General features: G+C 40.8%; 9 protein-coding genes across 11 annotated transcripts; 5 read left to right on the forward strand and 4 right to left on the reverse strand.

Annotated features, from left to right (window-relative positions):
- The first annotated feature begins 3,283 nt into the window (after positions 1–3,283).
- On the forward strand, positions 3,284–5,807 carry slc18a3a (solute carrier family 18 member 3a). Its single transcript, XM_062519684.1, has one exon. The coding sequence runs from the start codon at positions 3,723–3,725 to the stop codon at positions 5,271–5,273; it is 1,551 nt and encodes a 516-aa protein (XP_062375668.1). The 5' UTR covers positions 3,284–3,722; the 3' UTR covers positions 5,274–5,807.
- A 1,588-nt stretch (positions 5,808–7,395) lies between these two features.
- chata (choline O-acetyltransferase a) lies at positions 7,396–19,377 on the forward strand. The gene is made up of 14 exons (XM_062520390.1): positions 7,396–7,443; positions 8,901–9,092; positions 9,453–9,571; positions 10,212–10,265; positions 10,966–11,146; positions 13,471–13,648; positions 16,218–16,387; positions 16,464–16,564; positions 16,832–16,960; positions 17,270–17,392; positions 17,496–17,637; positions 17,825–17,887; positions 18,926–19,063; positions 19,159–19,377. Exons 1-14 carry the CDS (start codon positions 7,396–7,398, stop codon positions 19,375–19,377), a joined length of 1,857 nt encoding a protein of 618 aa, XP_062376374.1.
- A 5,595-nt stretch (positions 19,378–24,972) lies between these two features.
- Positions 24,973–25,637, forward strand: c18h10orf53 (chromosome 18 C10orf53 homolog). The gene is made up of 3 exons (XM_062520206.1): positions 24,973–25,169; positions 25,290–25,409; positions 25,560–25,637. The coding sequence occupies exons 1-3, from the start codon at positions 25,076–25,078 to the stop codon at positions 25,622–25,624; spliced, it is 279 nt and encodes a 92-aa protein (XP_062376190.1). The 5' UTR covers positions 24,973–25,075; the 3' UTR covers positions 25,625–25,637.
- Positions 25,638–25,729: 92 nt separating this feature from the next.
- Positions 25,730–42,287, reverse strand: ogdhl (oxoglutarate dehydrogenase L). The gene is made up of 22 exons (XM_062519410.1): positions 42,153–42,287; positions 41,816–41,986; positions 41,165–41,267; positions 40,110–40,225; positions 39,601–39,755; positions 39,339–39,485; positions 39,157–39,247; positions 38,873–39,052; positions 34,587–34,715; positions 34,316–34,495; positions 34,040–34,192; positions 32,956–33,058; positions 32,642–32,770; positions 32,024–32,174; positions 30,099–30,226; positions 29,726–29,904; positions 29,118–29,189; positions 28,301–28,426; positions 27,736–27,808; positions 27,468–27,631; positions 27,113–27,267; positions 25,730–26,770 (listed from the first exon to the last, which is right to left on the reverse strand). Exons 1-22 carry the CDS (start codon positions 42,192–42,194, stop codon positions 26,647–26,649), a joined length of 2,871 nt encoding a protein of 956 aa, XP_062375394.1. The 5' UTR covers positions 42,195–42,287; the 3' UTR covers positions 25,730–26,646.
- Positions 42,288–47,408: 5,121 nt separating this feature from the next.
- On the reverse strand, positions 47,409–87,667 carry parga (poly (ADP-ribose) glycohydrolase a). 2 transcript variants are annotated; one of them, XM_062519275.1, is made up of 18 exons: positions 87,557–87,667; positions 86,311–86,353; positions 85,272–85,892; positions 84,889–85,018; positions 77,792–77,914; positions 77,566–77,646; positions 75,734–75,808; positions 64,714–64,806; positions 64,021–64,178; positions 59,748–59,827; positions 59,530–59,590; positions 59,005–59,080; positions 57,370–57,517; positions 51,695–51,773; positions 50,582–50,690; positions 50,037–50,142; positions 48,780–48,908; positions 47,409–48,417 (listed from the first exon to the last, which is right to left on the reverse strand). In XM_062519275.1, exons 2-18 carry the CDS (start codon positions 86,334–86,336, stop codon positions 48,248–48,250), a joined length of 2,265 nt encoding a protein of 754 aa, XP_062375259.1. In that variant the 5' UTR covers positions 86,337–86,353; positions 87,557–87,667; the 3' UTR covers positions 47,409–48,247. The 2 variants fall into 2 exon arrangements, with proteins under 2 accessions (XP_062375259.1, XP_062375260.1); XM_062519276.1 differs by lacking the exons at positions 84,889–85,018; positions 85,272–85,892; positions 86,311–86,353; positions 87,557–87,667 and adding an exon at positions 78,206–78,224.
- A 20,612-nt stretch (positions 87,668–108,279) lies between these two features.
- Positions 108,280–109,789, reverse strand: LOC134064207 (complement C1q-like protein 2). Its single transcript, XM_062520038.1, has 3 exons — positions 109,702–109,789; positions 108,961–109,495; positions 108,280–108,596 (listed from the first exon to the last, which is right to left on the reverse strand). The coding sequence occupies exons 2-3, from the start codon at positions 109,487–109,489 to the stop codon at positions 108,313–108,315; spliced, it is 813 nt and encodes a 270-aa protein (XP_062376022.1). The 5' UTR covers positions 109,490–109,495; positions 109,702–109,789; the 3' UTR covers positions 108,280–108,312.
- Positions 109,790–123,132: 13,343 nt separating this feature from the next.
- On the forward strand, positions 123,133–125,947 carry LOC134064002 (uncharacterized). Of its 2 annotated transcripts, XM_062519775.1 has the most exons (6): positions 123,133–123,175; positions 124,100–124,211; positions 124,359–124,406; positions 124,816–124,970; positions 125,082–125,178; positions 125,512–125,947. In XM_062519775.1, exons 1-6 carry the CDS (start codon positions 123,165–123,167, stop codon positions 125,833–125,835), a joined length of 747 nt encoding a protein of 248 aa, XP_062375759.1. In that variant the 5' UTR covers positions 123,133–123,164; the 3' UTR covers positions 125,836–125,947. The 2 variants fall into 2 exon arrangements, with proteins under 2 accessions (XP_062375759.1, XP_062375758.1); XM_062519774.1 differs by lacking the exon at positions 123,133–123,175 and having other exon boundaries at positions 124,008–124,211.
- Positions 125,948–129,576: 3,629 nt separating this feature from the next.
- On the reverse strand, positions 129,577–135,514 carry LOC134063886 (caprin-2-like). The gene is made up of 4 exons (XM_062519633.1): positions 135,430–135,514; positions 132,217–132,546; positions 131,839–132,033; positions 129,577–131,488 (listed from the first exon to the last, which is right to left on the reverse strand). Exons 2-4 carry the CDS (start codon positions 132,494–132,496, stop codon positions 131,205–131,207), a joined length of 759 nt encoding a protein of 252 aa, XP_062375617.1. The 5' UTR covers positions 132,497–132,546; positions 135,430–135,514; the 3' UTR covers positions 129,577–131,204.
- Positions 135,515–137,275: 1,761 nt separating this feature from the next.
- LOC134064467 (carbohydrate sulfotransferase 3-like) lies at positions 137,276–144,044 on the forward strand. Its single transcript, XM_062520391.1, has 6 exons — positions 137,276–137,337; positions 139,282–139,435; positions 139,545–139,674; positions 140,913–141,087; positions 141,211–141,283; positions 142,705–144,044. Exons 2-6 carry the CDS (start codon positions 139,338–139,340, stop codon positions 143,882–143,884), a joined length of 1,656 nt encoding a protein of 551 aa, XP_062376375.1. The 5' UTR covers positions 137,276–137,337; positions 139,282–139,337; the 3' UTR covers positions 143,885–144,044.
- Positions 144,045–144,179: the final 135 nt, after the last annotated feature.

Here is a 144,179-nt window from a genome sequence, read left to right on the forward strand (position 1 = left end):
GGGGAGACCGGGTATGGTTGTAACATGCAGTGTTTCCCACACATAGACTAATTTGTGGCGGTGCGCCACAGATTCAGCACCGGCCGCCACATATTGAGTTTCGTTATTCTATTTTGTTTATTTATTTATTTATTTTTAACGCTAAAAAACACGCAGTATTCGTTAAACTGAATTTCCTTTCCCTGCTCTCCCTCTCTGTCAATCACGCATCTGTCTCTCATACACACAAACACACGCACACACACAGTCCCTCCCTTCCATGCACACCGCGTCTGCATGGAAGACATTTAATGTACATAAAACATTCACAATCGTGAACGCAATGACGCACAGAAGACGACTAGCTAAATTACTGTTAGATCCGTTTAGCATCATTAGTAGGCTGTGCTGCAGACATTTTATTAAAACTCTTGCATTCAAGTTGACTGACCATCTCAATACCAATGTTTTTCAACTCCAACACTTAAAGGGGCCTGTCCCAAGGAGAAAAAGTATGAGCTTATCTGTCCTGAACAGAAACTGAACAGTCCAACCCCAGTAAGATAAACCTAGCCTGCTACTTTGTTTACAATATTTTGAGGCTTCAACCAGACAGCTGAATTTAAGAGGTGGAGTAATAATATGAATAGTAGGCCTAGGCCATAATCTGCATAAAGATTGCTGTTATGAATATCAGAAATGTCAGGAGGCCTATATAGAATGTAGGCCTATAATAGAGTAATTATTCACAATTACATAATGTGTGTGCTTCAAATAAAGAAAAGCTTTACATCTTGTTAAAAAATCATTCACATTATATGACAGGAGAGCGATAAAAAGGCGATGCAATGAAAAATATGGGTGCACCTACACTTTGTGCCGGTACACACACACACACACACACACACACACACATACACACACACACACACACACACACACACACACACACACGCACACACGCACACGCACACACGCACACACACACACACACACACACACACACACACACACACACACACACACACACCTCTAATACAGTATATTGCATGGTGTGGTCTCTCTTGTGTCGTTTATCTAACTGTTACAACTTGCCCTAGTATGTGTTACCCTAGTTGTGGGGTAGGCTGTAACAAAAGATCACCTTGTATTCTACATCAAATGTCAAGGTCTGTGTGAGCTACAGGTGCTGAAGCAAAAAGCTGAAACAACCATTCCAGGTCTCCCCTAATTTACAGTTTTTTCCAATCGTTTACACACAATTTTGAAAACGGGGCTCTTTTTGTCTGAACACATCACACAATTAACCAAACACAACACCCAATCAGCAGAACATAACAGATTGTTAGCAAAATGAAATATTTCTGTCAAAACAATAAACACATTGATAAAACATTATACTGTTCTCATATCACTAACACATTCTTTGAATGATTTCACACTGTCGCTATCTTATACACAACATCACAATAAATTCAAAACACATCTGTAAAAACCCTCTTCCAATATATGGATCTTATTCAGACATATTGTTTGAGAGCATTAGGATAATTTAGATGACAAAAATATTTTGATGAACCCTCATCAAGCAATGCACAAACTTGATGCTGCCGACAATATTCATTTATTTCACTGTACCATATGTTCAGTTACAGTGACAAGTCAATCAACAGAAAATGGCAAAATATAGTTCTTACTACTGTAAAGTGTAGAAAAATAAAAATCTGTACACAAACAAAAAGTACTGTACACTTACAGTCACTGAAGAAAAACTAAAGCAACAATACAAACAAGTAACAACAATACATAATACTCTAATCATCTCTCTGTCTAGCTGGATCAGGCCATATGAGTTCACCACATCACAGGCTATGGGTGCCTCTCATTTGGGCTTTTATACGTCCTCCCTCGCTCCTCTGGCCTCGATCCTCACTGATCGACATAAAGAATGATGGGGCGAAAACAATGGGATAGTCTATCCAGTGTTAGTTATAGATCAGTGGGAACGCCCCTCGAGGATCGAGCATAACACACCTGAGTGCTGCGTTTTCAATTTTGCACATGTGTGCTTACACACCTGGTGGATGTGATTATTCAATTTGTTCATTTGTGTGGTCATTGGCAAGCCAGGGCTTTATAATGAGAAGGAAGTACCTAACAATCTTTATCTGTGTCTAAGGTGTGAAAATGTGTTTTACGTTTTGACATTCACTGTGTGTAATGTTTCGCAAAAAGTGTGAAGCTGAATTTGTGCTTACTGTTGTACTACTCTGCGCAGGTGTTTTGCTTCTTAAGTGCTAAGTATTGTTAACTGTCTGATAACCTTAATTTTAGTGTGTATACGATTGGAAAAAACTGTATATACAGTGTAATTGAGTTTCTCGCCCACGAGAGGGCGGCAGTTGGCCAACCACTCCAAATAGCTCCAATAACAATGCATCTAAATAGGCGTAAGAAAAAGTGTTGTTGTTTGTTTTCGCATTGACACTAATATGACCTATGCTATGTCATAAAAGAGTGTAGCCTAAACTGTGCTCACATAAAGGTAGGTTACAAGTCGATCTCCAATAAACGCACTGGCCTATTTCTTGTTCAGATATGCTACAGCAGGTGGCGTAGTTATTTCGCTAGCCTAGACTGGAAATTAGTGCTCTACTCTGTCTCCGACACAAGTCAACGCTGTTCATGAAAAACAAATGGAATGTAATGACAGACCGACTCATTATCAGTCATTATGGCTAGCGGTAACCTTTTCCCATCTTGCATACATGTTTTTAATAGGACTAGTCGGTGATTGATCCATCTACCCATGGTCGAGTGAAGATGTGAAGTCTCCAAGACTTGCGCTTCTCGTTTCAACAACTGGGACAAATAACTGTAATTTCACACAGTTTTAAAATGGAAAGTAACGAAAAGCAAAACAATCAGATTTAAATGTTGTGTTGTCAACCCGTGTTCAGTTTCATTGCATAAGTAGGCCTACAGATAATTGCATGACATTTGTCATGAACTGGTGCATTGACAAGTCATTCCTGCTCAACCCTACATAACAGAGCGCAAAAGTGCACCATCCAGCGTTAGTTATACTGTTACCACCACATAACAATCCATCGATGCAGTAGCTGTGATGTGCTTAAATGGCAGGGGTCTGTGTGCAATATCAGCATGGAAAACGGCTAGCTGGGAATCAAAGAAGGGGAGGGGAGGCAAGTCAGCAGTGCGTCACAGCCCTTGGAAAATACGGTGAAAGCTTTCTAAGGTACTAACAAACATGCCACTGTATACCAACCAGTGACATCAGACCAGAGTTTGCCAAACAGTGATGGTATCATACTTTTCTGCGTCACAGGTGACTGAGCATCAGCAATTATCCCACCTTTTTGACGGAGGAAGAACATCGGTCCACTAACTTGCAAAATAATTCAAATTTACAGGATGGAACAGAAGTTAACACAGACTTGAGTTTATTTGGGTCCTCCTCGTCACTGAGCAGGACAAAATACAATGAAACAAGGTTGGATAACCTACGCTGACAAGAAGATACCTCAATAGAGCGCAAAGGGGGGCGAGCGCAATGAAGTACAGCAGCACGCGAAGGTAAAAAAAAGTTAGTTTATTAGTGTTGAAAGAGGACTGGAAGTGAGCGACAAATGTGATCCGGCAGCGTAGAACACATTGGTACAGATCAAATACAAGTTTAAAAGCTGTGATTCAAGAACGAAGATCCGACAGATCGGCACGTCATGGCTTCAGAAGGATCCATCGGTTTAGCGCAGTCTGCTGCTGTGAAATTATCAGAAATGGGGGAAAGAACTAAGCATTTGGGCAATGCCATACAAGACCCCGACCGGCAAAGGAGAATAATATTAATTATTGTCTGCGTTGCTTTGTTATTGGACAACATGCTGTACATGGTGATAGTACCAATTATACCCGACTATCTCGTAAGTCTAGAGCAAGAGGCAGAACACGCCCAAGCAGTTTTGCATATGAATAATTCTAACAGCACAGCGCACATCGGAAAAGAAAACTTTGATGTGGAAATCGGTGTACTCTTTGCTTCCAAAGCCATTTTGCAACTCCTAGTAAATCCATTCACAGGAACCTTTATTGACCGTGTTGGGTATGACATTCCACTCCTAATTGGACTTACTATCATGTTCCTATCCACCTGTATATTTGCTTTTGCTGAAAACTATGGAACTTTGTTTGCAGCGCGTAGTCTGCAAGGTTTGGGATCTGCATTTGCAGACACTTCCGGAATTGCCATGATTGCCGATAAGTATACAGAGGAGGCAGAGAGGAGCCGTGCCCTGGGCATTGCCCTTGCATTCATATCTTTTGGGAGTCTAGTGGCGCCCCCTTTTGGAGGTATACTTTACGAGTTTGCAGGGAAGCGGGTCCCATTCATTGTCCTTGCCTGCATTTGTTTAGCTGACGGTATATTATGCCTCACTGTACTGAAGCCCTTTTCAAGCAGTGCTCGAGAGAACATGCCCATAGGCACTCCCATTTACAAACTCATGATTGATCCCTACATTGCGGTGGTTGCAGGGGCGCTGACTACCTGTAACATCCCCTTGGCCTTCCTGGAACCCACCATCGCGAATTGGATGGAGGAAACCATGAATTCGTCTCAGTGGGAAATTGGACTAACTTGGTTGCCAGCGTTTTTCCCTCACGTTCTTGGTGTATACCTAACTGTGAAATTAGCAGGTCAATACCCTCATTTACAGTGGTTTTATGGGGCACTAGGAATGGTTATCATTGGTGCAAGTTCCTGCACTGTGCCAGCTTGCAAAACATTTGGACAACTCATATGGCCATTGTGCGGTATATGTTTTGGTATTGCATTGGTAGATACGGCTTTGTTGCCAACACTTGCGTTCCTTGTAGATGTGCGTCACGTGTCTGTGTATGGCAGTGTGTATGCTATTGCAGATATATCCTATTGTGTGGCCTATGCCCTGGGGCCAATAGTTGCAGGTCAGATAGTACACAACTTCGGCTTCATCCAGTTAAATCTGGGAATGGGACTTGCCAATGTTCTTTACGCACCGGCTCTATTGCTGTTGCGCAATGTGTGCTTAATGAAACCGTCCCATTCTGAAAGAAATATGCTATTAGAAGAGGGAGCCACAGGTCTTTACGATACCATAAAAATGGAGGAGCGCCAAAACAAGGGGAAAATTCTCAGTTCAGCGGGTAACTGTGTGTCAGTTGATGAAAATGGCACCTTTGCGCAACCGAGGGGATATTCTGAAGAGGAAACATCTGGACCAGAATACATTTAACACTCCATGGCACCAACGCTCGTGCAGCCTCTCCCATTCCTATGAGTCAGACTGAGTGCCCTCAGTGTGATGCATACATACCCTTACCCCCAAATTACTGATTATGTAACTCTTTTAAGGTTACTTTTCTGTTTCTTACACAATCTCTTGAAGACATACGTATTATGTTGAATTCCATTTAGCCACCCGTCTTTTGAGACTGATTGAAACTGTAAATCATGGGTAGGCTAAACAGAATGCTGGACATCCGTTAAATTAATGTTCTAGCTCTATATTACTTACTGCTTGTTCGAAATCATATTCAGGGATGTATGCTGTGTTACACATGTCGAAGTCATATATTGCTCGTTTTTCAGTGTAACATTCAGTAGTCTGGCCCACCCTTTGCTCTGTTTGTGCTGCTATGACTTTTATGCACTGTCACACGACACTTTCTCGAAAAACGGATTGAACTGAATCCCAAGTCGCATTGTCTGTTGTCTGGATTTGGTGAGAATCAATGTACCTCTGGAATGCATACATGTATAATGTGAAATATTTGCTGTATATAGATGTAACATGTGTAAATAAATAAATAAAAAATAATACGTGAATTGATTTTTTGCAGTGTGTTTTGCTCTTCTAACATAACTACATTAACTAATAGCCTATTGGTCGGTTGAATTAAAACATATTTTATCCCAGACTTGCCATTAAAACAGTTTTGTTGGGTTAAGTCAAGTCATTTCATTTGTATAGCACATTAAAAAAAAAGAAAAAAACAGGAGTTGACCCAAAGCGCTTAATCTTAAAACCCAGTTGATTTATAGGCTACATTTGATATTTGATTTGGATATTCATAAAGCGAGACCTACAGTATATTAATGACATTAATTAACTGATATAAAATGTTTATGTATAAATATGCCTATGCTTGAGAATTTCACTCTTTCTAAAGCTCAGTTAGTCTGCAGGTCCTTTCTCACGGCCCATCTTAAATGGGGAAAGGATGGCTGTATGTTGCTTCACAAAAAACGTTGTTGTATGCTGCTGTCAAAAAACAAACTGGCAGAACTGATGTCATATAGTTCCCTATTTGGTTTGATGTCTTTGGTGATTTAAGTGAGGACAGTAGGGATCATTTATGGCTGATTATGAAATAAATCTCAATGTGCTATTAAAGGTAAAATATAGTAATCTATAACGATATACATGTAGCGTATCATGTACTTCCATAAGCAAGGACTGCGATAATCAGGCTACAGGATGAATAATCCGTTGTTTTTTTTATGTCCACAACTCTTGGTCGCTGAAATGTCAGACAATCTACATGAAGCACCTTAACCTATAATGTATATGAGATGATTATGCAGAGATTAATGAATGACAACTAAATCATCGAAAAGTAAAAAAGCTTCATGCTTTTCGAGCATCCATCTTAAGTGGTAGGCTACCTGAGCGCTAATTTCGCTCAATGATTTGGGGAGCCAGTTGTGAGCTGGACGAGAGATGCGAACTGTCAGCGGCTCTGCGAATTGGGAGGAGCTATCTTAGCAGCCGGAATCAAGTATCTACCTTCTCATTGCTCCAGCTTGGCAATGGTGGGGAGGCTAGTTGGCCAAAGGTGGAGGGAGGAACATAGGTGTACATCTGGGAACCTGGATTTGTCACCCGAAGCAACAAGAACGAATATGAAACTTGAGGACAAACTTTCTGCATATTTGAAGGATCTGTCCCTATGGTAAGTCAAATATTTGTAATTTAAGAATAGTTCAAACGCTGGTGTATTTTCACTTAGCCCATGTCAACTTACTGGGCATCGGTCCCTAATAAGAAGTGGGGAAAAGCTCAAATATAGATCCTGCTGATGCTATACTTCGAATGTGTCCAATTCCCTTTATTGGCTTACTTGTTATTAGCCTTCTGGTTTAACCATGCGTCATGTGTATAGCATATAGACGTGTAGGACTGCTTGGCGTTTCTATTGTGTTAAGGTGTTATATATTATTATTATTATTTATTAATTTATTTATTTCTGTATACAAACACATGTGTCTGTGAATCCTCAGAATGTCAAGCACAAGCTGTTAGGCTACCTGTCCTCCACTGGCTGTAACTCCATTTGATCGAGCAGGCAGAGAAAATGCCAGTATTGGAGAAGGAACAATCAACCAATCCTGGCATCAACAATGTAAGAAAACAGCCATCACTCAAGACTGTTTTCATAATGACTAGATATATAAGATTAATTCATCACAGAGATAAGTCTGCTAATCATATGCATGGGTAAAGACTCTGACACCCTCTCTCTCTCTCTCTCTCTCTCTCTCTCTCTCTCTCACACACACACACACACACACACACACACACACACACTCATACTCTCTCTCTTTCTCACACACACACACACACACACACACACACACACACACACACACACACACACACACACACACACTCTCTCTCTCTCTCTCTCACACACACACACACACACACACACGCGCACACACGCACACACAGTTCTATTTTTTTTTTTTTTTTTTGTCATGCCTTACACCATAATATGTAACATTGTTTATCCAAGTATGTTGGTCTTCACTTCGAGCAAAATGTCTCTGCTTTACAAACCCTGCCACACAAAATTATTTCAAATATTGTTCCTCTTCATGTGCAAGGGTTGGGCATGTCATTGTTTGCATTTCCTATTTGGCATAATAAAGTTATAAAGAAATCATAAAGGCATCAAGGACAAGGAGGTGGTGTAGTTCTGCTGTCATTTAGGCTACAGGTTTGTTTTCAGTCTGCCCTGGACTCACTAGCCTTTGGAGCTGGCCTATCCTTACTTCGCCTTTGTAAAATTGATTTAGTGGGTCCTCAGTGATTTGTTCTCCTTAGGCTAACCTTAACATGAACCATAATGCACATTGCTATTAAAATCACCACTGCCCGTAGCTATATGCTATACAGTTCATTTTTATAGCAAACAGTAATGTCAAGATCGCAACAGGTCATTCCATCCTTTGACTGTCAAAGTATTGTTAGAAAAAGTATTCTATGTCTTCCATGGTATTATTATTAATCACATTCATACCATATCTTCACGAACACACAAGACTAGACCAACACATACACAGTACACAAACAGGGTGGCCACAACACACAGGGTTTGACACATGAAGTATAACTAAGGGAAGACTACACATGCTAACACATACTCCAGGTGAACACAACATGAAATAATACAACAACACAACAACAACAACAAAAACAACAACAACACCTGAACCCTCCCGCAATGCACCCTGGGAGCCAAAGTCTCGGACAGCTCGGCTTGGGCCGCTACAATATTATTGTCCAAGATATTCGATCAAAGTGACGCAAATGAGGCTTGAGGCGGTGGATTAATTAATCAAAAGTGAGCAACAAGGGCAGGCAAAATGGGAATAATGAGAACCGTTTAGACTCTATGAGCTAAGCCCCGAATGTTTTCAACCACTAACGACGCCCCTGAGTAACTGAATAATCGGTTACTAGTAGGCTACCAGGCATGAAACCATTATTGAAGTAGCATAGATTTCATGTGTGTAGGCCTTTACTATAAACAAATGTTTCCATAAGGTTCACTCTTCTCATTTTGCTTTGTGATAGGGTTTGCCTAAGCTGCCAGTTCCTGACTTACAGCACACACTGGACATGTATCTTAAGTGTATGAAACACTTAGTACCTGAAGAGAATTTCAGAAGGACCAAAGGCATTGTGGATAAGTTTGGAGCCCCCGGAGGAGTGGGAGAGATGCTTCAGCAGCAACTTCACAAAAGGAGAGACAGCAAAGCAAACTGGGTAGGAAATGAACTAAGACAAAGTCGATTTAAAAATTGACCATTAGGTCAGGAATCAGGATCAAAATGATCGGTTTGAAATTAAAGTCTTAATATTTGTATTTATCAGAATTCAGGGGATTATGACAAGATCCATTTTAAATATAGTAATACAGTAAACAAGAGAAGTTCCACGTTCCACAAATATGCTGTTCCCACCAGCCCATTATGGCTCCTTTTTATTATTAAAAGGTCTACATGTAGGCTATTTAGTGTTTCTAATGTCTTTTCATTAAAAAAAAATCATAGTCTTGTCCTGGAACAAAAAACAAATGTATAAGGATGAGCAGGTAATCTCTCATATTTACTCTCATTTTCACAGGTTTATGACTACTGGCTTGACGATATGTACTTGAATAACAGATTAGCATTACCAGTGAACTCTAGTCCAGTTATGGTTTTCCCAAAACAAAACTTCAAGACTGATAGTGATGCCTTAAGGTACTGCATGTTCAGTATATTTCCGTATATGTGTCTCCCAAACATTTCTTCTATTACACAGCTAAATCCTTCATTATGCAAGTTTATTATGAAACTAAAATGTAACAATTTGAATAATTTGGTTATTTGAAATGGGCTAATGTAGATTTAATTTGCATGTTACTTCAATGGCCACAACAGCCACCCAACACAATGAAAAGAATAACTGGTTATGAACAAAAGTAAGATCTGGTCGTTTACCCTTACATCTTATGCCACTTATCTCTGACTGCATCAGCTGATTAATGCATTGTAACACTGAGTGTGCTTGACTTTGACAAAGCTAATTTGCCTGTGTACCATAATTTCCCGACTATAAGCCGCGGCTTATACATTGATTTTGAAAAAAAATCTTCAGCTATGAGGTTAATACAGGGGGGCAGTTAATATGGTGTGAATATGGTTTTGTTTCTTTTAACTTGCATAAAACACTGCGGCTTATACACAATGCGGCTTATATGCAGGAACACTTCATTCTATGTTCAGAACATACTCTGAAAGATGCATGCTACTCTATGATGCTACTACATGAGTAGATCTGCCTGGAAACATCATCGATGGTCACTAGTGGTCAATTGTCACTACTTTGACTTCCTTTCAGATTTGCTGCTCATCTCATTTCTGCTGTACTGGAATATAAAACATTACTGGAAACGTAAGTATAGAGATACTTTACAATTCTCACTGTAGTCTGACTCTGGTGTGGAAATAGTGAATTACACTGTATCGTCCTAGAGGCTGAAACTTTCAGTGTTCTTGGAAGCTTTAATGTTCTTGGAATATTTCTTTGAGAAGACAGGTTGAGGACATGTCTTTTCTTTTCTTACAGACCGACATGATGAGCGTTCATGTCAGTTTCAATTGCATGGGAGGGAGGGGGCAAACTAGCTCTCTGTTTTGTTTGAAACATCAACATACCGAAGTGGGCAACACTTTATTTGAAGGGGTCTACATAAGGGTGACATGTAACTGTCATAAGGCGGTTACATGTGGACCCCCTCAAATAAAGTGTTACCCAGAAGGGACATACTGTAGCTGTGCTTATAGAACCATTGATGATACATTTCGAGCTCTGTAGCAGGGCAACATAACTGGTTCCATGGGTTCCTAAGAATAGATCATGATAAGTTGTAACTTGTTAACCAATTAAGTTCTCTCCAGAAGGACAATTATTGCCAAAAATCAATAGGATCATGCCAAAACAACAATACTCTGGAATCAATGGAAACATGTCAGAACATCAATACTCAGGATTCAGGAATGCCTTACCTATATTATGTATCATCAACTTCAGGGTGTGGCATAACTGTCCCAGTAATACAACGGTTTGCTAAATGTGAATGTTGTGTTTTCAGACATGACCTGCCGGTGGATTTTGCCCGGGGTCAACTAGCTGGGACTCCACTATGTATGGAACAGTACTATAAGCTCTTCACATCCTATCGTCTTCCTGGGCCAAAAAAAGACACACTAGTTGCCCAGAAGAGCAGTGTGATGCCTGAGCCAGAGCATATCATAGTTGCCTGCAAAAACCAGGTCAGGAGAACCAAATGCTTTACTATTTGGCATGACAATTGGCATGGACTTTCTGTTTTATTTTGTTCACACTGAGTAAGGAAATGTTGGAAATGTTCAATGTTTGTGACACATTTAGGGTGATTGTCAATGGCATGAATGAGTACAAGCTTTGTTCTGGAAGATCAAACCTAACCATTCTGAGTATGCTACTCAACTCCTTGAGCAAGCTCTCACCACCCGTTGTCTTAAACCAGTGGTTCACATCTCACAAGGGGGGTGTGCGGTAAATGAAATACATCACTGTCTTTAGTCTGACCAATAAAAAAACTAAAAAGACAGGCTACCATTTGATTTGCATATCCATTGGTTGCAGGTAGAATTTTATTATAGGTGCATTCTCTAGTGTTACAGTAAGAGCAGCCTTTTAAGGCTCAGCACATTCCTCCTCATTTCGGGTTGCAAACGCACAAGAGTGCAGTAGGCTCCACTTTTAAACCATCGTGGCGACCTACTGACTGAGTGGCCAAAAAAATCAGTATGGTGATATCGGCGCAAGAGTCCTCATTGAGATACACCAAATAAAACTACATGATATTCTTCCTTGTGATGCACCAAATAAAAGTGTGGTTATAGCCTATAGAGAAGAGATGCAGAAGTGCCGTTCACCATGTTACAAGTTGATGAACCTCTGAAATGATTTTGGAAACATTATGTTAAGGTACGAAAAACTCTTTAGTGTTGCTTAAAAGCTTTACAGAGGATCCAGAATATAGCAGCAGCTCGTTTTTCATCAGCTGAAAAGGGCACATACAGTATCACATCATTGCTCATCTCTCTTCACTGGTTTCTTGAGAGTGCACTGCATCACACAAATTTCAAAGTTTTGACAGTAGTAAGTAGCAACTCAACAGCACCTAACTAAACCCCTTCATACTGGTCAGTACTGGCCAGTAGAATAGAATATACACTTTTTTGATCCCGTGAGGTAAATTCAGTTCTCTGCATTTAACCCAAATTAACCGAATTAGTGAACACACAGCACACAGTGAACACACAGTGAGGTGAATCACACACTAACCCAGAGCAGTGAGCTGCCTGCCCAACCAGCGGCGCTCGGGGAGCAGTGAGGGGTTAGGTGCCTTGCTCAAGGGCACTTCAGTATGCCATTTCACCCACTATATTCTAGCCTGGATGCCAGACCGAGGTTTAGCCCCACCTACATCCTCGTCAGGCTAACTATATTCTGCATTATCTGTATAATTAGCGTTATCTGGTTGTGCTGACACCAGTGTCCCAGGCAATGCCTCTTATGGTGCCACACACTCCAGTCCACATGCTCTGCAAAATCACTCCCAATATTCTCAAAGCAGATGAGGATTCTATTTATCTGGAAAAAAACAACAAAAAACTTTCCCTGACCTAAATGGAGATTAAGATCAAAACCAAAAGACATTCTTCGTGTAGCCTGATTACCATCGACTTGAAAGGCTCTGCGAGACTTTAGTCTGACCAAGAGCCTGTGCTACGTCGGTTTCTCCAAGCGCTTGGTTGACCCGCCTCCTTTAAGTGCCTCGATTTGCTACTGGTCGATGTCAGAAAGCGGTTTGCCGAGTTTAAACCAATAACAACACTCTTTCTTCTGCCTTGAACACGCCTCTACCCAGAGCCGTTGGAGCTGCTCAAAGTTGATTGGTTCTCGATCAAAGGGGGCAGTTCCGCAGATTTGGGGAATTCAGAAATCCTTCCCGATTAGCAGTTGACCAGACCAGCGACAGCAACGCCGAAGGTGTTACGTCACTGGGAGGGCGTGCCAGGCTATTCTTCGTGGCACTTTCAGTTTATTATTGTTTGCATTTTATCAGTGTACCAACTTTTTGAACTTTTTTTCTTTTAAATTACTAAATTGAAATGTAAGTTCAGCACCAGTTGAAAACATCAAAGGGTCAGACAGCTGTGGTCATCATTGGTGAAGTGAACTTTCAATAATAGTCTCAATTACCCTGCATGAGATTTACACCAGTAATAATAGGAGGAAGAGATGGGCTTTTCACTTTCAGTAAAGGAATATAATGTCCGCAACACTGATGAATTGCTCCCGTGAAAAAGCAACGTTTTGACCCTACTGGTCCAAATGGTCACCATTTGCCTGATGAAGAAGACCCAGTAGGGTCGAAACGTTGCTTTTTCACATTAAACAGGAGCAATTTATCAGTGTTGCGGACATTACATTCCTTTCCTAAGCTATACTCTCCATTTGTCCTGCGCCTGCAAGGTGGGATGTGCACACAGCTACTCTTCTTGTTTTCACAACCAGTGGTTGCTCTTGCCATCTTTCATGACAGTTCTTTGTTCTGGATGTGGTGATCAACTTCCGGCGTCTGAATGAGAAGGATTTATACACTCAGTTGGAGAAGATCAGCAAGATGGCCGCCAATGAAGAGGAACGTCTTCCACCCATTGGCCTTCTGACCTCAGAGGGGCGCACAGAATGGGCAGAGGCTCGCCACATCCTTATTAAAGGTCAGGAAAATACTATTTACTAGATCACTTACGCTATGATGTTAGTGTGGCCTCAGTGTACTGTTACAACACACATATAGAGGAGCAATTCAGTTCAATAAATGCAGAGATGGAATTTCCCTCACGGGATCAAAAAAGTATATACTATATAAATAATATCCCCTTGTCAAGGTGTGTCAGCGCTGTGTGGAGGGCTGTAACGATAGCATCCTCTGTGGACCTGTTTTGCCTGTAGGCGTCCTAATGCTGGTCCTGGTTGAGGTCTGCAGTCGTTCAGAATGCTGATGTTGCTTTGCTTGGGCACTGGAAGGATGGTTGCTTTTATGAAGCAGGTCGGTACAGTCGCTATGGCTAGACATACTGAAGATGTTCGCAAAGACATCTACAAGTTGGTGGGATTCTCTGAGCACTCTTACTGGAATCGCGGCAAATCCCTCTGCCTTCCTAGAGTTCATAGACCTCAAGGTGTATCTCACTTCCTTTGCTGTTACCGTAAGTGTGAGGTCTGTGTCAGCAAGGGGTGGCTCTGTTATCTACTCCAGATGTTTCAAAACGGGCGTAGAAATGGTGAGCTCCTCCTCCAAGGAGGCATTGATGTTTAGTTCACAGCTGCCCCTGTAGTTGATGATTTGTTGTATTCCTTGCTTCACCCGTGTTGGATCTTTGTTAGTGAAGTGACCCTCAATCTTTTCCTTGTCCACAGCTTTTGCCTGCTTGATGCCCTTTTTGTGCCTGGTTGTGCTATTTAAATGCTCTGTCTCTGGATTTTAAGGCTCGCTCAGAAGTGTATGGACCTACAGTTCACAGTCATCCAAGGTTTCCTGTTAGAGGGATGCGTGTGTTGATTTTTTAAACACAGGTCCTGATGTAACTGAGGACAGCAAAGGCATGTTAAATAGCAAGAGAGAGTATAAAGTGCAGTGTGTGTGTGTGTCCATGTTCAAGTGTGCAATAAGCGTACTGTAAGTGCAGCTTATTTGGTCTTGTGCTTGTTCAGGATACAGATGGCTTGAGGAAAGAAGCTTCTCCTCAGGTCCTGTAGCAGCAGAGATGTGTGCCTGACCTTAGCGCTCTAAAAGGTCCATGGTCAGGATGTGAGGAGTACCGTATACTTTACAAGATTGGGCCTTGGCATGTACTCTTTTCTTGTAGGTATCCTGCAGGGTAGGGAGATGTGCTCTGTTCCAGTTGATAGCGGTGGATAGGTGAGCAGTGAGAGGGGAGAAGGGAGTGAAGGACGAGGGCTGACATTGTTTGTTACATTCCAATTGAAAATACTGCGATGGAACTGATTTTGTTGCACACATTCGGTTGCGTGGCTTGCAGTTAGGACACGGTGTTAGTGATAAATGTTAAAACTCTCTGTAAAAGAACAGCTCTGCTGAAAGGACATTTGACTGTTGGCTGTTAATATGATAGCCTACTGTGTACCACAGTAATTCTCAGACATTATCACGATAGCACATGTACTGTGCATCCTCCACTTGTGCCGTTGTAGCCTATGATGCGTCCTGAGGCAAACAGGCTACAAACACAACACCCAGAACATGCCTTACTCCGTATAATTACTCCTTTCCGTCTTCACACTTTTAAGAGAGAAATTAATACTGTGTGCACTGAGGAATGTCATTGCTTTTAGAGGTATTTCACAAAAATCTTAGCTGCTACTGTGTTTTATGTAAATGTGTTAATGTGTTTGTCTTTGTCTGGAACTATTTGTTTGGCTGCCATTTTGACCAGGACTCCCTGGCAGAAGAGACACTCAGTCTCAATGGGACAATCCTGGCTAAATAAAGGTTAAATAAAATAAAATAAAACACTCTGCCCACCCTCACGCTGCACGCAATACTGTACATCACATCCCACACCAGAGGCTATAAGACATAGGGGCTTATTTTATGCCAATGTCAAGGCGGTCCTCGGGCGGTCCTAAAGATGGCGCCGGTATTATACTGTGACGTAACAGGACTTCTACCAATAGTGATGGCTTGTTGCCTAGTTTGGACAAGGGGCTTGAACAGAGGCAGTAGATCAAAATGCCACCCCTGGGAAGATCTGATCACAATATGGTCTACTGGCTCTGTAAGCCCTTTGTCCAAAGGCAACAAGCCATCACCCGCACAATGAAGAGATGGTCCAGTGAGACTGAAGAGGCTCTGAAGGACTGTTTTGTTAATCTTATGTTCGTGAGTCCTCATTTTCATGCCCCCAGAGTGTAGCACACTGGGGTCTTCTCAATCCTCTGTCCTCGGTTCTTGATCCTCGGTCCTCCGGCTCCTTTACACTGATCTATAAAAGAATGATGGGGCGGCAACAATGGGATAGATAGATTGAGGACCAAGGACCAAGGACCGAGGTTTGAGAAGAGCCCTATAGCTGCCTGGCAGTTCTAGCTGTTGACTGCAGCAACTCAAGCAAGGTAGAACCGATTGTTTTCAGTTTGTTTTGCACCGACAGTATTAGGTGTTTCCAGGAGAGAGATTTATGTGAAAAATCGCCGGAATTCTCCTTTAAGCGCTTTTTAAGCAACGTTTACTAACAGTACAATTTCTCATTCTATACAATACAGATTCTACCAACAGAGACTCCCTGGACATGATTGAGAGATGTTTGTGTTTGGTGTGCTTGAATGAACCTAGTGGCTTGCAACTTACTGACACCAACCGTGCCTTGCTGATGCTCCATGGAGGAGGCCCAGAGAGAAATGGGGGGAACCGCTGGTATGACAAACCCATGCAGGTAGAAGCTCTCCTAAGGTCTACAGATGAAAATTGTTTTAGCTTTAATACTGATATTGATATTGTAACCCTCTCAGTTTGTCATAGGGTCAGATGGGTGCTGTGGAGTTGTATGTGAACATTCACCTTTTGAAGGGATTGTCCTTGTCCAGTGCACAGAGTATCTCTTGAAATACATGTAAGTCTGAAAGACAGAATTAATATGAGCGTCAAACAGTTATTCTATACTCAAACCCAACAGACGATAAAGATAAAGCTCATCAGACTATTTGTACGACATTGTTATTTAGATATGTACACATTAACTGTCCCACTCACTGTTCGTCTTAAACACATAATTACGGGAATTCTGCAGTTGATTTCCCTTTCTCACATGTCCGTAATTAACAAAGTGGCTAATAGGAAAAGCCCAGAAATTGATTTGGTTTCTGTGTGCCTCCTAAAGGAAAGGAAGCCCATCTAAGTTGGTGAGGGCGGCCAGTGTGAGTGAGCTACCAGCCCCAAGGCGACTGCGTTGGAAATGCTCTTCGGAAATCCAGGCTCTTCTTGCCGCCTCAGCAGACAAATTACATCGGCAAGTCAAATGGATGGACATGGACATGGACACACACGCACACACGCACACACACACACACACACACACACACACACACACACACACACACACACACACACACACACACACACACACACACACACAAACAGACACACACAAACACACAGACACAGAGACACACAGAGACAAGCACACATACACACACACAAACAGACACAGAGACACACAAACAGACACACACGATGTATCCTATAGACGTGTAGCTCTAATTATCATCAATGTACTGTAGATAAATCATAACTACTCTAACAATTTATTTATTTGTAGACTTGCTAAAAATCTGGATATGAATGTTCATAAGTTCACCAAGTATGGCAAAGAGTTCATCAAGAGGCAGAAGATGAGCCCAGACGCATATATTCAAGTAGCACTTCAGTTTGCATATTACAGGTCAGTTTAATTACTAATCAACCCGTTAAAGTGATGTATTTACACAAAGATAGAATATGAAAGCATTTTTCAACTGTTGTTTTATTTATTCTCAATAACGTAGGTGTCATAGAAGACCTGTGTCAACTTATGAAAGTGCTTCCATTCGTCGATTTCAAGAGGGCCGTGTGGACAATATTCGTTCAGCCACATTTGAGGCCTTATCTTTTGGGAAGGCCATGACTGATGGAAGGTCAACATTCTCAGTAAGTTACATGTTGTACTGGATTAATGTCAACCTGAATATCAGAAAAATGTATATGCATCATTTAGGCTTTCTTTCAATGCATGATAATGATATAAAAATAATAATAACCATAATAATAATAATAATTATAATAATTATAACTATATTATAATATACTTAATTATATTGCCTTGTGCTTTTTCAAGAATGATGAAAAGATGAAAATTCTTAAGGATGCCATTAATGCCCAGACGAATTACACTATCTTGGTAAGCTGCAGTAGCTCAGTGTGCATACACATACAGGCCTGGATCCAGCTCTCGGTCACAGAGGGGGCCACAGAGATTTTTGGGGGGCTAATTATCAGAGGAAGAACACTATATTTTAGTAAAGTAATTTGGCTCTAGTGCACTTAAAGGAATTATCCGGAGTAAAATGCACTTTAAGCCAAACCGAAGTATCCCCAGGTCTTTATGTGGTCGGATAGATTGATGAAATTCATTCTGGACTCTCTATCCGACCACATAAAGACCTGGGGATACTTCGGTTTGGCTTTAGGGACCCTCTACTCACTACCACGTAAGTGTAGTGTTGTTTGGAACTGTAGAAGAGGTATACAAATAGCATTTTGTAGTGGCGAAATGACATGCCCGGTTCACTTCCAAAACAAGTTTTGGCTAAAAACGGTAAAATCGAACTTTCTCAAAACATATCCGAATGACATGATTTGATGTCAACTCAACATATGTGCTCCCAATCATCCGTAAATTGAGCTAAAGTGTATTTTACTCTGGATAATTCCTTTAAGGGGTGATATAACTAATTATCTGGCGTGCTTGGCTGAAGAGTTGAATGAATGGCTTGGCTGATTTTGAGTTGAATGTTTGGAACTAATCTTGTACTTTTGATGATATGGAGTTTGAACAACCACCGTTGAAAATTTAAATTCTGATCTGAGAAATGTACCAAAGCGACAGAGAAAAAAGTTAGGTTTAGGCTATGCTCCACTGTGCACAATTTCGATTCAGACTTTTTGAATTCAGTGTTAGCACTCAGTGAATCTATGGTTGACAGTGAGGAAAAGGGCACACTACATACTCACGCATAGACCATTTACTTTCACATCACATCGCACATTTGTGCATTTCTTGTCTCTTAATTTATGTGAAATACTGTATTTTTGCAAAAATGTATTATTTCCATTTGTATAGAGTATCAGGATACTGGATATCAAATGCTGAAATGCCCTACATATTGTATAGTGGTCACAAGAATTACTTATTAACATATACACCTCACCATTTTAGGCTATTACAGGCATGGGCATTGACAATCACCTGTTGGGGCTGAGAGAAATGGCTATGGAGTTGCGCATGGAGATGCCTGAAATCTTCACCGATGAGACATATACAGTCAGCAATCAGTACATCCTCTCTACAAGCCAGGTATCAAACAAGATAAGAAAATACATAAATCAAATAAACTTTCATAAATGTGAGGTATACATGCAAATATCTCACTGTATCCAATTCCTCTTCAGGTACCTACTACAGTAGATATGTTCTGCTGCTATGGTCCTGTAGTCCCTAATGGCTATGGTGTATGTTACAACCCCCAGTCAGATGCCATTCTCTTCTGTGTGTCCAGTTTCAATCACAGTGATGAGACTTGCAGCAACACATTTGTGAAACATCTAGAGGAGTGCCTGTTGGAGATGGAAGGTCTATGCCTCAGAAACAGTGGTGTTGCTTCAAGTTGATAAAATGTAGGATCTTGTGGATAAGTTCTGAAATTGGTCCATGGGTTTAAATAGCGTGAGCCAATAATCTTATTCGGACGTTGTGCTAAAACTCTAAAGGTATAATTGCAAGATCCTAAAATAGTCCGTTCTGAACGCACCCATTTTAAATAGGAAAATTAAGCCACTTTATAAATAGTCTAAGGCGGATTGCATTCAAAACATTACTTGAGAGTGGTTATGATGAGATCATACATCTACTCTCGTGGAAGTGGGATCTGTAGAGTAAAAGACTTTCCTATTTCAGTTACTTAAGCCAATTTTGTTACTTTTGAAATCTTGCTCATCATGATTCCTGAAGAAAGTAAGCAGAATGAGGTTTTTAGACACTTCCATTCATGGTTGCAGATGGTTAGCAATATTAAGTTACCTAATGTAATATCTACCTATCCTGAGATAATGCTGATTAGCTAGACAACTAAGTTACTATCTACCAGGCAGTATGTAAGGAATAATGTTTTGTCTGCCAGTCCCAACAAAGCAAACAGCACCCCGGCGCGAAAGTGGAGGACTTCACAAAAATGATCTTGATACCATTTTGTGGCTTCTTCTGACAAAACAAATAGTTCTCCGAACAGGTGTTGTGTGGCAATGTCTTACTTGCTGACATACACTTTCAATGAAATTCCATTGCAATAAACAAAGGAACTACTTGCGGAATGATATGTAAGACACAAATTAAAAGCACAAAACCTGTTGCTATTGACAGTGGTCATTATATACTTTGCTGTAGTAATTCTAGTTTTAACAAACCTTTGAATGTTGGGAAGGCCCATTCATGTAAATAGAACGTTCTGCTCTGCAACGAAGAGTTGTGCAATAAAAATGATTTAGTCACCGTTTCGTGGTTTCCACTGAGAAAACAAATACATTCACCCACTCAAATGAACGGAGCATTGTTCAGCATTATGAAGAGGTGTGGAATAAAAATGTCAAATCAAAGGAGGAGCACAAGCTTCTACATGTACAGGACCTCTACATGGTCTTTTTCTTTGATGCAAACAATATATTGCTGAAATAACACAACATTATAATACATTAAATTACATTGATGGTGCTTAAAGTGAAGTGGGTAAACGTGTATTTGAAGCCTAAGCGCAATTAAAGAAAAACACTGGTCAACATGCTTCTTACCTTTACACAATAGATGTTTAATTTCAGTGTTGTGTTGTTCAAAAATGTTTGTAACTGATAATTCAACTGATAGTGCTGATGTGCTCATTGTTACATATGCCTACTATAACTATATTTTGTATCTTGATCAGTATTTGAAAATATTGTAACACGTGTATTTGGTAGACGTAATGTCATAAAAGTGAATCTTGAATGTGATAACCTTAATTTGTTCAAGGTTGGACTGAACATATCTAATGAGAAAAGCGTGCAGCTTGTATAGAATTACTATCTTAAGGCAATCCCTGTTATCATATATCAGAATAAAAATGTATTTCATACATACAGTATGATCCCAAACAATACATCAATATTGTCCACGTGTAGATACTGTACATGTAAAGCACACAATGTGGCCTCTAATATGTTATTTTATGATGTATAGGGCAAGTCAACATACATATTCCCTTTCTGTGCATCAATCACACTGTAAGTACACTTTGGTTTTAGGGTTGCAAAAATTATTTCAGTGGTCAGAGTAACCCAACAGTGTAAAAATTGTAACAATTGTATTACATGAATTTGTATATTGAAGGTGTTATATTTTCAAATATCTAGCAAGTTAGTCAGTCCAGTTAGACAGATGTGTTCATGAGATATTTATGAGACTTAATAAAGCAATACAATTCAGAAAGTAGAGTTATATCAATACATATTTTCATCGTTTTGTGTTTGAAAAGTGTTTGAAAAACAATCCTGTGAGTATGTGAAATTATTTAGCACAAACAATAGCCTAATATTAATACTTCCGAGAGACTGCAAGGTCAATGGGACCACATCTTGATCAATTGTGGCCTACAGTGAATACATGTCATGGACAAAAAGACACGTAATTGGATCCAAACTGTCTCAAATATATTTGTGGAAATAAATAAGATATGAAAAGGATATCTGCTTATATTTCTTTGAGTAATTCTCAAATTGGAATATTAAGGGAAATATGATTACAGGTTAAGAAACAAGCTGCAGCCATCTTGGGACCAATACATACTGTACATGACAGATACAGACACCAACATAAAGTAAGTTAGAGTAACCTAGTCCAGATGCGATGAATGCATGGATTACTCGATCAATGTCATTGAACAATGGAAATGGTTGGGACAATAGCATAAACTACCAAACATACTTACAAAAGTAAATAAATGTTTTTTGAGTTTGATGGCGTTTCCACCATCGACTTAAAGTTACCTAATCCTAACCCTAACCCAGGCCTAACCCTAGCACCTTCACGACAGCGCTAGGTATAAGGCAAGAAAAAAATGTTGATGTTTTTAAAAAGTTACTAATCTGTGAAATGTAAAAGAATGTACTTTATTGTTTACATGCCATCTAGTAAAGTGTGCCATTTATAACAGAGAGAAGGTATATTATTATTTTTTGTAAAAGAATATTATGCTTCTGTTTCTCATCAATGACTAAATATTAAAATGAGTGAATTGTATGTATTTTACAGTGGATTTTTGTTATCTTTGGCTGTTCGTGTCCATTTTTGACTTTGGAGTAAAGTAGTAAAAGAGAAAAATGCTAAATTATAAATAATACAAAAAAGTAGCCTAATATTGCTGATGTGCTCTGAGGTCTGAGGCTATAATGTTCTTAATGTGTTTCATATAACTAAAATTTGAATCCTGTGCAGTGCAGTGAGCCCAATGACTATATCAATCTTTTCACCCATAATGAGGATACAGCGCCCTCCACAATTATTGGCACCCCTGGTTAAGATGTGTTCTTTAGCTTCTAATAAATTCATTTTTTTTCCAAATAATATAGGACCACAATGAAAAAAAAGCGTAAAATCCAACCTTTAATACAAGTGCATTTATTTAGAAGGAAAAAAATCCCACATTAAGAAATAATTATTCTTCATAAAATCACCTGTTCCACAATTATTGGCACCCCTAACAATTCCTAGGAAATAAATGTAATTAAAGTATTTCTGTCATTTCTGTCATTTCTACAGTAGTTTACAAAGTCAATCAGAGTATGTAGGAGCATTTAATTAGTAATTCTTAACATCCTGTTTCCCTGGGCTATCAATATGACGTGACACAGAGGCCATTTCTCTTCAACATGGGAAAGACAAAGGAACACACTGTTCAAGTAAGGCAGATGTGTGTCGACCTTCACAAGTAAGGCAATGGCTATAAGAAAATAGCCACTCGCACACCTGCCCATATCTATGGTCAGAGGAATCGTTAAGAAGTTTAAAACAACTGGAACAGTGGTAAACAAGCCTGGAAGAGGACGCATGTTTATTTTGCCACCACGCATAGTGAGGAGGATGGTAAGAGAAATAAAAAAAATATCCAAAACTCACTGTTACAGAATTGCATCAAATGGTTGCATCTTGGGGTCACAAAGTCTCCAAAACAACCATCAGGCACTATCTACATGCCAACAAGTTGTTTGGGAGGCATGCAGGGAAAACAACCTTTCTCACTCAAAATCATAAGCACAAACGTCTGGAGCGGTACTGGGCCTTCAACTGGGACCATGTGCTTTGGTCAGATGAGACAAAGTTAGAGCTTTTTGGCAACAAACACTCTAAGTGGGTCTGGCGTAACACAAAGATGAGTATGCAGAACAGCACCTCATGCCCACTGTGAAGTATGGGGGAGGATCGGTGATGCTGTGGGCCTGTTTATCTTCCAAAGGTCCTGGGAACCTTGTTAGGGTGCATGGCATCATGAATGCTTTGAAATACCAGGACATTTTAAATCAAAATCTGGTGGCCTCTGCCCGAAAGCTGAAGATGGATCGTCACTGGGTCTTTCAGCAAGATAATGACCCTAAACATATGGCCAAGTCTACACAGAAATGGTTCACCAGACACCGTATCAAGCTCCTACCATGGCCATCTCAGTTCCCAGACCTCAACCCCATTGAAAACCTGTGTGGTGAGTTGAAGAGGAGAGTGCAGAGGAGAGAACCCAGGTCGTTGGATGATTTGGAGATTTTGTGCAAAGAGGAATGGTCGAAGATCCCTCTTTCTGTTTTCTCTAATCTTGTGAAACATTATAAGACAAGATTAGGTGCTATTTTATTGGCAAAAGGGGGTTGTACAAAGCATTTACATCAGGGGTGCCAATAATTGTGGCACACATGATTTGATGTAAAATAATTATTTCTTAATGTGGGATTTTTTTCCTTCTAAATAAATGCACTTGTATTAAAGGTTGGATTTTACGCTTTTTTTCATTGTGGTCCTATATTATTTGGAAAAAAAAATGATAACAATAATTGTGGAGGGCGCTGTATCTACATTAAGAGTCTGTATCATTGGCATAAGTTTGTAGTTCTACTCCATAACGCAAACAAAGGCGGCGGGGTAGACATGGTGGATTAAGAGCTAAGCTAAAAATTAAACAAATAATGAAAAAGAACTGGGATACACTAAGTGCTGTGTCTCTCAGGGAAGCACTTGATGACGCTCCTACTATCAGTTTCAAAACAATTTGTGAGTGACAAACTATAAGAGCCGTCTTCCACCGATACAGCCTACTGATGGCTGTAGATACTAGAACAGGTAACCACCAATGTGGAAACTGTAACCATTGTGAAAATATGATAAAGCCAGACTCTTTCATAGACATTGCAACAGGTCAAGAGTATAAGACACAATAATTTATTTGCTGTAGTACATGTTGTTTACAGGCTTGAATGTCCATGTGGTTGCTTCTATGTAGGAAGAACTAAACAAAAAAACTGAAGACAAGGTTGGCAGAACATAAATACAACACTATTAGAACAGCTATCCCGGGTAGCCCATGGCTATGCATTATAAAGAGGCAGGTCATGGAAATTTTGACACATTAAAAATATCAGGAATAGAACGTATTGTAAAATCAGTTAGAGGGGGCGTTAAAATACGAGAATAATTTTGGATTTACACTTTAAAAGCAACAACATACCCTTAATCTGAAAGATTCAGACCAGACCAGACCAGGGTCTGGTTTAGCCAACTATCAGGCTAAGTTCCTACTGTTCTTCTAAATTATGAGATGATAAAGAAACATGAACATTTCTTTTCACGTACTGTTTTGCCAAAATGGGCTCCAAACTGACCTGGTTTTCTCTTGTGGTTTAATTATATATGAACTGATCATTATTGCCTAAAAGTCCCGTTACTTTAACTTCTGTAGGCTATGTATATGACTCTGGCAGGACTGGTTGTGATGCGCACGTTAGGCGACTGATAAAGAATAGCCCGTGTGTCAGTCCACATGAAACATTAAATTGAAACGTGTGCTACCTGTGATGGATGCACGGAGTTGTTTAGAGAGCAGGGCCATTTTACAATTTGGCCTACGTAATAATCCCGTTAAGGTCACGTCACTAGCGAGAAGTGCTACAGCCTACATACACCTAAAAAGGACTTCACAACCATCTCCGCAGCGCTCTGAAATCCTTGCTTTAGATACACCTGGCAGTCCCAAGTAATATCGTTGTATCTTGTTGGCTGGAAAGCTCTGTCGTAGGCACAATGCCTGTCAACGCATTAGTGACTGTGCGATACGGACCATATGATTCGTGTGGTATTGTTGATCACAGGACATTGCGTCTCCAGGGCCTCCAAGGTAACCAATTTAACTTCCGCTCTCCCAAACGACAATTCATAATTGTTGCGCGGGTCCTTGCATATATAGCCTTGGTGAAATGCAGAAATAATACTTGTACTTACTCCTTATAAACAACAGCTACTCTACAGGACAACGGCCATAGATGTGTCCTTCAGAAATCGCTGGACTGGAATAAGGTGGAGCTTGTTGTCAATGGAGAATGCGTTTATGTGTGCAACATAAAAGACCTAGAATTTGGTAGTGTGCAATTTTTCCACTTAACAAAGCAGCTTTCTGATTATATTTCATTCAGAATGTGCCACTGACTGTGTGTGTGTGTGTGTGTGTGTGTGTGTGTGTGTGTGTGTGTGTGTGTGTGTGTGTGTGTGTGTGTGTGTGTGTCTCTAGGTGGTGATGGACGACTTGATGACCTGTGTGAGGCAGCAGTAACAGCAGTCAAGAATGCTTATTAAACCGGTGACAGTCCATTTATGTCTTGGTCTTATTACACTGCAAAGGAAAAAAATGCTGCACGTATCTCTACAAACCACTTTAATAGTTACACATAACACATGTAACACAATGCTACAAAATGATATGTCAACAGTCTGGAGAGGTTGGTGCATTAGTGTAAATTCAAGACCTACAAATGAAGTTCCTATGAAAGATAAAGAGTTTATCCTAGTGGATATAGGCTATGAATATCACAGGTTATTTAACACATTCATATGCAACTCTTGAGACATTAACCTTAACTGTATTGCATTATGAACACATACAAACCAAACTCCAGACATTACTGGTTCACCTGAATCCCTTTGAGTGTTTGAGAGACCACTGAGCAAACATCACACACAGACTAAGAAGAGCACCTTAATGACATAAGGATGTAACCTATTTACCTATACTAAAATGTACGCTTACTGATTTTAAAGTCTGTTAATTGCATACTAATTATAGACCAAAGTTAAAATGAAATGCCATGTGGAAACATTTTCCAGTAATTTCATATGATGAGTATTTTTTCCTCCAGCATTTTCTTCATGTAGTCTGTATTTTCTCACCATGAGAAAGACACCTTATGGCTGTTGTGGAGAATATGATAGTGTGTCTTTATACCAGCTGTTTGATGTCTTCGGATGAAGTCAAGTGTGACAGTGATGTGAAAATATTTCACAGACAGGCTCAACAAATGGAAATGGTATCTAACACACAGCCGTTTCTTTGATGGTTATAAATGGTGCACACTCTATTTGCATACAGCTTTGCCTTAGCATATCCATTATGTTTGCATATCCATTCCATTCCAGGTTATATGCATACATGTTTGTGTTTGTGATTGTGTTAATTAATGGTTGATTTGCATACTTTATTGTACAGTACATTGAGTGAAAGAGTTACCCCAAGTCTAAGAGCAGCTAAAAGTGCTAGATGAGGTTGATTGTCGAGTGAGTCTACATTGTGCGTTGATGCTGATGTTATGTGCTCGGGGTGTTTAAAAACTCCTGCCCTTAAAAGCCTCCAGGTTAAAGGCGGCATCGGTGAACCGCTTCAGCTCCGCCAGGTGGGTGGCCTTGTTACCTGTGGCAGGAGCTGCAGCAGGGTCACGGCCAACATACCTGCGGAACGTGAAAAAGGCAAGTTAGTTGTTGCTGCCTGTTTGTCAGTCTGATGTAAGACTTGTAAGCCTTTATACTCCTTTGCAATCAAGGAAATACTCATCAGATAGCCAACATAGATTAGTCTAGCCAGAATACTTTAAAAAAATCAGCACATACAGTACCCATAACACAAACAAAATCATACAGTAATACTGTGATCTTTAACAGAATGAGAGTGTGTAAATCTATTTGAAAGGGGGATGTACTCTATCCCAAATGCAGTCAGGGATGGCGGGGGACATTGGTTTGAGTTGTACTAACTGGGCTAATGGCCCTTCACAGAGTAGACGGTATACTCACCATATTGGCCTCTTGTTTGCTAGAACAGTGAGGAACCGTGGCCTGACATAATCATAGTAACCCATGTTCTTGTGCTCCTCTTGGCACCAGATTAACTCCGCTTTTCCGTATTTCTCAACCTCAGCTTTGATGAGGTCAAAAGGGAATGGAGATATCTAGAGGGAAAAAGTAGACAACGGAGACCATGCTTTCTTTCATGCAGAGTACAGTTTGTATGTACTCTGCACCATATTATACATTGACTATAACTCTATAATCCCATGTCGATTCGCCACCATAAATCATAGATATCTGACTTTTCAAAGTAAAAAAAAACAAGAGTCATGGTGCTAATGACTGATAATATCATAGTTACCTGTTCAAGTCTAACAATGGCTACATGGCTCTCCAGATTGTGCTTTTTTCTTTCTCTAGCCAGTTCATAGTAGACTTTCCCTGTGCAGAAGATCACTCTCTTCACCTCCTCTGGGGTTTGAGAGGCCGGTCCAGCATCTGGAATAATCCTACGGAACTTGGTGCCTGTAAACAATATACATGATATCTGAAGTTGGGGTACAGTAGCACAGGGATATTAACAGGGCAATACTAATATGAAAAGCTCAACAAAAACACTCGTGTTATACCTGCGGCCATGTTATCAAAGCTGGATCTGGCATCAGGGTGCCTCAGCAAGGATTTGGGAGTGAAAATAATAAGCTGAAAAGAAAAATTCAATGGGTTCAGTTTAAGGCTGCAATATTAGCATAAACATATTCTGATATAACTTTGTGTTAAGTAACTCTCAGACTTATTTTCTTTACACTTGAGACCAAAAGAATACAGTTTTTTAAAACAAACAGCACAGTTGTGAATTCAAGCACATCTGTCACTGCTGAGTTGTTCATGCAACACAAACAATAAGATCCCCTGATGCTACACATTTTAATCAGCACAGGAAAGACTCTCTCATGCTCCACAAAGCACTGCATTTATCGGCAACTAGGGATCACTTTAGACAGTTACTGTTGCAGAAAGCAAAGTAAGTCCAAATGTTTAAAGTGTGGGATAGAATTAAGAGTACAATTTGTATTGTAAATACAAAGATGGCTGAACTGGCCAAGCAAATATTATACATCAGGGGACAATGTGTCAGTTTTCCAAAAGACAACATAAAGAATAATATTTTTTTTTTTTTTAAAGACAGCTTACCGGTTTTCTAAATGGCAACAGAATCTGTCTCCTCAGCACATGAAAGTAATTGGCAGGTGTTGAACAGTTGACCACTATCCAATTACAGTCATAAAGCTGCTGGACCTCAAAGTCTCCAGTGATCTCCTGAAAAAAAGAAACAAGTTTTATAATAATATAGCCTAATTATACACAAACACACATAACATTCTGGTTAGGGGGTTTAAGAAAATGTTATACTATGTTTTGTGATACTTTTCTTAGAAAAACTGTATCGATTCATTCCTTAATTCCTTTACTCAATTAATTAATTCCTTTACTCAATATGTTCACAATGAATATAGCACTATACTGTAAACTCTGGCACAGGTAAAACCTTTAGTTACCTTAACAATTCTACTTCAAAGGTGCAACAAGGTACATAACTGTACAGAGTACAAGAAGGGACATAACTAAGGCAGGGAGATGGCCTTCAGACACGGCAGTCCTAGTCCATCAGCATTTAACCATAGCACTGTAGCACTGTAGCACAAGTCTTTGGGTGGCGGAAGGGTTACACCTGATCAATAACCCATTTGGAGATGAGCCCCCGGGGTGCAGTGATGATGCAGGCTGGTGTTTAGTCTCCAGCTGTGGCTCACTCCCCATGAGCAGGCGCTAGCATAACGCTTTGCCCTTGGGACTGACATACTGCTGAGCAGTGGACTGGGAGTTGGCTAATCAGGAACACTCCGAAACACTGGGTGCAAATGGATAACCAAGGGGTCCTTAAGTGCTTACAGACCAGAATCCTGCAGGCAATCAGTCTTAGGCAAAGGAGGCAGAGAATGACACTTACAGGATAGCGGTCGGGGTCATCCTTGCTCATCTGTAGAAAACGCTCAGGCCGAGCTGATGAGTGCTCTGGTCCCTAATGATTAGCATGGACACAGAAACGCTGATGAGGGCAGGACTATGCACACATACTGTACTGTACAAACACACTCCACACATACTGTACAAAAAAAACATATCAGCCTGACTACATGTGAATGACTAAAATGATACACGCAGAAGGGAAATATGACTTCGAAGATGCTGGTCAATGTGGTATATTCTTTGTCCGAAAAGGACTAAAGGAGCATTCACACCAAGAACGATAACGATAACGATAACTATAACCATAATGATAAAAGCGTCCACACTGGCCAACGATAAGAAAAGTCTCTCCTCATGTTAATGAATGTGATGTCTAGAATAATATGGGTTCTGATTGGCTGTTAGCTTTTTATCGTTCTCAAAATCGCTCTGAAAGTGATCAGCAACGATATCGTTCTTCATGTCGTTATCGTTATAGTTTATGTGTGAACGTTGTCATTCATATTAACGAAAGCGATATTTATTTATAGTTATCGTTATCGTTCTTGGTGTGAACGTGCCTTAATGCTGATTGTCAATGCAACTCACCATACCCTCCATCCCATGGGGCAATAGCAGCACTATGCCATTGTGGCGGACCCATTTGGCTTGACCAGGGCTGATGAACTGGTCTATGATGCATTGGGCTGTGTTGTAAAAATCCCCAAACTGAGCCTCCCAGCACACCAATGCATTGGGACTGGCCATAGCAAATCCAAGTTCAAATCCTGACATGAAGACCACAAAAAGAAAATGAACCAAGGAAATGTAACAGCCTTCAACTGTCATTCAACAGTTAATAGCCTAAAAAACATGAGGTATTACAAGATAGTAAAGGGTTTATTATGACACATTGAAGTGGACATTTAAGTGATACTGTTTAAGTGGAAATTTAAGTGATGCTGTTTTCCAGTGTTCTTACCAAGAACCCCATACTCAGATAGGGAACTGTTGCATACAGTGTAAGGTGCCTGGTTTTGCCATAGATGATTCATCGGGACACATATACGCTTATCAACTTCCTGATCATGGAGAACATGATGACGGTGACTGGAAAGACAAAGAGAACAGCAACGGCACCTTCACTTAATTAACCTCTCTTGATCACACCATCCCACTGATGAATGGTACCTGGAAATCTTATTTCATAATACCCAAAAGAGCTAACTCCTGATATTCATAAAGTTGTAGAAGAAGACAACACATATGATTCATAGCTATCTGTATTGGATATTCAGTCGGTAAGGGTTTGACTGAGGCAGAGAATATCACATAGCTGAAGATAGTTGGGGGTGGGGGATTCTTTTCCTACAGTTCCTTCCTCGTGTTCGTTCCCAAGAGAGAATGGGGGTGGGGAATCAGACAGATATTCTTCTTGCTCTTCAGTTTCGATCAGCACATGAGAGAAGGGGCAGAAACTGAAGTGTATTAGGAGCAAAAGATTTTAACAAGCTTTGCCAGGCCTCTCAAATGGGATGTGTGCCTCACACATCTGAAGTGGCACAATGAGACAATCGTTTAAAGTCTCCTTAACATCACAGTAATGATGTCCTGTGTGCCCATGCTCACGTGGCGTGCGCTCGGCTGCCACTGGATAGCCATCACAACTCACATCTGAGACAGGGTAGAACTAGATGTCAGTAGAAAATAGTAGAAACTGACAGATTATGTAAACAGCTTTAAACTGGGGGTGAATCTACGTTAACAGTAAAAAGTGAGCCTATTGTCATATCAGGTGTTAATTAATTTAACGAAATATGAAGTAACTGCTTTCTTTTAATTTACAGTCCACTGTAATGTCTGCCTCATGACAGTCAAAAGTCAAAATCATTTTTAATGACTAAATGAAAAGAATTTGGCTCGGCCGTGCTCAATTAGCCACAGTCTCTCTGGTAATACATTTGTGATATGTTATGATATGTCCCAAAGGATTAAATGTGAAAACTGAGAAGGGGCTGTTGGTAAACAAAGCCCTCTTCCCCAAACCTAGACTTCATCAATCAAGGGACATAAACACAGGACACAGCACATTCCCAAATCCAGATGACTGAATCAGTTACTCTCAGCCATTAACTCCCTAAGTAACGAGCTGGACTAGCAGACTGAAGCGCCCCAATATGTTCACTCCCGGGGTCTTTTAGCGGAGGAGACGCGTGCGAAAGCAAAAAAGCGACAGATACGTCGATGCTGTGCTGACAGCAAACATAAATTCACAAGCTGATGGGACAGCAGATGGCTGGCTTCACTCTTTCAGTCTAATTTCCTCTCTGTAATGTCATACAAGGGTGCTTGTTTTACCTGAACCAACCATTAGTCCGTTTAGCACCTACTTTCAAATGATAATAGTAGAAGAGAGAACCAGAACTAAATAAACACATTAATCAAAAGGAATTTCTGCTTATTCTCTTTACAGAATGTCTCTTTATTCTCATCACAGGACTACGTTCATAGGACTAGCTATGGGTATGTGTCAGCCAAGAAAAGAGTCACCGAACGGCCTCCCTGTCAGACAGCACCAGTGACAACACCATAAGGGCACTGTCTCTCCCTCGGGAGACTGTCTGAGGAGCAGCTGACATTGTCCATTACTCCCAAACCAGACAGATGTGTTTCTTATGAAGGCAAAGTGAAAAACAGCCAAAGGCATTAAAGCACAGTCGTAACAAAATTGGAACACATACAGTGCTATGGTAGCTGACTTATGTGCCACACACACGCACACACACACAGAGAGAGAGAGAGGGAGAGAGAGAGGGAGAGAGAGAGAGAGAGAAAGAGAGCACAGAGAAAGAGAGAGAGAGAGAGAGAGAGAGAGAGAAAGAGAGAGAGAAGGGGCTGGGGGCTCACCTGAAAGTGCCCCTCTCGACGTCCTGGCCACTGAGTCGGACATGGATGCCATCCTTGAGCAGTGACCCAAAGGCCATGTACTCTCCCAGTGCCCAGTCCACTTGCCGCTTCTGCACCAGGTCCGCCCTGCCACGCAGAATGCGGTTCACCCCTGAGACACAAACAAACAAACAAACAAACACAAAAGCACATGCCAATGGACATGGTTATTATACACAGCTGATTGGATATCTTACTGTATCTGCACAAAAGGGACAGTACTCTGATGGTTCACATTTTGAGGTCTCACTGGCAGTCTGGTTGATTATTGAATGTTGCCACTGACTAGAAGGTGGGAATTCAAAGGAGTTTCAGATTCAATGGAGACAGATGACATATAAGCAAGCATACTGTATGAACAGTATCACAGGTTGAATCACAGATTGTAAATAAAATATCTGCTATGAATTTTGCTTCATTAATGCAGCTAATTTAGTCTACTCCGAGCCATCATCTATCATGGCTATCCACTGGGTATGCTAATTCAGATGGAGGAGTTAAGATCTGAGCGGGGCTCTTGATATTTTGATATAGAAGTAATCTACTTTTCTCCTCACTGAATCCAATACAAGGACCTACCAGAGTGAATGGAAAAATCCTCCAGTGGCACGGAGCTTGCTGTCTGGCCGATGTGCTGCAGAACCTCCTCTTCTAAACCTGTAGCGGGGCAACTCATGCTGCGGGGCTCCCCCTCGGTGGTGAAGAAGTCTTCAAAGGAACAAATAAACAAATAAGTCTGCATACTTCACTTGGATGTTGGATTTTAAATAAAATATACACTCAATAGAATAGAATTAGTAGAATTATAGTAATATAATTAATAGAATGTTTCATTTCTTTCTATTTAAAACTGTAACAGTACAGTAGGTGTGCTTGTGGTTGATTTCTAGTACCAGGCCATGGAGAATCCAGCCAGTGGCGAATATGCAGAATCTTCTCATCTTTGGAGCTTGTGTAAGCCTCTTCACAGATCTTGTCATATTTGGCGACTTCCTCCTGCAAAGAGAATTAAGAAATTAAGTGAACCTCCTAAGCCATTTACAAGAATGACACAGTGAACAATATCGTAATAAGAGAGAAGAATGAAATGTCTTTCCTGAGAACTGATAACAATTGCATGCTTTGCCTCTAGGCTTTAGAGAGAACGAGAAGAGGGAGTGAGGGGAACAACCATTGTCTCAGGTTAAAATTATTTTTTCTCTAGTGAAATCTCCCTGAGCTGCTGGAAAAGTGACAGGAGGCAACAGTGAATAAAGAACACTGTCAGGCCATTGAGACAGAGTATGAGTGGCATGCTCAAGACGAATAGTCACACCTGGCATTCACAGCCATTCAGCAAGAGTTCTGGGAAGGGACAGATCGTTCAATAATATCCTGGGTCAATGGGTGGAGCAAGATACAAATTTGTTTTTGTTGTTTTTCGTACAAAAAATCTCACATCAGAAAACAATCTCTATCAAGTCTCAGAAAGCAAAAGCAAAGACATCACTCCTTTATGCCCTAAAGCACAGCCCAGGAGAAAAAAAACCTTCCAGAGTCAAACAACGTATCCAAGGCAGATTGAACAGATGCACTACAACTGCTCGATGCTAATTTTGCTAATCACATAACATGACACCAGAGGTGCGTTCAAATTCACAAGCATCGGCGAACATTTACAATCAGGTTTCTATTTGCCTTTAGTTTTTGGCGAACGTTTTCAGAGTCTTTTGTTCATGAACATACAGTGGAACTGGACGTGAGCTTGACGAAGATAACAATATAGTTACTGTAACTACTGTAACAAAACACAAAACAATTCAAATGTAACTGTTCAGAGAAAACATGTTCACCACAAATGTTCACCAATGTTTGACGAGTTTGAAGGCACCTCTGCTTTGTGGTACAATGATATTTATGTGTAGTATAAACAAATTCTGCACCTCTAAGAAATAAATGAACAGATACATTTTAACTGGAGAAGAATCCAGACCAAACCTCAAACTCCTGCAGTGTCACCACCCCTTCAGAAATGAGCTTGTCAGAGTATTTCTTCAGAACATGTTGCTGCCGACGGATCTGCTTGTACATAAGAGGCTGTGTGAACATTGGCTCATCCATCTCATTGTGGCCAAAGCGTCTGTAACACACCTATACAAAGAACAAAAACAGCCACATCAGTACAAACATTGATGTAAACATTAAATACAAAATTAAAGGTAAACATTATCTTAAAGGCAAAGGTATCTACTGTTGGCAAAAACTAATACCTACCAAATCAATCACAACATCCTTATTGAACGTGCTCCTCCATTCAGCTGCCACCCTACACACATACATTACGGCTTCAGGGTCATCTGCATTCACATGGAAAATGGGCGCATTGACGACACGAGCCACGTCTGTAGGATAGGGTGATGAACGTGCCATTCTGGGGTCTGTCGTGAAGCCAATCTGTGATAACCAAAACCAATCATTTACATTAACAACAACAGCCAACAATTACGCACTGGATTTCACGGTCAGCCCGGTGAAGGTCTTGTACCTGGTTATTGACCACTACATGAATGGTTCCATGAGTGGTGTACGAAGGAAGTTCACTGAGGTGGAATGTCTCGTACACAACACCCTGGCCAGCAAAAGCTGCATCACCATGCATCAGGATGGACATTACCTACAAAAGTGTCGTGAAAAACTTGAATCATAGCATTGTGGTTACAAATATAACAGTAGTAGTATACAGATTCAAGACATATTTTAATCTAGAGGTTTTAGAGTCACTTACTGTAACAGGTAATAAGTAAGACCCCCTTGGTTAATGAAATTATTACTGACAATCACATAGACATAATGTGCCTCACTGAAACCTGGCTTAAACCAGATGAATACCTTCCATTGAATGAGTCCACACCACCTTCCTATCTAAACCACCATGTACCGCGCCTCACTGGCAGGGGTGGTGGAGTAGCTACAATTTACCACTCTAGCCTTCTCACATCTCCCAAACCCGCACAGTTTACATCTTTTGAAGTCCTAATTCTTAATTTTATACACCCAGATTGGAAAAATAATCCGCCTGTAACCGTGGTCACACTTTATAGACCCCCAGGCCCCTACACTAATTTTCTAGAAGAATTCTCTGATTTTCATTCCACCTTAGTTGTCCAAACAGAAAAAATACTTATACTGGGTGATTTTAATATTCATATGGATAATGTGAACGATAGTCTCACAATTGCATTCCAATCTCTAATTGACCATCTCGGCTTCTGCCAAAATATTAATTCACCCACACATAACCATACTATTGATCTAGTCTTGTCATATGGCATAAACATAGAGCAGTTAACAATCATACCACAACACCCCACCCTAACTGATCACCATCTAATTACTTTTGAAATGACACTACACTATGTAGTACCTAACTCCACTCACTACTATAGTCGCGGCCTATCTGAAAAAACGAATGCAGACTTTCTAGAACAAATTCCACTTACCCTTTCCACATTTCTGACTCAGGAAATATTAGAGGGCCCTTCTCTTAAAATAGAAGGTCCTTCCCTTAACCCAACAGAGGTTGATTTACTAACTGATAATGTAATGAACGCACTACACTCAACACTAGACTCTGTAGCACCACTCAAAAAGAAAATAAGAAAACAAACAAGACGCGCTCCATGGTATACCACAGAGACTAAAAGCCTTAAGCAAAAAACACGCAAACTAGAGCAAAAGTGGCACACCACGAAAATGGAAGTCTTTCGCCAAGCATGGAGAGATAGCCTCATCACATACAGACAAGCACTTAACAAGGCCAAGTCAGCATACTATTCCTCACTGATTGAAGAAAATAGAAATAATACAAAATTTCTTTTTAGCACAATCTCCCGCTTAACAAAGAGCCATAATGAAGTAAGCCAATCTATTCCTTTGAGCTTAAATAGTAATGATTTTATGGACTTTTTTAATGACAAAATTGAAACAATTAGAGTTAAGATCGACAACCAGTCAGTTTCTCCAAATACACATACTCCACTGCTATATGAGAGTGAAAACCTAACAGAATCACAGCTACAACCTAGAACAACATTTAATTCATTTACACCTATCGACACATTAGAGCTCACTTCCACAATTTCCTCATCAAAATCTGCAACTAGTCTGCTAGACCCTATTCCCACTCACCTTCTTAAGACTGCTCTCCCCCTCCTTGATAACGCCTTGCTTCAGATTTTAAATAATTCAATGCTATTAGGACATGTTCCACAGCAGTTTAAGATGTCTGTTATCAAGCCATCACTCAAAAAGCCTAGCCTCGATCCTAACATCCTAGCTAACTATAGGCCTATTTCTAATCTCCCTTTTATGTCAAAAATACTTGAAAAAATAGTTTCCAAACAAATTGGCGCCTACTTACAAATGAACAACATTCAAGAACTGTACCAATCTGGCTTTAGAGCCCACCACAGTACCGAATCAGCCTTAGTTAAAGTGTTTAATGACCTCCTCATTGCTGCTGATAACGGATATGCATCAATCCTAGTCCTCCTTGACCTCAGTGCTGCTTTTGACACCATAGATCATGACATACTACTTCACAGGCTTGAACATTCCATAGGTATCAAAGACTCTGCACTTGCTTGGTTTAGATCTTACCTTACTAACCGCCAACAATTTGTACAGGTCCATAATGAACCATCCACCCAGACTATGGTAAAATATGGAGTGCCTCAAGGCTCAGTACTAGGGCCCCTATTATTTTCTCTTTATATGCTTCCCCTAGGTTCTGTAATTAGAAAACATGGCATTAATTTCCATTCTTATGCAGATGATACACAATTATATATTTCCATAAAGCCCGATGACCCAACCCCATTAGCCAAACTCAACACATGTCTGAGAGACATAAAAATTTGGATGACTAATAACTTCCTGCTATTGAACTCAGATAAAACAGAAGTTATGGTTTTAGGTCCAAAAAAGATTAGGGACATCCTATCTACATCACAAGTTACATATAGTGATCTCTCACTGACCTCATCCACAAGTGTTAAAAATCTAGGAGTTATAATTGACCAAGAACTTCTACTCAGTAGTCACATAAAACAGATCACAAAAACTTCATTTTTCCATTTAAGGAACATCTCAAAGATAAGGAAGTCCCTATCCTTACCAGACGCTGAAAAATTAATTCACGCTTTTGTCACTTCTAGGCTAGACTATTGTAATGCACTATACGCCGGCTGCAATAATACCTGTGTAAAAAGCTTACAGCTTATACAAAACGCAGCTGCTCGCACACTCACTAGGACCAAAAAATATGAACATATTTCCCCCATCCTAGCATCTCTACATTGGCTACCTGTTAAAAGTCGCATTGACTTCAAAATTCTACTTCTAACATACAAAGCCATAAATGGCAGGGCACCTGAATATATTAAAGATCTTCTAGTCCCATATAATCCACCTAGACCCTTACGATCACAAAATACTGGACTTCTTGTAACTCCAAGGATTTCAAAAACTACAGTAGGAGGCAGAGCTTTTTGTTACTGCGCACCTCTCCTCTGGAATAATCTTCCTCCCTCAATCCGTTTAGCAGACACCCTCCCTATTTTCAAGTCTAGACTTAAAACATATCTCTTTAGTGCTTCCTATAGTTAGGTATGGTGCAGTGTGGAACTGCAACCACTTCAGGGTTTCATTGGAACGGACCACCTCTGCTGTGGACTTGTGTGACTGGTGCTCCAGTCATGCCTGCCATGGTGGCTACCGACCACACCTGTGCTGGTGCTGACTACCCTCCACCATGCCTTAGTTATGCTGCTATAGCATAGCACTGTCATGGACTTCTCATGTGTCATGCCGTACAACTCTCTCTCCCCTCTCCCTCTGTCTCTCTCAACTCTCCCTCCTCCCTCTCTCTCTGTCCTGTCATTCAACTCCCTCTCCCCTCTGCCTTTTCCCTCTATAGTATAATAATTTATATTCCCATTTATATACTTATTAATACCAACCATTATGACTTATAGTAATACTAACACACTTTATTTCTCTTCCCTTTCCCCTATACCTCACTTATGAGGTGAACCATTACCAGTCATCAGCCATCTTTGTGCCTGGCCCTCATCACACCTGAAGTCCCATCCCCCTGAGTGCCATTGCCATCATCATCCCTATGATTGCCCTACCATCGCCTGCTGTGGTTCCCTGCCAGGATCCCTGGGCCACACATCCTAGCAACCCATTACCCTCCAAAATTACTAATGGATTACTGATGGACTATTTATTCCCTATACTGGACTGCTTGAACCTTCTGATACTACAAATGACTTTACTTAACTGACCCTAGGCAGATGGGTTGGGCCCTTGAGTCGTGGATCTGTCTGAGGTTTCTTCCTATATATATCTCCAATTCTAGGGAGTTTTTCCTTGCCCCTGTTGCTCATGGGCTCTCTTTGAAGGTTTGACGCTCTGTGAAGCGCCTTGAGACATGTGTAATGTTTTGGCGCTCTATAAATAAAATTGAATTGAATTGAATTGAATTGAATTAATCTAAACCGCTACTGAGCTCCTTTCAAGTAGTGTCTAAGCTCCTAACTCTTCTTACAGTAGTAGTAGAAGGTTGAACTGAGGAGAAACTTCAAATATATCCGAGAAAACAAGAGCTACGGCTGACCTCTCTAGAATTCTAGACCACAATTAAGCGATAGAGGACAAAATACCAATATCCAGTATAATACATACACCATTTTCAGGGACATATAATTAACAACAGCATAGGAAAAAATCAGTCCCAACCATCCCTGTTGCAGTGACATACTGTACCTTTTTGCCCTCTGTGTCTCCAGAGTAGAACTGTTCTGCTTTGGTCTTGCCCTGTACCACTGGGTCCACGGCCTCTAGGTGAGAGGGGTTGGCCATTAGAGACAGTGTGATATTCTTGTCTGTCTCACGGTTGATACGCTCGTGGTACATGCCAAGGTGGTACTTCACATCCCCTGAGCCCTGAAACAGATAATAACGTGCTTGATGTGGGACAGCTTTGAAATATCTAATGGGAACACTTTTTCTGGTTACTACAGTCAAGACTGCAATATATAGGGCAGTACCTCATCAGCAGCCTCAAGCTTAGGATCAAACTGGCAAAAGATCTGATCCAAATCTTTACGCACAACATTGGCCAAGACATTAAGTCGACCCCTGTCAGTGAAAAGTTCACATTTGATATTGCACCAATAAAAACAACTGCTGAAAATGATAAAGATGAAGCTAGAAGTTGAGAGTACTGTACCGGTGGGGCATGCCCATAATCACTGTATCAATACCAGCCTCACTTGACTTGTCAATCATCATCTTCAGAGCAGGTATGAGAACTTCGCAGCCTTCCAAACCAAAGCGCTTTTCTGAGGACCATTTTCGAGCAAGGAAGTCTTCAAAACTGTGAAGCAAAGATGGTGCAACCAAAAACATGAATATGCCACAAGGTGCTATCACCCTCAAACACCATATACAGTCATTAAATGCCCTGGGTGTCCAAAAAATCAAAGTCTGACCGTGTAGATCTGACCAGTCGGGCCAGAAGAGTTCTCTTCTCGGAGTTGGTGAACCGCATAACTCCTGGCAGTTCAAACTTTTGCCGGATCCACTGACACTGCTCCACATTATTGATGAACATGTACTCTATTCCAATATGACCACAGTAAGCTGTCTAAATGTTGAGGAAAAAACAAGACAGCAAAAATGTCCGATTTATTAAACAAAAGCTAAAATGCCATACAACAGCTATAGGGCAGATTTCCAGAAAATATTTGGTGATAAAATGTTAGGGAAAGTGCATACAATGTGCACAACAACTTTAGTTTTTAACATCCTCAAATTCATTCTCGTGGCATATGGGCATGTGAAAATGTGATAGACATAGCCATCATTCTTACCGTTTACTACAGTATGTCTAGTAAATAGTAGTACTGCTGCCACACTCATGTTTCTCAGACCGCTCTATTCAATGGCTAATGCGTGGTTTATTTTCTTACCTTCTGTAAAAAGTTAATTTTGCACTTACCTCTAATCTACGGATAATCTCCCGGAGTGGTAGTGTTGACTCACCACCCCCAATAAACGTTGTTGAAGGCAACTGGAAAGACTTGTCCAGATCGGACTCCTCCAGACCATAAATCCCTGAGGCACACATCCAAAACAATTGGGATTCATAGATCAGATCAGTCCACAACCACAATCAATTACGAATTAAAACATGCAGCTAAGTGTTAACATTTTTTTTCTCAACAATTAAAAGTTAAGGTCTTAAGCAGCATGTTACTGGACCAAAGGATACATTCTCTGAGTTGGATCAGTGTGCACCATCAGTCTGTGTTTGTTGGTTAAATAAGTACGTTTGACTGTTCTTTTTCAATTAATGTCTGGGCATTGGAGACTAAATGTCTAGAGTACACTACTTACAATGTTTGCCTTAGCAAAGTGGCATGTCATTGACTGGAGCAAAGCAGATGTGGGGCTTGTGTCTCAGATACTATTGACCTGTAATATTTTCTCAACCTGCAGTCCATAAATGCCTCTCATGTGAAGTTTATACGTCCTCCCTCGCTCCTCGGGCCTCGATCCTCACTGATCTACATAAAGAATGATGGGGCGGCAACAACGATAGTCTATCCCTTCGTCTATCTTTCTTTATGTAGATCAGTGAGGATCGAGGCCCGAGGAGCGAGGGAGGACGTATAAACTTTACATGAGAGGCACCCCATAAATACAGCTCTGTGTTTGTCAGATGGCGACCTGTGCTGTGTTGTCCAAAGCCACTGTTATGTATGGAATTTAAATAGTAGCACTGCTAATTGTGGTGATTTAGCTTCAGTTTATCTACTACAAATTGCTATTGTGTCATTTTTCTTTCAGGTTCAAAATGTTGCTAGATACGGATAAGATGTTTGTTGTATAAATAGGTGTGCTAGACATAGGCATCCCCACCATCCACAAGGTTGGGCACTGATTTAGATCAACAATATCTAATAGTATTTTTTATTTTTGTTATATATGTGTGTTTTTTTTTTAAATATATATATATTTCTACACTTACAGTATATGTAAATACAGTCTTACCTAGTTTATCAATGGTGGTAATTAAATCAGAGGGGACAAAAGAATCTAAGTCAGCCTCAAGAATTCCAAGCGGGTCCAGCTGTGCTGCATGATGACCACGGACCTACAGTATGACAACAAGAATATGGGGGCAGAGAAGTAAGATATACTGTAGCTGACACAATAAACAGAGAGTAAGTGGTGAGCTGAGAACCCACACACTGAAAGGCAGCTTTCAACACCATTGCCAACTGTGGCTTGTTTGCAATAGCTGTGGGAGATATCCCAACAGGCCAGTCACATTAGCTGGAATCGTAATCATGTCTCTGCCAAGACAGAATTTAATAAATCCCTTAGATAGTTCTCCCCATTCATCAGAGGGAGACAGAACACATTGCCACCTGTTTTGTTTAAGAAATCTCTTTCATTTCTGAAAAAGAGGGAAGCTTATCCAAGTAGGGTAATGTTAATAGTGCCATTTGCATACGCAAAACATGTAGCAAACTGTATTTTCATCCTAATTATTATGTCTACATTGACCCTCATTCATTTCAAACGTGTGTTTGTATGTTATAGCATATATGATGTATAATGATATATGATAATATGCCTATAGCCTACCATGTACTTACAGGATAAGTCAAATGCGACTAGAAAACAGACACAGTGTACCTGATATGCTCTGATGAGAGTGTGGACGGCCAAGTGGTCCTCTACCACCTTTTGGGACATTGCAGGGGTCTGAGACATGGCTCTGCCCTGTAGTAGAGAGGAGGGGCGTCTAGCCTCTGTGTCCCCTACAGGCGTAGCGGCTTGAGCATTACGGAAGTATGCATCCCAGGACTGAGAGAGGAAGAATCAAGCAATAAGACTGGTACCCAGATTATCAGATTATTCCCAAGATAGACAAAAACCCTCTTCTAAGATAACAGCCATTATATTCTGTAAGCTACAGTATATGTGATAATAAACTGTGGGTAGGTTTAGTGAAAGAGGTGGGCACATGTACCTCATGGACATTCTTATGGTCCTCCAGCCAAGCATAGTACATTTCCTCCACATAGCTGGAGCTGCATGCTAGAGAGGGCTCGACAGCCCCCGAGGAACAGCCACGGCAGGGGTTGTATCTCCCCCCTGCCCCTGCCCCTGCCCCAGCTCGTCCTCTCAACCAAAAGCTCCCTCCCCTTAGAGCACCAGCCAGTGCCCTGAGCTGACTCATTTCTGGCCCTCTATAACATGAAAGAGAAAGCAGTCAACGCACACCACAGCATAAACATGAATGTTGTTATATAGGCTAAGCTTGGATATAGCCCAGGCTACTCCTAAAAGAAAATGTAGCCCATTTGTAGGCCTAAGTTTCCTATAACAGAGTCGCTCTCTTAAGTATGTCCAAGCCTGCTGCACTTTGTAGGTAAGCTACGGTGTTCGATGCCCTGTCAGCTAGGCTATCTGACTGTGATCAATCACAGGAAGTCCTGCTAAGGATGTCTCAGATGTCTCATCATTTTTTGCTCGCAGAAACCGTCTGGGTGCGAACAGTCTAGCATACTGCATCAGCTTCCCAAAAGGGGACTCCCAAAACGTTCAAAGTGCGCAACGAGGCGAGAGATGGTAACACACATACACAAGTAAATAAATAAATAAAACAGTAAACTGCACATCAATTGGCGGTTACAAAACGCTGATAACAGAAACTGTTTGCACGGTAACATAAAAAGACGTAGCCTAGTTCATCGCTCTATGTAGAATACTGTTTTCGCTGGGAAGAAATATAGCGGAACATTGCGCTGTACACTAAGGTATCTGCAGCATACAGTAGCCTACAAGCAGCGCTCTGGCTCACGCACAGGTCTGTTGGTGTAGTGATGTTCCTCGGTTCCTTTCCGATGTCTATCGGGTTTTTTTTCTTATAAATCACCGCAGAGGTTATCGTGAGGAAGACCGTCCGTTTCAGCTTCGACCCAGGTGCAGAACATTATTTCTTTATTCTGGGTCGCCTGGTTTTCCAGTTCAGCTAATCCCTCAACGCCAAATCCGCATAATCCTCTGTTTGAAGCAGCAAAATACATTCGATGAGCATATAATCAACTTTCCACTGACAAGTCAATCCGCACCAGCTATCGAAACATTGTTCAAATAGCAGTTTATATGAAAGGCCACTCAACCTGAAGTAGCATATTCCTGGACGTTGGAACAGTAAACGCACCTGATGCAGGTTAGTCCATAGGCTGCAGCAGCAACATAAGACAGGGCAACTTTACAGTGAATAGCACGTGTTGTAAATCTGCTATGCCCACAGGTGACAATTGGACTATAAAAGAGTTCGGTTAGTGTGACACAACGAGTCCAGGCCTATTTATTAAGTAGGCCTAGGCTATCTGGGCAGGCCTATCTGATTTTCCTCGAGGAACCTGAATTATAGATGTCCTATATAAAGCGTTTATGGATTTTGTACCAGAAACGTAGGCTACATTTTTACCTCTAAATATCTAATAGGGGAAAATATTAGTGTTTTTGAATTCAAACATTGAGACATACTGAGACACCTGTCCTGCCATCTCAGGTGTCGAATACATAAGCTAGCCAACTTTTTTTTTTTCATTTTTATTATTATTTTTTTTTTTAACTTAACCCTAAAATGCCAGGCCCTGTCATGGACACATCTGTTAGAATGATTTCCTGAAATTCTGTTACACAAATAACATTTTCTTATTGATCACATGTCCCTGTTTGTATATAACAGTCTTGTAATCCACATAAGAAATCTAGGCATTTTAACAAATAGTGGATGGTAAGCAGATAGTCCTGATAAGGCACTATTGTTTTTTCTATCACCTTTACAAGGAGATTGTAAACACATAATGGTATAAGCCTATAGCCCCACACTCATCTACATAGTTCATGTGACACTATTGAGTTCATGGATTTTTTGACAGGAAAACTTGTTTAGTTATGCATGCATTAAATAAAATAGTGGTTAAAAAATTAAGTAAAAATAAAGATGATATACGCCATGTCACAGTATCTGGCCCCATCACAGGCAGTGAAAAGGATGTGACGGGGGGCCTGACAGTCAGCTATTTTAACTGCCGTTGCTCTGTCCGTTAACATGTTACCATCAAAACTGTCTGAATGCACACAGGAGTTTTCAGTGTGACAGAGCCTGACACTTCAGCTTATGCCAGAAAAAGTATGCAAAACATAGTTGAAAATCAGCAGTTCAATCAGGCACACCTGCAAGTGTACGGCCGTATGCATCAGGCTACTCAATGAGAGAACATTTCCCTTGTGTGTGTGTATTCATACCAAATTGGCCTACCATAACTTCCTAATTCTTGAATTTCCCCTTGGGGATCAATGAAGTATCTATCTATCTATCTATCTATCTATCTATCTATCTAACTCTGCATAGTACTCCATTGACTGCATGTCAGTAAGCCATTTACAATTTACTGTAAAGTTAGTGAACATGTCTGTATGGGTGTGCGTACCATAGCATTCATTCCGGCAGGCGCCCCTGAGTTCAATGACAAAACTCTATCAAAACTCAATGTAGTTGTCACCTTTGCCAAATGATTTTGATTCTTCTAAAAGGTGTATTGGACAATCTAAGTGGTGTTTTATGTCAATGTGACAGGACATTATGCAAACATGGGGATAGTGAAACACTAATTATTTGTAGAATTTGTGAATAATTTTGTGTTCTATTGCTGCCCTAAATCTATTGCTATTAATGGAAACAACTTAAATTTGTCATTAATTGTGTCCCCCGCCCCCCTAAAAAAACATATTTAATTATAGCCAATCTATGGAAGACGTAGATCAAATTGGACTGAGGACAGTCCATTTTTCAGGATTTGTAATTTTCAAGTGTGATTTTAATGAAGAAAAAAAAAAAAAAAATCTAACCTAACCTAATGAATAAATAATACTAACTCAAATCAATCAGCTAGTCAGTTTAAAACTTTTTTGGATTATACAAGTTTTACTCGTTCCAGGACACATCATTTACGTTACTGGAAGAATGTCCAATAAAGAGAAATTACACATCCTATCATTAGCCAAACAAACACCCAGGGCTGCCTTTCATAGTTAAGCTATCTAAGTCAATTACAATTTCCATTCCCCAGAGGGATCTGGCATTACTCATTTGTCCCACTGGTTTCCATCACTGAGATTTATGGACTTTCACCTTCGCGTGGGCTAATTGCTTTCTACCCCCACCTCTATTCAGTCTCCCGTTTCATCAGGCTTTCTCCAGGAAGGAGCACACATCAATCATAACGGAAACATAACAGTGACTCTCAAAAGAACAGGTTTTGGCTATCCGGGACTCTTTTATACAATTGGGCAGTAGAACAAAATAATAATAATAATCATAATCATAATAATAATAATAATAATAAACTGGGTGATTTGTATCTAAAGCTTACAGCCATAACCATACATAATGGGATGGCCATAACAGTAAGCCTATCAAATAAAGTGTCAAAACTGCATAGTTGGAACAGTTATTGGCCGGGTTTCCCAAAATTGTTAAGAAGCTCTTAAGTGCTAAGAACTTCTTAGGAGCGTTGTAAGAATGTTCTAAGAACGCTCCAAAGAAGTTCTTCGGACTTAAGAGCTTCTTAACGATTTTGGGAAACCCGGCCATTTGCTGTTCATATTGAGGAGATGCAATATTTTGAACTTTTGGCACTATACTTCAGAAAAACTGCATTTTTTGTCTCATAACTGTAGTCAGTTTTTAGGGTAGGGTGCCTTTCATAGCGCAACACACACACTTGGTCAAGCAATGCTTAAACATTGAAATGTAAATTTGTGTCTCTCACAATAGGTGGGTATATCCTTGTTTCACTGGCAACATATTAAAGGAATTTGTCTTGTGTATACGCTCTCATAGTTACCATGTCGAGGAGATATTTCTGTTTTACATTTCCTCACCTAAGTTATTCTACTAATTCTCCCCCTTCTCATAACTATCCTCTTACAGGTTAACAGAAAAAAAAGCATTAATTTAGCAGATGTTTTTTTCTAAAGCGACTTACAGCAATAATAACATTTAAGAACATTTACAGTAAGCTACAGTGCAGAGGAGACCATAACTAGGAACTACCACTGGCTATGGTCTCTGCTTGCACTGTCGCTTAAATTGATAAATTGATATTATGTAAACTTGGTATTTTCTTAGGTCAGTGTCACCATGAGAATAAGCATTCCCCATCCTAAGGGTGTGCATGTGTGAACATCAGGACAGACCTGAAAATGACTGCCCAATATGCCCTGCAGCATCGCCTATCCTGTGGAACTTTCTTGCTTGCCCAATCTCACCACACACGTGGCTGCCTCTGAAGTTCTCAGGGTGACTGTAGAGACTCAAAAGGTGAACATGTAACACTTTTCATAACATTCAGCTAATATCTCCTCATGCTTGCGCTCCTATTTTTTTTAGTATACTCTTTAAAAAAAAAAAAAAAAAAAAAAAAATGCTCTCCAGTCCTGGCTCCTTGAACTGGAATCAAACAAAGTGGAGGTAGGAAAGTGGTCGAACAAAAAAACAAAAAAACTGTGTGGTTCCCTTAGGAATACTAAAGGGAGGCATAAGCTACATCTCTGGTGTGTTTTGTTTGGTTCTTGGTTAAATCAAGTTCAAGTTCTTTTGGAGAAAAATGTCTGCTAAGAAATGTAGAAGTATAACATAAACAATCCGGCTGCACTGGTAAATTCAACATGTTTAAAGGCATACTATGCAATTCTTTGAAAGTCACTTTGATGGTAAACTAACCTGTAATAGGGAGAATCAAGCATCATCCGTAGCTCTAGCCTAGCCGTCTACGGGGAACCAGCCTTGCAGCTTTCTTTCTCTCAACCCAGAAAATCACAAATTGCTTTATAGCAATTGTGCAATAGCCTACTATTCGTAGGTAAATCGTGTAATATTACCTTGTCAGTCGACATGGCTCTTCAGAAATTATCTTAGTCAGGTTGTAAACAAATTCATCTGTACCATGCCCAGGGGGAAGGGGGCTAGTCTTGAGTATTTATGACAGTTGTGTCAAATAAAAACACCCCGTAACTGCAGGGGGGGCACAGTAGCCGAAAACCCTGTAACTGCATTAAGAAAAACATAATAATAAACTCTGCTGAGCAGATTTCTGGATGGACACACATGACCATCTAACAACACAGCACAAAAAAGCACAAAGAACATAATAAATACATAATATACCAAAGAATAAATAAACCACTGATGATGGCAGCTTCATACTTGGAGGTTGAGCAGCTTCAACTGTTTAATAATAATAGTTTAAAGTTTAATTAACAAATAATTGTACAATGCATAATACAGAAAATATTTACTACCCTATTAAATCCCAAATATAACAAAATTAAAGACACAAATTAAGAATAGAAATCCCACCCCACACCCCCTATCATGATAGCCTGTTAAAACATCATGCAAGGAATATATGAAAAGTTATCAAACCACCATCGCTTCAATAGACCCATTCATACGACAAAACTATTGTAGTGGGAAAGTTATTTTGATGATTGCGTTAACTGCAGTAATACCACACATACACTAGATGTGGAAAAAGGATTTAAGCTTTATTTATGCTGGGGATCTCAATCACATGGAACTGTGTTCCACTGCAGTCTGTATCTAGGTTGTTGTTTTCATGCATATTACTGAATACAACATACAACACCTCAGAAAACAACATATCATGTATGTATTGCAAGATTGACTCATTTCCATCAGTTTAAAGAATCTAAACACCAATAGTAGTGTCCTAATGTCTCATTCCACTGACAATTTTCACAAGATCATGCAATACATTTGGCCACCATTGATTACGCAGTGCTATCTGTAAACCAACAAAATCTCAGAATGTGCCCAGACATTACAGCAACCAAGATTAACTATTGCTATTTTCGTCAATTCTGTAGGACATTTGGTGACTCATTCAGAGTGCTATATTTGCAAGTAAAAGAAGACAAGGCATACTGTGCTTCTGTAGACTAGATCTCAGAATGGCATTGAAACAATTTTAAAAGTTTTCAGGCATTTCACCAAAAAGTGTTTAGATCCCTGTATTGAAGTCAGCCTGTAGATGGGCTAGGTGTTGCAGCAGTATTCTCAGTATCAGTGGGTTCAGGATCCGAGATGAGTCTCTCATAAAGAAATCCATATAAACTCACATCTGGCTGCGGCCCAGAGCAGTTCTTACATACAATGTTAAAGTACTGCTTTAGTTCTACGAAGAGTTTACCTGAGGAAAAGACAGATAGATAGACACATACATAGAAAGGCAGAGGGGAAAAGAAAGTGAATAAGACAAATTCATGAATCTTAGACTTCTTCAAATGCTAGATTTTCAGTCATTTTCAGTCATGGGCCCAACAGCTTTTCAGGAGTTTATGTGACATTGCCTACTACTCCACCAACAGGAAATCTGTACAAATATACAGTAATTTCCCGCATATAAGCCGCATTGTGTATAAGCCGCAGGACAATGTTTTAAAAAAACGTCAAAACTGAAAATCTCACAAGAAACCAAAGTTTCCATATGTAATATCAACAAAATCATACTCAGGAAAGATGAAAGGGGAATTGATTGAAAATGGTCATTACCAACAGTCACTGCTTTGTCTGTGAGGAATGTATGCAGGTCGCTCACATCCCTCATCAGTTCAGCATCCCCAAATGTAAAGTAAGCCATGTCCCGTCCACTTTCCGCGGCGGCCATCATTTGCAGCAAGGCTATGGAACAGAGAGACCATGAACATCCGAAACAACAAACAGACATTTTGAGACTGCCTTTCCAGGGACACCTTCATCACAGGCAAAAGTATCTCAAAAAATGTCAAGAAATACCTTCCTTGTGGCAAGGCAAGTTACAGCGTCCTACAAATACATTGGAACCCCAGGAAAGTTCAGTGAAAAGAAGTATAAAAAAATATCACAATGAAAGCAATGGTGAAAGATCTAACCTAAGAGAAGCACATTTATTCTGAGAGAAACAGTACAAAAACAGTAGCTCATACAGATAAATTAACCATAACCAACCGTCACCATAAATTCACCGTCACCAACATTTTAAATCTAGTTGATTTCTTCTATGTTGACTCACGTGTTTTTCAGTTTTGAGTGTTTGTTAATCACAGTAAAATTCTGTGATGAATCTGATTAAATTATTACCAATTGACAGCACTAATACATTTGGATAAACAGTGTCTAGTATTGAAAAGACAAACTGGGCACATTTCTATCCAAACTAAATCTAAAAGGTAAATAGTCCATGTGTAACCAACCCTATTAAGGAATTTAGTCTTAGTCACAGATTCAAATGAAAGTTCTCCCTAGTTTAAATATTTAAAGGGGATAGATGGTGATGACAGACTAATGACTATGTTAAGACAAATGAGCATGGCCTGCAACATAAACTAGCAGGTGCTAAAATAAGAAACATCATTTCACTAAAGGGGAAGTGCTGATTAAAGTGCTATAATATTTATTGTGTATTTTGTAGCCCTTTTTGTTTTTCTAAAATAAATAAACAAACACACAAATAAATAGCCCCCTACTCTAGATCACTCACTGGGGTGGCTCAAGAAATCATCATCATTTTTCCACATGGAAAATATATGTTGCAAATAACAGTAAGTAAGTGGACAAATAGTCTTGAGCTAAATGAAAGGCACAGCAGGGCTCCATCATTTTGGATTTGCCTTCACCCCAGAGAGACCCAAGGAACTAGATGGTATTAAGATGAGAGGTCTCACAGTTAGGACACATTTATGTAACAGCTATAATCACGAGACAGCAGTGATACATGTAGATAATCTAGGGAACAAGCTGAATTTAATTCAGAATGATTCATTTGAATACCTTTGAGTCGTGTGTCTCCTCTGAACGCTCCACATCCCCAGTTCCCCGTGGCAACAGCAGAGAGGTACTGGCTGCTCACTCCTGGTCGGAAAAATCCACAATACGCCTAGAAGGAATACAACAAACAATACATGAGTATTCACCAACCACAGACACCGTGGTTCCTTTCCCTTGGTAGGGAATTCAACATGTAATTCCTTCAATTTGGGCAAAAGGTGGAGGTGGAGGTGTTATGTAAAGGAGGCAAATCCAAGTAATAGGAACAATATCTGTGAAACCAGTGGTGTAGTCTAGTTACAGTAGCTGTAGTGGGCATATTGTAATGTACTTTAGTTGTAGAGGGTATACTGTGATCAACCCCAAATGTTAATTCCTATCCTTGCCTATTTTAAGTGAGTATACTGAGATGGTGATTATTTTTAAGTGGGCATACTGCGTAGTCCCGCGTATCACGTAGACTACACCACTGTGTGAAACCATATCTGAGAGCCACAGCATGAGGGATATGGTGGTCAACTCTCAAGAGCTTGCCACATTTGACTTACCTTGTTTAGCTCTCTGATCATCTTGTCAGGCTGGAACTGCTCTAGAAAGTGTCTGTACTTCAATGCGTCTATCGCAACTATCTCTGTGCATCTCCTCTGCCAATCATCTCTGAGAGAGATGAGAACACAGCACAAATGGGTTAGGAGAAATGAGGAATCGCTTTACAACCTCTTCATAATTTCCAATACAACAATATTATATATCAACTGTTTAGAAATGCAACTCTCAATCATAAATCATAAATCAGGCTAATGTTATCTAGACATTATATGGTTTAACAGAGAATGTCACTTTTGTGTTGCTCAAAACTGATACTGCTATTGAAGAACAAAATCAATAAGCTACGTTCTTGCACATCAGTGGAAATGCAAAAGACAAACAGGTGCAAGTTCTGCACAGGTCCTGTAAACACTCGAACCACTTGAAGGTCCAAAGTTTCATGGTGTTACCCATGGAGTGTGGACCTGTTCTCTTGGAACAGCCATGTCATAGTACTAGACTGATGCCATGCAAAGATTATGCAATTCCAGCGTTTTTGAGTCAATACAAAATGCATCATTAATGTGTCTTCCCTAAAACATACATTTAGTTATTATACAGTGGGTATAGTAAGTATTCACACCGATGCACCCAAACCCCTGTTTGATGCTCATTGAGCTCAATGCAAATCAAACAGGCTAATAGGCTAACTGGAAAAAGCACCATGCCAATCTCTAGCTATGGTGAAGGGTATGTGATGATGTGGGGCTATTTTAATTCCAAAGGCCAAGGGAACTTTACCAGGATGCATAATATCCTGGATTCATGAAATAGCTGGCCTAAAAAAAAAAAAAAATCCTCCTGCTCCTACTGTATGGGAATTTAACATAGGGGTCAAATACTTATGCCCCCTGTATTTAAGGATGAACATTGATCTATTTACGATACATTCTTCAATCACAAAGAAAATGAGTGTCCTTGAGCGGTTTGATTTTTACTCATTTTTTTTTAATTAAGGCATTACAATCAATTCTCAAAAGATTTTCAACTTTAGCATGGGTGTGAATACTTACTATACCCACTGTACCCGATCACTGTATATTTCCTAACATAATGCAGATAGCCTACGGTACCTTGGCGTCTCATCGTTGTGACTCTCTTTCCATTTGTAGCTCTCAGCATAGCCAGAGTACTTGCTGTACTGCTCTGTTCCTGCAAGATACAATCAAACAATGTGGCATTAGGCGGGTTTACACACAGGCAGGTTTACACTGCTTTTCACCACCAAAACATGAGGGATATTCCAAAACATGAGTGCTTAATTAAAAAACACCAGATGGAAAATGCTTGTGTACATATTGCTAAACAGCCAGCTCCCATGACTCAAAACATTGCTACATTGGGCATGCACCGGAAATGTTCCATTTGCTGAGCGTAAAAAATACTGTGTTTTTTCGCATGTGCACATCACGTCTGGTGCAGCTCCGTTAAAGGTGACATAGAATGGAAATCATTTTTTTCTTGGTTTTCATGAATTATGAGAGGTTGTGCATAAACAAAGAGCTATCATGAACATGAGGCATGGTTGTGCCCTCCTTCATATTATATGAAAATCTTGAACTTAGAAATAGACACTAAAAAATGGGCGATTCAGCAAAACTGCTTGCTTGTGATGTCAGACATCGCAAAGCCATTGAAGTTCAATTGGGGTTGCCAAAGAGGGCACCATTTAGTCAAACAGACCATTTCAATACCCAGCCTAAATATATGGTTTTAGTCTGGTAACATTGCAATTGAGTTTATTTTTTTTTTTAAATCAAAGTTGAATATATACTATTTTAACATCAGAGAACACAGTGCAATACTCAATTCATCCATTCTATGTCCTCTTTAATTATAGTGGAAGCTAACTGTTGCAGCAGGTGTACGCTTGTGCTTCAGCTGCACGCCCATTGTAGCCCAGCTGTACAACACGACAGGTAGCTTAATGATGACCAATTTAAAAAACAAACAAACAAACAAAAAAGGACTACTACTAAGTTGCGAGGTGCATCGCGACAGTCTAGTCACATCTTCCCACAAAACGAATATTTTATTTGAGTATTTCTTTGAGTGTGTTCCAGAAGGGGGTGTCACCTTGATTAAATGTAGGTTTGAGATTGTACCCACAAAGGCAGTCCAACATACAGTAGAGCATTTACAAGATTAAATCCAGCACTCTCCCAGGTCCCTGATCTAGAAAGCACTGCCAACTCCATTCATGTAGTGGCCATGCATTGGGAGCCCAGTGTCGTGATGTATAAAGGGGGAAGGTTGGTGCTATGTGATAGTGTGCTAGAAACTCCACAGAAAATGAAGATCACCAATTCACATTTTGCTAAATCTGACAGACAGACTGTGCAGTATTGGAGCATTCATTTAGGACTTGTCAATATCCTCTGATAGCAGTTTCTTACACTTGAAACTTCTTACACTTACCTACTTCATTTACAGTAAACAAAACATATTTGGCTGGTGAACAAAACGAGGCATTTGAGGACATAATCTGGGCATTTGGGAAACAGTAATCAACATTTTCCACCATTTCCTGACATTTTGTGATTAAATGATGTAAGAGAGTAGATTAAGAGGGATGGATACTCTCGTGCAGTGGAAGAGGGTGTGGTAAACACATCTCTAGATACACTACAAAATACCATTGCTTTACAACAGGGCTATGAGTGCATTTTTCAGTAAACTGACCCCATAAAGCTAGTTTTTGAGGCACACCAAAAGACAAACCCTGATGAACTGCAAAAGAGACTGTTGCTCTTGTTTAGCGGGTGACAGAGTGGGAATGAAGGATGGCTAAGAAGTGTTGGGGTGGACAGTGGCCTTTCATCATATTGTGTAGAGCCTAAACCAGATAAACACAAGGACATAATCCTGACACAAACACATTTTCAGGAAGGAGGGAAGTACGAAGTACAACCTGCCAGTCTCAAAAAGGGGAGGCAGTCATAAAATTAGTCAATTATTACATTAGTATTATCAGGCTATTATATTGTCCTTTGCGGGCTTAAGTTAACCAGATCCCCAAACCACAAATTGTATTTATGAGCACATTTAAGGTCATCCAAGGACACTGTACAATAGACAGATTTACAGTAATTTCCCGCATATAAGCCGCATTGTGTATAAGCCGCAGTGTTTTATGCAAGTTAAAAGAAACAAAACCATATCAACACTATATTAACTGCCCCGTGTATTAACCTCATAGCGGAATACATTTTGCAAAATCAATGTATAAGCCACGGCTTATAGTCAGGAAATTACGGGTATGACAGTTTTGACCAAACAATTTTAAGATCGAGATTGTTAAATTGGCTACATTCTCTCTCACAACAAGTACAGTTAGCCAGTTCACTAGTCATACCAGGGGAGTTGAAAAGGTTGTGTATTTCTCCTTGACGTTTGAACTAAATCAATTTTGGGTGTTCATCTGCCTTCCGGTTTTAATATAAGTTGCTTCACATAATGAAAACCATCAAATGGCTTCATTTTTGTTCATGTTGAAGTTAACAACAATATTAGCATCATCTGCCATCTTACATACTGTAGCTAGGTAACTGGCTATACTTAAACATACAATTTAAACAAAAACAAGTAACAGACACAAGAACTCTTTATTTTGTTTGCATTACCTTACATTCAAACAAGAAATGGAATTAATGGTAGCCTATTGCCAGCAAATGACTGACAATGAGCTGCAGTTTGCTTCACAACTTGACATGCCAACACTGATGGACTGAACTTGGAATCCTCCTACTGTATGCCAATGTGTAATTCTAAAATGCTGCCAGTCAAAAAGAGGTCAAGCCACCTTGACAGTTCCATTTACTGAAAATTAGGTTTTAGTATTGTTCCATGCTTAAGCATTATCGCACGAGTGGGAGTGGTGTTGTTGGCCAATATCGCCACGGCTGTGGTTCGCCGCAGGCACGAAGCCGAAGGCTGAGTGCCGTCGGTAACTACAGCCGTGGCGATATTGGCCAACAACACCACGACCACGAGTGCGATAATGCTTTTATACAACAGTTCCATTGCCAACAAAAAAAAGATACCCGAGTGCATTTTTAGGAAGGATAATTATTATTTGCCATCGTTTTATTTAGCCCAGTTCCTCCGCTATGCGAAGTAGGCCTAGCTCAGAACGCTTGTGGTTGCTATGCAACTGCTAAATCAAAGAACATGGAATGCCGTCTCTGGTTAAATCAAAGCGAAGAATCAACGTCGCGGAGTGATTATTAGCTGTGAAGAGTCACCAGTGGTGATATCGGTTAATATCACCACTGATAGAGCGCGTCTCGTCCAATCAGATATTGCTAAATCGTTCGACCGGACCTAACTGTTGTATAAAACGCAACAAAGCATTCTGAAGAGCCATTGAACTCCAGTGAAGTTGCACTTCAATAGGTTTAAATGAGTTGTGCTGCCACAAAATAAGGAGAAAAAAATAAATTCATAGGTTCCGACGACCATTGAGATCTTACTGCTGAACAATCCAGTCAAGAATAAACTCTTTCTAAACAACAATACTGATGTAGAATAAGAGTTAAGTATGCTAATACAGTATACAATTAATTACAGACTACTTGTGATAGTCCACTGATAATCTTTATTCGTCTTAAAGCCTTCACAATCTACATCAATATATAGTGTGCTTTCATCTCAAATTGAAAGGGAGACATTAATTCATCCACCTATATCTACAACACACATCCTGTTCTCCTGTGCTATTTTCAACCATTCTACATTGAAGCAATATGACATGAATGGGGGACAATGGGGCGACAAAGGATACTGACGGCTGTAATACAGCTGTGGTTCAGCCATAGGCACATTCACTCCATTTACTCACTAGCTTCACTAGCAGTAAAGAGTTTGAGTGAGGATGTCCTAGGATAATAATAATAATAATAATAATAATAATAATACATTTTATTTATATTGCGCTTTACATCAAATAAATGTCCTAGGATGTCCTAGGAGAACTAGTCACCATGGTCAAATGCTAGAAAAATCTCCACGGGCACCTTTTGGAATATTGAAAAAATGCCCAAGTTGCGCTCAACACTATGCAAAAACAGTTCCTGTCAACATGCCAATATAAAAAAATCCTACGATATAGAAAATATTGCAATATGCTATACGCAATCTGAGATACAATATGGCACAGCTCCATAAGACAATATAGTAAAGAAACACTTGCTGTCAAATACATTGTATACAGTAATTTCCCGCATATAAGCCGCATTGTGTATAAGCCGCAGGGCAGTGTTTTATGCAAGTTAAAAGAAACAAAACCATATTAACACCATATTAACAGGCCCCCTGTATTAACCTCATAGTTGAAGAAATTTTGCAAAATTAATGTATAAGCCGCGGCTAATAGTCAGGAAATTAGGGTATGTATTGCTGATGCACCCTTTCCCTATCTGAAGGAAAGATAAAAAACACACAAGGAATGAACAAGCCAACAGAAGATGTTCTGGACCCAACTTAACACCCCCTCTGTTACAGCAGGTGCCCAGGAAGGAGAGAGTAAGTGGGTAAGAAGACGGATGAGTGAAAGACAGAAGGAGACAAGTGAGTGGAAAGCTAGGGAGTGATGATGGTGGGGGAGGGGAGAAAAGAGAGGGTCACTTCACATTTACAGGACCAAGCACTGAGTCGGCGCATGAAGAATAAGGCAATTCAGCTGTGGGGGAAAAAAAGAGGAAAGTCTTGGCAGCCTAGTGTGTAAATCAATGTAATGGATTTACCTCCAAATTGGAAGTGGGAAAGAAAAGGAATGAGAGAATGTGAGTGTGTGTTGCTCTGTATAAAAAGTACATGTATAAATTAGGTCAAATACGATCTAAGAAATCTCACAAGTATGGGTGGACGACTGGAGAGACAGAGAGGTCTCTTTAATGCCATATCTCGCAACATTAGCCATAAAAGATTAATTAATTCGTTATTTTGCAATATTAGCAAAAGCGAAATAGTGTGATGCGCTCCAATATTAAATGGCTTCTTCCTTGACCAATGCTATACATTTCCAGCAAGTTTCATGAAAATCAGGCCAGTTATTTCTGATCGACACCTTCTGCTCAATCTCTCCAAAACCGAGCAGTTGCCTCTCGTCCAATCAGAAATTAATAAATAGGTGGACCGGATCTAACTGCTGTATAATATACAATCTTCGGAAGATCAGACATTACCTAACACAATATGCCACACAACTGCTTGTACAGGCCATGATTCATTCCCAACTGGCCTACAGTATAGCAATTCACTGTTAGCTGACCTCCCTACATGTGTAGTGAGAGACCATTACAGATAATCAAAAATGCAGCAGCACGTCTGGTCTTTAATTAGTCATAAAGGACACACATGTAACTCCTGTTAGTTACTCTTTCTGTTCAATTCCAGTCTAAAACTCAAGTTGATTTCGATGCAATGAACCTAGTCAGGTTAGGTTAGGTTAGGTTAACTTTATTGTCCCCTCAGGGAAACTTGTCTTGCAGTCAGGTATGCATAAATAACACAAAAATACACAAAAGGACACAAGAAACAAAAATACACAAAGAACACAAGTCACAAATGCCTATCAACCATTATGTGCAACAGAGCAAATTGTGCAAATTTAGCAAGCGAATTGCACTGGGGGTAAAATCATTTTTTGTCCTATTGGACTTATAAAAGGGGACTCTTAGTCTTTTGCCTGAGGGAAGAACTTCAAATAAAAAACAGTGAGCCATGTGTATTTGTGTGCGCCGCTGACCTGTGATGATAAGGCACTCGTTGTGGTCCAGGGCTTCAGTGAAGAGACGTGACGCAATCAGCTCAGGGTTGATGATGAAGCGGATCTCTTCCTGCACCAGGCCCCCCCCAGTCACCCCTCCCCCAACGAATCGGTTGGCAAAGTCCACCTGTGACAGCAGACACCACTGTAAAACATCAGACTTCTCCAGACAACCCAAAGCACTAGTGAGCACACATAAAAGTTAAGCTACTGAGTTTAATAGCGTGACGTTCTAGCATCTCTTTTCAAACATTCCTCTGTAATCTTGCTATACATCAGCACTCTCTATGTCGGACTTTTCAGTGTACTCAGAGGGAGCTGAGCCAGCCAAGGCTAAGAGGCCACTGGGCTGTAGAAGAAAGCCCAAGTAAATAAAAACAGTGGAGTGTCTGTATGATGGTCTGTTTTGCAGGCTGTCAGGTCTAGATTCACTGGCCCATAGAGCAGGGGAGGAGGCAGGGAGATGGTGGCAGGCTGCCAGCTGATCTCACTGATCAGGTCGCTCAATTCCAGGTCAAGCTGTCGCACCTCTTCTCAAAGCCCCTGACAGCCTGTCAGCCCCAGCCAGCCCTTCCAGAAACATCCGTCAGTCTGGCCACTAGGGCCCAGTGTCCTCATGAGATCCCACGCACTGCTACTCGTGTATGCAGCAGCTGTCATCATGCCCCCCATGCCTAAGCAAAAGAGGCGGCGAAGGAAGGGGGCCGAAGAACAGAACCTCTACCGGTCAAACATGAGGGTGCACTTGCCCTGGTCACGGAGAGCATTCTTGGGGCATGGGCAGAAGTAGTGTGAGCTAGAGTTCTCAACGGGTCGGGTCGGCTCGACAAACCCGACGGGACCCAGGGGTTGGGGCCGGGTTCGGGTAGAAAATATAAGCAGATGACTCGGGTCGGGTCGGTCCTCGGGCTTAATCTTTTACGTGGGTTAGGTCACTGCACATAAGTGGCCTTAACGACCCACAGCCCGTCAGTCTCCATATAACAAGGGAAAACTCGACCCCCGGCGTCGGGCCGCGGGCCGGGCTCGGGCAGATATTCATATTGATGTGTCGGGTTACATCGGGCTCGGGCTTTGAAAGCCACGGGTCGGGTCGGGTTGTAATTTTCAGGCCCGTTGAGAACTGTAGTGTGAGCACACACACACAGCAAACACAAACAGCTCAGGAGAAAAGATGTATGGCCTTAATTGACCTGACTGATTACGTAAACGTATGGAAGATGATGGAGAACATCACTTTTAGAATGCCATAGTATTTATTGTCTGGTATTTGTAAAATGAGCTGTTCAGTCAATCACTCAGGTCTCAGGTAATTAAGCTCTGCATGAGGTCTATGAGACCAAAAGATTCACTAAATTGACATTCTGACAGTGATATAATGCCTACTATACACCATGTGTTCATTAGTTATCCGTTATACTGACATTAACAATGGCACTCTTGCGACAACCGAAGCTTGTTAAATAATAATGTCCAATCATTTTCAAGAAGATCATGTACACACTATGGAAACGACTTAAAGTCATGCAACACCACATTTGATAGGTTGGGGGCAGAGCATATTTTATATTTGATTCCATTCAACATTTGTGGCCATTCAACATACAAACTTACCTGAAGCATGCCATATCCTTGATCTTCAATAGTTCCCTCACAAGTAATGTGCAATCGTGAAAGTAGAGTGCGGGAGCTTAAACAGTCAAAAGGACATGTCAATTCAGAGTCTAGAACAGGTTGTTTCTTTACTTCATAGTTACCATGACCTTAAGTTACTACTGCAATTTAGATGGAGTTCTCTAATCACTTTAAATGTAACTTCTGGCGGGATTATATTATAATAAAAATGTCAGTGAAGTTAATCAGAAAATGCTTCTCCTGTCAGGCTGTGAGCCTTTTAAAAACAATGGGCTAGGTTACCTACAGGGTGCCAAGCTCCATTAGTCAAAGAAATGGCATTTTGAAGGAATATCCCCACAAATCCGCCAAATGCAATCACAGAGAGAATTTTTCTAATGAAAAATACTGGCGACCGGAGGCCAAAGCTCAATATAAAAACAGTCATAGATTTAAATCTGTCCCATTAATCACAAAGTCACCCCTAAAACCGGTCTGTTGTGGCACTGGGCTTTAGTTACTCACCTTTCCCATTTAGGAAAATTGGTAAGGCTTTGTCTGGTGAACGTCACAAGGCCCGTAGGTCCTGACGGGGAGAGAAAACAAAAGATCACCAAGAGGGCCACAACTGGGCCACAACTGGGCCACAACTGGGCCACAACTGAGCCTCTTCTGGCACAGCAGCACATGAATCCACTGACTAGAATACGACATGTTTTGAGACCGCACGCTTGTCAACTTACTGGATTCGGTGACTCTCAGGAAATAACACAGCAAAGTTTTCAGTTTTTCAACCTTCTTTGGAGAAGAACCCTCAAACAACCTTCAAGAAATGAAATAGAAAGTAAATAATATAATTTCTATGAGTTTTGAAAATATTAAACATCTGAATTTAAATAGAAGTAAATATATGATCATTATTACATGACGAGATTCTAAGGCATTTGTAAAAACCTGGGGGTGTTTAACTGTTTACTGATTAGTCACAGACTGGTGGCAGTGACAAATCTTTGCACTATCATACATGACTTAAGCCTAGCTTGAGCCCTGTGTGCTCCCTTCTCCCTACTACACTGGTAGAGGCCTCAGTCAGAGATACAATGACAGTGCCCCAGGCTACCACTGTGCTACATTGCACTGAGAGGAAGCCAGGGGTGGGGGGTGGTGGGGGGGTGGGCAATGCATCTTTCCTTCGGTTTCAAAGTACACTAATGGTCTGAAGGTCCTCGATCAAAAGGCTTCATAATAACACATCCCAACACAGAGGCTCCTCTCCTCACAAGGGGTCTTTCTATTTGAGTAACACAGACTCTCTCACACCCCTGCATTCATCCACTGCACCCCATGCTCCAGCCATGCCCTTAAAAGGATGGTGGTGGTGGTGGTCGGGAGGCAGTGAACAAATGAAATAACTAAAGCAAAGCTGATGCATTAAAAGCCCTTCAGCGAAAAAGAAAGAGCTCATTTATTTACGCTCTATTCCAGCCTGTAGTTTTTTCACCTCTCCCTCTTAGTCAGTATAGAGCCAATTTTGTGTAATGCAGGCCCAGAGGGCAACCTGTTTTTGACATGAAAATGGTTGTTAGGATGAGAGCAAGCTTTTAAAGTTGGAAACAAATGATTCCTCTTTAATAGAAAGTAAATAATGATATATAATATATATATATATATATAAAATATGCAACAGAATTAGAACTGTGAGCATTATAGGTAAATTAACTAATTTATACAAAAGCCCTTACATTTTGTAAGATGATTTTTTTTTTTTCCCTGAACTATTACCTTCACATATCATAAAGGAATTATTACAAAACTTCCTGATCCATTCAAATTCTCAGTGTTAGGCAAACAGCTCTGCGGATGCCTGCCTATTTCCCTTTCATTGAAGGCCAGCCCCTGACAGTTCTGCCAAAACAGCAATCCACTTATCAAGCTCCCTCTTGCAACAATCAGACAGCGGACAATTTACAAACTGATGGACAGTCGCTCAATTAGAGAGGGCTGCGGCATAACGATCCATCGCCTACTTGGATTAGCTGTCCTGTCTTTCTGCTCCTGCGCTTAAAACTCCTTAGTGCAGACTGGCTGCAGGCTAAGGGCTTTGCCTGGTCCTGATGGGGGGAAAAACAGGACAAAACTGCAGCATCAGACTGGCCACATCACTGTAAGAGATGCATCGAAAAAGCCACTTACTCCATTCCAGCCCAAACTAAAATCGAATACTGTAGCGTGAAAAACAAAACCAGAAAAGCCAAACATAACTGCTGGTCATGGTTTTGGTGGACAAAAAAAGTATTTGAATTTAGCCCATGGTGTTAAAGCACATGCCAAGTGGGGAGAAGTGCAAATCTTAACTGCAAAAATATTTGCATAATTAGGAGTTGATGGAAATATCCATCAACTCCTAATCTTAACAGCAATTTAGAGCCACCACAAACTAAGGTATGATGGACAGAGATCATCCAATCTTCAGCTGACAGTGGTGAAAAAGAAAGTGGGGGGTGATCTGAAGCTCTACAGAGAATGTTTGAAATGTGAATAGTAAATGCTATGCACTGTGTGTTCTTCTTGATAAGAACATGATATATTTGGAAGAAAACATTGCCATTCTGAAACTTTGCAATGGAGAACTAAATACAATTGTGTTCATTCAACAATTAGTCATTTCGAATTTAGTGGCTATTTTGGTGCCTAACTATACTTCAAGGATGACAAACAGACTCAAGAAACAGCCCTGGACAATATCATACAGCTTTTCCATAGTCAGGAGTTCATGTGTGTGTGTTGTTAGCCAACATCATTGTACTAATTTTTGTCTGTCAAATTGATAAATTTAATTAGTTACATCATCATCTGGGCAGAAATTCTGTTCGAGATAAAATTTTCCATGCACTCCCACCCAGTGTGATACCACTTGAGTCAGAACTGGTCACATCTTATTAGTTTAGTGGGGGTCGAGGGGGGTAAAATGGACAAGAAAATGGGATTGTCACACCCATCTGCCAATATGACTGACAGGACCTAATCATTTACAAAATGCCATGTAGCCGTAATAGAGAAAATATCCCAGCAGTGCATCCTCAAATCTAATAACAGACAGAATAACAGCCCTGTAAATAAATCAGCGCCGCATTCTCATGCAGCAGGGTGGAGCCCAAAGCGGTCAGCGGTTGATGGATGAGGAGACACACACACATGAGATGGATAACTCTGCACTTTATCACAGCCTGGTACAGCACAAACACTCATCTATTTTAATTAAGTTTGATAGCCATCGTTTTCAGTGTGCCAAATGACCAGTTTTGGGAGAGGTTAACAGTAGTGGGTAATCAGACAGACGCCTACTTGTCCTCTCCAACGTACTGCATCCCACACGATCGTACGACACGGGGATATTCATCAAAGTTAGCCAAAAACAAACAGCCCCACAGAGAACCACCAACGAGCAAGATGACAAATTTAGGGTAAATTTACATTCGCAAAAACACAGAAATAACAGTGATGGTCAGGAAGACACTGTGCACCTGCTAATACTGATAACTGATTGATAATCTCCAAAAAACAATTGAAGTTAACTAGGGTAAAGTTCCCCAATAACATCGAGTCATATTTACCAAGGGTGTATATTTCTTAGACCAGGGGTCTCAAACTCAAATGAACTGCAAAGAGAAAGTGCAAGTATTTTCCTCTTTTTAGACACCTGTGCTAGCTAATGATAAAATAAAGAGTAAAACAAATTATAAAGCTAACAGAAAAGCAAAAAGAACAGATATATGTGTGTGTATTTCACACCAAGTAACCTCTCATAACTTATTTAAACCTGGCAAACTTTAGGCTCCCTTTAGGGTACATTCTCCTTCAGAATCAGAATAGGTGAATTATAGACCCAAGACTTCATCACACCCAATATGGTCATAACAATATCAACAATGAATTCCACATACCATAATAAGTCTAAATTGCTGTATTACATGTGCATATACATTCAGAAACAAAAAAGTTGGATTCTCATCATAGCCGATAATGGCCATATTTGATTTGACCATTACGTAATTCGTGGCGCTGTGGCGGACGAGCACCTCTGTGATTTTTCATGTCGCGGGACCCACTAACTCAGTTCAAATGAGAAATTCCCCCAACACCAAATTGCGAACGGGTCTACAGGCCAGGTCCAGGATTACTGACACGATATATAGGACTAGGCTACTTTCTGAAAACTTTATGCAGCGAATTTGGGCTTTTGACATCAAGTCGCGGGCTTGATTTCGGCGGAGCCAGGCCTGGGCCGGAAGTGGCCCGTGGCCCAGGAGTTGAGACCCCTGTCTTAGGCAAACTAACTTGGCAGACTGCATGATGACCAGCTGTGACTAATGAAACTTCAATCAACAAAGAGATAATATCCAAGAGGTGTCTAGAAGTTAGTCACCTGATACTAAACAAGGGGGAATATTTTTTTACATCTGTGGGGGTTTATTTGAAGGTTGTCTTATGCAGTTGCTTACATGGATGCGCTGCAAATTACACTTGAGTCTGCTCAAGAGGATAATGTGCTATGTGGAATCTCCCGTAATACACAGTAGGAGAAGTACACCAGAAACAGACGTCTGAAGTTCGACTACAAAAAAGCTGCCATCTTTGCCCATATCACTTTCGTAGCAATACAGAAGCCTGAAATGAAGACTGCACTGTAAGTTAGCTTCAGTTAGCTCCCATATAGCAAAAAGATTTTAAGATTCATCTTATTGCTTAATGCTGTTTAGTTGTGATACTAACTTTCAGTTTAGGATATTCAAGAAAAATATGTTTTCACTTGATTTTGTTTTTCTATTTGGACACATACAATATTGAAAACGTACAGGGGAAAACAAAGTTTAAACAGTTTCAACCATTTGGCCCATGGATTCTAGACAGATTTGTTCAATACAATCACAGCTTTACAATGAATGGATAAATAACATGTTTTTGACTCAACTAATGCACCCACAAGAACTTGTGCTTTGGAATGAGCAACTATACCTGTGGAAATTGATCTCTGGATAGTCTTTGACGTATTCTGGCTTTCTGGCGTTGCGTCGAGGAAAGGTACAGAAGAAGGCATTGGCCAGCAGGCAGGCGATCTGCTCCTGGGACAACGTGATGGAGTGATTCATCCTCTGCTTCAGCAGGGGGATCGGCTGCACAGGGGGAGAGGTGAGGCCAGCAGCACAAGGCCGAGAGAATTAGTTTAACCATTTAACATTAAGAGGAGGGCAGAATGACATTACGCAAATGGCCCGCAGTAATTAAGGTGCTCTGCTGGATTCGGCATCAGCACAGAGGATCATCCATCTGTGGTGATTGGACCTAAAGAGCCCCTTGATGGCAGACGGAATTGCTAATCAATGAAGACATTAATAACAGGAACATAAATACAAGATAAGACCCTGGTGACTGCTATGTAAAGGCAAAGCACTCAGGATAAGCACTCAAAATAAGATGCAATGAAAAACTGAAGTCATATGAAGCCTGTACATCTGACAAAGACCATTTTTTCACTGCAAGATGTTAAACTAGATGTACCGCAAGTAGTCCGGTTCGATTTTGTCAGATTTGAGTCGGACTTACTTGTTTATATGGATTTTAAAAACCTGGTTCAGTTGGAACATAGTTTTTTTTTAATGTCATGTAAACATACTGATTAATGACTCCTGATAGGTCCTGTGTTTTTACCTGTGTGCAAATGAGAGTGGCATTGAGCGCGAGCTGAACCATGCTGGGGAGAAGAACCTCAAACAGCCGTTGGACCTCATTGTGCTCCAGAGCCTGCAAAAAGTAAACAGGCCAAGGTCAAGGTGACTGTATTCATCTACAGTAGCACATTTAAAGAGAAACTATGCAGGATCGGCGATTTCATCACCGGTTTCGGTTTTGCTTTTCGTTTTCGCTCGTTTTAGCGTGTATATTTATACATATATAGGCTATATATATATTTATAAATTGCAAGCGAGGTTCTTCTTGTTCCTTATGCGTCTCAGACTTCAAGATGTAAACAAGGAGCGATCGCCTCCTGCAGAAACTGCAAGGTTGCAATAGCGGATAGGTACACTGGGGGCGGGAGGAAATATTACTGTTTTCGATGAAACTGGTCAGTCAAGCAAAACAACAATTTCTAAGCGATTTTATGACTATGAAACATTTGCATAGGGTCTCTTTAAAAGACAGAGGTTGAGCCAAACTGCTTTAAAATTAAACAAATGATATACAACTTACACTTACAGGCTCCACAAGAAATAAAGTCAGTCCATGAGAAATAATCATCAGTAAAAGGAAAACAAATATTATCATCATAACAATACACATTGATAAAGCCAGATAAAATATGAATGAAGTTGAGGAAACAAATGCCACTAAAATAATTATATTATTTAAATAGACCCTGGAGTCCCCCTGGCCCCAAAGTAAAAGCGATAAAAAAATAAACGTTTTTAAACTACACTTAAAACTGCCAGTGGTGGTGCAGGCATGTTAGCGCTGTCTACCTTGCGGTTAAATTATAGTTCATAGTGTTTGTATTTCTACAGGACAACAATACAGAGATGACCTCTGGAACTTTAATTAAAAATAGCCCTCCACTGAGTCTATGAGTTAAACCCCCAAAGGAAAAAGAGAGAGTAATATTAGCTCCATATAAGTTTTCATATGAGAAATAAAGGTAAACCCCTCAGAACTAGAGGTTAGGTGAGAATAACGGTTACAACTGCAATAAAACACACCCTGCAAGGCATAGCACCAAAACAACAACAGTGTACTTTAAAAAATAAAGAAAAAGTCTGTCCTCCGATGACTCTAGAGCTGTAACAATTACTCAACTAATCAATATATTGTCAATTATTTGTTATTGGGTGAAAAGAGAAAAACTCCTTAGATCAACATTATGTAACCAATAGCATGGGATGCTATTATCAGCTAACTAGGTTTGGGATCATCTTCTAATTCAATTTGAAAGTACAGTATATGGTCTTAGATGGATGGAGGAAGGACCAATAAACACATTTGTCATTCACTCCAGCTATCTACAAACACACACAAAAAAGAAACAAAATTGAACATATACTATTTTTAATCATACTGGCAAATTTGGACTGAATTTGACCTTTTACAACAGTTGGCAAAGTAAATATATTTGAGGTGTGGACAAACCTACAGATTCATTGGCAATTTAAACAATTGTTTGCGGTCACCCTACACGCAGTATACAGTAAGTCACATTTTATGCAATGCAAACCGTGCCCCACATCAATTCATTCAGGGGAACCCAAAACTTGCTTGCCTTCTCAGCAACTCTTGAGATTTCGTGAAACACCGGGGCATTACCACCAAACACAGTTCGAGATTTACAACACTCTTATTTAGAAACATATGGGCTCTAAACGCCACAGTGATCAGTCACCCCTGCCTTTTCATCAAGGTTCGCGAGTGCGCTCGCCAGATTAAATGGGATTCCTGGAACGGATGCAAATGGCCAATCTAGGCAAGAGGCACCAGGGTAGTGTACAGTACATCTGAACAGGAAGCCTTGGCTGGCAATTTAGTCAAGGAGCATTTATAAGGGCGCAAAGGAGGCCTGACTAAATGCTGTCATAAGAAATGACCCCGCTGACATCATAAAGTGCTCTTCTGGGGGTAATAAATGGAGTGGACTGACAGGCTGGTTTGGGAGGAGAGCTGAGGTAGCAGGAGCTGGGGCTTGCTAAATCACAGCATGTCTTGACAGTTTTTCTCACAGATTACACCGACACTCCATACACACTCCATGCACACTGGCCCTGTGGCCTCTCAGTGTCTGTCTTTACCGCCTGACAAAATAATCAGGAGGGAGAAGTACTGTCAAAAAAACAGCTCAGGATTCCCCATTCTTAAATAAGACCACTTTCTGGGCACTACAAAAGGCCAACTGCCTAATGCATAACCTGCAGTTTAACCCCCTATCAACAGAAATCAGGCCGTGTCTGGAAGGGATTCCTCTGGGCCTTCGTAATCTTCAACAATTTGTGTTCTCCTATACCGCACATAACATACACACGCTTTACGTACACTTAACATACATTCAACATACACTTATCATACACTTGTTTTACAGAAGACACTGCAATGTTCAGTCAGAGTACAAGAGAGGGAGATGTGCTCTTATACTAGAGTGTACAGCACTTTGACATTCATCAGGTCTCAGTGTATCTGACTTCTTCATTTAATGCTCAGCAGCACGATGACTCCTATCGAGACACATCCACATTTGACTTTCATTTCTCACAGCCGTCATACCTCTGCTGTCAAGCAGTGCACCCCAAGCCTTTCGCAGTTATTCAAGCATTGCAGGAAAATGGCAATAAATGCAATTAGATGAAGCCTTTCGCCATAAAAGGAGTCAGACATTGACACGTGTATACAGTGGTTATCATAATTCCTACACAATATGATAGAAGTCATAAGGTTAGTAATGTACCGTCCATACATCTCCGAAACTATTATTTTTTTAATCAATTGGCCATAGGAAATCTGTTGATAAAGACGAATGCCTTTTTTTTTTTTTTTTTTTAAATGAAATGGATTTCCATACATGCTCCCCAACAACCCCTTGCAAGATTGTTTCAGCTAGTATTTCGAAACACGAGATTACAGTGCCCTCTGTTGGCCATAGGTGGAACATCTTAACTTCGACTATCCACTTAAAGTATGACTGAAACAGACATAACTAAGATACACAAGCATTACTCTTTGCAGAGTATTTAGGTGTGATAACCACCAGAGACAACTCACAATAGTACAATGTATTAACCTGAAGAAGCTCCATATTGTCACACTGCCTATTACCACAGTGTGATTCCATTAGATTAAAGTTATTCAGCAAGTGCTGAAATTCTACCAAATTCCTTGAACCCGAACATGTCATGACAAACGACATTTCATGACATTTAATGACAGGAGTTTCACATCATAAATGTTTATGACTTGTTTATAATGTTTGAGACATTTTCATGACAGTGTCAAGTCACTCTTATGTAGATACCTTCAAATGTAACCCAATAATGTTATTAAACTGGGATAGCATCCAATGTACAGTATTCATTAGAGAGTAGAAATGTCCATGCTGAGGAGTCTAATGGCCAGAGGGAAATGGCTTTTTCATAGTCTCTCAGTTTTGGCCATCAAACTGCAGCAGAAGCACTTGCCTGAATTCAACTGAACAGGCAGTCCTCTCTGAATTTAGTGCAGGGCTGATGGAAAGGAAATTATCTGTGCCTGAAATGATCAATTACATTCAAAGACAATAGAGAATAGTTTTTCTTGACATTGTGCATGGCCGAGCTCAAGCCTCAATTCAGGCACCACGGCTGAACTCTATCAGGCCTGTTAGTGGCTCTGCTCTTAAACCAGAGGTGCGTTCAAGTTCACCGAACTTAGGCGAACATAGGCGAACGTTTGCGAACATTCGCACACAGTATTCCGTTAGCCTTGAGTTTTTGGCGAACGTTTGCTAACAATCGCTAACAGGTGGTGCGCCGCGAACATACAGTGGAACTGGACGTGAGTTTGACGAACGCAACAATGCAATTACTGTTAGAATGGAAGGTTAACACCAAATCGTTCAAATTGAACAGTTCAAAGAAAACATGTTCACCTCGAACGTTCGCCTATGTCTGCGAATTTGAACGCACCTCAGCTGATGTGCTGTATACAGTATATCATGCAGGGAGGGGAGAGGAGCCCTAGAGGTGTGCTCAACTGAGCACTACACTACTGTAGGTCAATATGCTCTCTGTGGCCCCAGGGAACCTGAATTCCCAGTTGTCTTAAGTGGTACAGTACATCCGTTGTCTGGCCTTTTTAACCTGAGCTTGGATGTGAGCAGCCCAGCTCAGGTCCTCAGAGATATGGTCTCACAAATATTTAAAACCACTAACTCTCTCTATCTGTATTCCATCAATCAAGAGAGGAGTGTGTCTGCTGCTGCCTCCTTCTGAAGTCCACAATTAGCTCCTTGGTTCTGCTGACATTCACAGCTGACACCAGGCAATCAGCTTCTTCGCCTCCTTCAAGAAGGCAGTCTCATCATTGTTGGAGACCCAGGACTACTGTATCAGCAAACTTAACGATGGAAGTGGAGCTGTGAGATGACAGCTCCTGTATTCAGAACAATGGAATTAGAGGTGAACTGGCCCTTTCTCACTACCTGGGCTCTACCAGTAAAGCCCGGCGCCCACCGGACAAGCCGTTCAGCGGTGTGGGTTTGACGCGCAGGATTTTAGAACGGTTTTCTATCCCTTTGCGGCTGCTGCGTGGCAGACGTTTCCAGCGGGCTTTGCTCCGTTAATAGTAACAATGGAGTTCTAATTGTTTTCTTGTCGCAGCGTGCCGTGTACGTGTCTGGTGGGCGCCGGCCTTAAGAAAGTTAGAAACCGGGGGGCGCTGTGGTGCAACAGGCTACAGTGCTCATACCATATACAGGTCCGAGTACCCACGGGGACGCAGGTTCGATTCTGACCTGCGGTCATGTCCCGATCCCACCCCATCTCTCTCTCCCACTTGCTTCCTGTCTACATCTTCACTGTCCTATCATAATAAAGCCAAAAAGGCCAACAAATATACTTAAAAAAAAAAAAAGAAAGTTCAAAACCCAGTCACAGAAGGAGGTACTTTAGTCCAAGGTCTTTGAGCTTAAGAGTCCTGCATGTGAGGAACAAATGTGCTGAACGCAGAACTATTATCAATAAACCGCAGCCTCACATAATTCCCTTTTCCACCATCAATATGCCTAAGGGTGGTATGAAGGACATGAGAGATGGCATCCTCAGCAGATCTATTAGATCGATAAGCAAATTGCAGTGGGTCAATAGTGTTGGGGATGGAGGAGCAGATGATGTTTATAATATGTCTCTCAAACACCTTCTTCACTAGTGATGTGAGGGCTATAAGTCAATAATCGTTCAGGCATGAAGGCTTGTTATTTTTCCACAGAGGGACTATAACTGATTGTCTAAAACAGGTTGGGACCACTGATTGAGCTAAAGAGTCATTGAAGAAGGATGTAAACATGCCAGACAGCTGATCAGCAGAGGATCTCAACAGGCCACCAGAGATGCAATCAGCCTTCCTAACATTAACTCGTTTCAAAGCTTTCCAACCCTTGTCCTTCGACACGGAGATCACATTCTCATCTCTGACTGACATGCTCCTCAACACAGCTGTTGTTGGTGGTGTTGTGCGAAACTCCTCGAAACACACATAAAAGAAGTTCAACTCATCAGAGAAGAGACAGTGGGAGGCCTACTAGAAGTGATGGATTTGCTGCCGAAGTCACTGATAGTTCTTAGTCTTTGCCATTAGTGTCAGGGGGTCATTCAGTGTGAAGTGAGACTCCATTAGATCTCTTTATACCACTGCTTGGTCAAATTTCCTATTGTGATGCGCTATTTGGAACGTGCATTATTTTTCGATATACCGCACGGCTGTGAAGTAGTTCCCTTCTTTTGGGCTTATTACACTTGAATATTAATTCGCCAATGTGAATGTAACGGTTAAAACAGCAACGTTTTAACAGCAACAGTAACAGCAACAGCAACCGCGCCCTGTGCCTTATCGAAGTGCAAAGTCCCCTCCGCCTGCGGCGTCGGGTCCTTATTACCACTTCGAACGTGCATTATTTTCCTAGAAACGCACGGCGCATCGTTGATTATCCCTTACGTATTACAGTTTGTCAGCCTTCACTTCTGAGATAGTGTAGCACGCCACTTTATAGTCACTCGTATCCCCTGACTTGAGCACCGCTTTATACAAAAAGTTTGGCGTTCTCTGTCTAATGTTGTGGCTTTGTTAAAGTCCCCAGCCACAATTATGGCTGTATCATGTTTATGGAGACATTAAGCGCATCATGGAGTTTAGACAGGGCTGTAACTGTATCCGCCTGTGGTAGAATGCAGAGTTAGTCTGTTGTGGCAATGACGGCCATGAACTCCAAAGGAAGGTAGAATGGACGGCAAGATCGTGAGACGCTCCAGGTGAAGTGAGCAGGAGCGCAACAGGATGGTGATGTTTCTGGGATCACACCACTTGCTATTCACCATGAAGCACACCTTCACCCCTGGCTTTATCTGTCTCTGGTGTTCAGTCCATTCATAGAGTTTGGACGGAGTTACAGTTTTGTCCTGTCCTTTGTCAATCATGCTTCAATGGAGCATACACAACACATCATGCATATCTTCTCTTCTTTCTTCAGATTGTACCACTATCAAGCTATCTGTTCAAGACATTCACTTCTAGGGTATCTTAAAACACGACTTGTGAATCATACTTACAACGGGTAGTGCAATAAAAAGAGAAAAAATAAGAAAACTGCTGAAGCACTAAAAGGGACTGTAGCCTGCCCATGTATCATTTCGGTCTTACTGGAGGCAGTAGTACTTAGCTAATGGCTTTGATTAACTTCCATATAGATTTAATAGCTTGTCTTAATTAAATTGGATCAAGCTAAAAAAACGCTGTAAAACAGCACCGACAGCTATTGATCCATTAGCGGTCAATCAGAAATGTAATCCTATTCAGTGCTATGAATCAGAAATGTAAAGAAAGGGAACTCAAGTTAGCAGGCTAGAGCATACACATATGTCTGACAAATAGGTGACACTGACAGTAGAGGAAGTGTCATCAAAATACACCTTTATTAACATCAGACCTTAAGCCAATTACACCAAAAGCCAATTACAACTGCTTTGAAAACTACACTGGTCTGCAGCTCTGCTTGGTCTCTCTGGTGGGGAGGACAATTAGCATCAGTAGGTTTGCCAGCTTTGCAATCTGGTGCTGCTATTAGAATAGAAGAGTAGCATGTTTACTAAGAAATAGGGCTCTGCTATCCCAACACCAAAACAGTTGTGATGCTGTGCACAATATGACATGATGTGCAAATCACATAAACCTATATTTATTCTAAACTGGAGCATACACAACATATCAAATCTTGATACTGGGACATTTTATTATTTTATGAAATAAGCTCATTTTGAATTATGCCAGCAACAGTTAAAAAGAAAACATTGGGAATAGGTAATGAAAGGCTGGAAGTTGTGTAATGTTAAAAAAGAACACCTGGAGGAACGTTACACAACTAATTATATTAACTGGCAACATGGTTGAGTATTTAAAAAAAAAAAAAACATCCCAGAGAAGCCGAGTCTCTCAGAAGTACTTGGGGAAGTATTTTTACTCTGTGATGAATCTGCAAATAGTGCAAATATCCAGAGAAATCTCAGAAAAACAATACTGGATAGCAATGATCTTTAGGCATCAGGTGGCATTACATTAAAAACATTCAGGGTGGATACTTTAATCCGGACAGTAGTGAATACGCACACAACAGCATCTAAAGCGGTGCTCAAGTCAGGGGATACGAGTGACTATAAAGGGGCGTGCTACTGTACGCTATCTCAGAAGTGAAGGCTGACAAACTGTAATACAGAGATCTAATGGAGTCTCACTTCACACTGAATGACCCCAAAACAAAAATCAATGCATGGGCTTCACAAAAACATATAACCATCGTAACGGTACACAAAAATCAGGGTTCAGTGCGTAGTACCTGGATTTTAAAGCCATTGTTTGGTTCATTTTCTGTACAGTAAGTCTGTAGGTACTGCTAACCGAAAATTCACAATGATGATGTGCGACCGGAATAATATTTTGAAAAGGTGTCAAATGTTTTTGAAGTTAATTCACTAAAACTGACATATGGTCTGCCGCATAATATGCTGTGTGTGTGGGAACTCGGAATTTGAAAGATGGTCGATAAACAAAAAGCCTACTGTTGATTACTGACTGCCTTTGGTATATTTGGTACACATCCTGTACCTAGACGGTTTGGTATGAATACATGTACTTTTACTTCCCTACTCGGGTCACAGTTTGACGCTCCATAAATGCGGGCCAAATCAAGGATAAACCTCTTCTCTGGGCCCCGAGCTCATTTTAAGATGCCGAAGCGGAACACCTGCCTGTGGACAAACCAATCAAGATTTTGAGGTGCATTAGTGCTTATGACACTTGCACATCTGGAATGGCACCATTAGTTTTGGAGTCATGCAGACATCTGCTTCAGGGAAGGTGGTGAATATCTCAATTCTGGTGCTTAAATGGCCTACCTGTAGTCCAGGCTTAAATATGGTGCATCGAAAAAGAAAAAATATGTCTTATGACTACTGAGCATCTGAAATCATATCAGGCAAGAGTGGGACCACATTTAATTGTCCGAAAACTCTGAAAAATTGTCTCTTTAGTTCCATTAAACATTTATAGACTATAGGGCTCGGGCACACGCGTTGCATTCTAGGAATATTGCCGCCATGTTGGTAGCGCGCTGAACGTAATAATCCATTCATTCAGATGCAGAAGACAAGAAGCAGAAAATGTATAGTATTAGCGATTCTTTTTCTCCTGCGATCGTGGGTTGCGCTGTTACACCCCACTACACAGCAACATGCGACCAAGAAGGCAAAAACTAAGTGACAGGAGCACACTAACAGGCGGGAGTAAATCCTTACAAGGCGCATAGTAAACTAAGGAGTGACGCTGCCAACGTGGCTGCCCGCGAAGTTTTCACGTCACGATCCCGAGCCCTGCATCATCATCACCTGTTACCACTGCTTGCTTTCAATAGCACAGTGGCTTTACGCAGATGTCACTGCGGTGCGCATGTACAGATATCCATCCATTTTCATCCCACAAAAATCTCATTTCAGCTTTAGTGTTTGTGTTTGTGATGCTGTTTTTCTAACTGATGGCCCCGCTGATGGATTTAAACTTCAATCTTGTTCAGTACTTGTTTTCAGTGTGAAACAAATAAACTACCAAAAGGTTCTTTTTTATACAGCTTTTTACTCAACTCGTCAAAGGTTCCAATATAGTGGAGGAAAATATAATTCTTACAAGTGCTGCCCATCATAATCTTTGAATTATTGTGGTTCATTGAAGTTGACACACAGGACGAAAATTAAAAAAAAAAAAAAGTCTATAATGAACCTTAATTTTGGAAATCATTACCAACACTATACACTACTGTGTTTAAAGTGCTTCCCCAGGGCCACACAGAAACAAGCTGCCATTGGCTGCGAATGCGGTCCATCTGCTGGGTGTGTTCAAGCTCAATAAACAGCAGGGCCTCTCAGGGCTTATGGGAGCAGCTGCTGATGTCATGCTGATTGCCCACCGCTGTCTTAATTGGACGACATTCACAGACAGAGCCCTCAGGTAGAAGGCACCAGAAGGGGCAGACTCACACCGATGAGCGTGTAGCTAGATGACAGACCCAGAAACCAGCCATGTTCCCCCATGTCAGTGAAACACCACTTCATTACAGGGCATTCAAACACATGGCTAGTCGTATTCCAAGCCAGCAAGCATAACCTCCACAGGTTTAAAATAGAATCGAGACAACACAGAGTAAGACTGTAGAATGACATTCTGCAACATGCAGTCTTTTACCAGAGTTCTGAGGTGTGACTTGTGAATTGAGTCTATTATAACATGCAAAACATAAGAGGAATAAGCTTTTTTATTTATTTGGCAATGAGTCTGGGCAGTTAAATCAGCCCAACAAGATCAGGCTCCTATCTAAATGAATGAGAAGAGATCCACAACTCCACACAGGATGTCAAACAGACATTAAAAGTGCATCGCATAAAAGTTTTGAGAGTGTTGATCATAAAATTGAGCCATAATATGAGTGTCAATTTATAATTGATCTATTAAGCCTTTACTGGACTGTTCCCTCTTCACAGACAGATAATACATCCTATTAAGATTCAAGAAGTTCAATAATTGTCTTCTTCATGAGTCAACATGGGAATTCATCTTTCCACACTCATAGATAGTCTGTGCCCAAACGCAGATTTGTTGGACATGGGCTGCAAAGTTGATAATGCAATCTGCCAGAATGTTCCCTTCTTTGAAAGACCTTTTCCTTTTTGAAAGACTTTTTGATTTCAATATTGTCTGCAGATTGCCTAGCCTGACTATTACCAGACCAAGCTCAATCTTTTCCGTATTTCTACTGCACAAGAGACACGATCAATGGGCATACAGTAGTTCAAATGGCTCTGTACACCTGGATAGTCCTTCAACCAATCAGACCAAAGATCCAGGAGTGCCAGGGAGACAAATGGAGCAGTTGAGCTACAGTGTAGCTTCCCAGGTAGATCCCAATTCATTTTCCTGTTTCTGATCTTTCCCCTCCCTTCTACTGTCTTCTTTAACTTTTCCTAAAACCATCTACTTCACTAAAACTTCACGGCAATGCAAGAGCACTTTTTGAGTGATGCCATTTTTAAATAAGTTTGATACGATTTACTAATTTAATACATGTAGTAAAGTTTTTAACCAGATTCGAATATAAATAACATTTACATGTATTTTCATTTAATTTTATCTAATTTATATTTTATCTAAGCAGGTGAGTCCCACTGAGATTGAAATGGAGTCTCAGAGCAAACTTGACATGTTGTTTTCATTGAATTTTCTCAGATAATATTATCATATGCAAATTAACCATCTGCAGTTTTGATAACAGGTCTGTTGAGTCATAGCCAAAGATAACCCTTAACTGAATCCATTATGTCCAAAATGTCCCTTCCTAGGGGAAATGATGAAGGTAACTGAATTATGAAACATTGTCTGGTAAAAATGAAAAAAATGTTTTACTTACATCAGTGCAAAGTACATTTAGGGCAGTGAAGTCCCATCGCTTGGCATGAGCAGCACTGTATCTCAGGATTGCATCCTATATAAGATAACAATTGTTAACAGTAATAACAGTTCACACACAGGCATATACTGTAAATACCATGTATTGGCCTACAAGGGGGCTATTAATGAGGCTGAATCTCTGCAAAAACAAATCAAAATCAGTACCATCTACAGTACATGCAGCTTCAATTACTCCCCACTGCTACTACACTGAGTGATGCCCACACTGCCCTTCCATTGCCAGCTCAGTCCTTCTCTGCCTTTACACCTGTGGATGAGCACTTTGTCCATGACCTTGCCACTAACAGGGCGTTTACACTGTCTACTGTACGTCAGTCAATGGATCTCATTGACTTTGCATGGGGCGGACTCGAAAGGAATTGTGGATCTGTCCGTTCCTTCAGCTCCGCTGCCTCCATCAAAAAAGTTGAGAAATGTTCAACTTTTCAGGCGGCGACGGATCCGTCAGCCAATCAGATAGCGTACATGCAAATATACATACGGCAGACAGGCATTCCGAGATCCGTCGACGGACGTAGACAGTATGAACGCGGTGTAAGGCCAGGTCCTCTACCTGCCTCCTGGACCCCATGCCTACCCCACTGGTCAAAACCTGGCTGCCGGCGCTATGTACCCCCTCCTCGTTCACATCATAAATTAATCTCTTCTCACTGGTTCTGTCCCACACTTTCTCCAAAATGCAGTTATCACTCCTGTTCTTAAGAAATCTGAAGCAGCTACTGACAACTTTAAAAACGTGTCCCATCGTCCAATCGTCCCATTCCATCTCCAGCCAGCCATTCATTTCTAAACTTCTTGAGCGCGCTGTAGCCTCAGAGCCCCAACAACACCTGACTGATCATGAGCTATGGGAAGTGTTTCAGTCCAGTTTTAGGGCTAAGCACAACACCGAGACGGCCCTGGTCAATTCTGTTAATAACCTACTCATTTCCGCAGACTGACCATGTCAGCATTTTATTATGCTGGACATCACAGCTGCCTTCAACACGGTCTGTCACAACACTCTGCTCACCCGGTTTGAAACACTTTTTGGTGTCAGTCCTGGTTTACAGGAGGTCATATCTCACAGCTTGTGAACAGTTTATCTCCATAGGTAATTCCACAGCCCCAAGTTCACACCTCTCACATGTTTTCAAAGCCTAACCTAATCTTGCATCCTCCAATCTTTCAAACCTCCTGACGCCAACAGAGGACACCGGTGTGTAGAGCAAACTTCTGCATTTCAGACTTCCTCATCCCTGCGGCAGTTTAACAGGTGCAATCATTTAAAAATCCCCAAGCTATTTTCCAATAGGAAAAATAGCAAGATACCAGATCTCCTAATATGGGGAAAGATGGCAGTTTTTTTATAGGCAAACTTAAGAGGTCTATTGCTATGCCTAGCTTCTCTGCTAAGATGTAGTAGTAGCCATCATATGTATGAATATGTTCATCCCCACCCCACAAGTACCATACGACAGATTTTCTACATAACCAACTACATTGGCCTTTCTGAGATGGTGCACAAAAAAAAAAAAAGCAGAAATCTTCATCTTGAGATCAACAGCTTATTTATCTCATGATAGTTTTGTAACACATAATAATAATAAAAAAATATATATGGAAACACTACCAAGGATAACATCGATGGTCTCGAAAATGCCATTTTGAACTTTGACCCTCTTTTTCCGCTTAATTTCATTACATTGTTGAACATCGAAGAAACGCTGAGAAGAGCTTAGAAAAACATTCTCAATGACATGAGGTTTAGTTCCCATGACATACACTCACCCTAATGTCCAGAGAACTCTTGCATTCACTTTCCAAGGCCGCACAGATCACGTCCCATCTGCTTTGGATCGTGTTGCCACCCTAAAAACAAACATATGAATTATTAAGGAAACCTTAATAACATAAAAACACATTGGTTACCCTTCCATCATCAGAGCTGTTGCCGATGACCAACATTTTTACACACATTCAAAACAATTTCACTTACTTACAACCTACAACCTACTTCTGTCTCAACTGGGAAGAGGTTCTTCTCTGAACAGGGCATCTTCACAGAGAGGTCATCCCAAGCATCTCTGAACTTGCTCGGGTATGGGACAGGGACGTCACCTTCTCTAAGCAGGTCTGTCTGTTGAAAGAACATAAAATTCAAATGAATTACTGTGACAATCTAGCGAGATGGCAAGATCTCACTAAAACCAATCGCTTCATTACTTTTAAAATAACGTTACACCAGTCTGTAGGGATCGCTCATTTGCTCCCTGGCAAATCACTGACCTTTAACCCCACAACACTGAGCACATCAGCAATGCATTTAGCCTTTGTAATGGTTAACTATGCAAGGTTTGTGGCAGATTATTTCGCCCACTTGGGAGATAACACAAAAAACACTGTTCCATAACTACAATTATTAACATACTTATTGACACTGCTTCAGCTTACTGCTGTCTGACACTGGAACACTTTGGGCTGCTTGGCTGCTCTGCCAGCCGCGCACCTTGTCAGAGAACAGGACCTGCAATACACGCAGCCACGACCTGGTCTTGAATTTTTGGGCAGACATTTCCATTGGTTGTTAAATCCATGCTGCCTTTGTGAATTCCAGGGTTCCCACTCTTAATTCCAATGTATAATTCCATAACTTCCCCCCTGAGATTAATAAATGGGTATTGAATAACAATGCTGGGCTAACTAAAACTACTCAAGCAAGCAGTGAAGCTCATAAGCAGATATAAGCCAATTCTGTGTGGAAATATGGTCAGTGTCGACCAATTATGCTTTTTCGCATACCTGTCGCTCCTCTGGTAGAGGAGGCGGGGCAGGCTTTCTGATCTCTGATGACTGGAGGTTTACTCAGTTGCTGCCGACTCAAAACCACTGCTCATTTGAATATCATGCCATCATGATAACTGAACCATACAAATTGTACTTGGTGGTTATCTATCGGCCTCCTGGACAGCTTGGCAACTTTGTGAATGAGTTGGACATTCTACTGTCTGCTATTCCAATGGATACGTGCCCTCTGTTGATCCTTGGAGATTTTAATATTCACTTGGACAATTCCTCTTCAGATGACTTCCTGTCCTTACTCTCCTCATTTAGTATCACACGTGTTCACAGTCCTCCTACTCACAAGGCTGGTAAGGATCTTGATATGATTCTGCTACGTAACTGTACTGCAGACAACGTTTGGGTTAATCCTCTACATGTATCAGATCATTACTTCATTAGATTCTCTGTGCGTCTCCTTGATAACCCTACAGTTCCTGCTCCGACGATGTCATGCCGACGGAACCTCAGAAGCCTCTCAAGTGAACATTTTGCAACATTAGTAACTTCTGCTCTACCTATTCCGTGTCCATTCTCATCACTTGAGGTTAATGACGCTACAGATACTCTTTGCTCTACACTGGCATCTTGTCTGAATGTAGCATGTCCTCTTTCCACAAGACCCACTCGTTCTAAACCTCGCCATCCATGGCTGACAAACAGTATACGCTCAGTTCGCAAGGAACTTAGAGCTGCTGAAAGGAAATGGCATAAATCTGGAGATAGAAATGATCTTAGTAAATACCAGTCTATGCTTTCATCTTTTTCATCCACTGTCACAATTGCAAAAAGAACATACTATCAGAGTAAGATTGAGAACGCCACTGACAGCAGAAAACTTTTTTCTACATTCAAGTCTCTTCTCAATCCTCCACCACCGCCAGCAGCTACTTCACTGTCAGCAGATGACTTTGCAACATTTTTCACTGAGAAAGTTGCTAAGATAAGTGCTCAGTTTGATGACCCTGTAAGAAGGGCTCTGCCTGGTGTTAGCATGATGCCATCATTGGACTTTTTCTCTCCTCTTGATGAGGAAGCGGTCTCTCAACTGCTTCAGCGAAGCCGTCCAACCACATGCCCTTTGGATCCTGTCCCGTCTACTCTCCTGCAGTCTATAGCACCCGCTATTATACCGGCAGTCACACATGTATTTAATACTTCACTCAGTTCTGGAATAGTTCCTTCTTCTTTTAAACAGGCAAGAATTACACCTTTGCTGAAGAAAAGTACACTTAATTCAACTGATGTGAAGAACTACAGACCTGTCTCCCTTCTTCCTTTCTTGTCAAAGGTTTTGGAGAAAGTGGTCTTCAAGCAAATGTGTGACTTCCTCTATCAGAATAACCTACTAGACCCTATGCAGTCTGGTTTCAAGAGTGGTCATTCTACTGAAACTGCTCTTCTATCTGTGACTGAAGCATTGAGAGTAGCTAAGTCCTCTGCTCAGTCATCAGTGTTAATTCTGTTAGATTTATCTGCAGCCTTTGATACGGTTAACCATGACATTCTCCTTTCTACACTATATGAACTGGGAATTTCTGGGAAAGCTCTTGACTGGTTCAAATCTTACCTTAAAGGGCGTTCTTTTAGCGTGTCTTGGCAGGGACAGTTATCAAAGTCTCATGACCTCACTACAGGAGTCCCTCAAGGATCAGTATTAGGGCCCCTCCTCTTCTCTATTTACACCACTTCTTTAGGTGGGATTATTCGCTCTCATGGATTTCAATATCATTGCTATGCGGACGACACTCAACTTTTCCTATCCTTCCCACCTGAGGACTCTAGTGTTTCCCATCGGATCTCTGCATGCCTGAAGGATATTTCAATCTGGATGAAGGATCAGCACCTTCAGCTTAATCTTTCAAAAACTGAGCTCTTGGTGTTTCCAGCAAAAACAGCCATTCCCCAACAGATGAACATCCAGCTTGATTCATCCTCATTGACTCCAACTAGATCGGCACGTAACTTGGGTGTCATAATTGATGACCAACTTACTTTCTCTGAGCATGTTGCCTCAATTGCAAAGTCATGTCGGTATACCCTGTACAACATTAGGAAGATCAGACCTTATCTGACACAAGATTCCACTCAGCTTCTTGTACAGGCAATGGTTATCTCCAAGCTGGACTACTGTAATTCCCTGTTAGCTGGCCTACCTGCTTGCGTATTAAGACCACTACAGTTGATTCAGAATGCTGCAGCACGACTGGTCTTCAATCAGCCAAAGAGGACACATGTAACCCCTCTCCTAGTTACTCTCCACTGGCTCCCTATAGTAGCCAGAATTAAATTTAAATCTCTCACTCTGGCCTATAGGACACTGACTGGATCTGCTCCTAGCTACTTCAGTTCTTTGATGAAGATATACATTCCCAACCGCCCATTGCGATCTTCTGAGGAGCGTCTGTTATGTCGACAAACCATACATGCTAGGTCAAACTGTAGATCCTATTCTTCAGTGGTTCCGTGTTGGTGGAATGAGTTGCCCAGTGCTCTCCGTTCAAGCAACAGTTTTGGATCTTTTAAGAGGGGTCTTAAGGCATATTTGTTTAATATGCACTTAGTCTTTTGAGTGTTTGTTATGTGTTATGGTTTGTATAATAGTTTTGTTTTGTTATAATTTGTCCATTGTTAAAATTTTACATTTCTTCTGCTATTGTCCTTAAATCTAGCCATATCTTGCTATAGTTATTGTTATTATATAATTAACTGAGTGACTTATTTGATTGCTTTTGTCATTTCATTGTTTTATTTCTCATTAGATTAGTGCTTAAATGATTGTTGTATTGATAATATTGCTATTCTCCCTTTTTTGTAATTACAGTGCATGAAAATGCACTGTACTGTTCTTCCAAGGCTTCTTCTTATTATTATTATTATTCCGCTGATCAAATTCATTTTTTCTATTCAGCTTGAACCGTTTAACTTAGAAACTTCATTCAAACGTCGCAACGTAGGTCTTAAATAGGGGAAGGCTGCTAAGTATTTTTCAACTTTGTAACTTTTATACTTTTTAAACTATAAATTAAAAACTATTACAAATTTCCCCATAGACTTAACATTGGCCTCTATGACATCACAATCGGATCATTAAGCAATTAGAATCTTATGCCAGGTGGCCAGCCCCACCTGCAGCAGCTCTCTCTCTCTCTCAGGCTACATACACTGGCTCTCTTAAGACTAGACAGTTAAATTGATTACACCTGTATCTGTATCCACTACTCAGTAGAGAGCTGTGTCTCTCCAGTCTACAAGAATATAAGGCACATTCCATCCAACTTTCTATCCATTCATCTTCTTCAGACCATTCACTCATCCACCCATTAAACTGTCTATCAACATCTATTAAACAATCTGCCTATCAACATCCATTAAACTCTCTGTCTATCAACATTAATTAGACTATCTACATTCAACTTTTAAATGATTTACTCTGTCTCAGGCTTTAAGCACACTCTCTCTTAAGACTAGCCAGTTAAATTGATTACACCTGTATCAACTACTCTCAGAGAGCTGTATCAGTGTCTCTCTTAACAAGAATATAAGGCACATTCCATCCAACCTTCTATCCATTCATCTTCTTCAGACCATTCACTCATCCACCCATTAAACTGTCAATCAATATCTATTAAACAATCTGCCTATCAACATCCATTAAACATTCTGTCTATCAACATTAATTAGACTATCTACATACAACTTTCAAAGTATTTACTGTGGGTGCCTCTCAAGCAGCGTTTATATGTCCTACCTCGCTCCTCGATCCTCAATGATCTACATAAAGAAAGATAGAAGAAGGGCTAGACTATCCCATTGTTGCCGCTCCATCATTCTTTATGTAGATCAGTGAGGATCGAGGAGCGAGAGAGGACGCGTAAACGCTATATGAGAGGCACCTTCTGTCTCAGGCTTTAAGCATACAATCTCATTTAGACTACAGATTCTGTTTCACTACTTCCTCTGTCCACAACTGTTTCAAAATAAAGGTCCTCACTGCAATAATACACTATTAAATCATTTAACCATTGTAACTACTCAACTATTTAACTGTTCAACCATTCCAACTGTCAGTTATCAACTATGCCTCCAGTCAACTACACGAAACCTCCATGTACCTAGCAATCAACATACCAACCATTAAAATTAAGCGTTTATGACCGTTTCCATAGCAACCAACATGATTATGCTGCAGTAACTTCTTGCTTCCTGATAGTGGCCACCATGGATACCCTAGCAACAAATGTTTCAAAATAAAAGTCCTCACTAGCAAGTTAGCTAGTTAGCATGGTTAGCATAGTTAACATTGTTAGCATAGTTAGCATTTTTTGCATAACTGCAAAAAACATCTAACTAAGTTAGCTAATCAACCTGGTTAGCATTGTTAGCAATTTTAGCATTGTTAGCATTTTTAGCATTATTGCTAGAAATCATCAGTCAAGTTAGCTAATCAACCTGGTTAGCATTGTTAGTTTAAGTTAGCATTGTTACCATAGTTAGCATTGCTAGCATAGTTAGCATTTTTAGCATAACTGCTAGAAATCATTAGCTAAGTTAGCTAATCAACCTGGTTAACACTGTGAGCATAGTTAGCATAGTTAACCTTTTTACCATTACTGCATGAAATCAGTAGCTAAGTTAACCAATCAACCTGGTTATCATTGTTACCATAGTTAACATTTTAACATGAATAGAAATCAGCAAATCAAAATGTTTCAGCTTTAAACTGTCTACCTTCACACTATCAACTCTCTGTAAACTATGCAACCACCATGTTTACCCTAGCTACACCTTAGTAACCATATCTACATTATCTATCTATTTTTGCATTTCATGCACTGGTAATTCCTTGGAATTGCATTTCTAGTTGTTCACTGTTATTTAATTTGTATTGCTATTTATTTGTATGTCGCTTTGGACAAAGGCGTCTGCTAAATAACCATAACCATAACCATAACCATAACCAAATATACAGTATGCTACTTGTATTCATGTATTTTGGCAAATGAATTTTAAACTGCTACAACCAAATTCCCTGATATTCCCTGACTTTACATGTCTGGAATATAATTCCATGATATTCAAGAAATGTCATGACCTGTGGGAACCCTGGAATTTGTTCAGTGAAGTGCAAAGCCTGGGAGAACCCAGAGGAACCTTTGGCAAAGAGGCCATTCACTCGTAAAACGTTCGTAAAATCAGGGCTCAACATTAGCTTTTAGAAGTGGTTGCCAGCTTACCAATCAGGCATGAAGTTTTGGTTGCCACATGTCACAATTTGGTGGCCAAGGGCAACCAGGCATCCACTAATGGTGAGCCCTGTCTAAAACCAAGACACCAATGACAAACTTGGAGGTGGGCTTAACATGATGACATCAACAAAGTTTTTGAAAAACGCTTGTTTGTTGAGAATTTTTTTTCATTGCTCTGCATGTCATTGTCATTCGTCATGTCCATTGTTCTGATTTGGTTTAAGTCTATGCAAGTGCATCAAGAGGCATTTTGATCTTGAAAATAGGACATGAATGGACCTTGTCCAGACCCAATCTCAATTTCAAGTGAGATAAGGTCTGGTGCTAACCAGGCTAGTGCAGGATGAGTAGACAACAGGGCTGTAGTACTCGAGTCCGGTCTTGGACTCGAGTCCGTTTTTTTATGGTCTCGGACTCGCTGGTATTTGACTTGGACTTGTCTCGGTCTCGGCCACTGGTCTTGCCAAATATGGTTCTTGGTCTCGACCGAGTCCAGGCGTCTTTATTATGTTATAATATTCAAGGGAAGTAGGAGTACACCAGGGCTCGACATTAACGGTTGCCCAGTAACCTTCTGAAGTAGCCAAACATGCGTGTGCGCAAGGCACCCCCTCCCCTAGAAGCTAGCCTGTGGCTGTGCGTCTTTTTTTCTCTCACACACACGCATGTGTGGCATCACCTTGAATCATTCTATTTTCTTTAGATTAGATTATGTTATATTCAGGGGAATGGTTATACTTACAAAATCCTGGGTGTTGACACTTTTTCACAGTTTTTGCTTTTAGATCAGCAAATAATAACCAAAATGTATACTTTCATGCATACAAATAGTTTTTTTCTGTCCTGGACTCGGTCTTGACTCGGACTCGAGTCTTTTGGACTCGGTCTGTCCTGGACTTGAACCTCTTTGGACTCGGTCTTGACTTGGTCTCGACCGGTCCTGGTCTTGGACTTGTCTTGGACTCGACAAAGGTGGTCTTGACTACAGCCCTGGTAGACAACATAATTATCAACAATGACTTACTCTGATCATAACAGAATGACTGGGTGTAGCCTTCAAATGGGGCAATGGATGACCACACAATGGCGTCCTCCTAAGCTCATCCACAGATGTTCCCCTCCACAGTTGGTCTCTTCTTTCTTCTGTCAGCTCACTTATCAAAGCCAATACATTCAAAACATGACAATACAGTAGTAGCCTACTTTCATGTTATTTCCCAACTACAGTATGTCATTAATTCCAGCAATGACACTGATATTACTACTCTTGCAATCCTACAGTATGCCAGAAAAGATTTACCAAATCGGACAAAAGAAGACTAGGTAAAGCACTTAATACATAATGTGCAAACTATTGCATAATGCTTAAATGATTATTTAGGAAGACAGATAACATGAGCAAAATACCTTTTGACCGATTTTGTGCAGCTGTTGTCTTGTTGATTAGTTATCGTGTTCAAAACTGAAGGTGCAAGGCAGTTAGTCTTGTGTGCATCGCTTTCCACAGTGACCACATTACATTGCTCATCTATTTGCTCTTTGGCCCTTGTGTCTGACCTGTCTGAAGTCTTTAACCCTGTGGTTAGACAGGAAGCACTACATGTTTCTTCTTCTGCACAAGTCCCCTCCAGAGAGTCCTTGCACATGGAGCTCTCTGGGCTCAACATTACCACATCCTGAGGAACGCACGGTGTTTCATTTAAGCTCAGACATAGACTGGGGCTATCCCCAGTGGGGATGCCAGAAGATGTACAGTCTGATGATGGTTTGGAAGGCTTCTGTCCATTGGGAGAATTCACTTGATTGACAGGTTGGTCAACAATCGCAGGCTCAGCTGACCCACTGTCATGTTCACAGTCCATTTTAGCGCCTCCTAATGGCGAGTTATGAATGACATCCTCGTCACTTTTATCGGTAGACTTCTTATTGTGATTGCAGGTTTTAGTAGATGCAGAATCTTTTCCATCAGCTTGACATGGTTTAAGGAGATGATTGTTTGTCCCCATCAAGTTTAAATCTGTACTATGGCTACAGAGAAAACACAAACAACAACAGCAAATAGGTTTTTAATTTAGCCAACCAGCAATGTGAATTAGGCAGCTTAGTTGCACTTGTCATGCGTTTTTTCCCTTCCTTGTTAGCATATGTAGTTCAATAGCAAACATGTAATATTATGGTTATGATTATAGGATTTGGCAGACATTTTTATCCAAAGCAACATACAAATAAAAACAATACAACAATTCAATTTAACAGTGAACAATTCATAAGGTCGGTCAGACTACATTAGGGAGAATAGCAATGATAAGCAGTGTCAATTGAAGCAATAACCTAATGAAAATAAACAACAATTCAATCAATCAATCAATCACTCAATCATGTAATACAAATTGCGAAGGCATAAGCTTATACACACTTATACACATTATCAAAAACTTGGCATTACCTCTCAGGATCCGTCCTGTCATCCATTGCTGAAGGGCAGTAAGCTATATAAAATACGTTATCACAATCTACTTCAGAGAGAATTAGGATTCTTTTTCGCAACTGAAGGCACTGACTAGCTGATATATTGATTCAGCATGTTGTGTGAGAACTAAAAGTAAAGTGCACAATGGAAACGGCAAACTTAATTATGCAAGATAGGTTTACAGGTAAGGTCTAAATATTCATAAATTCAGACGTGGGGAAATCGCCTAGCTCCTAAATATTGATTTTCGACGATGCAACGTTCTTGATTGTCAAGGAGGACGGTGGATTTCAACCAGGAAACTGGTCTTATCCTGGTTGATGTTAGCTGTGTCTTTCAGCAATGTTGTGTTGCCAATCCCTATTAACGGTAACTCTGAATTGTCGGGAGCATTGTTTTCACCTCAGCAATTACTTTTCTGTTCTGGCGTTGATTTAAAATCCCTCAATCGTTGTGTTGCCTTAAACGGCCTACGCTAGATGTCATGAAACTAAAATTATCCGTATGATACTGGATAGGCTATCAAAGGTCACTATGAGTCCGCTGAGCCGGACAATAAACACAAATCCAGCTCTTTATCCAACTTAATTGAGCATGGTCAAATCATTAGGTCTTGTTTACATATTTGTACTAGCCTACTAAACAGTATTTATCAACCAACAGGAAAGTGCAACATACTTTATGACAGCTGCGCTAGCGTTGTGTGGTGATGGCCGTTTTAACTAGAACATTAGATATACCACCTTTAAAATAAGTTAAATGAACTAATTGACCTGTAGCGTGGCACTTCTCATCGATTTTGACAATGCCTTAGATCACTTAAGAAAGCATACGACCTGTCGTTTACTACTGTTACAGTAATGGCAGTTACTGATAGCTAGTTGAAACGATACACTGGTGATTTACTGTCACGTTAGCTAATAGCTATTTCAGTGATTTACCAAGATCTACGGGCTAACGTAGTATTAAACAGAAGGGCGTATCCAACAAGGCAATTGAATGACAAAAGCTAAATTACAATATTATCAGTATTTTACACTGAGTCTTTGGTAACGTTACTTCTATCGCATGCTAGCCAACAAACTCTTCAGTTAGCTTGCTATTGGCTGCTAGCACTAGTAATGCTATCGCTAACTGCATTTGCGACTTGGCTACCTAGCTAGACTGATAGAGCCATATGAACAGTCTATTTCATTTATAGTCACACGACAGAGTAACTTACATTAACAATGTGCATAGTTTTTCATTACAATGACAAATTAATGGTTTGTTCTCCACGATTCAGGGAGTTAGTTTTCGTGCCACTACCGATAGTTTTCCTGTCTCTCAAGATTGTTTTACTTTCAGTGTATGACGTCTAATTAAAGAGACAAAAGGGGTGGCGCTATGGTTTTAAAGAGACATCTCCCGTGGTTGTTCCTTTTGGTTGTTCAGACCATAGATAGGCTATATATAGGTATATAGGCCTATGTCTATGGTTCAGACGCTAGATGACGCTCATGAGAGGCCTATTTTTTACAAATGTCAAAAGTTGTTTGACATTTGTTTTACAAAAGTCTATGATTAGAACCGACTTGATGCAGATATTCAAAACCTAAAGGAATTAACATTCAATATTTATGTCTGATACAGTTACAGTAGGCTATTTGATCTGTCCAGAGAGGAAGAGGAAACAAAAAGAAGTGTGAAATGGAGGTGATCAACCAAACAAGCAACCAAACAGTCGTAGACGACACCTTCAAAAATATTCTGTCACTGGTCAGTTGGGTGATAGGCTACTACTAGCTGTCACCTTTCCCATCACACCACTGTCCATTTATGGACTCTATTTCTTTTTTTTCCATCAAGGCTGATCATGTTGCCCTGGTGTATGTCATCGGTCCGTCATCCACCTTCTCATCGCTGATATTATTCAGATATGAAACCTGCTTAGAGAAATTAGGCCTGTTTGTTTTATGGACTAAAGCATTTAGGCTACTGTTTGTTCGAGATTGGGGGTAATAGCTTTTTTTGATGTGCACTAGTGATCAGATATGGTAAGTGCGTGGTAAAAGTTTTGAGAATTTCAACTTCACAAATGACAAATGCAGCAAAATCACTGAGACAACTGCAAGTGAAGTGAAGGCCCTCTAGGCCTGTAGGTGCCAGAGCAGAGCACACAAGCTACTGTAAGGGCTTCCTCCTGCGCTAACAAATGAGAGATGTAATCAGTGTTGTTGTGCAAGAGGGCAGACTTTGTTCTTCTACCCTTAGTTTGGCCAAGCACTTTAAAAAGAGACACAAGAGACTGAATGAAGTCTGCTCCTACACAATTTTTTTTTCACTAGAACTGTCCTTTAATTTTAGTAGGTCAATTCAACACCTACCAACACCTTTATATTCACACTGTGACACAAACAGCAGTACACTTCACTCTCCAGTGACAGTGCAAGGGACTAGTAGTCATTGAGCATACATAACCAGTGCAATACTTGTCTTTTGTACAATAATTTCTCAGAAATGACCAATCTACATTTGCTCTTTTACAGTAATGTATTCCTTCACATACATTAATTATGTATTAATTTACATTTTAAATTAACTGAAACTATTGTCTTTGTAGTATGAAAAAATAGTTTACACTTACCGTCTCTATGGCCTAGTTAAGACGGGTTGACACTGACTCACTTCTGTCTGGGTAGCTTCTGCTCAACTCCAGGGCCAGCACTGCCTTATAAACCTATCAAGGGGAGTGATCAGAGGACAGGTCTGAGCTGTATTATTTAAGAACAATGGATTTGGAAATATTGAGCAATTAAAATAAAAAGAAACCCAGCCTTTACAGGAAGAAAGTCCTGGTGTTGATCATTACTTCAAAAGGCTCTGCTTGACTTTTTTCTTTTCATAAACAGGTCTGAGAAACTGTGAGTGACATGGTAGATTACATTACATTAGATTCGATTGAACTTTATTGTAGTACAAAGTACAAAGACAATGAAATGCAGTTTGCATCTAACCAGACCTGCAAAAAAGCAAAAAAAGCAGAAAAGTGCAATTAAATGTGATAGGCCTAAAGTGTAGACAGGTGGTGCATAGGCAGGGCAGGATGTGTAGTGCAGTGTATACAGCTTTTTTTTTTTTTACAGAAGGTGTTTTAGAGTTAGATATAAGTGAAATATAAATCTGTGTATATTATAGCAGCCAGTAACTTTATATGAGACTATAGCTATGTATTGCAGACTATAGGTATCGCTATGTAGTGTGAACAATATGTACAGATAGAGTCAGGCCTTAAGTAAAACAAAGAGAGGAAATATCCAACCTTTAAGGACACACATTTTCTTTGTAAATTAATAATGTATCATAAATAAATGTTCTTCCTTAAAATACAGGGGTCATAAATATTCACAGCCCTATGTTAAATTCCCATAAGATCCAGGCACATTATGCGTGAACACAATTACAGAGGGCCATTCCTTCCTCAGAAAATAGGACAGTCAGTCACCTTAAAACATTGGCTATATTCAAAGGTTTTAAAAAGACAACTTTTATAACTTCAAAAAATTCTGAATGTTAAAAATCTGGGTTGGCACCCATATAACTTCAATGAGCACAATGCCAATGTACATTAGGATTCCAAAACAATTCTGAAGATTGAGTACTAGAGAGTACTAGAAGGAAGTTCCAGTGAAGGAAATATGAATTTGGCCAAACCCAATCTTGTTTGCACTTTACTGTTTGATATCTTTGACCATTGTAAAAAGAATATTAGCACAACATAACACAGTGACGCCAATATACAGTCTGAGTATGACACTTACATGTATTCATTTGACACTTTAACGTAACTTTACTGATTAAAAACAGCCAATGATTTGCCTGCAAGTTGCGTGCTGGGTTATGTTTTAATGTTTCTGTCCACTGTTATAGCAGTCAACAATGACCCTCTTCCTGGTTGGCAGCTGAAAATGATTTATGTATGCTAAGGCAAACAGGGTGAGGTTTATTGGAATTTTAGCTTATCAATTTGCCCTACTTATTTAGCTGATATCTTAGCTTTCAAGTGACATGAGGCAGAAATTGCATTGTGGAAGACAATTCTTGTAATTCCAAGAATTTCAAAAACTACAGTAGGAGGCAGAGCCTTTTGTTACCGCGCACCCCTCCTCTGGAATAATCTTCCTCCCTCAATTCGATTAGCAGACACCCTCCCTATTTTTAAGTCTAGACTTAAAACATATCTCTTTAGTGCTTCCTATAGTTAGGTATGGTGCAGTGTGGAACTTCAACCACCTCAGGGTCTTACTGGAACGGACCACCTCTGCTGTGGGCTTGTGTGACTGGTGCCCCAGTCATGCATCCCATGGTGGCTACTGACCACACCTGAGCTGGTGCTGACCACCCTCCACCATGCCTTAGTTATGCTGCTTTAGCATTGCGCTGTCATGGACTTCTTATGTGGCATGCCGTACAACTCCTCTTCTCCCCTCTCCCTCTGTCTCTCTCAACTCTCCCTCTTTCCTTCTCTCCCTGTCCTGTCCTCTATAGTGTAGCTTGGGGGGGAGGGTCCCGCGTACTGTCTGTTGCGCGTGCGGGCATTTGTTCATTTACTGCGCATGCGGGCTTTTGTCCATTTGCGCCGTTTCGGTCATGGGCCTTCCCCGGGTGGGCTTGCGCATCATGTCTGGGCTGCGCGCCTGGGTGGTGTGGCTGGGTGCTCTGGGCCGGTCGGGGTCCGTTCGCGGGTGGCGTTGCTCGTCCGCGGGGGGCCTCCCGTCGCCGTCTGTAGATGGGGGGGGGGTGGGGTTCGTGTCGGCTCCATTCGCCAGTGGCTCTGCGTGGGCGTATATTGGCGGTCTGGCTGGGGCATGCGGTCTGATCAGATGTGCACGGCTGTGCATTTAGTGGGATGGGGGGGACGGGGGAGGTGGGAATGCTGGGAGTGGATGGCGGAGGGGAGGGCTGTTGCGGCATTGTATTTGGATTGGGCTCGCGGTCCGGGCCTTCTTGGGGTGGTGTTTCTAGAGTGGAAGTCCAATGGTTTTAACGATTTTAATTACATTACACCAATGTCCAATGATTTTAACGTTTTTAATTACACTACATCGCCTCCCTACGCCTCCCGACCCTGTCAACAGGATGACAGGATGACACGTCCAAAGACATGAAGCATTCTGGACTTTTGCTCTGGGGGCGCTGCTTCCGGGGGGCCTGGGCGGCGGGGCGGATCAGACTGTGTGTCCTGGTCGGGCCGTGGTGTGTGTTCGCGTGGTGTTGTGGTTGGGGTGGGGCTGGCGCGGGCCCCGTTCTCTCTGCTCGCGGATGGTGGTGGGGGGTGTCTGCGGATGGGTGGCGCCGCCTGTGGGCGGACTCTGGCTGGCCATGCTCGGCCATGCTCCTCCGACGCGCGGTTCAGAGGTGGTGTGTGGGTTCGCCTGGGGGGGGGCATTGTGGGTGGGTGGATGTTGCGTGCGTGGTGGGTGGGTGGATGTTTGCATGCGTGGTGGACGATGTGCGGGATGCCTCTTCGGGTTTAACTGGGTAACCTATTCCTACGCACCTGTCCCCACAAAAGAGGTGTGTAAAAGCGTTTTGTAAACCCTCTATAGTATAACCATTTATATCACCATTGATATACTTATTAATACTTAATATGACTTACAGTAATACTAACACACTCTATTTCTCTTCCCTTTCCCCTATACCTCACCTGTGAGGTAAACCATTACCAGCCATCAACCATCTCTGTGCCTGTCCCTCATCACACCTGAAGTCACATCCCTCTGACTGCCCTACCATCGCCATTGCCTTCGCCATCCCTATGACTGCCCTAACATCGCCTGCTGGGGTTCCCTGCCCGAATCTTTGGCCCTCGGATCCCAGCGACCCATCACCTTCCGAAATAACTAATGGATTACTAATGGACAATTTATTCCCTACACTGGACTATTTGAACTTTCATTGTCATTGTAACTTCCAAACTACAAATGACTGTACTGTAACTGACCCAAGGCAGATGGGTTGGGCCCTTGAGTCGTGGGTCTGTCTGAGGTTTCTTCCTATATGTATCTCCAATTCTAGGGAGTTTTTCCTTGCCCCTGTCACTCATGGGCTCTCTTTGAATGTCTAACACTCTGTAAAGCGCCTTGAGACATGTGTAATGTATTGGCGCTCTATAAGCGACATTAAATTGAAATTGAAATTAATACAAACAGGGAGAACTGACGACCCTGACTGTTATCTGATGTGGAAAAGGTGTGGCCCATTCAGCAGGAACGAGCTTCAGTGAATTATTTTGTGCACCAAACCAAATTCATTAAGGGCGGAGCAAGATACTTCATGAGAAAAATAAATCATCATGATCATGCTTAAAGGGATAATCCGGAGTGAAATGCACATACATTTTTCGGACTATTGAGTACATACGTTGAGTTGACACCAAAATCATGTAATTCGGATGTATTTTGAGAAAGTTGAGTTCACCGTTTTTAGCCAAAACTCGTTAGCCTGGAAGTGACCCGGGCATGTCCTTTCGCCGCTACAAAACGCTATTTTTATACCTCTTCTACTGTTCCAAACAACACTACACTTACATGGTAGTGAGTAGAGGGTCCCTAAAGCCAAACCGAAGTATCCCCACGTCTTTATGTGGTCGGATAGAGAGTCCAGAATTAATCTAATCGAGTCCGTACCTTTCTGGAAATGTTAATAAAGTGTTGTTAAAGCGTTGCCAGCTGCAGAAGCGACATTTCCGGAAAGGTACTGACTCGAATTTCAACTTCACAAATGACAAATGCAGCAAAATCACTGAGAAAACTGCAAGTGAAGTGAAGGCCCTCTAGGCCTGTACTAGGTGCCAGAGCAGAGCACACAAGCTACTGTAAGGGCTTCCTCCTGCGCTAACAAATGAGAGATGTAATCAGTGTTGTTGTGCAAGAGAGCAGACAGTTCTTCTTTCCTGTAAGTTTGGCCAAGCACTCTAAAAAGAGATACAAGAGACTGAATGAAGTCTGCTCCTACACAATTTATTTTTTCACCAGAACTGTCCTTTAATTTTAGTAGGTCAATTCAACACCTAGCAACACCTTTATATTCACACTGTTACACAAACAGCAGGTACACTTCACTCTCCAGTGACAGTGCAAGGGACTATACTACTGTAGTAGTCATTTAGCATACATAACCAGTGCAATACTTGTCTTTTGTACAATCTTAGTCTCATGTGTACAGTAGAATTGTGTTAACATCACATTTTTTCCTCCCACAGAGCGGGAACTGCGTCCAGGGACATTTACATGTCATACCCAGACCCATCAGCCATACCTCCTCCTCACTATCAGAATGTCTAGAATGTCTAGAACCAGCCTCCATGGGTTTTTCATCGTCATAGACAGGATCGACACCCCATGCAGAGCAACAACTTCACTTGGACTTTTGATGAACTATACTCAAAGCCCATGTTGTCTTTGACACAGAGTTAAGTGAGTCCCTCAGTAACATTCATTCAGACTTTTTTTTTTCAACTTGGACTTGTAAAACAAAATCGTGTCATTAAACTCCAGTCAAGATTTCTGTTGTAGCCCCGATATACTTTTTTGTTATTGATTTTAATGTGATTATATTGACACAAATGTGTTGGTGAGGCAGCTAAAATTAATGCCTTGAATGTGTGTCTTCTACACAACAAAAGAAAGAAAACAATGTTGAGACTTTTTATGTTTTATATTGATTCACATTAACTGAATGTTTTGTAATAAATATATTTTGCAATAATTTGTGTTTCCTTAACACAAGCAAAATGGTGAACAAATGAGAGATAGAATCAGTGTTGTTGTGCAAGACCACTTCTCCACATATGTCAGTTTTGTACTGATCTTGGTGATCAAAAAGAGCTGGGTGTTTACCAACAAAGTGAAACCCTTCACAGCAGTGGAGCATTTACTTGGTCACCAGAAGGAGCTGACATCCAGCCATCCACCATTGGTAAGGCTAGAACCTTTTTTTTCTTTGCATTTCTTTTACGGTTGAGGTCCTTCCTCTGTGTGCTGTTTAAATTAAGTGAAGTGAAGCATTTTGGATTGTGTCGTAGGGGGGTAATGTGTGCTAATGATGCATATCGATGATCATGATTCATTTAAAACAAAATCATATCAGCAGTGCAAACAGTCTTACCATGTAATAAACAAATAGAAGTGTTGAATTACAGGTTTTAAGTGTCTGAAATATCACATTTTCTGTTCAGGCAGGAAGAGGATACGAAAAGGATTTTGAAATGGACGCAGCAAACCAAACAATCAACCAAACAGTCCTAGAAGACACCTTCAAAAATATTATGTCAGTCGTCAGTTGGGTGATACTGGCTGTCGCCTTACCCATCACACTACTGGCCATTTACGGACTCTATTTCTTCATCAGGGCTGATCATGTTGCCCCTGTGTATGTCATCAACCTTCTCATCTCTGATATTGTTCAGATATGGGCAAACCCGCTTAGCTTTGTGGAAGAAAACGTGTATTTGCTTTATTATCTCAGTGTGATGGCAAGCGTTTGGTTTATGGTGTGCATTGCTGCAGAGAGATACATCATGATTGCCTACCCAGTGTTTTACAGAAACATGCGAACAATCAAGACAGCCCTGCTTGTGTCATTCGCTGTGTGGGTGGGGGCTACCATTGTGCTAATAATATTTATAATGGTTGAAGGGGCTCATAACTACCGAGGACTTGTTTTCGTGTTGCCCTTTCCCTTGTTGGTAGGGTTTCTCCTCGGATCGTGGAAGGTGCTCTCAAAGTCCTGCTCTGTATCGTCTGAGAAGCGTCGCCAGGTCATGGGCACTCTGGTCCTCGTGCTCTGCATCTACATGTTCCTCTTCCTGCCTTTCATTGTGTCATCTCATCTTTTCTTTGAGCTGAAGTTGAAACATCAGGCGAGTGTGTTTTACTTTCACCTTTCCTCCGAGATCCTCATGTCCCTGAACCCAGCGCTGGACTCCATCTTGTACGTCTTCATGCGGAGGGACGCTAAGGACATCCTCTGGGCTTTCCCCTGCTTCCACCAGCTCCAGGGATGCAGAAAGCCATTGGAGAGGCAGTCTACCCACAACACAGCAGAAACCCTGGTCTGAGTGAGGAGTCACTGCCAGTGCTCTTCTGAATGCAAAATGTAGGACACTGCATGAAAAGTGTACTGTACTATTATTCCTAGGGCTCTTACCTATTATTGTTCCACGCCACTTTTTCTGTTTTCTACAGTTATTTTTCTGTGTATTATCTGCATTGTGTATAAGCTGCAGGTGTTTTATCCAAGATAAAAGAAGCAAAACCATATTAATACCACATTAACCATTTCTAATAAGAAATATTTTAACATGTTATGACAAAATGATTAAACCTGGTGCTAAAAACCATCCTCATGCACAACATTGCAATATCTTGTTGAGTTCATTGCAAAAAAGTAAAAAAAAAAAAAATAAAAAAATAAAAAAACTTCCATGGCCAGCTGCAGTGTTGTCCAGTAGTGGGAGATGAAATCACTGGTGACCTGAGGACAGTTGCATTGTCAAGCGCCCTCTGCTGGTCAACCTCTGGATAATATTGTTTTACAGTTTCCTGTTTCCTGGCCTCAGGAGTGGAAACAGGAGTTTTCTCATTGCAGTTGTGGTAGAGGAAGTCAGACTTAAGAACATTACTCCAGAGAGATCTGCGTGTTGAGTTATTGTAAGTCAACAACACACACACACACACACCACCTCCCAGAATTGTGGGTAAGTGTACACGTAGCCTTCCTATGAGTGTGATATGAAGAAGAAAGAGAGAATACAAAGCAGAGAGAAAGAGAATTGTGTTCACCTAAACTCTGTTAGTCAGCATATTTCTCTCTCTATCATGTACACACACACACACACACACACACACACACACACACACACACTGCCATGTGATGAAGGAATTTACTTTGGCCACCGTGTATACATACATCAGTGCCTTTCATATGATCGTGTTCATTCATGTTTAACAGTGTTCTGTTGCTGAGTCAAAATCCTCATCAATGATTATTTAGTGGCTACTTCTTGTTTAAAAAGTGGTACAATTATAGTAGCGTTAGTATAGAAGAGTTCAGATGCAAAAGCCTCTAAATCCACTTTTGTCAAAAATGAGATAATAATGGTGAGTGAATGGTGTTCACATATAGTGTAAGTTAATTGAATAATTTAGCTTCAAAACTCACTAAATATCATTCTCTTCCTGGTCTGAAATATTGATTTGTAGGCAAAACCCTATAAGAGTCTGATACAAAATGCTCATTTTAAAGAAAAGTGGTCAGACGGATTTAGAGGCTTTTGCATCTGAACCCTTCTATGTAAAGGAATTATGTGTAGACTGCACATAAACTGATTGATATGCTGTGATTTCAGACTACATGAATGGGAGTTAAAAGCAATGAGAGGTTGTACTGTAGATGATTGTATACTGCACAGCTCCAACATAAGTGTCCTTATTTTCACTTTTTAATTAGACAACATTTTGACCTGCTGGAGCTTTTTATTATGACTGCCGCTAGCATAGCTAGCATAGCGGTCATATAGTGATTGTCAAAAAAATTTTTCCCATCATCTACTTCCTGAATTTTTGGTCAACGATTTCCGGGACACGGCAAGCAGACACACACACACACACACACACACCATTATCCTCACCACACATGCACTCACAAGAAATGACACAAACTGCCACATATACAGCACTGACTGTTGATTTAGAACTGGTCAAGTTTACATCACAAGGGGGGATAAGGTCTTAACATTTTGTTTTCATGGTCGTTTGTGTGACCAGCCAATCAGACTTCAAAACAAATAGATTGAACAAGTTTAGTCTTGGGCCTCTGTGACAGTTTCTGCAGCTCTGTTGTCTTCATGTCTCTGACGAGAACAGAAGAACAGAGCCTTCAAAATGTCTTTAGCATCTCTCCTCATAAACAAATAAAGGAGAAAATCAAATAAGGGGTTCAGTGCCAAGAGAACAAAGGCAAACTCGACAAGGTAAATCCATGAGGTCCTATTGCTTACAAATGGGTAGTAATGGTCAATCTCCACCATCACATAAGGTAGGAATAAGACTGTGTAAATGCCCAGAACAAGAGCCAGGGTTCCCATAATCCGTCTTTGCTCATGATGAGGTACTGATGTATTGCTGGAGAGAGCCCTCCATGTCCCCACGAAAAAGAACATCACCAAGGGATACGGAAGAAGCATAAACAGGAGTTCAATTAATATAACATGTGAAGTAAAGACCCCAGTGATGATCACAATGATGGGTAATATGATCCAAACAGTGATCGACACATAAACCGATGTCTTAATTGTGTGGATGTTTCTATACCATACGGGATGAGAAATCATTACATATCTCTCAGCAGATATACACACCATAAAGCAAATATTAGCCATAACACCAATAAAGTAGATTAACCTCATGTAATCCCAGGAGTCATGGATTGTGGTTGTTATTAAATCTGATGTGATCAGAAAAGATCTAGAAATTTCAATGAAATTGGCAAAAGTTTGAATCACATCAGCAATGAACAGGTTTATAACAAACACAGAAAAATGAGCCGTTTTGACCAGAGAGTATAATCCATAGACATCAAAGCACAATCCAACGAGCACAAGCGAGAAACTCACACAGTGAGTTACAAAGTCAATGTTGTCCCTCCAATGTGTCAACGGAGTGGAGCTGTAATCTGTAACATTGTCAGACATGTGGGTATGTGTTGATATGTAGGTATGTGTAGGTGTAATGTATGCTGATGTCTGGTTGTAAGGGTCTTCCATTTCAGATGGATCTTGTGCTCTTTGTCCCTTTAGAGAGATGAAGTGAAAAACATGCTGGACCATATGACACTTTTATCCACAAAGCTTTGCTATCAACAACTTTTGCCATTTTGTGCAACTCAGCTTAAACTGCTGCATTATATATGTGTAGTCATACTAGTTCTGAGATTATTTCTCTTAAGAGAAAGTACAATGCTTTCAATTATAATTGTGTCACTATTTACTTAGAATTTAAAAAAAGAAAACAGTTTGAGCTCACCTGTTTTCCTCTGATTTCTGAGTAACACCTCCTCACACTTTACTATTTATCAGATCTTCCCTTCACATCAGCTTGAGTTACTGACTAATTTCGCCTATATCACACTGTAAATACTTAACTGAAAACTTTCTTGTCGGTGAAAATTCTAGTCATCGTGTGATGTATGTGATGTGTTGTTCAGCTCACTTACTTTATCAGTCAACCACCTATTTTCCATATCCCCGGGAGCAAGCTATAGAGGATAAAGGCATGTTCAGTTGAGGTATAAGCAAGTCATTACCTGGAACGTTTTAGTGTGTGTGAGTGTGTGTGTGTGTGTGTGCGTGCGTGTGTGTGTGTGTGTGTGTGTGTGTGTGTGTGTGTGTGTGTGTGTGTGTGTGTGTGTGTGTGTGTGTGTCTGTGCGTGCGTGCGTGCGTGCGTGCGTGTGTGCGCACTATAAAAAAAAAAGTCAGGGCTGTCCAATTTATCAGACCATATTACATTGCAATTACTTAAAACAGTCGGTAACATTTTACTTGACGGATTCATTCATAACACATTCATAACAGCTGTCATGAACTGCACATGAAGCATTCATGACTGATTCATGAAACATGACTCAACATTCATACCAACACTTTCATGAATGTGGAAGACAAAACGACGAAAACTTGTCAAAATAAAAGTCCAACAATCGCAAAGCATTGCCGTACTTATTCCAACCTATGTCACATGTAAGTCAATGGGCTAATCCAGTGCCAGAGAAACCGAATGTGGTCAATAATATTTTTTTCTTTCTTAACGAGATGTGTTACCATTTAATCTAGGTTAATTAAGATGGTTGCAATGCCGTAGCAAGGGTAATAGTTGTGTATGCTAAGGTCATTCATGCAGTTGTGTTGTTGCTTTTGTGGGGCTTTTGATCTGACACTATTTTCCATTGGGTAGATCGGAATTGTTTCTCAGCAACAGCTACGATGGAACAGTAACAAATACATGTAAAGAGGCATCATGTGGAGTTTATTTATTTATTTATTTGGTAATTTTTTTCCTGATTTTCCTGATAATGACCGACGTTCTAGCTGAGCTGCGCTTTTCCTTTTGTGGATGGTATGATAATAGGACATACTGTGAATAGGACAATCTGATTCCATAGAATTAAAAACTTGACCTCTAAATACATCATTTGAGAGGTTGTGACCTTCAGCCGGCAGCAGGTTCACATATACAGACAACAGTGTAACTCTTAGTCTACAACTATGCCCAGATATATTGGATTATAATGAAACCATTATCAGACTGTTGCCAACATTACAAGTATTAATTTGAGACCAAACATGACAATGTTTATAACAATGTGTTATATTCACAACATACATTTACAGAGATTTCAGAAGTGACCATCAAAGGCCCCAGCCGTGGCGCAACTGGCTGGGGCACCTGCACTGCATGCCGGCGACCCAGGTTCGATTCCTGCCCCGTGGTCCTTTCCAGATCCCACCCCAGCTCTCTCTCCCACTCACTTCCTGTCATTCTCTCTACTGTCCTGTCCAATTAAAGGCATAAAAAGCCCAAAAAATAACCTTTTAAAAAAAAGAAGTGACCATCAAACCAGTTACTCTTCTTGTCGCTTACTGCAATAGAACGCCAATGACAGTGAAAATCAGCAAGTTAGACATTGTTAAAAATGTCAAGTTCTATTTATGTGGCGAACTACATGTAATTGTTTCCTCAGCGGAAGCCACAAAATAACAAAACATTGTCTCAGTGTTACAGATTAACATTTCACATAACAGTTTATTGTAATGCCAGGAATGACCACAATCAGTAGTACCCAAGAACACACCCAAGGACAATCAATCAAATAAACTGTAACAACAATAAATTAAAATACATTAAATTACAGATGTAGTACCTGGCACAGCGCTACATGAAGATGACGATGAAGATCTGAGTGGCAGATCAACTCAAAGAGTATAATCTCTGTCACTTTCCTTAAATATCCAACCAGAACAAATACATTGAAGCTACAGTCCAAATAGAAATGAACATAAAGACAATATTTACATCTGGAGACATTGAGCCATCGGGTGTATTTGGTCATCAGGGGAACAGAAAGTAAACTGAATGCCCTCTTCTTCCAGGTTTCAGGCAAGTCAGTCATTCATGTACATTTACGTTACTGTTATATATGTAACCCTTGCGCTTCTCACACTGAGACCATTCAAATGGTACTTAACATTAATATGTTGTCATTTCTCATTCAACAAATACATTTTACACTTGAATTGGAGTTTAGGACGTCTTCACGAGTCTAAGGAATAGGGGGTGAGAAAACACAGCAAAACAGCGGGGGGCGCTACAGGACATAGGCTTGTCTTCATGGGTCTAAGGCAGTGGTTGCCAACCTGAGGTCCACGGACCCCATTAGGGGCCGCCAAAGATTGCAGGGGGCTGCAAAATGTTGCCTGGGCTGAGGTTGTGAGGTTACCAAAATCATATTTGCGCACATTATATGTATAAAATCCCAATAACACACCCAATTGGATAATCAAAACTGTCTAAACATAGGCTATTGTTGTTACACATTTAAATTAATGTAGCTATTTATTACTCTTGACCTTTGAACTTGCATAAGCAACCTTCAGGTCGGGCTAGGCATTGGGCATTGGTAATTCATCCCTGGACCCCAATTGTTTAATAAAACCATGTCTCGTGTGTGTATGCGAGTAGGAGTTCGGGTAGGAGGCCCTGGCTTGTCTTAGACACAGGCAAGGGGGCCCTCAAGAAAAAAAGTTTGGGAAACACTGGTCTAAGGAAAAGAGGGTGGCACAGCAGGACAGCAGGGGGCCACTGCAACTGAAAACAGTGACTTCTCACGGCACACATATATCCAAAAAAGCCACATACATTTCAAAGTTACCCCTTCCCCCTCCCTTTGACAGATAATCTCTTATTTATGCTACTGTATCTGGAGTGGAAGGTTGTTTGTTTTTCTATTTTCTTTTTACAATTAAGAAAATGTAACGTGTGATAGCCAAATCAGACCAATCAGATCAGTTGACTATTAAACAAATAAATTGAACAAAGTTAGACTTGGACTTATACTTTTTGGGCTTCTTTGAAAGTTTCTCTGTTGTCTTCATTTCTTTCACAAAAACAGAAGAACAGAGCACTCAAGATGTCTTTAGCATCCCTTCTTATAAACAAATAAAGGACACAATCAAATAGGGGGTTCAGTGCCATGAGAACAAAGGCAAACGCCTTAAGGTAAATCCCTGAGGTGGAATTTTGTATAAAAGGGTAGTAAATGTCAATATCAGTAACCCCATAAGGTAGGAATAAGACGGTGTAAATACTTAGAACAAGAGCCAGGGTTCCCATAATCCGTCTCTGCTCATGATGAGGTACTGATGTATTGCTGGAGAGAGCCCTCCATGTCCCCACAAAGAAGAACATCACCGAGGGATATGGGAGAAAAAAAAACAGGAGTTCAAATAATGCTATATAGTGTGAAGTGTAGACCCCAATGATGAGCACAATGATGGGTAATATGATCCAAACAGTGATCGACACATAAGCAGATGTCCTGATCATGTGGCTGTTTCTACTTGTACACCAAACAGGATGAGCGATCATTGCATATCTCTCAGCCGATATAAACACCATAAAGCAAATATTAACCATCACACCAATAATGTAGATTAAATATGTGTAATGCATGCAATAGCGAATGATAGTTATTAAATCCTGTGAAATCTGAAATTTTGTAGAAATGCGAATTAAACTGACAGAAGTTTGAATCAGATCAGAAATTAACAGGTTTATAACAAACACTTGAGAAAAATTACGAGTTTTGACAAGAACGCACAATCCAAAGACAACAAAGCACAGTCCAAGGAGCATAACTGAGAAACACAAGCAGTCAGTTATGAAATCGATGTCTTCCAAATGTGCAGGCTGTAGAGTGCCATTGGGGGTGTGTGTTGGTATGTAGGTATATGTAGGTGTAATGTATGCTGATGTCTGGTTGTAAGGGTCTTCCATTTTAGATGGAACTTGTACTCTTTGTCCCTAAAGAGATAAAGTGACAAAAGTTAATTAATGACAGTTTTATTCACAAGGTTTTACTCTGAAAAATTTTAATGAAAAAAGAAAACACTGTTAGCTCACCTGCAGTTGTCCTGATTCTCCTGGCGCATGTGTCTAAAGCCTTTTTCCGGGAAAAAAATACACACCACCTGTAATTTCTGAGTAACACAGCTCCTCACTCTTTAATGATTTGCAGATCTTCTCTTGACTAATTTTGCCTATCACACACTGTGAATAGACTTTCTTGTCCGTGAAAGTTATAGTCAGCGTAGTGATCTGAATTTGTGATGTTTGTGATGTGTTGTTCAGCTCAGTCAACCACTTATTTTCCATATCCCCAGGAGCTAGTTACAGAGGATAAAGCCGTGTGTTCATACCCATCATTTGAGGTATATGCAAATCATTACCTGAGAAGTTTTAATTTGTGTGTGTGTGTGTGTGTGTGTGTGTGTGTGTGTGTGTGTGTGTGTGTGTGTGTGTGTGTGTGTGTGTGTGTGTGTGTGTGTGTGTGTGTGTGTTCATAGATGCTTGTAACCTGGTATAAAGAAAGAAATAATAATAATCCAGCCCCTTTAACTCTATGCCAGTACTATTCTGATCCTCTGGGAATCTACAGGGTCTCAGCTAGGCCAAAATGTACTGTACAGAAAAAGAAAAGAGAACCATCCCACTATTCAGAGTAGCCTTTAAGAAAATTGTCATTCTACTGTACTTGCTGCTTCAACCTCATGAAGTCCTATTTCTTGTGGGGGACTAGACATTACCCTTCATTATAGCATATCACTGCACAGCTATAGGGCAAGAGTTGTTTTGCCCTCATACAGTTAACAGAGGTGATGGTTTACAGGTTGTGAAAACATGCAGATTGTGCTATACGTTTTTGGATGAAAGAGCTGTTGTGTCGGTGACAGACTTAACAACCAGATTGTGTTCCTGCCACGAGAGGTCACAGCTGTCTTGATAACTATCTTCATGACTGGTATTTGAGAAAGATAGGCTACCTGAAACTACAAGGAAGTTCACACGGAAGAAATTGTGTTTTCAACTTTTAAGAAAGAAGAGCATTTCTCATAACTTTGTTTGTACCATGCAGTTCATCTAGTTTCTGAGTGCTGTCTAGATAATCATCTTCATGACTGGTATTTGAGACAGTTAGCCTATCAGGAAGTTTGTTCAGTGCAAGAATGTGTTTCAACTTTCAAAAGTCAGGTCTTGCATGGTTGCAAGAGAGAGACTTGGACACCGAATTAGCCATAGATGGATTTGGCGCACCCGTACGGCTGGATCGAAACGCAGAGGTGACAGGCATGTCACGCGGGGGTGGGGTTTGCTTGTATGTGAACCAAAGTTACTGCAAAAATGTTCTTATCAGAGAAAGGCTGTGCACTAAAGATGTGGAACTGCTGTCCGTGTCGCTGCGCCCTCCATATCTGCCCCGTGAATTTCCTCAAATATTCGTCATGGTGGCTTATATTCACCCAAGAGCAAACGCGGATAACGCATCAGACTCTATATTACAGTCTATCCAAAGACTACAGGCCACATCTCCTGACGCACCTGTTTTAGTCCTTGGTGATTTTAATCACTGTTCTCTTAAGAATGTTTTAAGAAACTTTGACCAATACGTCAAATGTCCCACAAGACTCAATAAAACTCTGGACTTGTGTTATGGTTCGATTAAAGGTGCTTACAAAGCCCTCCCCCTTCCCCCACTAGGAGGAGCTGACCCTAACTCTATTCATCTAATACCAAAGTATTGTACTGCCTTACAGAGGGAGAAACCCCTCACCAAACAAGTTAAAGTCTGGACTGAAGATTCTATACTGAGCTTGCAAGGCTGCTACGACTGCACGGATTGGCAGGTGTTCAAGGCAACCTGCGTGGACTTAGATGACCTTTCAGATGTCGTTAGTTGTTATGTTTCCTTCTGTATGGACAATGTAACCCCAGATAAAACTATTAAGATATATCTCAACAGTAAACCTTGGGTGACAAAATCACTTAAGACTTTGCTTTACAGGAAAAGGTGTGCATTTAGAGAAGGAAACTCTGCCGAGCTGAAAAAACTGAATAAAGAGGTGAAATCTGAAATCTGGAGAGCAAAGTGTCAGTATAAAGATAAGCTTGTAGGGGAACTGGAGAAGAATAATTTAGGATCAGCATGGGACAGTATTAAGGTGATAACTGGAACTAAAGTAACAAGAGGTTCTAGGATTGTGTTGGATGGGTTTAAATGTGATAAACATTTTGCACAGGAACTGAACAAATTTTATCTGAGGTTTGACTCACCAACATTTAACAACATCATCTTAGAGCAAAAGAATGACCTTAGAGATAGTGTCTCCCCACCTTTTGATGTACATGATGTAATTAATGTGTTTAGACACACAAAACCTAAGAATCCCGGGTCAGATAATATAGGTCCAAGCGAGGGGTAGAGGATGCTAATGTTACCTTATTACACATGTTATTTAAGCACCTTGAGGGCAGTAATACTCATGCCAAGATTTTATTTGTGGATTTCTCATCCGCTTTTAATACTATCCAACCTCACATTTTAGTTGACAATCTTATCAGAAATTTTTAGTTGGCTGGATCCTGGATTTCCTTACAAACATGACTCAGCAAGTGAGGGTGAATGGGACACTTTCAGATGAGATGACATCTTCTACAGGGTCACCTCAGGGGTGTGTCCTGTCTCCTCTGCTATATATCCTCTACACAGATGACTGCCGTAGTCAGCATGCAAATAGACACATCTTGAAATTTGCAGACGATTCAGTCATTGTCAGTCTCCTACACAGCAGCGAATCTGATCATTGTCCTGTTATTGATGACTTCATTGCTTGGTGTGACCGTTCCCATGTTCATCTGAATGTCACAAAAACAAAGGACATGGTCATCGATTTCAGGCGCAACTCCCTCCCTTCTCTGACCACTACCATCAAGGGGCAGACTGTGGAGGTAGTTGAATCTTACAAGTACCTGGGTAGCTGGATTGATAGTATGCTTAATTTTAACACCAACACAGAGCACATTTACAAGAAAGGGCAACAACGTCTCTTTTGTTTGCGTAAGCTGGCAAAGTTCAACGTAGACAAAACCATTATGACATTATTTTACAGGTCCTACATTGAATCTGTCCTGTCTTTTTCCATGGCATGCTGGTTTAACAACCTCAGTGTGAAAGCAAAAAATTCTCTTTCCAAAATTGTGAAGGTCAGTGGGAAAATCATAGGTGCTCAGCAAAGCAGCCTCACTGACCTCTATAATAAATCAACCCTGAGGAAGGCCAAGTCTATTTTATCAGTCATCGCTCACCCCCTCCACCCTGAATTCCAGCTCTTACCATCTGGTTCATGATACAGATTCCCTACTGTAAAAACCAATAGATTTAGATTTTCATTTGTTCCCAGTGCCATATCTCTGCTAAACACTGATCTCAAATCACTTCATTTGATGTTTATTTATAATCTACTTTAATTTATTTTGATGTTATTCTGCTTTTATCAGGTACAGCTTTGTATGTCTATGTGCACACTGCACTTTATGGTCTGTCCTGTTTTGTATTTGTGTTGTCTTTAAGTGTATGTCTTGCTGCACAACCAATTGCCCTTTTGGGACAATAAAGATGGAAAGTTGAAAAGTATGGAAAGTTAAAGGTTGATATAAGAAATCATACTTTCCCATGCATATATGGACAGCTACTGTAAGACTGTCAAAACAAGATATAGCATACTGTATATACTGTGTAGATGACCCTTACAATGCAAGATAATAGCTTAAAAACAAAAGCAGTACAATTACACTGAAAATAATAAACATATGGTGTAGTCACTAATTTCACCGTACAGATCTCGCAGATCTTCAAAATGGTGTGAAGATCTTTTCAATTGTATATTGCGTTGTGCTTGTGCCTGTTGAGGTGTCCACAACCGTGGCAACCATGACAGGGACAACAAGGAGGCGGACGTTCCCAGCTGCACTCCCCCTCTGGACAATTGCATACCTTATCCCACCCATAGTGTCTATTAATTTGCAAATGTATATTCTGTATTTATTCTTATACATACAGCAGTAAACATATTTTACTGCCCATTTTATTCTTATGTTTTATTTGTTTGAATGCTGCACTTTGAGAGCAAAGATTAACCGGAGTCAAATTCCTGATACAACGCTAAATAATACATCGCGAAGAAAGAGGCAATACACAGTTTAATACAAAGAGCAACTTTCAAAGAGTGACAACCAAGTAAACAAGTATAAAGCAAAAACACAACATCACCGAATGCTGTAGGTCATTCATTTAAAATAGAGAAAATACAAAAGCAATAATATAGCCGCAAGCGGCGATGCGGGCCCGAGCACCTGCGGTCCGGACCCGTGACATTCCGGAATCTAACTAAGCCACACCCTAGGCCAGAGCTCTGTCCCTGACTAGCGGTAGCAATAACACACATGCCCACCAAATTAGGTTAATTTTTGTGGAAGTATGTGTGAGCCACAACAGACAACACGCTATATGGCGCTGTATAGTCCCTAAGCTACACCCTAGGCCAGAGCTTGGACTCTGACTAGCGGCAGCAATAACACACAAGCCCACCAAATTTGGTTCATTTTTGTGAATGTCTATGTCAACAACAATAGACAATGCACTATGTGGCGCTATAGAGTCCCTAAGCTCTGTCTCTGACTAGCGATAGCAACAACACACGAGCCACCAAATTTGGTTCATTTTCATTAATGTGGGTGTCAACCACAACAGACAATGTGCTAGGTGGCGCTATAGAGTCCCTAAGCCACACCCGAGGCAAGAGCTCTTTCCCTGACTAGCGGTAGCAATAATACACATGCCCACCAAAATGTGGTTAATTTTCAATAATGTATAAGTCAACCACAAAAGACAACGCACTAGGTGGCGCTGTAGAGTCCCTAAGCCACACCCTAGGCCAGAGCTCTGTCTCTGACTACAGATAGCAAGAACACACAATCCCACCAAATTTGGTTCATTTTCGTGAATGTTTGTGTCAACCACAACACACAACGCGCTGCTAGGTGGCGCTATAGAGTCCCGAAGCCACACAGACCAGAGCTCTGTCTCTGACTAGAGGTAGCAATTCGACATGTAGCTGCCAAATTGCATCCAAATTATAACCTTTTTTCTGCCTATGACACCAACTTCCTGTTTCTTGAATAAGACGCCATAATTCAAACCTTCGCCATTTCAATATGCTTTGAAAATTCAAAAATCTGTTCGCAATTCCTCTCGGGCAACCCCTCAAGATCATTTTACTGCTGAAATGACATGATTTCGATAAACCGTCTAGGAGAAGTGTTTCAAAATACATGATGTGCAAAAATCATAATCATAATCATAACTCAAATTCTTCTAAGATTCACTGTGTAGTTTCAATGTACAAATTGTTCAGATTTTGATATATGCCCACCAAATTTGGTTAATTTTCGTGCATGTATGTGTCAAACACAACAGAAACCGCGCTAGGTGGCGCTATAGAGTCCCTGAGCCACACCCGTGGCCAGAGCTCTGTCTTTGAGTAGCGTTACCAATTCCACATATATCTGCCAAATTTCAAGAGTTTTAGAGCATGCCAAGTTGGTGAAAAAAGGCCAAACATGGACGTAAGAAGATTCCACGATAATAATAATCTGAGCAGAAGCAATAGGGCCTTGCACCTATGGTGCAGCCGCTGCTTCAGCGGCCGCACCTCGGTGCTCGGGCCCTAACAAGCAAGGTTTCCTCTCACTGAGTAATCTAACTGGTCAATAGATGTCGCTGGATGGGCTGGTACTGGGCTGATGTATCAGGTTCTCCACTGATCACACTGTGAAGAGCAGGTGTCCCGAGAAAGTGGTGTGACGGTTGGTATTATCAAACACACGTGCGCCGTGCCTCAGCTGCAGGTAGACCACATCTCCCACCTCCAGCAGCAGGGAAACGCCATTGGAGGGGTTGACACTGTAGCCAGCCTGCTGGCACCACGCGTAGACGATGAGCTCCCCATTTCTACGCAGAGAGATGGCATTGGGGATGGAGGCATGACCGTGACCATGAAGGGCAAAATAAAAGTGGTAGATGCCTCTGACTGGAGCTGTGAATATACCTGGACAAAGAGAGGGAAGGGAACACACATACTGTAGGTTAACAACTAGTCCTCCACAGCTGTTAATGAAACACAGCCAATGGCACAACTTGGAGGTCAGCTGTTTATGTAATTATAGACCTTCAAATATTCTGATGGTTGACCTATCAGAATGGAGAATTCTTGAGTCATTTGAAACTGATTTAGCATATCATGTAATGTGCATTTTGATTGCCTTTGCATGCAAGAGGAATGTTAAATAGTGCTTATGTGATAATAGAACATAAAACAGTATTACTAATAATATTGTATTATCCAGATGAGGTTTGGCCAACACAGAGATTACCACCACCGAAAGCAAACAGGCCGATGCATTCTGTAGTACCTGTGTTTGGGTTGTAGGCGTTCCCTATGTTGGTGTAGATGTGTCTGTAGACCAGGGTAGTGTCGGTATTAAAAGGTCCTGTAGTTACAGATCCAGATGCCACCAGTGAAGCAGAGAAAGAGACCCTCCTTTGCTCTCTCTCCCTCCTCAGCTCCTCCACCTGACTGCCTGTGATGTTCACACTGCCTCCTACAGCTCTCACAGCTGCTGCTTGCTCCTCCTGTTTCTCCTGTAGCTCTTGAATTAGAGCTCTCTGCTCCTCAACGGCCTTTTCAGACGCTCTCAGTCTGGCCTCCATAGTCTCTGCTTTCTTCTCCATGGCCTCCATTTGTGTCTTGGTGTATCTGAGCTCCACTCTCTGCTCCGCCATAACAGTGCTCATCTCTCTCAGCACAGTGTCGAAGTTAGGCTGGCAGGTTTGTTGGGTGCAGGTGTTGATTGTAGGTTGATCTGTACTCTCTCCTGCAACCACAACCAGAGCTGCCCACAGCAACAGCAGCACAGAACCGCAAGTCTTCATGCTGAACATACACAGCTGTCATGAATGGGTCACACACCAACAAATATACACACATTAGTGTAGAAATGTGTGAAACAGGCTTGGATATATCACATCAATGAATGAAATTAATAAAACATTAGAAACTGTGTGTTAAGGCATGAGGCCACTGCAGAATAATGGCTAGGCTATGTTGTGATGTGTGTGTTTAGGTTGAGTTTCTGTAGGAGATGGGGCTTTACCTAATCTCAGGGAGTTGCAGGTGATGCTACAGTCTTCTATCCTCCTGGGGTAAGTTTCCTCTCATCCAGCACCGTGACAATTTTAAGCTGAGTCTGGAGGAGGCATAGCCTACCTGTTCACCAATCAGAGCCCTTTACTTATACCGGCCATATGCCTACCTGGATCAGTAAGTTCTCCAAATCTGGTTATTCTAGTTAGTGGGCTTGCTGCAAAGCAAGGCCCACTATTGTTCTTCCAAAGCAAGCACATTAAAAAAATATATATATTCCTGTAAGCCCGTTTTTTGAGAACGCCTCTTCTCCTCTTTTCCTTTCTCCCATTGAAATGAATGGGGAAATCATTAGTAGACTTGCTGCAAGGCAAGCCCATCTATTGTTATCCGTCGGCCGTTTTTTGAGAACGCCTCTTCTCCTAGAGCGTTTGAGCTATCAACGCGGTTCAAACACTAAAAAATCAGGCCCGATCCGATGTAGGTTGCTTGTTAATGTCGGATGGCTGCCGGTTGACATTTTTCCGGTATTCCTGTTTTTAGACCCTTGTAGTTCTGCCATGCTCCACCAGAGGCGCTTCCCCATTGAAATGAGTGGGGTTTTCGGTCCCATAGAAATTAATGGGGAAATTATTTTTTTGATATTTTTTTTTTTTTGCAGCCTTATTTTTTAAGCATTGTTGACATAATAGACTTCATTAGCTAAGTTAGCTAATCAACCTGCTTAGCATTGTTAGCTTAGATAACATTGTTAGAATAATTAGCATTTTTAGCATAACTGCTAGAAATCATTAGCCAAGTTCGCTGATCAACCTGGTTAACATAGTTAGCTCAGTTAGCATTTTTGCAAGCCCACTCTTGCAGGTCCTCGGACATGCACATTTCTAGTTTTTTTTATATTTTTTTGCAGCCTTTTTTTAAGCATTGTTGACATACCAGAAGTCATTAGCTAAGTTAGCATTGTTAGCAGAGTTAGCATGGTTAGCATTTTTAACATAAATGCTAGAAATCAATAGCTAATCAACCTGGTTAGCATTGTTAGCTTAGATAGCATTGTTAGCATCATTAGCATTTTTAGCATAACTGCTAGAAATCATCAGCCAAGTTAGCTGATCAAGCTGGTTAGCATTGTAAGCATGGTTAGCATTGTTAGCATTTGTGCAAGCCCACTCTTGCAGGTCCTCAGACATGCACATTTCTAATCAGTGGGCTTGCTGCAAGGCAAGCCATCTATTGTTATCCGTTGGACGTTTTTTTTTAAGACGCCTCTTCTCTTTGAGCGTTTGAGCTATCGACGCGGTTCAAACACTAAAAAGTCCTATTTCTTGTGGGGGACTAGACATTACCCTTCATTATAGCATAAGACTGCACAGCTACAGGGAAAGAGTTGTTTTGCCCTAACTATACAGTAACAGAGGTGATGGTTTACAGGTTGTGAAAACAGGCTGAGTGCTAGTACAATGTATACGTTTTTGGATGAAAGAGCTGTTGTGTCGGTGACAGACTTAACAACCAGATTGTGTTCCTGCCATGAGAGGTCACAGCTGTCTTGATAACTATCTTCATGACTGGCATTTGAGAAAGATAGGCTACCTGCAACTACTAGGAACTTCACACGGAAGAAATTGTTTTCAACTTTTAAGACAGTAGTATGACTGATGAGGCATTTCTCATAACTTTTTTTGTACCATGCAGTTCATCTAGTTTCAGGTCACAAAGGAAGAGCTCTTTTCCAAAACGCTATAAATCCATTTTTGAAAATATCAAAAAATCATGTTATTTAATTGTGTATTTCAGGTAATATCATTGAAAATGCAGTTGTTTTGTTTTTATTGAGTAAAGTAAGGCACAATCTCAGAGCTGTATCAGATTACTTTGAATTGTGATCCATTTCTGAGCGCTGTCTAGATCATTAGCCTACAGTATCTTCATGACTGGTACAGTATTTGAGACAGATATATAGCCTATCTATAAGGAAGTTTAGGCTATTCAGTGCAAGAATGTGTTTCAACTCTCAAAAGAGTCAGGTCCTTGACATAAAGGTTGATATAAGAATCATAATCATATATATATATATATATATCATACTTTCATACTTTCCCATATATGGACACGGACAGCTAAGACACGGACAGCTAAGACTGTCAAAACAAGATATAGCATATGACCCTACAATGATCATATAGCTTAAAATAGCTTAAAAACAAAAGCAGTAAAATTGATTTTCTACAAGGCCCTAGTCTTTTTTTTGGGGGGGGGGGGGGGTGTACTTTACTTTAGTACTTTACCGTGGGTAATAAATAACATCTATCAATCAAGCAACCTGCTGGGGTTCTTTCAGAGAAAAATAACAAGACTCATTTCATAAAAGTTAATGAAAAGAATTAAAAGAGCTGATGTGGATAGTAAAAGTTTAGAGGCTGTCATCAGAGATCGCTAGCTTGATTGCTACAATCGACTCCCGATAATCCAAGTTGCTGCAGTTTGTGGGTTCGAGTCCGGGTGAGTGCAGACCTGATCCACATGATTTAACAACTATTCCTGAACAAAATGATGCTGGTGGATACAGGAATGTCTTCTGTTTGACAACAATGTTCAGGCCATTTCTTCCAGGTCTTCCACCTGTCTAAAACATGCAGTCTGCTCCTCTTCACTGTAGGTGTGATCAGATTTTTTTTTTTTCTTTTTGAAGTACTTTTGGGCTTTTTATGCCTTTAATTATAGTGAAGTGGAGAGTGAAAGGGAGCGAATGGAAGAAAGAGCAGGGTCCGAAAAGGACCACAGTATGGGAACTGAACCCTGGTCACTAGTGCAAGTGCCCCAGCCAGTAGCACCACAGCTGGGGCCAAGCAGAAAACGTTTTAGGCCTACCTGAACGAAGTGCACACTTCTCTTCCCAGCATGAGAGGTGACGGCTGAAAAGAAACAGACAGTTGAAGTCAGATCGTGATTGGTATTTGGCATGAATTCCTGTCCTCTTGAATCAACAAGGTTTCAAGGTAGTTAAGGCAAATGGTAACACTTTACTTGACGGGTTCATTCATAACACATTCATAACAGCTGTCATGAACTACACATGAAGCATTCATGCCTGATTCATGATAGTCGGCAGGCCAACACCAGGAAATGTGCTTAGAAAACACTTTTGATGGCATTTTTTGTTAAAAGTTGGCAACCATGCTAGAAGTTATTAGAGGGCTCTGAGGTTCCAGAATCCAGTGGTTGCCAAAATCATATTCATAATTTAAGGTCAAATTTGAAGGTCAAAAGGTCAAAAACAATGCATTTTATGGTTAGTCTATTTGGGGGGCTCTATTTTCATAGCATTCTTTTTTAAAAAGTTGGCAACCATGCTAGAAGTCATCAGTAGGGTCTGAGGTTCCAGAATCCAGTGGTTGCCAAAGTCATATTTAGAATTTAAGGTCAAATTTGAAGGTCAAAAGCTCAAAAACAATAATAAATGTTATGGATTGTCTTTTTGGGGACCTCTTTTTTACATGGCATTCTTTTTTAAATGTTGGCAACCATGCTAGAAGTTTACAGTAGGGTCTGAGGTTCCAGAATCCAGTGGTTGCCAAAATCATGTTCATAATTTAAGGTCAAATTTTAAGGTCAGAACCTCAAAAACAATAAATACATGTTATGGTTTGTCTTTTTGGGGACCTCTTTTTTCATACCATTCTTTTTTTTTTTTAATGTTGGCAACCATGCTAGAAGTTAACAGTAGGGTCTGAGGTTCCAGAATCCAGTGGTTGCCAAAATCATATTTAGAATTTAAGGTCAAATTTGAAGGTCAAAAGCTCAAAAACAATACATTTTATGGTTCGTCTTTTTGGGGGGCTCTATCTTCATATAGCATTCTTTTTAAAAAAGTTGGCAACTATGCTAGAAGTTGTCAGTAGGGTCTGAGGTTCCAGAATTCAGTGGTTGCCAAAATCATGTTCAAAATGTAAGGTCAGATTTGAAGGTCAGAACCTCAAAAACAACAAATACATGTTACGGTTTGTCTTTTTTGGGACCTTATTTTTCCATGCCATTCTTTTTTTTTAAATGTTGGCAACCATGCTAGAAGTTATTAGAGGGCTCTGAGGTTCCAGAATCCAGTGGTTGCCATAATCATATTCATAATTTAAGGTCAAATTTGAGGGTCAAAAGGTCAAAAACAATGTATTTTATGGTTCGTCTATTTGGGGGGCTCTATTTTCATAGCATTCTTTTTAAAAAGTTGGCAACCATGCTAGAAATTATCAGTAGGGTCTGAGGTTCCAGAATCCAGTGGTTGCCAAAGGCATATTTAGAATTTAAGGTCAAATGTGAAGGTCAAAAGCACAAAAACAATAAATAAATGTTATGGATTGGCTTTTTGGGGACCTATTTTTTTCATGGCATTCTTTTTGAAATGTTGGTACCATGTTAGAAGTTAACAGAAGCGTCTGAGGTTCCAGATTCCACTGGTTGCCAAAATCATATTCATAATTTAAGGTCAAATTTGAAGGTCAGAACCTCAAAAACAATAAAATACATGTTATGGTTTGTCTTTTTGGGGACCTCTTTTTTCATGCCATTCTTTTTTTAAAATGTTGGCAACCATGCTAGAAGTTAACGGTAGGGTCCAGGACCAGGTCGCCGGGCTCACTGAAGAAGAGTCAACATGAGTCCACTTCAACATGAATTTGTTTTATCCACTCATGACTTTATATTGGGATGTTTGATTTAGCTTATCATAGGGCGGCTCTGGCCTGTCAGCCTGGGGCATTCGAAAATGTGTACATTCCAATTGGTTTTCGCTAAGCTACATCATAGTTCATTAGCATATTCAGACTTTTAACTTTTTCGATCTGGTCACCCAATTCGTTTCGCTTTATTATTTTGTTTTATGTGAGGCACATTGAGCTCCCCTGTATGAAATGCACTATATCAATAAAACTTGCCTTGCCACCGAATTTGCTATGGCCACCCTATTTGCAGAGAAATAATGACTTTCGTCACTCTGGTTGCTTCTGATGTGAACACACGGTTAGGTGATTAGTTACTTAAAACAATCTTCAGTTTTGCGGATGACAAGAAATAATGACATCATTATTTATTATATAATATATATATATTATATAATCATCATAATTATAATATTATATAATCATCATAAAAACCGAGAGTAGAGACTGTATTGCACACTTTCCATGTGGAATTATTCATGGTCTACAGGCAAACCATGAGGAGGCTGACACACGCATAACCCTACATATGCTGGAAGTAATTAATGCTGGGTACGAGAACATCATTGTGAAGTGCCATGATACAGATCTCCTCCTTCTGCCTCTTCACTTCACTAGGGACCAAGTCTGCAAGGTGTGGATGATGAGTGGCACTTCCAAGGAATATGAGTGCTACCCAGTCCACCTTATCAATGAGAACTACCTGGGGTAGTTGTGGATAATGTACTCGGCTTCCATGCCCTAACTGGTTGCGATACTGTCTCCTCATTTGCTGGACATGGGAAGAAGTCATGTTGGACTGTGTATTTGCAACACCCAGAACTGTTACATGGGGTTGGTTGGGATGGGCCTCAAGGTGACGTTGAGGAGTTTTTGTGCCATCTGTACAAAGCACCATGCACATCTTTGGGTATTGACAGGGCTAGACATGACTTGTTTCAGAAAGGCAAAAAGGCAATGGAAATGTTACCTCCAACAAGTGATGCATTGTCATTGCATCTTGCATGTGCAAATCACCAGGCAAAGGTATGGCTGCAATCTGACAAGGTAGATGTTATGGCCTGGTCAGATTACACGATATCAGCCCGATTCTGGCCATTTGTCGTGACCGACAAGTTTACAGCGTCGTATCCGATTTCAAATGAACGGGCACGACATCAAACGCGGAGGGAATCTTATAATATGACATGCTTCACGACTTGCGATTTGTCGTTCACAACGTTCTAAAACAGCCCGACCAAAAGACTGGCTTGTCAGAAATTTGACGGGAGTCGTAATGACGCGACCGATGCTTTCCCGACCAAGACGCGGAGAGGTTTTCATGGTTCTAAAATCGTAAAGTGTGACATGGTGAGCGACAAAAACATTGTAGCCTATAGTCTGACCCTGCCATTAGTGAAATCCCTGAGGAGACAGGTGGTTGGAAGGTTGTAGACCAACACTTGGTGGTTGTGTGACTCAGGAACCTCCTGTTCCAAGTAGTTGCTTGGAGCTGATAACTTGTGGTTGTAGAACCAAGTGCCGTACACATGCCTGCACTTGCCTTAAGAATGGACAGCCTTGCACACCTGCATGCGGTTGTGATGCTGATGGATGTCTCAACAATGTAGGGATGGAACATGATCAGGACGAGACAGCCTTTTTGTAATACAGCAACAAAAATTGCACATTGCAAAACATTGCATATCCCTGCTGAAAAAAACAGCAAGAAACCAGCTTAGGCTGGTAGCTGGTTTTAGTTGGTTTTAGCTGGTCTTTGCTGGTTTTCTTCCAGCTATTGCTGGCCTTTGCTGGTGTAGCTGGTTAGGCCACCAGCTAGACATGCTGGCGTGACCATCTGAGGAAGCTGGTCGTGCTGTGACCAGCCTGTCGTTTGGGATACAGCTGGTTTGAGATGGTCATGCTGGTGACCAGCCTGTCAAGCTTGACAAAGATGGTCAAGCTGGTTTTCTAGAATGACCAACATAAGCTGGCAAGGCCAGTAAAAACCAGCAATGTAGACCAGCAACACCAACTAAAATGACCAGCTTGAGGTGGTACGACAATCTAAACCAGCTTATTGACCATTGTAAGCTGGGTAAACCAGCTGAAGGTGTGTTTTCGCGAGAGTTTTGCTGGTCTAGCTGGTCAACCATCATAGGGTGGTCAAACAAGCTGGTTAACAAGCTGGTCAGCCAGCAAACCACCTTTAGCTGGTCAGGCTGTTTTTTTCAGCAGGGATATTACAAACACATTCAGACAGTCTGAATTGACATTTGAATTGACATTTTGCCTTGAAATAAAGAAGCATTCTTGTTATTCATTAGCAATATATTCTCTAGAGAACGTTTTGTGTTATTCATAGCATAAAGGAGTAATGGCCATATCAAGTCTATATATCCAAATTATTTATCAATAAAAATAAATATTTATCAAAAAAAGAATGCCATGAAAATAAAGCCCCCAAAAAGACTAACCATAAAATATATTGTTTTTGACCTTTTGACCTTCAAATTTGACCTTGAATTATAAATATAATTTTGGCAACCACTGGACTCTGGAACCTCAGACCCTACTAATAACTTCTAGCATGGTTGCCAACTTTTTAAAAAGGATGTCAAGAAAATGGAGCCCCCCAAAAAAGACGAATCATGAAATCTATTGTTTTCGACCTTTTGACCTTCAAATTTGACCTTAAATTATAAAAATGATTTTGGCAACTACTGGATTCTGGAACCTCAGGCCCTATTAATAACTTCTAGCATGGTTGCCAACTTTTAAAAAGAATGTCATGAAAATAGAGCCCCCCAAAAAGACGAACCATGAAATCTATTGTTTTCGACTTTTTGACCTTCAAATTTGACCTGAAATTATAAAAATTATGTTGGCAACCACTGGATTCTGGAACCTCAGACCCTACTAATAGCTTCTAGCATGGTTGCCAACTTTGAAAAAGGATGTCATGAAAATAGAGCCCCCCCAAAAGACAAACCATTAAAATCTATTGTTTCCAACTTTTTGACCTTCAAATTTGACCTTAAATTATAAATATGATTTTGGCAACCACTGGATTCTGGAACCTCAGACCCTACTAATAACTTCTAGCATGGTTGCCAACTTTTAACAAAAAATGCCATCAAAAGTTTTTTTTAGGGTCTTGGCCTGCCGACTATGAAACACGATTCAACATTCATACCAACACTTTCATGAATGTGGAAGACAAAACGACGAAAACTTGTCAAAATAAAAGTCCAACAATCTAATCCATATACAGGGTATTATGAATCTTCTTCAGTGTTTGTGAACATCTCATGAATATTTTATGAAGTCTACTTCAAATGTCACTTTACTACACGAGTTGTGAGGTATTCATCATATTGGGAAGTGAACTACTAACCATCCGTGGACCTCTGAATGGTTGGACATTCCTGTTTTATATATCTATATACCCTACAGTCATTGGTGTAGACAATTATGCATTCTTCAGAGATTACTATCATAAAATAAACAAACAGATCAACTTAAAACTAGGACTACTTCCCCGTTGACTAAGAAGTGCATGATCAGGTTGGCTAAAACAAGACAGCAATGCTGCTTTGCGATTGTCGGACTTCTATTTTGACAAGTCTTTGATGTTTTGTCTTCCACATTCATGAAAGGGTTGGTATGAATGTTGAGTCATGTTTCATGAAATAGTCATGAATGCTTCATGTGCAGTTCATGACAGTTGTTATGAATGTGTTATAAATGAACCCATCAAGTAAAGTGTTACCGATAAATCATCAGTAATGAATTGTTCATGCATAAATTATCATCACTTAAGCATTTGTTCGCTAAGTTATGATTAGTTTGTTCATAGTGAATAAGCCTATTTCTAAAATATGTATAAATTGTTGCTAATACTTAATATATTATGCAATAACATTTTGTTAATGGAATACTATCCATTATTTAACAGTTGTTACATATGCACTAATGATTAGTAAGGATGTGAATACATGTTTTATTGACCACTTCCTAATACTTACTATAATTCATGATTAACTCAGGAGTTACAAGTGGTTAGTTAATGATATTTGTGAGCTCATCTAAAGTGAGGACTTTTTATGCCTTGCTACACATTTGCAAATGAGTTGTAAATACTACATACACATTCATTCATTAAGCTGACAATTTGTTAAAATATGACCTCAGTTGTATGTGATGTGGTGTTGCATTGATGTGTGCTGTGTACTATGTGTATATGCTTGTGCCACGAGGAGGCGCTATGGCGCAGCATCTGCCTCATTAGTTTATTGTTCTGGCTGAGATGTAGAAGGAGAATAGCAGCATGACCGTGAGAATGATGTGTCAACTGCAGTTATTGAATAAACATGCCAAAGGCTAAAGAAGACTGAATAACTATTTTCTTCCGAATGCAACGTTAGCTGCAATAGTACAGTAACACAACTCAACAGGTTATGGGCTCAGGAGTCGTTTGGAAGATAAGTTTGCCACCACCGATTAGAAAGTCGCAACGGACCGCGTGCTAACGGACTGCTAACTAAGAAAACTAGCAAGCTAACATGGCGGAACAACGAGGGAGATTGCCTCGACTGACGTTCGACGGAGATGAGACTAAAGCCCCATTCATGCTCAACGTGTGGCAATTTACGTCCGTATTTTGTACGCACGTTCTATCCGGTGGTGTCTTCATACCTCCGTCCGTATTTTACGTGTGAATGCATAGCGCCCCCATTTTTGGCTGTGATATTCCTGTGGTAATGCTCGGTATTGCAACGTTTCATCCGTTTCATCCGTAATCATAAGCTCCTCAATTTCGTGTCAAAGTACGGACGAAATCAACGGAAAGAACGTTTGAAACACTCCACACGTATCCGTATCCGTGTTTTACGTTGAGCATGAATGGGCCTTAAGTATGAGCTTTGAGAGACCAAAATGTTGGGACACTTTCATTTGTCAGGGCTAATGAAGAGAACCAAGGACAGAAGTCGAGATTGCAGCTATACAAAGAGAAATGCTGACGCTTATGCGGAGTTGATTTTGCTGTTAGATGACAAAAGCCTCTCACTAGTTATGAGAGATGTGCCCAACAATGGGAGAAAAGCGCTGAAAATATTGAGAGAGTATTATGCAGGGAGGGGAAAGCCCCGTATAATCATCTTGTACACTACGTTGACATCGCTTCAGAAGGCTAACGATAAAAGTGTAATGGACTATATTATCAGAGCTGAAACCACCATCACACCACTGCGGAACACGGGAGAAATGTTAGGAGACAGCCGGCTAGTTGCTATGGCTTTAAAAGGATTGCCTGAGAGTTTCGAGCCATTCGCAATACATGTGGCACATACAGACGATAACATCACGTTTGCAGATTTCAAGACTGAACTGCGTAGTTTTGAAGAGACAGAGAAGATAAAAGCAGCCTACTCCAGTGATAGTGTGATGAGAACACAAGGGAAAGCCGGATGGCGGCCAGTCAAAACGAGTGCGCATGGCTGGAACAAAGATGATTCGGAGATGGTGTGCTTCAAGTGTGGCACCAGGCCACAGAACGAAAACGTGTCGACAGAAGACATGGTGCAGTTTTTGCAGAAGTGACACACACAAAGACGCCACATGCAGGCGCAAGGACAAAGACAGTAAAGACAAAAAGGATGGTGTGAGTAAAGTTTCAGAAGACGCAGAGGAAGACTACATGTTCAAGGTGACAGACGGAGGGATCCAGCGACAGCCGGCACGCAGCATCCAAGAGAGGGGCCTGATGGTGGACACGGGGGCTACTTCTCATATCGTCACCGACATCACGATGTTTAAGAGTTTCGACAGTGCGTTCAGGCCAGAGACGCACACGGTCGAGCTGGCAGATGTTACCCGGTGCAGCGGGGTCGCTCAGCGGAGGGGGAATGCTGAGGTTTCCCTCATCGACAGCAGAGGACAGCGACACAAGGCGATGCTGAGAGACGCTTTACTTGTACCGTCGTACCCCCAATGCATCTTCTCGGTGAAGGCGGCGACTGCAAGTGGGGCTACAGTTGTCTTTAAAGAAGATAAAGATGCCTTTATAACCAGAGACGGTACCAGATTTAACATTCATGTTTATGACTTAGTCTAATGATAACTGTAATGCATGACACCACATACAAGCATGGCATGAGATACTAGGCCACTGTAACTATGAGGATGTTCTTAAGTTACAGAATGTTGTTGAAGGTATGCAGATCAAGGGAAAAATGTGTAGGCCTGCATGAACAAGAGTGTGAGGTGTGTATTCAGGGAAAGTTTGCCCAAACCAGAAATAGGGACCCTGATACTAGAGCAAGGCTCCCTTACAGATGGTACACACAGACCTTGCAGGTCCTGTAGCCACAGAGTCAATAGATGGGTACAAATATGCACAGTCATTTACTGACGATTACTCAAGCACAGTGTTTGTTTATTTTCTTAGAAAAGAAAAGTGACGCATTGCAAGCTACAGAAAAGTTCCTAGCAGATATATCCCCTTAAGGGAAAGTGAAGTGCCTGTGATCTGACAACGGAACAGAGTTCACATGCAGTGATTCTCAGGCACTGCTCAGGAAAAACAATATCAGACATGAAACGTCAGCTCCATATTCCCCACTCCAAAACGGAACTGTAGAAGGGGTTGGCGTACTCTTTTTGAGATGGGTAGGTGCATGATTGTTGAAAGTGCACTACCAAAGCAGTTATGGCAATATGCAGTACAAACAGCAGCAATGGTACGCAACAGGTGTTATAACAGGCGTACAGGGCTGACTCCTAATGAGCTGCTGACCGACAAGAAGCCCAATGTGTCTAAAATGCAAAAGTTTGAGTCTGTATGCTACACCTACAAACAGGACTTTTTTCCACAAACTTGATTCCAGGTGTGACCAGGGGCGTTTTGTAGGTTACGACAAGAACAGCCCGGCGTATTTGGTGCATCATCCAGATACGAACAAAGTACAAAAACACAGTGAAGTTTGTGAGCAGGGCAGCTGTGGAAAAACAGACACAGACAGGTGAGCCAGATCCAAGCGATGGTGATGACAGTGTGAGACCCAGGGCCAGTGATGGGCAGTAGCGTCGCTACTATAACCACATTTTTCAGTAGCTTGACGGTAACTTCGCTATTTACAAAACCAAGTAACTTTTCTGTAGCTAAGCTATTTTATTGATCAAGTAGCGCAGTAGCGTCCTTGAAAGCTATTTTCTCCTGGACATTTCTGATGTTCATACATAACAGCGTCTCCTGCAGCCATCAACACCAAATTAGGAAGACAGCCAGGATAATGTGTCCACGACAACACGCCGCACAAGCGCATGCGGTAGGGTTGCCACACGTTTTCCTGGGATTGCTCTCTTTTTAAATGTCCCGTTTTATTGTTGCAAACTAAGGCACTTCTATCTTTTTTAAGTAGGCCTATTACCTGATGTTCACTTCTAATACAATCTACGTGCTCATGCAATCCTAGGCTACTATTTTTCCTTACAGTATCTTGATCCAGCTGCGCGTATTTGATTGGTTAATGCAGCCATGCGAAACGAAAGTTTACCTTAACCATCACGACCGGCCATGTACGAATTGTAATGATATGCGACCGACTATTATCACGTAGGCCTACACTATTGTCTTCCTTGAAAATAAATGGATTTTATTTACAAGTTCAAAAGGCATTCTTGCATAACTAGAGCTAAAATGTGCCCTGATTTGCATCTGTTTTTGTGTATTAGGCTTATTGTTCAATAAATCAATGTAAACATATTTTAGCCCTTATCTGACTAAAAGTTGTGTTCATCACTACAATTGCATCGACTTGCAGTTTTAATTGAAAGTAGCTGCTATGTATCAAGCTACTTTTGACAAGATTTTGTAACTTAGCTTGCTACATTTTTATGGGTGGTAGCTTCTGTGTAGTGAAGCTGAATTTATTGTAGAGTAGCTGGTAGCTTAGCTCACTACACAAATCAAGTAGCTTGCCCATCACTGCCCAGGGCTAGTGAGATCACACAGGGGAGTACAGAAAATGCTTCAGAGCCAAGTGTACGAAGTAGAAGTGTTCATGGTGATAGTCCAGGTACAGGAACACGGTCTAGTGACCATAATCACACACAGGAGAGTGCCACAAGTGGTGAACCCGAGAGTAGAAGATATCCAGCTAGAGTGAGGAGAACACCGAGTTACTTAGGTGACTTCATTACTAATGACTGTGATCAAGATGGGGTTCATATCACGGTAGACTACTGCTGCAGAGTCGTGTGTGGCATTCCACAGACATTTCGGGGAAGCAATGGGGTCAGCTAACTCAAAACAATGGGTAAAAGCCATGGATGAGGAAATTCAGTCCTTAAACGAGAACAAGACTTTTCCCCCGACAGCACTACCAATAGGCAAGAAGACAGGGGGGTAGGTGGGTTTACGCTATTAAGACTGATGTAGATGGAAAAGACAAATACAAAGCACGGTTTGCCAAGGGTTATAGCCAGAAAATGGTAGTAGACTACACTCTCAAAAATCATGTGTTAAAACAGTAACACATGTTGTGTGTTATCACACTTCTAACACAGTTTGTGTCATTTATGTTGAATTTGTGTAAAATTCTTGGGTATGTTTAGCCAACACAATCATGTGTTAAATTACTGTCCAATCACATCTCTTCCTGACACGACCGTTAGTTCGTTGCCTCTCTAATTTCTATGCTGCAGTACTGGCTGTCCACTGCTTCGCTGCTCTACTTGTTATAAAGAAGCCACATTTTTCAAATGGAAGGTGGATATGTGCATGAGGTAAGTTACTGTCTTGAGATATGTCATATAATTTGCCATTTAAAAAAAATAAACCTTCATGAATGTTATAATAAGCTTGGGCAAATGAAGCCACACGTCAGCGAAGTCTATAGCTGCTAACAAGCTAGCGAACTTTATAACAAGCCCCTTTTGTCAAGGGATACTGAGGTAAAGTCATAATATTGCATATCGATGTTGTTTTGCAAAGAAGGTAAGGTTACTTGCCGTCTTCATGTCACTCCATTAAATAAGATACATCGACAACCTTAATTTCAACATCAGAAACATTAGCATGCTAGTGTTAGCTCCCTGGTGAAGCCATAGCAACGGTAGTCTTTTAGCTAGCTCGATTGCTAATTGCTGCGCTGGAAATGTGACATCTGCTAGCTGACACCCTTCATTTACAGCAACTGTGCTAATCTAAAGCTAAAAACGCTAGCAGCTAACCGTTTTTTCCCCCTAACTCTGGGGGTGACCGAGAGTTTGTTACTGTCATTTCGGTCATTTCTCATTCGTGTCTGTCACGTAATTTAGGACTTGGTAGGCTTTAACTTGGTAGGTTAACCCCTCTCTTTTTTTGTCACACGATGTTAGTCACTAGTCAAAGTGTCCTGAGCAGCGCGACTTAACCATAAGTATAGACCAATAAACAACAAAACTCGAGAGCTCAGTAGCATGGACGTTATGTTTAATTTACTTTCTAAGTACATCTTATCTATCTCAAATTATGCCTACTATGCCTACTGTGAGTAACATACTGTTGAGAGATATGTTCTCCACTCCTAAGAAATTAGTTTAAGTTCCAGAAAAAGGCAATTCACTTTTGTGTTAAACCATTGAAAACTAAATGCTGTGTGTGCATTGATAAATCATGTAACTGGGATGTAATGTAGAAATGTTAATTATTTATATGCTTTGTTACAGCTGTAAATGGAGCCCCCAAAATTGCTTGTCACCATATTCCATTGACACAGACAGCGATGAACACATGGACAAGTTTCAAGTTTTTTTTAAGTTCTGTGGCTCATCAGTATTGGTATGTATGGTTTATTTATTTAGGCCTATACATTATTATGTACATTAGTGTTGAATTTGCATTATCAATAATATGCATGAACTAATTTACTTGCTTTAAAGTGCCATGAGACAATACTACTCTAAACGTATGCACTCAATGTTTCAGGCCGAACAATCGGATGTATCTGTGGCTGCAACGGCAACTCAACTTACGGTATGTACATCAAGGCTTAGATGTCATGTTGCCATTTTAAACAAAGATTTTGAATTAAAAATATAATTAACTAATCCAGAATGGGCATAAATAAAGGATTGATTACCAACATTCATAAACGCTTGAACAACAAATACTTAAAACCACTACAATGAATGAATAGTGAGCATTGATATGTCCTTGTTACCCATATACCCATCCTTATTACCCTGTAAGAACCAGTGTATCCTTTTGAAGGTTGTACAACCAAATGTAGCTGATCCAAGTAGTTAACAGGTAGGTGTTAGACTAACAATGCATCTATATAAAGCATATGTTCAGCAGCATTTCAGCTATATCAAATATGCACAGAAATGTCTTGTCTTTTAAAGTGTTTTTTGTTTTGTGTGCTTGTTTGTTTCCTCTGCAGCAGGGTCCAATTGACATTGAAAAGCTTAAAGCTCTCCTTGAGAGGAAAGGTGCAAGAGTTCTGGCCGATTATGAAGCTTCTGGAATGCTCTCAGAGACGTCAAGAAAGCTCCTTGTTAAAATTGGTGTCAGTGATTTGATTGAGAGAAATGGATTGTAAGTTAATGTACCATTTTTCATTAACATCTCTTTGGTTACTGTTTTGTAGTCTTAATGCCCTGTTACATTATAATTAATACACATAATTGTACTTATTTAAATTATCAGTTATCCAGCAACTGATGACAAAACCAGGTTGGCGAGGTGTGTGGTTACGCTTTTCCCGTCACTGAGAGTCAGGATGGAAGATGAGAATGAAGGCTTTGTAAGTAGCCCTTTCCCTTTCTTTTTCACAGATCTACACATTTTGTTCATGATTTATAAAAACTATTTAAAAACACAATTGTTTTTTTTCCGGTGATCCAGGAGCATAATATATCTATCACACATCAGCGTTTCAATACAATGTCATTAAATCGTGTAGCAGACGGCCTGCATCTAGACTCTTTTTGCACTAATTATGCATTGGCCTGTGGCAACTTAGATTGTATGTGGCCCGCAAACAAAAGTTGCTGTGTAGTATAATAATGTGCATATGAATGCGTAACTATCAATTTGTCTAATTCCTTGTTTTTCTCACCCCACACCCATCCCCCAGATTGGAACCAGTATTTCCAGCCTTCTGGACAACCAAAATCCTCCTGCACGCCAGCCCAACCTTGTGTGTATTGGTCAACCCAACACCACTGCTCAATACATCATCATTGCTGAAAACGACAAAGTTGCCATCCCACTGCAGGATAATGGTTTGACCTACGCCATCGACAAGCTTTTTAAAATGTTTTCGATTTGCAATACGGTATATCCTGCCCAACTCACATCTGTGTTTCACTTCTTTGAGAGTGTTTATGAAGTGCCCCTCTCTAGTGGGAAGAGAGCTAAAGTTGTGGAGCTCATTTCAAAGCTCCAGGCTATGCAGTAACAAATACATATGTGCACATTTGTCCCAAGTGTAGAATTTTTTTTTTTTTAAATGACCTGTCTATTTTGTTTTTGAGGTCATTCATATTTTCCTAGAATATTTCAAATGTTTTTTTTTTTTTCTCTCAGTAACATGCATTTCAGTCCAACGGACAAGAGACTTAAAGTAATTAACATTAAAGATTGTCTGATAACATAAATCCATGATATACTGTAAGATTTGTTGTATATTAAATGTAATGAAATATTTTTAATATCATTAATAAAACAAATTAATATCATACTATGATTTTTTGGTTCACTGACCAGTTTAGAATAAAATGAATAAAAAAATAAATAATAAATAAATGAAACCTTAAATGAAACCTTACTAACACAAACTGTGTCGTCTTTAACACACTAATGTGTTAAATATTTTAACACAGTCACTGTGTAAAATGGTTTAACACATTTATTAACACAACCTGTGTTGTCCTTATATAAACACGCAGATGTGTTAAAGATGTGTCGTTTCCAACACATCTTTTTTGAGAGTGTATGGGGAGACGTTTTCACCCACGGCAGACCTGACGAGTGTTAGAGTAGTGCTACAGAAAGCGGTACAGGAGAATTTATTCCTGCACCAAATGGACGTGAAAACGGCGTACTTGCACGCTCCCATAGACTATGAGATCTACATCAATCCACCAGAGGGTTATCAAGAGAGAAGGGTATAGGAGGATATACTGTAGTGTATAAGCTTTAGAAATCACTTCATGGTCTTAAACAATCTGGACGCAATTGGAATAGGGTTTTGCATGATTGTTTAACTGAGAATGGGTTCACACAAAACCCAGCTAACCACTGTGTTTATGCCCAAGAATCAAATGAAGGGAAGGTGATCATAATCATATGGGTCGATGACTTGATTATTGCGGCAAGCAATGAAGGTTGCACAACCAGAAGCACCTGTTTGACACTGCTTCACACAACTTTTCAATTTCCAATCAGTCTGCAGGCTTGAAAGGTGCCATGTTGTGTGTGTTGTAACTTGTAAGCATGGATGGTCTAAGGCAGATGAGAGTGAGAGTAAGAGGTAGAGGGCTCATATATATCACACTGTATATGTGGTTTCTGTTGGAATATTTCATTTCTTAGCCACAATCTCAAAAAAAGAATGAATACTGCATTCAATAAAATTTGATAAATCATTGTATATGATTCTGGATCTATTTTTTGCAAGAAAGCAAATTGGCACTGATATGTAAGCTGCTGACCAGTAATGCAGCTCTGATTCATATTGAGAGCTGAATTTTGTATTTTCATGCCCCTTATTGTCTAATGACTTATTGGAAGCGCTTATGCACTTGTGTGCAAGTTGTGTTGTTTGAGGGCAAAATTTGCTTTTGGTCCATATTTTAAATGTTTTGGCGGAGTAAGAGCCTTTTGCAGGCAAAATGAGTCATTTTGACCATTGGTGCCACTGTTTAGGCCTTTGCGTTAACAGTTTTGAAAAAAGTTTACAGGACAACCAAGAAGTGGGTGGAAGGGTGACATGGCCTTTTTGGTTGGTTTAAAATCAGACACGCCACTTCCTTGAAACCTTGTTGATTCAAGATGACAGGAATTTGTGCTAAATACCAATCATGATCTGACTTCTGTGAACTGACAGTTTTCTGTTCAGCTGATGTCACCCATGCCAGGAAGAGGAATGGATCTTTGTGCAGTTACATTTTCTGATCACACCGACCTACCGCAATGAAGCCTATTAAGCCTTTTATCACTCAGGCAACACAGACTTCACATACAGTGGCACAATCATTCTCTTGACTTCAGCATAATGTCACATTTTCCCCACAGCATACTGTAGGTCTACCAACCGGTCTACAGTAGAAATGTGTCGTATCAATGTAATGCAGGAATAGAAGTTCTAAGAAATGTTTACCTTACATGTAGGATACTTCAACTTAACTGACCTGAACATCTCTGTCAAACAGAAGCAGCTTTGTCCATGACATTCCTGTATTCCATCACATTCCTGCATTCCATTGTTTTTCAATTGGGAACGCTGATGATGGGCTAGACCCGAAACGTTTGTCCCCCATTTTTTTCTGTCGTTGGTTCATTATATATTTCGGTTTATGTTTTCAATACAAGTTCTTATAATTCAGCTTTTGTGTGTGACTTCTTTTCTTTTTCCGGATATACTACTTTTTGGAGTTACGCAAGCAACACACAAGGCAGGACAATGGCGTGGACGCCACTTTTACTAACTTTACTTGAATTCCATCACCACCATGCAACCTACAGATATTAAATATTAATGATATCAAGTTACTGTTAAAAAAGCTAGTGCAAAAAGAAGACCATACATTGCAATGAACACCTTTACATGCAGCTCAAGGATAATGATGACAATGACATGACAACCAAGAAGAGAATTTACAGGTTTACAGGAAATCGTGCCAAATACCATTCATGGTTTGACTCCTGTGAACTGATCGTTTCTTTTCAGCTGTCACAACCTCACAACTCATGATGGGAAGAGAAATGTGCCCTTCCTTCAGGTAAAACATTTCCTGCACTCACACACCGATGGTGGAGGCTGCCATGCAAGGCGCCAACCTGCTCAATGGGAGCACTAGGGTTAAGTGTCTTGCTCTTGCAATGTTTACATTATTAACGTTTATTTAGCTGATGCTTTCATCTGAAGCAACTTACAGATTAGTATCGAAATTTAGCAAAAATAAGACCATAGTGCAAAAAACTCTGTTACATGCAGCGCAAGGATAATACAATTACAGAAGTTTACGTGACAACCAAGAAATGGATGGAAGGGTGACATGCCCTTTTTGGTTGGTTTAAAGCAGAACTAAGATTTTTTTGCTTAATTTGCCTGGTAACACTTTACTTGAGGGGTTCATTCATAACAGATTCATAACAGCTGTCATGAACTGCATATGAAGCATTCATGACTGATTCATGAAACATGACTCAACATTCATACCAACCTTTTCATGAATGAGGAAAACAAAACGACTAAAACTTGTCAAAGTAAAAGTCCAACAATCTAGTAATCCATATACAGGGTATTATGAATCCTCTCCAGCGTTTGTAAACATCTCATGAATATTTTATGAAGTCTACTTCAAATGTCACTTTACTATACGAGTTGTGAAGTATTCATCATACTGGGAAGTGAACTAGGCTACTGACCATCTGTGGACCTCTGAATGGTTGGACATTCCTGTTTTATATACAGTATCTATATACAGTCATTGGTGTAGACAATTATGCAAGAAAGACAGCAATGCTGCTTTGCGATTGTTGGACTTTTATTTTGACAAGTTTTTGACGCTTTGTCTTCCACATTCATGAAAGGGTTGGTATGAATGTTGAGTCATGTTTCATGAAACAGTCATGAATGCTTCATGTGCAGTTCATGACAGCTGTTATGAATGTGTTATGAATGAACCCATCAAGTAAAGTGTTACCGGAAAGCAGTGATGGGCAAGCTACTTGATTTGTGTAGTGAGCTAAGCTACCAGCTACTCTACAATAAATTCAGCTTCACTACACAGAAGCTACCACCCATAAAAATGTAGCAAGCTAAGTTACAAAATCTTGTCAAAAGTAGCTTGATACATAGCAGCTACTTTCAATTAAAACTGCAAGTCGACGAAATTTTAGTGATCAACACAACTTTCAGTCAGATAAGGGCTAGAATATGTTTAGATTGATTTATTGATTTATTTGCCCAATACACAAAAAACAGATGCAAATCAGAGCACATTTTAGCTCTAGTTATGCAAGAATGCCTTTTGAACTTGTAAATAAAATAAATGTATTTTCAAGGAAGAGAATAGTGTAGGCCTACGTGATAATAGGCGGTCGCATATCATTACAATTCATACATGGCCGGTCGTGATGGTTAAGGTAAACTTTCGTTTCGCATGGCTGCATTAACCAATCAAATACACGCAGCTGGATCAAGATACTGTAAGGAAAAATAGTAGCCTAGGATTGCATGAGCAGAAGGTAGATTGTATTAGAAGTGAACATCAGGTAATAGGCCTACTTAAAAAAGATAGAAGTGCTTTTGCAACAAAAAAAACGGGACATTTAAAAAAGAGAACAATCCCAGGAAAACGTGTGGCAACCCTACCGCATGCGCTTGTACCCAGCGTGTTGTCGTGGAAACATAAACATTCTGGCTGTCTTCCTAATGTGTGGTGTTGATGGCTGCAGGAGACGCTGTTATGTATGAACATCAGAAATATCCCTTGATCAATAAAATAGCTTAGCTACAGAAACGTTACTTGGTTTTGTAAATAGCGACGTTACCGTCATGCTACTGAAAAATGTGGTTATAGTAGCGTCGCTACAAAAGTAGCGACGCTACTGCCCATCACTGCCGGAAAGACTATGAATTAGGCTACTGTATTGTTTGAAATATATTTGAATTTGTCTTAACCCTGTTATCTTTGAGGTCAATTTGATTCATGCTTCATGGCTTCTCCTCATGTGAAGGGTACAACAGAGAAAGCATGACATTTGCACAATAACATGTTTTCAGTGTCCTGTAGGCTACAAATATTTTGTAGCCTACATTGGTGTTCCTTTGGTGTTCCTGTATGAAACATAAGGCAAATGGATATATGACACATTATGGATTATGATTGTACACATCACGACCAAACGTTAGCGATTGGTTATGGCAGATCTGAGTGGCTCTGGACAGATCCAATATTTTTAAACATTAACAGAGTATCCACATTCAAGGAAGTTCAAGCTTGGCAATGGAAAGTGGCCAGACTCTGTACATTATGAATGTATAAGAGTAAGGTAGGACCAGGCTAGGTTGACCCAGCTTACAATGGTAATTCAGCTGTTTTTGATTGTCGTACCACCTGGGTCATATTAGTTGGTGTTGCTGGTCTACATTGCTGGTTAGTACTGGCCATGCCAGCTTACAGTATGTTTGGTCATTTTAATAAACCAGCATGACCATCTTACACCAACAATGTCAAACTTGGCACGCTGGTCACCAGCATGACCATCTACACCAGCTGTATCCCACACGATAGGCTGGTCACACCAACATGGCCATTATAATCATTTTCTGAGGGTTTATTTATCTGGGGTCAAATTGACCCCAATGACATAGAATGTCTAAGATTTGAGGGTAACATAAGGATTAAAACATGTACCCTTACCGCAAAGTGTTACCAAAATGGGAATCATTATACTGTTAGAATACGAAGAAACAGCCTGAAAAAACATTTCACGTTTTATTTAACACATGGATAGGAACACACGTATAGGAGTGTGTACTGTACTATTTCATCTGTGTCTGTGACTGCTAGCATCACTCCAGCACTTCTGCTTCCCTCACATGGGGAAGAGCAAGTGGCCAGAGAAGGTGGTGTGGTGGTTGTAGCTGTCATGCACCAAACAATTAGGCCACAGCTTCACATAGACCACATCTCCCACCTCCAGCAGCAGAGAAGCTCCGTTAGAAGTGTCCACTCTGAGACTTCGTTGATGGCTGTAAGCAATGACAACATGCTCTTCATTTTTATGGAGCGAGAGTCCTGTAGGTATAGATGCATGGCCCAATCCATGTGCATATACAAGAAAGTGATAGACCCCTCTGATTGGAGCTGTGAACACACCTACAGTTGAACACGGAAACATAATTACAGAACACAGTAAAAAAGAAACATGACCATAACAATTGTGAATTTACTTAATTGAGCACACAATCTAGTAAAATGAGACCACCATTTGTAACACAGTACATACAGCCAGAGATAGGCAAAAATATATTTGAAAATAAAATGCCAAATACCTGACCCGATGTATCAAAAAAATAAACTTTAGAATACATTAGCCATGACGTATCAAAATTAAATACTGTGGTTTGTATTTTGAAAAACCTGAGTATGAAATCAATTAGTACACTGGGTGAGCTGATTAAGTAGGCAATATCTGACAGAAATAAAATAACTTATTGGTCTAGTACCTGTGTTTGGATTGTAGCCATCGCCAACATTTGTGAAGATGTGTTTGTAGACCAGGGGAAATGCAACTGAAAAGGGTCCTGTATTTGTACTACCAGACGATTGCAGTGATGCAGAGAAAGACACCCTCCTCTGCTCTCTCTCCTTCTTCAGATCAGCCACCTCACTCACAGTGAGGCTCAGATTCATTGCATGAGCTGAGGACAATACACACACACACACACACACACACACACACACACACACACACACACACACACACACACACACACACACACAAACAGACAGAGGAATTAACAAAATAACTAAACAGTGTAAAAGTTGAACTACATACAATTTCCAAAAACTTGGATTTAGGATTCATTCAACAATTTCTGTACCTGCATTTGCACTCTTTAGTTGTTCCACCAGACTCTCACTGGCTCTCAGTCTGGTCTCCATGGCCTCCATTTGTGTCTTAGTGTATCTGAGCTCCACTCTCTGCTCTGCCACCAGAGCGCTCACCTCTTTCAGCACGGTATAGATCTCAGGCTGGCAGGTTTGTTGGGTGGAGGCTGTGGCTGCAGCTTCAGTTCTGCGCACTGCACCCATAACCTCATTTTCATGTGTCTCAGCCAAACAGCAGCACAGCAGCACCAGCAGAGCTCCACAAGTCTTCATGATGAATCTGATTCTTCTGTCTTTCTTTTGTGGACTGCTTGCTCTCAAACCTACAGTGGCCCGACGACATATTAATGAGTGGCGGCCTTCAGACGTGCAGATATTCAAGCGAGTGTGTGTGGTTGTATGTGCTTGAGCATGCATGTGTGTATGTCAAAGCTCTACAGATGGTACAGAATGCACTTTTCTTTGCCGCACATCGGGAATGCCGCAGGTGCGGGATTTGTAATTAAAACTGCAACCGCAAGGGGGCAACATAAGACCGCCCTAATAACATGCAGGTTCGGCTCATGCCAGAAACACGAAGACACAGCGCTGGTGACAAGCGGAGAAAAGAGACATGAGATCTGCAGATCGCAGAGTTTTCAAATGTATTACCTCACAGCTCTCTGACGCGACGTAACTCAGTCAGTCCAGCAGAGATGCCAGGGCAAAGTTTTGGTCAATGGAGAGGGGGAGAAATGCTTATTCGGCCTGCCTTCTTTCAATGAAACAGCAGTGTCTGCTCAATCACGGATATGCTTCATAAGTCACAAAAACGAACGCAATGTTTAGGACAGTTTGCCATTAGCCGAACGGGGATGCCTTTGTTTGCTAGCCAAAAAGTAGGCTAGTTATTTTTGAACATCTCCATTACGTTAACCATTCTAACCATTTTCTAGGTAGGTCTATTAGTAAGCTATTTCATCTCTGTGAAACGTATGAGTTTTGTTATAGATTTCCGTGAAAACTCATCCAATTCAACTGTACATTTTAGGGATAACGTCTTAGTAATGTGGTTGTGACGATGTGGGTTGTGGCACCCCCACATCGCACCATAGAGCTAAGCTGTGTGACAGTATGGTTCGTTCAGATTTGGGCCAGTGGTTGCAGGTAACTTACTAATTGGTACACCTACGATTAATTGGAGTAACGAGCTGGCTGCAATTAGTGCAGGCTCCAAAGACAGAAAGGGCAGAGAGGGAAGTGAAATGGAGGCATGCATTTATTTTAACCGGGGACGCTGGGTATATGTACCCAGCACTTTTTGTTATCACAGATTTTATCCCGACCACTTTTGACAACTGAAAATAAAATATATTTAACAGAATTCTCTTTAATACATGCCTACGCTTGACACTTTACTTATAACCGTACATGCACGGAGAAGATCGGCCATTTTGTAACATTGTAACAATGGATGGTCAGCTATAGGCGATAGGGCAGTGAGGGTGATTCATTTTTCACCATTGACTACTAGGCCTAGCTCTGCAAAATAAAGTTCTAGCAACTTATATAGATCTAGGTATGCATGTTCATGTTGATTCAGAGATAGGCATACCGTAGGCTACTGTGCGTCAAGCTGACAGCATTTTATCATGTGGTGAATTAATGACTAACGTCAGTTTAACATGTCAGAAGTATTGATTGGCGTTTCAAGTGCAAAGATCTAAGTAGGCCTATAGCATATAAAATGTAGCCTAATGTCCATCTTGTCCATCTCTTTTGTCTTCACCTTGACAACTACAGTATTAGCCTATTCATGGAAATGCGGTCTTGTAACCGCTGAATTAATCTAATGAATTAATCTAAAGGTTGCCTATCGAGTCGTTCAGATAGAACTGGAGGCTATTTCCTTCTGATAGGCCTACTGTAGGCGATTTTCTAAATCCATTTTCATTCATTTCAACAGTGGTTTATTGAAACGTCGTTTGATTAATTTCGCCAGTCATCACCTTCATTTTAATGATTAAAAGAGATTAAAGGAGTCGACCATTGACGGATATGCGGTCTTGTACCCCATCTCTTACATTGATCATTAAATGCAGTTGAAATGCGGGTTGAAACTTTCTGCCACCTGATGGTTGTTTGGGTACATTGCTTTAGCCTTGAAAAAGTTGGCTTGACAGCCTACGGGATCTCTTCGGGATGGCCGCGGCAAAAAGTGCATTCTCAACCCGTACCCACTGTACCTAATTTTTTTATTTTCCAGGGTTTTGGATCTGGGTCAAAGGAACACACAGTTAACAGGCTGGGTGACTAGTAGTAATGTTTACCTGCAGACAGATTTGAAGAAAACTGTGCTACTAACAAAACACTAACTGAAAGAAAAGGTCTAAACTTACACAATGTGCCTTAAATATTCTGCCAGTACGTGTAAGGCCTACAAACCACAGTCAAAGCAGAGGGCTTGAGTTCATCACTCATCTGTGCTGTCTGTGGTTTGTAGGCCTTATGGATACTGGCATATCAGGCAGGTTTGGACCTTTTATTTTAGTGACTGTCTTGTTAGTATCACGGTTCTTCTTAAATCTGTCTGCAAGTAAAACCACTTACAGTAGATAACTGTGTATTTGACCCAAGTCCAAAACTCTGAAAAACAGTTAGTAACAGCTTTGCCTTTGACAGTATAATTTTGCCAAACATATCACTCAAATGCACATAAACAGTGTGTGCTTGGAACAAACAATCGTCTGCCTGGCACACCTAAAATATTTCCCACTAAATAGGCTATAATTTTCACGCTTATGCAGGCAGCTTTTACATTTTTATCATTCTAACCTGCCAAACCAACCATAGCTTATCTTAGAAAGCTATAATGAAATTGTTTCCATGTTTAATTCCAAGCCCCTGTCAAAACATTATGGACTTGCCATCGGAGACCCTGAAATGACTTTTTGCACAGAAAATTAAGAGGAAAGTAAGTACTGGTAACCCCTGTCCCTTACGGATCAGAGTTCTTGATGTCTGTCCAAAGGATATTTTCTCAAGTATTAATAGCTTACTTCTGCCAATCAGTTGCGGTCTTTGATAATCAAAAGTAGTTTATGTTGGAAACCTATTACTCATCTTTGAAACAGACACTGCATTTTTTTTGCACTCTCTCTCTCTCTCTATTTTCAAAAATGGATAAATGGCTAATGTTTGATTTGTGTTATTTCAGCTGACCTTACCTTATTAAAACTGCAGGTGATGCTGTGGTCATCTGTCTTCCTGGAGTAAGCTTCCTCTTGTGCAGTGATACTTTTATGAGCAGAGTCTGGAGGAGGCACTACCTGTTCACCAATCAGCCCTCTCCTCACACTGCCTAGCTGGATCACTTCAGCACAGAACAGGTTATTCTAGTATAGTTTTCCATACTTATGAGTACAGGCTGTCATGACTCTGCACTTATCCACTCATTTAGTCCATATTTAGCCTACATAGGCTACCTTACAAATGAGCAGTCTCTGTTTGGGAACATCTTTAAACCCTTTAAAATACATATTTGTGTCATTCCGTGTCAAATCAGATTTTGCTCAAACCTTGTCTATACCAAGCATATTCAGCCTTTATAATACTTCAGTTTTGCAACCTGAAAATCACATCTCTGGTAAGCAATGTTTGGGCATTAATATAACTAGTGCAGTAGGCTACCCGTACAAACAATGTTTTCCAAGAAACTTGTTGCCCAACGTTACGTTGATGCAGGTACGTAGATCATGTTAAATTGGCGATGATGTAGAATCAGGCCCGTGCAGTTAGTAGAGCTACATTAGATGTTCAGAGATCAGGCAACAGAACCGCTAGGGCGGTAGGCAACCGCGGTTGTTGATGTAGAGTAGCCTAGCCTATGCAATGTTATTGCAGCTAATGGCAATATTAGACACATTACATACCCGTGCGTTTTTGCTGTTGTTGGGAAATGATAAAGCTAACCGCATGATCATGACCATGCCAGTGCTATTAACTCGGAAGTGATGTTTGAATGAATGTTATGCCATCTTGAATTTCCCCTTGGGGATCAATAAAGTATCTATCTATCTATCTATCTATCTATGCCCATAGCCGATGTCCAGATAGAGTCCAGAGCGGCTGTTTTAAATGCAAAGTTGAACAGAATGCTACCGACGTGTGTATGTCGGCATATTGTTGCAAGATCAGCAAACTGATGATCAGGCAACAGAACCGCTAGGGCGGTAGGCAACCGCGGTTGTTGATGTAGAGTAGCCTATGCAACATTACGTTACTTTAACAGCCTGCTTACCAACATGGGTGCATGTGTGTCAGACTCAGCATGTTTATCCAAGATCAACAAACTTGAGACATGTGCAGAAAATGGCTGGAATTATTTCACCGGTAAGCCTTCACATAACCAAAACACTGGAGCTAGAATAGTAGCCTACCTTACCGTGGGTAAGAAACAATGTCTTACAGACATCTCCTTTTAGGTCTGTCAATCAAGCAACCAGCTGGAGTTCTTAGAAAAAAACTAATTTATGCACTTATTACACCCACTGATGCATTTATTGTGGCTTCTTATTGTTGTTAGAAATGCTCTTAAAGACTTAGCCTAAATGTTTTTTTTTCATGTTGTAGTCGCTTTGGTTAAAAAGCGTCAGCCAAATGAAATTTAATGTAAAAGTTTAAAGGTTGTCATTAGAGTCGGATCATGATTGCCATTTGGCATGAATTCCTGTCCTTCCTGTCTCGAGCCATGTCACTCTTCCACCCACTTCTTGGTTGTCATGTAAACTTCTGTGCCAACTGTATTATCCTTGCGCTGCATGTAAAGGAGTTTTTTTGCACTATGGTCTTCGTTTTGCTCTATCTTTTTGAATTTCAGTAGGCCTACTAATCCGTAAGTTGCTTCAGATGAAAGCATCAGCTAAATAAATGTTAATACATGTAATGTAAATATTGCAGTTGAAATACCTCCTGAACCTGTTGAAATGTCCTTGAGCAAGACACTTAACCCTAGTGCTCATATACAGGAGTCATCAACAAAAATGATCTATATGTCTGTCTCAACATCATACAGCTACTCGTAGCATTGGAGTAATTGATGACGAGCTTGAATCTGCATGACTGGCAAATTTGAGGTGACTTAAAGGAACCGGAAATGTATTTCAATTAATCATAAAATGGCCCTGATATGTCACTAGACATTTAGAAATCATGCTAATTTCAAATACTTATATCACTGACAACAGTAGTCCGGCCAAGATATTTTCATTTAAAAGTGAAGTTGCAGCCCTCAACTGATGTTGATGTTGTTAGCTATGTTCTGTTTTGGTTTGATGCGCCGCCCTACACTTATCTACGAATCACGAAGTCAGTAGTATTTCGCCATCCGGGTTGCCAGCTATGCTAGTTACCACCATAGACAGCTGCAGCTACAAACGTGTTGGATAAAAAATGTCTAACGTTAATATGGAACCTAAAAGACCTTGTTATGAATCCGAAATACGTCTAAATAAAACAAGGATTTAGGAGATTGAGACGGCTGAAAACGGAGAAGAATTTGAAGACAGACGTCAGTGTTGTTAATTTGCTCCTGGACAGATTCATCAGTTTGGCTTACTTACTTGTAGGCTACTGTAAATGGACATTTTAAATAGCCTATTCATGACAGTTGAACAAATTATGCAAGTTCGTGCAAAGTATGTTGGCCATATGGAGGAGGTGGGTCATTGAATTGAAAAGGTAGGCTAAGGAATTGTTTGGGAAATAAAAGCAGCTAATAGTCATTGCTAACGTTAGCAATGCATTATCAGAGTTCGTTTCTCTGTTTTTATGCTGAGGAAAACAGCACTTGCCATTGAAAGCTAGCAGCCAGCTGGCAACCGTGACTCAGAGGGGAGGGGGAGGCGATTCACCGCTCTACAGTATTTTGAAAGTAGCCTACTCGTTTTGGCCAAAATCCTACATACGGTTCCTTTATGTACAGTAGTCTAATAGATCATTTGTATTACATTAATTTAATCGTGTAACTCTGTTTAATTGCAGTCGTCCAATGTGTGGCCCTCCACTTACTTTGCCAAAGTAACTGTGGCCCTCAGACTAAAACTGTTGCCCACCCCTGCTCTACATTTAGCCTACCCCAGTGTCCCCATTTAGCCTGTAGTGAGAGTGGTAGTTGTTCACACAGAGTGACCATCCTCCATATCCCTACAGTCAAGGGGCTTTCTGAGTGACCGCCAAAGAACTTGAAGAAGCATTAGGCTACGGTGATATCTGCTGTGCAGACTGTTGACTCAAAAATAAACAGGTCTAAAACGGGTTTTATTTTCAGTGTGTTGAATTTGCCTAGTTTAAACATTTTATTAATATTTGAAATTTACTAGACTTTGTAAATCATCACCTTGCACCAGGATGAAGGAGGGACGGAAGAGCCCAAAAGTCCAGCATACATTATCATTTTCATTTCATTACATTACATTACATTACATTAAATTACATTTGGGTGACGCTTTTTAAGCTAAAGCGACTTATAACATGGTGAACAGTTTAAGACTCATGGTAACCCAAGAGCAAACTGAGAACAGTCAGTGAAGGTGTTTTATTATCTACAGTCTAAATGCAATCAATTCCATTGCTCGATCTGAGCAAAATGCAGTATGAAATTCACAAGATAAGTGGGAGGTTGGTTGGAAGTTAGTGTAATTAACGAGATGGGTAAGTTGAGGGAAAAGGCCACTGCCCATCCCCCCAACAGAGGCATTCCAAACACAAACATGCTCACAAAACAGCCAGTGAGAGCCACTAGCCCCAGAGTCAGCCATTACTGGAGTCTGAAATATAAAACCAACCCTCTAGGATTTAGGGGGTCTGTAAAGGGAAGGTCTACTATGCACACTCAAAACAGTAGCCTACTTTAATTGTAAAGAAAAAGCAAAGAAACAAATATGCAAAAGCTTAATTTGTCTGTGTTGTTTTAACAATGTTCAAAACATTGTTTTAACATTTCTGCTCATTCTCAAGGAGTTTGTCTTAGGCTGAGCCTCAGTCACTACCTATTAAATGTGTGCTCTGGTTTGCTGTAGAATCCAGGAAAGCCACTCTGAAGCATCTGTGTCACAAATGTGTGTCATTTCCAAAAATGAATGTCCATGCATGGCTTTGGAACAAATATGCAATCCTTATCATTTGCATTGTGGTGCTGGTCATCATTGAAAAAGAAAACAACATTATATCAAGGTTAGTGCAGCACTTTTTTTTTTTTACGTTTTAACATAATTAGAATGAAAAATGCACCTCAATTTATAATCCTGTGTAATTGTAATCCCCCTTGTTGGCTTCCTGTCAGGGTTTCAGATAAGCTGACACTCAGACAGATGCTGCAAACCCCGCAGACCATGGCAGAGTTCACAGTGTCTGCTCCTATTGTCCTGGAGGACAATGGCTCCGTCTCTCCCATCACCCAGCAGTATCCTGCAGTACTTTGCAGTCACGTGACCGCCATGGTTACCTGGCGGGCAACAAACGTTGGAAAATGGCGACGAACAGCGGCCAGCAGACATGAATACTAGAATTAATCAACTATTTAGACCATATTATGTCAGAAAATGTCAATATTAGGTATCAAGAAAATATATCTATACTCGGAACTTGTGATCCATACACAGCACCTGCTGATTTATTAATTTATTTGAAGCTGGCAAAGTCTCTACCAAACATTTATTGTGGATGGACGGACGGCGCTACCTATGGACGTTACTGATGATAGACATCGGACTTGCTTTTTACTCTCAGGTACGTTTGGTCGAATTATGTGCTAACTAATGAATTCAACAAGATGTATTTTGGGATCATTTGTCTGATACTCAAGGTTTTACGTGATAATCTCGTTAGCGCCATAGCAGCTAGCTGCTACTGACACTGGTTTTGTGCACCAGCAGGCTAGCCCCGTTTGTTTACATTGAAACAGCTTGCTTCGATTTCTCTTAAATGCACTTAAATTGTGATCAGACTATTGATTTTACATATTGAGACTTTGGGAAACGTACCACTACTGTGTGGACTCGAAATGTAAAGCTTAAATATGCTTTAGATGCGTTAGAATATCACTCGCGATTAGCATGCTAAATGTATTGAAAATGAATGAATGAGCTACCAATCGCCACTGTAATGACCTGACGATCCCTGGTAATACTTTAAAACGTGATCAGACACTCTAGCTCACTTCTTAAAACCATAGAGATGGTGTTACAATAGTATGGAGTTGAAATTCGATGTGTAAATATGCTTTAGAAGTGTAGACATGTCAACCGCAATTTGCATGCTAAAAACAGTGATGAATGGGCTATTTTTGGTTACTACTTTTACGAGGGTTGAGGGTCTCTGAAAATGTATTTAAGCCCTCATCAGATCATCTGGCTAGCATGTTTAGTCCCTGCAGATGTTGTCACTACAGTGTGGAGTCGAAATTCGAGGCCTAAATATGTTTTAGATATGTGAACAGACCACCTGATTTTTAATGTGTGTTAATGCACCACTAATATGTGCAGTGATAGGCCTTTATTTCTACTCTGGACATGTGTTTATTCAAAATAGATTCTGTATGGTGTGATTCAAGTTGTTTATGTCTTTTTCTTGTAGAACACTGCATCTGTGCCTCCCTTTAGGTTTGAGCCCTCATCCTGACAACTGACCATGTGGCCCTCCGTTGCCACAGAACTGGCCCTTGAGTACTGCCAGAAGGGGACTACTGCCTGGAGGATCAAGAGGGATCAAGAGGGCCGACAGAATGCACATGGAGGCAAGGGATACAGTAACACTGACAGGAGGCGACCCCAGAGCTGTTGAGCGTGAGGTGCGCAGGCTGATGGGTCAGGCGTCAATCCAGCTGTGTGAGCAAAAGATAATCATGATTTCACATGCCAAAATGGATGAGTTTTATGTAGATGGATGTCACAACAATAGACATTTGTTAAAATAATTATTCACACTAATTGTACCATGTGCTTGAAAAGATTTCTCTGGAGGTCTGGAGGGAGAGGAGGCCTCGCTGCTGGCTCCAAAGCAGGTGCAGTTTGATACAGATAGGTTAGATGCTGTTCTTCAATTTCTCATTAAATTGGATAAGGTCCTTTACAAAGACCTAACTCATTCATGCACGATTGGTTTGTGTGTGTATTTTGCAGTTTTCCACGGTGGAAGTGAAGAGGACTTGGATGCAGAGAATGCATACTCAGAGCTGAAATTCAAACATCTCCAAGACCTGAAGGAAGTCATCCCAAAGGACTTTCACAGCTTTTACGTCAATTTGCTTCACTAATATAGGATGGCAATGTAACAAAACACACAGAGCCTCACAGATACATGCACACAGACACACAGACCCACCCTGCTCACAAACACGAATACACTTAGTGTAAGGCCTAGTAAAACAAGTCTCAACCATAATCTGTGCTCATACAAGCTGTTGATGTATTTTTAATATCTACTGCTGTTACTATTACTAGGGTTATTATTGCTAGACTTATTATTCATGTGCCTTGACGTTTTAAAATGTATCTAATATAATACTTGAATTGAAATGAATTGAATGTGTTGGATACCACCATTAAATTGTTGTCTTTATTATTGTTTTATTGATTCGAAGTTCAGCTGTCCAGGTCTACTTCTAGACTATGCCTCTATGGTAGGCTACTGCATGTAAAATACCCAGTAGCAAGGGTTTTATTTATGGGAGAAACAAGGGCTGTTTTTTTAGATAATAACGAGTGAAAATGGTGACATATCAGTAGGCCTGTTTTGGTTAAAAATCAAGAGAGAGCTCGTGAGCCAAGGTAAGTTATCATTTCTGCCTATTAGACGACCTATCAGCTCATCTTTTTTATATCACTCATGGCGCTTAAACCTTTAAACTAATGTGTAGAAAGCAATCACAATCGTTAGCTTTGGTTAACTAGTAAAGCCTTGACAAAGGCTCAACGCGACAGCAAACTTTGTTTGCAGATTCATTTCCGTCTCATCGTCTTATCGTGTTATGTTCGTAATGCATCACTCAGCTCAACGTTTCAAATATATTCCGGAAGATGTATGTTACTACAATCTTTAGCTTTGATTAGCTCTTAAAGCTTTGTCTAAAGGCTCAACGCGGCCGCAGACTTCGGTGAACATTGTTAGCAGCAGCCGTCTGTCCGTAGGCCTACCATTGTTTTCAATGACAGTGTAAACTCCTATCTCCCAGCTCCCAAGTAATAAATCTCGTATCTCCGATTAAACGTGATTTTGAGGAAATATTGTGTTAATGTTGGTACACAACAGTAAAGGATAGCAAGGTATAATACCAACTTGAAGCATACATGTTTAATAACTTGTTTAATAGCCTAAGTCGTTTTTTTTTTGTGTTTTTTCCTGAAATGGATTTGGAGATTTCCGCCCGACGGCGACGATATTGTTTAAGCCTCAAAATACCAAATTCCTACAAACTAGTAACTATATCCCTGGTTAAACCAAAGGTTAAACTACTATGTTTCGTTGCTGGTGAATGAAGTTCTTGCCCGCCAGCCGGTCTTTGTGACGTCACGTGCAAAGTATGAATACGTAGGTGTACCCAACGCCACAGAGGCCAGTGTGGAGGTCGCGGGGGGTCGCAAGCACATCCTGCTGCTGGCCACCACCAGGACCGGCTCCTCGTTTGTGGGCGAGCTCTTCAACCAGCAGGGGGCCAACATGTTCTACCTGTTTGAGCCACTGTGGCACGTGGAGCGGAAGCTGACCTCTGACACCGGGGTGGTCAACTCCTCGGCCGCGTCGTGGGCCTACAGGGACGTCCTGCGGCAGCTGTTTGTGTGCGACTTCAGCCTGCTGGAGCGCTTCATCAACCCGCCGCCGCAGGAGCACGTGACGCCGGCCCTGTTCCGGCGCGAGTCCAGCACGGCGCTGTGCGAGGAGGAGGTGTGCTCGCCCGTGGTCAAGGACGTGTTCGAGAGGTACCGCTGCCGGAGCCGCCGGTGCGGGCCCCTGAACCTCAGGCTGGCCTCGCTGGCCTGCCAGGCCAAGCAGCACTTGGCCATTAAGACGGTGCGCATCAGGCAGCTGGAGACCCTGAGGCCTCTGGTCGAGGACCCGCAGCTGGACTTGAAGTTCATCCAGCTGGTTCGCGACCCCAGGGCCATCCTGGCCTCGCGCATGGTGGCCTTCTCCTCCAAGTACCAGAACTGGAAGACCTGGGCGGTGAACGGAGAGGTGCCCATCGAGGACGAGGAGGTGAAACGCCTGCAGGGGAACTGCAACCAGATCAAAATGTCGGCCGAGCTGGGCTTGTCCAGGCCCGAGTGGCTGCAGAGGCGCTACATGCTAGTGCGCTACGAGGACATCGCCCGCTACCCGATGCAGAAAGCAGCGGAAATTTATAAGTTCACCGGAATCCCATTCACAGTGCAGGCCAAAGAGTGGATCCTTAGAAACACACACGCGACAGAGAAGGCCAGCGGGGTGTACTCCACCCAGAAGAACTCCTCCCAGCAGGTGGAGAAGTGGAGGTTCAGCATCCCGTTCAAATTAGCCCAAGTGGTGCAGCAAGTGTGTGGGCCTACCATGCAGTTGTTTGGCTACAAGTTTGTGAATAGTGAGCAGACTCTTGTCAACAGATCAGTCAGCTTGCTTGAAGAAAGGGAATTTAATATAACTCAGTGATCGTTATTTTTCTTTGTGTGTGTGTGCGTGTGTGAGTGTGTGTATTTGTTTATGTGATTGTGCAGATTTTGGATGTAGGTTTGCACATGGACATTGCATTTATCATTTGTTATTTATGGTTCACATTAGAGGAGCAAAATGGATTTTTTTTAATTTTTAAGTATCAAACTTTTCTTAAGAGAGAGATTATTGTGAAGTTGACATATTTATATGTCATTGGGTAGCTATCGGAGAGGCACGTATTGTCGGACGGCACGGGTTGTCGGACACTTCCGTGTATGTGCAACTTAATATT

This window comes from Sardina pilchardus, chromosome 18 (genome assembly GCF_963854185.1).
Source record: "Sardina pilchardus chromosome 18, fSarPil1.1, whole genome shotgun sequence".
Classification (NCBI taxonomy): Eukaryota; Metazoa; Chordata; class Actinopteri; order Clupeiformes; family Clupeidae; genus Sardina; species Sardina pilchardus.

What these genes read in the sequence shown, in the direction of transcription:
- c18h10orf53 (XM_062520206.1), top strand. Translation starts at nt 25,076, where the DNA reads ATGCCTGTCAACGCATTAGTGACTGTGCGATACGGACCATATGATTCG. An exon ending in GCGTCTCCAGGGCCTCCAAG is followed by an intron (nt 25,170 to 25,289) that starts GTAACCAATTTA and finishes TATAAACAACAG; the next exon opens with CTACTCTACAGGACAACGGC. An exon ending in CATAAAAGACCTAGAATTTG is followed by an intron (nt 25,410 to 25,559) that starts GTAGTGTGCAAT and finishes GTGTGTCTCTAG; the next exon opens with GTGGTGATGGACGACTTGAT.
- LOC134064002 (XM_062519774.1), top strand. Translation starts at nt 124,071, where the DNA reads ATGTTAATTATTTATATGCTTTGTTACAGCTGTAAATGGAGCCCCCAA. An exon ending in TCTGTGGCTCATCAGTATTG is followed by an intron (nt 124,212 to 124,358) that starts GTATGTATGGTT and finishes TCAATGTTTCAG; the next exon opens with GCCGAACAATCGGATGTATC. An exon ending in TTGATTGAGAGAAATGGATT is followed by an intron (nt 124,971 to 125,081) that starts GTAAGTTAATGT and finishes TTAAATTATCAG; the next exon opens with TTATCCAGCAACTGATGACA.
- chata (XM_062520390.1), top strand. Translation starts at nt 7,396, where the DNA reads ATGCCAGTATTGGAGAAGGAACAATCAACCAATCCTGGCATCAACAAT. An exon ending in GGTATGACAAACCCATGCAG is followed by an intron (nt 16,388 to 16,463) that starts GTAGAAGCTCTC and finishes TAACCCTCTCAG; the next exon opens with TTTGTCATAGGGTCAGATGG. An exon ending in TCAGCAGACAAATTACATCG is followed by an intron (nt 16,961 to 17,269) that starts GCAAGTCAAATG and finishes ATTTATTTGTAG; the next exon opens with ACTTGCTAAAAATCTGGATA.
- parga (XM_062519275.1), bottom strand. Translation starts at nt 86,336, where the DNA reads ATGGATGACAGGACGGATCCTGAGAG. An exon ending in AGAGTTCTCTGGACATTAGG is followed by an intron (nt 75,809 to 77,565) that starts GTGAGTGTATGT and finishes TATCTTATATAG; the next exon opens with GATGCAATCCTGAGATACAG. An exon ending in AGGAGACACACGACTCAAAG is followed by an intron (nt 48,909 to 50,036) that starts GTATTCAAATGA and finishes TCTGTTCCATAG; the next exon opens with CCTTGCTGCAAATGATGGCC.
- slc18a3a (XM_062519684.1), top strand. Translation starts at nt 3,723, where the DNA reads ATGGCTTCAGAAGGATCCATCGGTTTAGCGCAGTCTGCTGCTGTGAAA.
- LOC134063886 (XM_062519633.1), bottom strand. Translation starts at nt 132,496, where the DNA reads ATGAAGACTTGTGGAGCTCTGCTGGTGCTGCTGTGCTGCTGTTTGGCT. An exon ending in ACTAAAGAGTGCAAATGCAG is followed by an intron (nt 132,034 to 132,216) that starts GTACAGAAATTG and finishes TATTGTCCTCAG; the next exon opens with CTCATGCAATGAATCTGAGC. An exon ending in TGGCTACAATCCAAACACAG is followed by an intron (nt 131,489 to 131,838) that starts GTACTAGACCAA and finishes GTTCAACTGTAG; the next exon opens with GTGTGTTCACAGCTCCAATC.
- LOC134064467 (XM_062520391.1), top strand. Translation starts at nt 139,338, where the DNA reads ATGAATGTCCATGCATGGCTTTGGAACAAATATGCAATCCTTATCATT. An exon ending in GAAAACAACATTATATCAAG is followed by an intron (nt 139,436 to 139,544) that starts GTTAGTGCAGCA and finishes GCTTCCTGTCAG; the next exon opens with GGTTTCAGATAAGCTGACAC. An exon ending in TCAGGCGTCAATCCAGCTGT is followed by an intron (nt 141,088 to 141,210) that starts GTGAGCAAAAGA and finishes GTGCTTGAAAAG; the next exon opens with ATTTCTCTGGAGGTCTGGAG.
- LOC134064207 (XM_062520038.1), bottom strand. Translation starts at nt 109,489, where the DNA reads ATGTTCAGCATGAAGACTTGCGGTTCTGTGCTGCTGTTGCTGTGGGCA. An exon ending in CGCCTACAACCCAAACACAG is followed by an intron (nt 108,597 to 108,960) that starts GTACTACAGAAT and finishes CTCTTTGTCCAG; the next exon opens with GTATATTCACAGCTCCAGTC.
- ogdhl (XM_062519410.1), bottom strand. Translation starts at nt 42,194, where the DNA reads ATGTACTATGCTTGGCTGGAGGACCATAAGAATGTCCATGAG. An exon ending in CCCATGGGATGGAGGGTATG is followed by an intron (nt 29,190 to 29,725) that starts GTGAGTTGCATT and finishes GCTAATCATTAG; the next exon opens with GGACCAGAGCACTCATCAGC. An exon ending in GCAAACAAGAGGCCAATATG is followed by an intron (nt 26,771 to 27,112) that starts GTGAGTATACCG and finishes CACGTTCCGCAG; the next exon opens with GTATGTTGGCCGTGACCCTG.